The following is a 144,179-nucleotide window of genomic DNA, read 5'->3' as shown; positions in this document are numbered from 1 at the left end:
CAGGCAAAGGCTTAACTAGAAAATCAAGGTGTTTTTTTTTGTTTGTTTACTATTTTTTTAATGACAGCATTTTATTATAGCACTTTTTCTGATTTTGCTAAGACAATGAAGACTTTTCAATATAAAATGTGAATATTTATAAATTAAAATATTATAATAGGTCTTAAAACAGAAAACAAAAACCTTCCCTGTCCCCTCTAACCAACATTAAAGATGTGATTATCTGAACATTCTCTTGCATTATCTAGCACCTGCTGTAGCATAGTGTTCAAGTAACTGCTTAAAGTTTTCTTTTTTTCGGAACTAGATTATCATGCCTTATTGAGAATAGCATTTTATTGTGTTTGTTACCCCCTTAAGAGTGAGAAAAATGAGCTCCAAAAAATTCTTTGTATACACAAGAAATACCCATTTACGAGTTTATTCATTCAACACATTTTTTTAGTACCTATATTGTGTTAAACACTATTATGTTTGATACAAAACAATTAGTTGATTCATATCAGGATGGTTGGGTGATTTCAGAGATATTTTGACTTTCTGATAAACCACCTGCATTCTCTAGTTAAAATAAATGGTATAAAATAAATAAAAATATTATTGCATAAATTGTATGCTTGAATAGTATCTCTTGTAGCATATGTTTGTCAAGCCTCTGCAAGAGTACTCTCCAATAGAACTTTCTGTGATGATGGAAGTGATCTATACCTGTTTTGTCTAATATGATAGCCATTGACCACATATTACTACTGAGTAATTGAAATGTGACTGGTAAATACAGGAAATACAATTTTAATTTTTAAAAGTTTAATTTATTTAAATTTAAATAGCCACATGTGGCGAATGGCTACCACATTGAACAGTGCAGTTTTGGAATATAAATCCCTGGAACACTGAAGCTGTGTTTCTTGTGCAGTTTCTGGGATACCTTGGAAATTCAATCAATGTGAACAGCTGCACTCATAACTAATGATCGTGATTATGACACCCTCAATAAATAAGGACAGTTATGATTCATATTTGGCAAGAGGCCTGATTTGCATTCTGTTGAGGGTCTCTATTCAATTCTGTTAAATTGCATTGAGTTGAGGGCCTCTACCATTCTTTTAAAGATTTCAAGGCATTTTACAGGCATTTCAAAATTCCTTATTACATCCTCATTACACCCTTATAAAGAAGGAAAGGTAGATTATTTTATATCACTAGAATTTTATTATAAGATAAGTGCCTTTTTATGCATGATGAAGTACTCTCTAAAGTGCTTTTCTCCAGATCACACAGTGGGATGTTAGTAGAACTGGAAAAGAAAGTCCTAAATGGGTATTTTGCTTCAGGAGTTTTCTAGAAGAGGCTTTTTGTGCAGAGAAGTCAGTCCGTAAAATAACTGCACTTGAACCCTTGCATTCCATCTATTTGAATGCAAAAGCTCTATTTGGAAGTTTAGTGGTGTTTTGCACAATTAATGTAGGCAGAGTTTGGACAGCAAATTGTAATTAATGAATTTATTGAATGCAAATAGGGCCTCTAATTTCCATGAAGATCTGAATAAATCTCAGTTTAAATAAAATCATACTTATATATTTGAAACAAAGATGTAATAGCTTGGTAAACAGTTCCCAGTATAACAAATTATTGTAATTTTTGAGATTGTTTTGTTTTTAATCAATCTATCTGAAATATTGGTAATAAAATTAACCTATATTTCCACTGTGGGAAGAATCAGTATAGCTTCAAAAGCAGCATTAATTGCTTCAGAGCTTAAGGCCAAAGTAAATAGGAAGCCACCTGATCCAGAGCAGTAGAGTGGCTCTCAGAGATCTCAACCTCATTCTTGACTCTGGCTTTGCATCAGTTGTGCATGTGCATTTATGACGACACCTCTCTGGGTAGATCACAGGTTTTATATATAAAGAATTCACTGTTCTTTCTCTTCAATGGACCATAAGACTACCACACTGGTTAATCAAATGTTAAGTATTAAAATGTAATCTCCTTGGAAGAAAAATAACATATAATTATTGCTCTTAAATTGCAGATTTTAAATTATTCACTTTATCCTAAAACGTAAAGTTATCTTCATATAAATAAATATTGGCAATCCGACGCATGTGCATGGTGCATGGTGTACCTTCTGTGAAAAACAGATCTGCGGCAGCTCAGTTTTTGTTTAATCTAACGTGATGCAATTTTTATCCCATGATCAAAGATATTCCATCTAACTAATGCAGCTTTTATAGTGACACTAGATTCATAGTTATTGTCATATGACATATTTCAATGTTTGCTGCAATTTTAATTGATTGTTACATATGAACAAAAAACTAAGTTGATTTGAATCACCAGTATGCACAGTTTTTTGTACAATCAATCTGCATCCTTAATTGCTATATTATATAAGTAGTGACTGCTATGCAGGCAGACTTTTATCAATGACTACACTGCCACTTACCCATTTGAAGATACTCATGAATTTCTTTCTAGGTACTTTTAAATTTAAAAGTATTTCATTATAGAATTGATACGGTAGCATTTAGAAGTATTATAGTATATAGAGAAAGGGAGGCCTAAATTGATTTGTCGCAAAAAATAGGAATCTATTTGACTATATTTTTCAATTTGTAATGTGATTTACCAACCACAGTTAACATAAGCATCATCAGGCAATTTATACTTCATTTATAATCCAAAATCAAAGGTAAATAAAATGTATACATACATACAACATACATATACTCATTTACTATTTGGTAGCTATTTTATGTACATTGTCTCATTCTTCCATGTAATTATTACAGCAACTTTATGAGGTGTTTTTCCTTACATATGAGAAAACTGAGTTTCAAGGTAGTTGATACTCTGTAATTCATACAGACAGTACCTAGCAGCTCCAGACTATGAGAGAATTACAAGGACTTTCAGTATCCATTTTTTCAACTTAACTATGTCAATTCAAATGCACACTTTTGAACTTTTATCTCAGTTTAAAGAAAAAGTGAGAATAATGTATATCAATACTTAGTGATCAGCTTCAATTAAGACACTTTCTAAGTGATTCATCATTTCTATAATGTCAAATGTATTCTAAATCAACAATAGGAATACATTCCAAATTATTAATACATAATACTACTCTTTAAAATATTACCATAATAAAATATATCTTAAACTGGTCATGAAATATATTTATAAATAAACCGTCTTTACATTGATCTACTTTAAGAATATCAAAGATATTATTAACTACCAGAAGTTATTGTCACAGTAACCCAAATACATAAGGTTCTTAAAACAATACTTTTTGAATATTTATAGTATAATTTTTCCTAAAGTAAAAAAGTCTCTAATAATAGTTTGCCCCTATTTTTGAATTTTTGACTAATTATTATTTTACATTTAATAAAGCAGGAGTCAGAGCATGCATTATATACCTCCTTAGAAAAATCAATAATAAAATACTAAAATGATTCCTTTGAGGAGGATTCATACCAACAATTTCATGCATAAGTTTAGAGATATAACTCCATAGTCCTTTGTGACATGAATTTGTTATAAAAATAATTGAAAATTGGCATGACACATATTTTCTAAATTTTTTCAAATTAATACATACAATGAGATACCCATGATTTAATGAATTTTCTTAATAAGTGATAAATCACTTTAGTTCATGAAAATATTAATCACAAATAACCAACATCCACTTATAAATAGCTACAAATAAAATAATAAACATTTTATCAGTTTTAAACATCTGACCTTAATCTTATCAATCATCTTTATCAAATAGTCCAATTTCATTTTGAATGGAACATGCAAACCTCCATAAAACTCAAAGAAAATATTTGAGTGTTTGTGTATGTCAGCATTTCCTCAATGTCAGTAAAATTATAGTGGGATGATTTGCCATAATTATGAATCTCCAAATATTGAACATTTATAAATATTAGAATCATCATTGACTATCACGTCATCTACTTATAACCATGTTGAAATACATAAGTGTGTAAAAACAATAAAAGTATCTGTCCACTTTAGCAATCATGACATTTCTGACCACCTTCTCCTAATATGCACTCAGAGAGGCTGCAGCAGTGCTCGAGAATGCATCTTGGAGTTCTTCCAGAAACTCTGAGTCAAAGAGCAATGTCTGCATTCACAAAGAAGCATTCACAGCTGTCAGAAGTTAAATGTCCATGAGACTCATGGTACAGCTGCAGTCCTTCCAGTACACTGACAATATCTGTGGAAACCAGAATTTGATAACTAGTTTTCTCCATGGAAAAAATGTCACAGAAGAATGATGAATCTTTGCCTCACCAATAATAAATAATTATGCATTCACAGCATATGAAGCATCATTGTCCTACATTACTTAGCCTGCAGTGCTTTTGCAGCTAATTTTCACTAGAAAGTACTCTTACTGCATAAACTGTCAATGAACTTCTTGTAGGCAAACACCTGCAGACACCTGCCAGCAGTGGGTGCATAAGGTTCAGGATTGTAGAAATTGCAGCATAAACCAGAATCTGTGAAGCAGTATTGGGGAGAAATGAGTGTGTGAGAGCATGCATGAGTGAAGAAATGCACACATGAGCAGGTATTTTGTGTTTCTGTTTATACTTGATAAAATCAATAGAATGAATTTTTTTTCCCCAATGTGTAATATAGTTGAGTAGAGTAATAGAAAAGCAAGCTATATTTGCAAATAAGGTTTTCAGTCTTATTGGGGATAATCTACCCCAATTTATTATCAGGTGTTTTTAGGACAAATGATTACTATGCTGAAAATGTTTAGCCATATATTCTCTATGTCCATATAGATATAACAGTCACTGAGACTTTGAATTACTTAAAAAATATACTTTTTGAAAATATCTTAAAATTCTAGGTGAGATTATAAATATCTGTTTCTGTAATAGTTTAGGTGAGGTCGAAATGGAGGTAAGTGGATTAGCTTACTTTTGGGTAACTGTTCAATTATATGGTTGAATGGAAAAACCCATTTGAAAATCTATTGGTTTTTAATTGTTGAGTCACTTAGTCGATCAATAGTCCCTAAATACTATAAAGATCTGATCCCTAAAACCTAATGAATTATTGAAGATTTACTTCAAGGGAAATTTTCTATGTGATCTAAAAGTTAAAAACAATTATAAGCTTTTTAAAAATATCAGTTTTTGAGTATGTTTTTGGAGTTGTTGGTATGAGAAACAATGAAGAAAAGTGGAAAGCTAGTCACATTTACTTTTTAAATTGGCAGGACCCTTAGAGATTGTGGAGTACTACACCCTAATTTAAAGGACCCAGAAAATGTAAATGTTTTAACCAAAGTGGACCTCCATTTATTGGAAAATTAGGTAGTTCTCCCAATTTTCTGACCCCTTAGTCAGTGTACCTTAGACTGAACAAAAATGCATAGCTTAGTAAACTTGATAAATAATTTATTCTGAAAAATTCAAAAAAAACAAAAACACAAACAACCACAGATCCCATGCTACTTTGGCAGGGTTCCAAGGCATTTGCATAAAACCTTCATATAATGAATGGATTATCATAAAAAAAGTCAGCTTGGCAAACATCATTCTCAATGGTGAAAAACTGAAAGCATTTCCTCTAAGATCAGGAAAAAGACAAGGATGTCTACTCTCGCCACTATTATTCAACATAGTTTTGGAAGTCCTAGCCACGGCAATCAGAGAAGAAAAAGAAATAAAAGGAATACAAATTGGAAAAGAAGAAGTAAAACTGTCACTGTTTGCAGATGACATGATACTATACATAGAGAATCCTAAAGACGCTACCAGAAAACTACTAGAACTAATCAATGAGTTTGGTAAAGTTGCAGGATACAAAATTAATGCACAAAAATCTCCTGCATTCCTATACACTAACAACGAAAGATCAGAAAGAGAAATTAAGGAAAGAATCCCATTCACCAATGCAAAAAAATGAATAAAATACCTAGGAATAAACCTACCTAAGGAGGTAAAAGACCTGTACTCAGAAAACTCTAAGGCACTGATGAAAGAAATCAAAGATGACACAAACAGATGGAGAGATATACCATGTTCTTGGATTGGAGGAATCAGTATTGTGAAAATGACTATACTACCCAAAGCAATCTACAGATTCAGTGCAATCCCTGTCAAATTACCAATGGCATTTTGCACAGAACTAGAACAAAAAATCTTAATTTGTATGGAGACACAAAAGACCCCTAATAGCCAAAGCAGTCTTGAGGGAAAAAAACAGAGCTGGAGGAATCAGACTCCCTGAATTCAGACTATACACCAGCTACAGTAATCAAGATAATATGGTACTGGCACAAAAACAGAAACATAGATAAATGGAATAGATATGCCCAGATAGAATGCCCAGAGATAAACCCACACACCTATGGTCAATTAATCTATGACAAAGGAGGCAAGGATATACAATGGAGAAAAGACAGTCTCTTCAATAAGTGGTGCTGGGAAAACTGGACAGTTACATGTAAAAGAATGAAATTAGAACATTCCTTAACACCATACACAAAAATAAACTCAAAATGGATTAGAGACCTACATGTAAGACCGGACACTGTAAAACTCTTAGAGGAAAACATAGGGAGAACACTCTGACATAAATCACAGCAAGATCTTTTTTGATCCACCTCCTAGAGTAATGGAAATAAAAGAAACAAATGGGACCTAATGAAACTTAAAAGCTTTGGCAAAGCAAACTACAAACAAGACGAAAAGACAACCCTCGGAATAGGAGAAAATATTTGCAAACAAATCAACAGACAAAGGATTAATCTCCAAAATACATAAACAGCTCATGCAGCTCAATATTAAAAAAACAAACAACCCAATCCAAAAATGGGCAGAAGACCTAAATAAACATTTCTCCAAAGAAGATATACAGATGGCCAAGAAGCACATGAAAAGCTGCTCAACATCACTAATTATTAGAGAAATGCAAATCAAAACTACAATGAGGTATCACCTCACACCAGTTAGAATGGGCATCATCAGAAAATCTACAAACAACAAATGCTGGAGAGGGTGTGGAGAAAAGGGAACCCTCTTTCACTGCTGGTGGGAATGTAAATTGATACAGCCACTATGGAGGACAGTATGGAGGTTCCTTAAAAAACTAAAAATAGCATTACCATATGATCCAGCAATCCCACTACTGGGCATATACCCAGAGAAAACCATAATTCAAAAAGACACATGCACCCCAGTGTTTGTTGCAGCACTGTTTCCAATAGCCAGATCATGGAAGCAACCTAAATGCCCATCGACAGACGACTGAATAAAGAAGATGTGGTACATATATACAATGGAATATTACTTAACCATTAAAAAGGAATGAAACTGGGTCACTTGTAGAGACGTGGATGGACCTAGAGACTGTCATACAGAGTGAAGTAAGTCAGAAAGAGAAAAACAAATATCGTATATTAACTCATATATGTGGAACCTGGAAAAATGGTACAGATGAAGTGGTTTGCAAGGCATAAATAGAGACACAGATGTAGAGAACTAGCGTATGGACACCAAGGGGGGAATGTGCTGGTGGGGGTGGTGGTGGTGGGATGAATTGGGAGATTGGGATTGACATGTATACATTAATATGTATAAAATAGATAACTAATAAGAACCTGCTGTATAAAAAGTAAAATAAAATTCAAAAATTAAAAAAAAACAGTCAGCTTGGTTTATTGAAAAACTTCATTACGCAAATGAGCAATAGGTAACCTATTAAGATGCGGTCTTACCATGTGTTCACTGACAGAAAAAAAATCAAGCCAATAGTTTGGTTAACTTTCTGGGAATAAATAAAATTGGCCTGTGATTAAAGTGTCCTATAATTATGGTTACATGCATATTAAGTTATGCATGTTAGATCATGCTTAGAATACCTTCATTCCTGTTAGGGACCTCATATCTGTACATATCTGATATCAACTAATGCACTCTAAACACATTATATCTTGGATTCTTATTTGTGGGTATGTTGAATTTGATAACATTTTAACAGAATTAAAATACAGAATGTTTCTCCACTTGGAGTTCGGGATACATAATTTTTTTAAAAAATTAATTTATTAGTATTGGCTGTGTTAGGTCTTCGTTGCTGCATGTGGGCTTTCTCTAGTTGTGGCGAGCAGGAGCTACTCTTTGTTGCGGTGCACGGGCTTCTCATTGTGGTGGCTTCTCTTGTTGCGGAGCACGTGCTCTAGGCGCGTGGGCTTCAGTAGTTGTGGCACATAGGCTTAGTTGTTCTGCCGCATGTGGGATCTTCCCAGACCGGGGCACGAACCCGTGTCCCCTGCATCGGCAGGCAGACTCTCAGCCACTGCGCCAACCAGGGAAGCCCAGCCTTTAGTGGTTTTAAACACAAAGTATTTGTCCTTTTTGATTGTATTGTTGCTTTCTACTGAGTGTGATGGTCTTTTTCACAGATAGTGCAGGGATTAAAAACAGGTATTTGGATAAACATTCCCTAGGTTCCCATTCCCATCTCTGCCGTTTAGTGATTTCTTAAAATATTGGTTAATTTATTTAAATCAGTGCCTTTGTTTCCTCATCTATAGGATATGTATAATGACAATACCTACATTTGTTGTGAGGATTAAATGAGATTACTCATAAACTTGTTAGCATACTTCTCAGCACATCGTAAGCACTAAGTAAGTGTTAACTATTATTATTGTTTGTTGTTATATTATTTGTTATTACAGGCACCAACATAGTTTTAATCTACACTATAATGCCAAGAATTAGAGAAGGCTACATAGGATTGCAGCAGAGTTTTTTCCCCCAGAATAGACATTGTTCAAGACAACTTGCCTTCATTATCAGCTGATCCTGATTAGTTATGGATTTATAGCACCGAGGGTCTGCCATTGATGAAGTGGTTGCTGGCTTACAGATTTCACCAGTTATTTTGGCTACTGGAAAAAGAAAATGGGAGTGCTTGCCAGACAGCACTTTCTAGTAATGAATTTTATAAAACTCATGCACGTACATTGTTCCAAAAGATCTGGAGGACAGAATAGAGGAGAAACCATAGTTTTGTGTCTTGGGTTTACAACAGCATAAATAATGAAATATTGTAGTGAAACTGTATGGGAAATTAAGTCAGGTTTAAATGTGAAATATTTTGATACACTAAAGAAATTATAAAGCAGTTCTTAAAACTATCTTCATGATGAATATATAATTTGGATATATTTAAAATAAGTCTGTAGTTAACAGTTAATATTTAGATATTAAAGTGAAGTTTACTTTTATAGAAAAATACAGGACAGTCAATTTAAATGATGAGATATTAAACTCTAGTGTAAATTACTTAGTTTATCATGCATATAGAACATTATGTATGCATACCACTAATTCAAATTATTGTTCCGCTGTATTATCTATTAATTTTTGTCAGTATGTATGTACTTATAAATTAGAAATGTTATGGTTTTATTGCTACTTTAAAGAATATATATGTATATATTTGCCTGTATATTGTGAATTTATACTATTTTAAGCATCCTTTCATACTAAGTTTGAATTCTGTTATTTAAAATTTTTCTTGTAAATGCCCCTATTATTGTTGTTCTATTGTTGTTAAAGTGCAATTTTGAAGCCCAAGATTATGACCTTGAAAGTCACATGTAAGAAAAAACTTGTTCCTCTTGAAGAAAATATTTTGACCACGGATATTTGGTTCGAGTCCATAAAGATTAATTTTGGTGCATTTGACTTACAGATACTACTTTTCACATGACAGAAAGCTATATAAAAACTTTGGTCTCATATTTGTGGAGATGAACGGCCTAGTTTATACACACGAGCACATGTGCACATGCACACACACGCATACTAACACAGAGGGAGTGAAAATGATAAATGTACACACTATACATGGAATATCCAATTTTCAAATATCAGAGCATAATAAAGTGCGCTCACCATAAATGCCATCCTGAAAACTGAATTTTTAGTTTTGCTGCCAATTTCAAAAGACATTTTACCATATGTATGCAAATAAACTTTTTATTTGTTCTCACTAATCTATAATTTCCTTGATGACAGGTAGCAACTAGGTTATACTACGATTTATATCTCCCAGCAACTGGGCTACTTGTTGACTGATGTTCACATGAAGATTATGATCTGCTACATCTGCCCTTCATTTCAAATAACATTTATTATTATATCCAAATGTTAGTTAACAGACATTTTTTGCTGGGAGAAAATCCAGTGATGCGGATTTTACTGCATTTTGGGAGTTTAGATGTTTATAAAATATTTTATGTCACTTTGATTATATATATCAAGGTTCTATCTTGAGGCAATATTCAGATGGCATCTGTAGGCACAGTCCCTAAACCTGTTTTATATATTGCTTGCTATTTTCTAAAACCTTAGTGGATGGATTTGTGTATTTGTTTGCTGTTTATAGCTTTATTCTCTACACTCACAGCCATATTCTTGAAAATGCAGAATAACCCAAGGCTCAGACCTTGAAAGCACTGGGGCCACGGTAGCCGGACTCCTCCAATCATCCAGAGGGCTCCTGCCAGAAAAACCCTTCAGAAATATATAGCCATGTAAATCCTGATTGTTTGAGGAGGCAAGTTTTAGCTGACAATTAAAGCTGCTTTGTGCTAGCTTAAAAGACTGTGGAGAAATGTCTATTTAGGCCTTCTGCCCAGTTTTGGATTGGGCTGTTTGTTTATCTGATATTGAGCTGCATGAGCTGCCTGTATATTTTGGAGATTAATCCTTTGTCAGTTGCTTCTTTTGAAAATATTTTCTCCCATTCTGAGGGTTGTCTTTTCTGAGGGTTGTTTATGGTTTCCTTTGCTATGCAAAAGCTTTTACATTTCATTCTCCAAAGAAAATATACAGACTGCCAACAAACACATGAAAGGATGCTCAACATCACTAATCATTAGAGAAATGCAAATCAAAACTACAGTGAGGTATCACCTCACACTGGTCAGAATGGCCATCATCAGAAAGTCTACAAACAATAAATGCTGGAGGCGGTGTGGAGAAAAGGGAACCCTCTTGCCCTGGTGGTAGGAATGTAAATTGATACAACCACTATGGAGAACAGTATGGAGGTTCCTTAAAAAACTAAGAATAGAAGTACCATATGACACAGCAATCCCACTACTGGGCATATACCCTGAGAAAACCATAATTCAAAAAGAGTCATGTACCACAATGTTCATTGCAGCTCTATTTACAATAGCCAGAACATGGAAGGAACCTAAGTGTCCATCAACAGATGAATGGATAAAGAAGATGTGGCACATATATACAATGCAATATTACTCAGCCATAAAATGAAACGAAATTGAGTTATTTGTAGTGAGATGGATGGACCAAGAAACTGTCATACAGAGTGAAGTAAGTCAGAAAGGGAAAAATAAATATCGTATGCTAACACATATATACAGAATCTAAAAAAAAAAAAAGTGGTTCTGAAGAACCTAGGGGCAGGACAGGAATAAAGACGCAGACGTACAGAATGGGCTTGAGGACACAGGGAAGGAGAAGGGTAAGCTGGGATTAAGTGAGAGAGTGGCATGGACATATATACACTACCCAATGTAGAATAGATAACTAGTGAGAAGCAGCCACATAGCACAGGGAGATCAGCTCGGTGCTTTGTGTCCACCTAGAGGGGTAGGATAGGGAGGGTGGGAGGGAGGGAGAAGCAAGAGGGAGGAGATATGGGGATATATGTATATGTATAACTGATTCACTTTGTTATAAAGCAGAAACTAACACACCATTGTAAAGCAATTATACTCCAATAAAAATGTTAAAAAAAAAAAGACTGTGGAAACCTTCTGGCAGTTGTTAGAGCAATTACTTCTAGCCTTCCTTGTCTGCTAAGAGCAATAGGTGATTCTAAAATGTTCAGCCCTCTGGAGTTCCTGAATTTGCAGTGTGAAGTGTTAGGAAAGTCTGATAAATGTTTTCATGAAATAAAACACTCTGAAATGGGCTTTGGTTTGTTTGTTTTAAAACTCTTCTGATTGTGCGATACAAAATAAGAGCTGGGTGTCTGCCAACACATGCAAACTATATTAAGAAATTTACACTTTAAGAGGAAGCATAGTCAGTAGACAGATGTATAATTAATATTTTAAAACAGTCTATTGAGCTGGTATTAGCAACAGATAAGGCAATTTAACAGCAAAAATGGTTATACAAGAAGTAAATTTAGGTAAATTCAAGAAATGCTCAAAATTAGTTGCTTTAAGGACGATAAGTATTTAATGGTTCTAACCTGATTTTCCTAAAGTGCTGGATGCATGCTGTCTAATTTAGAACAGGTTGTAGTGTGGAAATTTTTACTTTTGTCTCATCTGATTTTAATATGAAGCTTTTCATTGAAACCTCACAGTTCACCCTTAATCTGACCTTTTTTCTTACATCTGCTTTTGAGCGTAAATTATACAAAAACTTTTCTTAGCATCTGATGACACTTTTAGAACTCCACCTCCCAGATATAAGTACTTCATTATTACATGTATAATTATTTCATTTCTTTAATATAAATATTAAATGATTAGAATACTTCTTATCTTTTAAATTATGTGTTATGTGAATAGTACAAGAAGGTTTTATTTATAATTTTTCATGAGAGCAAATCTACCTAATCAATGGTTCATCTGCTATTTTTTGTAATTTTTATCTTATACCACTTTTTCTGTAATTAGTTAAAATTTATGAAAGTTTAAAATTTTAATATCTGTACATTTGATTACTACTTGCATCTGAGTCAGATATCTTTAGATATCCATATTAGGTGATTTGATTAGATGGATACTGTTAACATGTATTTTATTTGTGAAATGAAAGAAAAAAATATCTTTATTCTCAGTTTAAATTATGTCTTTCAATTCCTAGTATGCTCTTTATCAGCAACATTGCTTGTGTGTGTTTATATTTTCAAAAATTAAATTCTTTAATATACTTAAACATTTAAACATCATTTACCAATCCCTTAACAAGTATAAGGTCCTTCGTCAATTTTCAGAAACAAATAACATCAAGAAGGATCAGACCTTTAGGGAGTTCACAGTCTACTGGAGAAACATATACAAAAACAAATATTTAAAATGTAGTGAATTATGTAATTATAGATCAACTAATATGAAAAGCAAATTTTGAGAATAATGTGGGTTAAAAGTAAATTTTGATTAGACTTCTCCTTACCATTATTGGAAAAAACTTTTCCAATAATTTATGAACAAATAGAAGAACCAGGATAATGTGTATTCAGCTTTATTCTGCTATGAATTTAATGTAGAATAAATTCTGGGGTTGCTATTTTTAGGAAAGCAGCACCCTTGCTTTGCACAGGATTGGAGCCATCTAGGATACGATGCAGAGTGAACATCGGGGGATGTGTCAATTGTTGATTATACATATACTTACAAATCATTCTGGAAGGCGCAGAAGTTTAGTTTGCATTTTAAATTAATTTGTGATTTATTTTGTAGAGAAGCATTATACTTTGTTGAGGGTACACTAAAGTCTTCTTCATAAGTAATTTAAGGTGAAAATAGAACCATCAGGAGGTGTTAAAAGTTATCTGTGGATGGTAGCTGAAAAGTAAACCAGTGTAAATAAAAAGGAACAAGAGGTGTGTGGAGAGGTGAAATGGGTGAAGGGGATTAAGAGGTAAAAATTACGAGTTATGAAATAAACAAGTCACAGGGATGTGATGTACACCTCAAGGAATATAGTCAATATTTTATAATAACTTTGCCTTGTGTGTAATCTATAAAAAAATCAAATCACAATGCTGTATACCTGAAACTAATATAATATTGTAAGTCAACTATACCTCAATTTTAAAAATATAAGAGATGTATAGAAGAAAATTTGCAGAAATTCATAGTGAGAGAGAGATATCTCTTCTTTCTCTCCCTCCCTCCCTCCCTCCCTTCATTCTCCTCCTTCTTCTATCTCCATCTCCATCTCCATCTCTATATTTTTCTCTGTATTTCACCAAATCCAAGATTTACTGATCTTGGCTCTTGCTTGATCTTAATAAGAGGCATCAATGAAAGTTTTTACACAACTTTCTAACAATTGTCATCTGGCTGGTAGTGATTATAAGACACCATTGACTGTAAAATGCACCATTTTTTCCATGATGTAAAAATGTGAAAAAAAAAAAGAAAAAGTGTCTTAGAATTGATAAAAAGCCTAAATGGTAGAGTAGGAATTACTATCCAAACTCTGAAGGGAAGGCTTTCATGTCTTTTCACACATTTTCTGCTTTGTCTGTACCTTCTCTCCATATCTTTATCTAGCTAACTCTTCTGCTCAAATGTCTTTCAAAACTTGAAAGAATCAAGTTTCTTAAGAAGACTTTCCCTGACCCTTCCATAAAATTTACATCTGCCTTTACTTTGCTTTAGAGAAAATGTGCATATCCCTGCGATTGCACTTATCACACCAGGACATGGTGATTTCTTTGTCTTAGTGCCTTATTCTAAAATAAATTCTTTGAACTTTAAAATATAATGAAACTTTTGTCTCCCAAATCAAGTATCATATATAAGCAGCTTATGATAAAGGATCAATAAATGTTTGTTGGATGAAAATTCAATAAAGCAGCTGGCAAACTATGAATGTTAAATATTTTTATTACCATTTCACAAAGGAGAAAACTGGAGATTCAGGGAGGCTGAATGATTTGCCCAGTAATGGTGCCAGGACTCAAACTTACTTCTTCTATATTCTAGCCCCAAAGCTCTCTCCATTGTTCAAACTCAGTGTTGTGTTTTCCTCTTGCTAATTAGGTGACATCAAGTGATCACACACCTAATATTGGCTTAGGAACAAATTATGGCAGAGAAGACTGCATTTTGAAAATTAATGTTCTGGCAAATTAAGTTGTGTGTGAATGTTGGACAATTATGTCCACAATAGCCATGACAGTGAAACTGGATGTTGTTCAGTACTAAATGAATGCATTTTCAGAGGTTACTCTTAGTGGATTCCATCATGTGAGGTTTATTTTAGGATACACTTTGGGCCAAAATATCAGGCATTGGAATACATTGATAGCTAGATTTTGGACTTCTTTTACATAATAAACATTAATAATTTTGGAACAATTCTAAATGCCTGATATTATTTGATATATCTCCTATACTTTAACTTGGGGCTTATTTAAAGTATCTTTAGATTAAAAATTTATGTAAAATTGTACAAATTTATTCAGTTTCTCTCTGTGTTTATAGTTAAAAGTCTTAGCTCATAGGGTATATCAATAACATGAAAATCTTATGATTAATATTGTATTTTTGAGCAAGGAGCAATACCTCTTTGAAAACTCTTGAGGTTTTCAACTGCATAAAGAAGCACATGTAAATTACTAGAGAAAAAAGTGAATAGTTTTGCTTTCATTATAATTTTCATATAAATTATAAACATCTTCCATCATAATCACAGGTGCAATCCATGGGAATGTTGCAACTTGAGGCTAGCTTGTCTTTTAGGAAATAATATACATGGGTCCATAATACATTTTCCAACATGAATACCAATATTAATGAGAAATATATTAATATAAAAATTATGGAATGGCATGAAAATATTTCAGAAAAATATAGATTATTTAAAATTTATCATTTTGGAGGTTTTGTATCTAATGTACTATTTTTAAAAAACTGAGATAGCAATCTTTCTTCAGAATTTGAAAATATATTGTTGTCACAGAAAATGTATAATCACTAGAACAAGTAATTGGTATCAGTGGCATATTTTTGTATCAATATTTTTATATGTTGACACTTTTTTTTCAATTTTTTATATCTAAGAAGTCATACCAAGATGAAATGTGTAAATAAAACTGTTAATAAATTCAATCAGAAAAAAATGTTTTAGATGGGTTTTTGTATAAGGTGAAGCTTTACTACTAATTCTTTGAGAGTAAAGTTTTTACTCTCCCTTGAAGAATGTTTCTGAAAACAGTGCCAGAATTTAAGTAATAAAAATGAAACCCAATTTGCATTTTTGTACTAGCAAATATGTAGGCCCCCTAGGGAATCCAAGTACTTTTATTTAATGAATGTGAGTAAAAAGATGTAGTCTTCTTGTTTTGGTGAAGTACACATCTGTGATTATAATTTATGTCTTGTAGTGATGGTAGCAAAAGTTCTCTGGCTATATTCTAAAGGCAGTAAAGGATCCCTTGCCCTTTTCAGAGGAGGAGTAAATTAAGAATAAACAGATTAATAAAAGGAGAAACAAATAGGACATGTAAAAAGGCATGTTCAATATATGATCAATGAAATCTGAAGCACTCAAAATGGTGACTAGTTTTATGAATGCTTTATTTGTGCCAAAGGACTTTGTCTTTCAAGCTCTCAAGTTCAGTATATATAAATCAGATTTCATTATTTATTAAACTAGATTGAAATTACGTTTAGGGTAAAACTTCCATGTATTACTTTTATCAACAATATTTACTTTTAATTATGTAAACACATTTAAACATTTATTATTGAAAATTTTAAACATGTACCCATAACTCATGGCTTTTCATAATTTTCATAATTCATTTTTATTCTATACCACTACTCATTCACTCTCCAGATTTATACTGAGGTAAAAATCACACAACATTTTATTTCACCCACAAATATTTCAACTGCATCTCTAAGATAAAGATGCATTTTTAATAGCATAACAACAAAATCATTTCACACTTAAAGATTAGCAATAATTCCTTAATGTCCAGTAACCAATGTTCAAATTTTCTGATTTTCTCACAAATTTTTATTGTTTTTCAAATTAAGATTTTATTAATGTTCACATATAACAATTTGTTGCTTTACTTTTTAAGCCTTTTTTAATCTATATGTTCCTATCCTAGCACTAGCTCAATCTCTTTTTCTCTCTCTCTATCTCTCTGTGTCTTTTCCTTGCAAAATATCTGATGAAGAATTAATATCATTCCCCCAATCTGGATTGTACTGATTGCCCTCTGCGGTGTCTTTTTAATCTGTTCCCTGTTTCCCTGAACTTTTTATAGATCGATAGTTTCATTGAAAGGCTGGTGCGAGAATCTTGAAAATCCACTCATATAATGAAGAAAAGGGAGGAAAAGTACTGCTGTAGATTTAAGTATTTTTAAGAGGAAAATGAGATGCACAATTCAATTAACATATATTATAGATGTTGAAACTGAGATCCAGCGATACATCAAAAGTCATAAAACTTGTAGATGGCACAGTCTCTTATAGAATCCTGGTGTCCTGAATGAGGAGAGGAGTAGAAATTTCAGGATACAGAAAGTGCCCTGTACCTAACAAAGAGAAATAGGATATATTAGTAAGTAGCAGTTTCAATCTGAAGATATGTGTCTTCCTTACTGTAAACTGACCATGTAACATGAGGCAAGTTGTTGATTTTCTGAACCCATGGCAGATATCAGAATGGTTATGACTTTTTTTTTCCATAGGAAAAGTACAGAAATACAAATATCTAGTCAAATAGCATTTAATTGGCTGTCAAAGGATACAGTGAATTCATCTGGCCTGCCAGGTGCCTGGGTGGGATTTAGCCACTGCCATTCAGATGTGCAGCTTCAGGGGTCTCCCCAAACCAGCAGGAGCCAGAGAAGCTCCTGCAGTGGGTTTTTCTGAGCAGCCAGAGCGTCCACAATTGTTAGGTTTTGAGGTGTATTATGGCGAAAGCTACAGTTCTAGGTGCAGGTTTTGTTTCTGTCGCTCTGCTCTTATTAAATGTATTTATAACAGGAAAACATCTGTGCTAAATGTTTAAAAACTGTCACTTAAGGCTGACAGAACTTCTCCTTTGAGATTTTCTATCAGATGAACTTTCCTAGCTGGATAGTCATTCAGAAAGTTGACCATCTCAATACATATTCACTGCATGAAACTGCCCCATGGGAATTCATTTTTCACTTTTATCAATGAAGAAGGGATGCAGACTGAAAACGCTCCATGGCCTCTGGTTACAACACCTCTGCTTTCTCACCAAATGAAGAATATCATGCCAGGGTCACTGACTGCAAAATAAATGAGTCAAGGACACTTGCTGTAAAAGTGAACACTGGAATTTGAAAGGTCAAAAAGTCCATTGCCTCCTGATAATTCCCCCACTATCTTTAGATGGTAAGACCAAAATATTCAATATTTTATGTTAAGGTATTGCTTCCAGAAAACCCCTGTTAAAATGTAAATATTTGCCTAGAGTTCCTTGCCACCACTTATATCACAGTAATAGCATAGGGCAATTCAGATTTATTAGATATTATAGATTTGATCTCTGAAAACACAGAAAGTCAAACATGACTGAAAAGTGAGATGCCCGTACACTGTGAGTCCATCCTGTTCACAGGAGTGCCAGTTAGGTAATTAGATGGTACAGGACACATGTGTTAGGTGGATTAGATAGGGTTGCCAATGGCTGGCAAGTTTTAAAGACAGGATAAAGGGTAATTTTCATCAAACTTGCTACTTTCTAGGGCCTTTTAATTTCAATCCAGCTTTACCTTTCTAGGATTCCTTGAGTTAATGAGAGCTGACTTCATTCACAATTTGCTCTGGTTAATTACGGCAGTGTTTTAGCTGAATGCCCCAAGGTACTGATGCAGTCAACCACCACTTCAAGCCTCAGAACACTAGAAATCCTGGCAGGACCTTGGAGACAAGTTTATCAATATCTCAGGTATTTACTATTTTTAAAAACTATGCAAAATCTATAGATACATGGGTAATGATACTACAGTGTTAAACAGTACCTGTACCTGATTACCTGTAGATTTTTCAAAACCTTGAAATAATTTTCCTGCTAATTCTCAGACCATGTACTGTGGACAATTATTAACATATGTTTTTCACAAGATAACGCTCGAGTATTTTACGTCCCAATCCTTAGAATTTCAACATAAAGCCTAATATTTTATTTTTAACAGTTCTTTGAGACACTTAATTGGGAAACATAATTCTTAGAGCATACAAGATACATCCTTGGCCTGGGCTCCAGGACACATAAACTCGTAGTGTCAAGTCAGCTACCCATGATCTGTGTGACTTTGGAGAGATAGCCTGATCGCTGTGAGAGATTTTTTAGCCCCTGCCTGAGGAAGCAGTTTGCTCCCCTGCCTGTTTATGCAGGTCTGCCTTCCCCCTCACCACCTGCCATTTGCCAGACGGCAGGCCATAGTACTTCAGCTCACATCAGGATTTGCAGTTATCCGATGTCTTGCTTTTAGGCCTTTATACCTGCTATCAAGGGAAGTTTTTTTTTAATTAATTTTCATTGGAGTATAGTTGATTTACAGTGTTGTGTTAGCTTCTGCTGTATAGCAAAGTGAACCAGTAATACATATACATATATCCACTCTTTTTAAGATTCTTTTCTGATATAGGTCATTACAGAGTATTGAGTGGCATTCCCTGTGCTATACAGTAGGTCCTGATTAGTTATCTATTTTATATATACAGGGAAGGTTTTGAAGCAAGATTCTAGAAAGAGTTCTGTCCATGTTATAGAACTTTCACCTACATAGTCCAATGATTTCATAATTCAGCTCTTGAAAGTTTTTTGTTTCTAAGCCCCAAGAAATCACATTTTTTGGAAATAAAAGTGTCAACGTGGAATAGAATTACAACTATGCCTGTGTAAATAAGAGTAACAATTCCTTCCATTTACATGGTGATTTAGACATAACCAAAATTCTGATGTATATTGTCCCAATTTCTCTACAATGACCCTGTGAGACAGAGATGTTATTATTTCTCTTTTTATTTTTTTTTTGCTGAAATTGATCTTAGTTTGTGACATTGCCAGAGGCTTCTCATTCTAAATTCAGTACTCCTTTTGTTAATCATTTGCATAAATAATTATTAATATACTAATTAATATTAATATAGTCCTGGATAAAAATAAAAGCTTCCATTTTTCACAATTAAAATGTAGTAATATAGTTACTATTAACTACAACCTTTCACCTCAATTCTTTTATACCGGGGCATTTGTAACATGAGAACTGATAACTATTACCTTAGCTACAGTGCCAAAAAAAGATATAAGAAAGTCCCTCTGAGACTACAGTTGCAGAAATAATAGAAAACGTTTTTTTCTGTTTTGACCATCCTCTCCATTTTTGTAGATGCAGATAATTATTATATGTCCTAGACAAAGAGTAGCACCTCCAATGCTATTGGGTTGGGGGGTGGGGGAATGGAGTAAATCATGTTTTTCCCTTCTCTTGCAAAGCTTATTTTAATCTGCTTTCTCATGAGGAAAATTTTAAAAGTTTATTTTTTATATATGCTGAATAAAACAATAGATAGTCTAAGTCTTACTTTATTGGTAATTTTTTTTTACGTAGAAGTAGGGACAGATGTCTGTATTCTGAGAAACTGTGTCTCTGATTTGGTTGAGTTAGAGGTGAATATCAAAAATTGAGGGGATTCATCCTAATTTTAAAGTTCAGGTAATTAAACTTAAATACATGTAATGCTAGTCATTCTTAATTGAGAGTTGATTTTTATCAAGCAGAGTTTTCATAACTTTCAACAGATAAAAATAAAGCCTAATTTATTATGAACTAATAAATTGTGATTCTTTAGACCATAGAAACACAGAACTGTATTAAAAGTTGAATGTGTTCTAGAAAAAATAATTAATGTTATCACAGTTAAAATTGATTTATGAAATAACCAAAACCTCATGGAAAGATAATTTGTAAACTAATGTTGGATATGCATTCAACTTTCTCGTTCTCATGAGTCATGTCTTAGCTAAGTGTTCAGTCCTCAGAGGTTTTCTCTGAACCACCCTATCTAAGAAATTCACTATATTCTCCCCAAATCAAGCTCCAACAGTTTCCTTTATAGACCTCATTACTACCTTAAATTATCCTATTTTTACATTCATCAAATATAGTATTCTATCTTTTCCCTTACTACAATATAAGCCAATCTACAATATGGACACAACTTATCTTTCCAGGATTTTATCCCAATATCCTTTATAGAAATCATACTTTACAGCCAGATTGGAATATTGCTTGCTTCTTAAATAGATACGTATTCTCTTACACATCCCCCATGCTGTCCTCTCCACCTGTGTATTCCCTTTCGTCTCTCACTATGAGAACTATTTAATTTCCAATGCTCATATCAGCTTCGTGTCCTCCTTTATTCATTTTTGATTATTCAGCTGCATGTAACTTCTTTGTCTTTTGAATAATTGTTGCATTTTGAATTTCTTTTGGAATGTATCTCCCTACACATTATATTACGACTTTTGTATACTTGCCTAATAATTACGAATTTATAAGGTACTTGACGTCAAATACTATGCTTAATTCCCTTTGTATTTTCTACTATTTACACTGGTCATACTGCTCAAAAATATTTCTCAAGTTAAATGGCAACTTCACTTGGTTACTAACAAGTTCAAAGTGTTACTTTCTCTTTCTTTTTTTTTCTTCTCTTTCTATAGATATAGATTTAGATAGATATAGGTAGATAGATAGACAGATAGATAGATAGATAAAATTTCCCTTGCTGAAAGAAATGACAGTCAAAACTTTGGAGTTCACTGTAACAACTTCGAGAAAAAAAAAGACACAATTAGAGAGTTTATGTATCTTCTTTTTCCTTCCTAACCAGAAAAAAATATTGAATGCACACATATAGTCTTATAATAACACATGTATAATTTATTTTTTGGTCCGCTTGGCATGTGGGATCTTAGATCCCTGACCAGGAATGGAACCCGCACCCCCTGCGTTGGAAGTGCCGACTCTTAACCACTGTACTGCCCAGGAAGTCCCATAACACAAGTCTAATTATCCTTAAGTTAATATGCAGTAATATATTTCCAGGATCTAATCTTAATAAATTATAAAGAAATGACATTTTTGGCAAGTTTACAGTTCTCTGTATTGTAAATTATACCACAAAATGTTCATTTTTACTTGGTTTAATTCTCTATATTAAGATACCTCAGGAAAATTAACAGGAAAAAGGTCTATTGGATCATATTCTTGAGCCTTAAAATTATGAAGTGATCAAAATTGAAATTATTCAGCTGGAGAGAGTCCATTATTAGAGAATTCATGAAAGACTTACAACTTTGGTTTCTATTGATATATTTCCTAGTGATTTTTTTTTTTTTGGACCGAAGTATTCATTGTAGTGTTGACTTGGAAGAATAATGAGTTTTTTTCCAGAAAATAATCCTTTAAGGTACTCTTTTATAGTTTCCTAAAAATCCAAAATTATTGAAAACAGCTAACTGAAAACTCCTATCATGGGTTGGCATTAAACTCGACATAAAGGGAACTGTGAATAAAGAAAGACTTGGTTTCCCTGTTCATGGGCAAGATCAACAAGAACTCAATGCTAACAATTTACCATTATTATCATCAGTTTACCATCATCACCAGCTTTTAACAATTTGTGAAGCTTAGTTAACAATTTTAATATTCAGAAGATTAACCCAATTTCCTTAAGAACAACTTTAAAGATATTATTCTTGTTAATATCTTCATTTTATAAGTAAACATTTCCATCATAAAATTTCTTTCAATGATGAGTATAAACATCGTAAAACACAAATTTAAATGTATAGTTTCTGAAAAACTTCTTAGACCAAAATGTGTTGAACACAGAACTTGCAAGAAATGGGCCTGAATAGTTACCTCTAAAAATAGTTTTTACATACAATGGGTAATGTCATTTTACCAATATGTGAATAATAGTTTCCCAAAGCACTCAGAATATATAATATATAATTTTGTATCAATATAAAGTATTTTAAGAAATATATTGTTCTTTAAATATATATATATGTATCTATATACACACATATATATCCTAATTCTTTAGAGTGCTTTGAAGCAAAGAATGATTTACATTTTATGCAAGTCCACTATGGTATTTTGCAGGCCTTTTATATGGTATTTTGTGAAAGGAAGTGGAATTGACAGCAACCATAAAGAAAAGAAATCTCCATATAATAGGCATTCACAATATTTAACACTGAATCCAAGGAATTTGAAAAAATGCATTGTCCTTTCTTAGCTCAATTATTTCTCTCTCCACCTTCTACAGAGGCAGAAGTCTAAATGACAATTAATTTGCTGCTTTTCCATTTGACAATATAGTCTTCATTGAATAAATTAAAAATGCTATCCAACTTTGAACTGACAGAAGAATCCAGTATGACATTTCATTTAGGGAAAGTAATTGAACATTAGTAATAAAGTTTCAGGAATTATATTTTATTCATCAATTAAATAAATCAATTATTTATCAATTAATTAATATCAATTATTTATCAATTAATTAATTATAACATGAAAACATTTCATTAGTATACTTAGATTATATTTAGACTTATATTTACAAATATTTGAAATGATTGCTTGTACAGCAATGACAGAGACATGAATATCCACAGATTTACATACGTTTTATATATCAGTATATTTCAGATAGATATACTGTTTTAATATCTCTACATTTGCATGAAATAAAAATTATATTATATTGGAATTAGTGCTTATGCTGAATAATATAAGTATATATATTTTCATCTAACATATTACATGCAGATATGTCACCATTTTAGGGCAAACTAGCTGGATTTGACAGAAAGTGTGCCATTTTCTTTTTTATTTATGTACCTACAGGAAATAGATTAACTCAGGTCAAATTAAAAGGCATATTTATTCATTGTCTTTACATTTCAGATACATATTTAACTTAAATTTAGATTTCATGAAAAATCACATGGTAAAGAATATGTGGAACACATTATAATTTTTTGCTTCTAAAATTTCTCACATTTTCCCTTAGCTGTTCTACCAATAGTTCCATGTAACTTTCTCTAAGCGTCCACACTTGATTGTGTTTTTCCTAAACTTGCTTATATATGGATGTATTAAGTGTGGGTTTTAAAAAATTTTCTCTGTGGGACTCTATAATTACAACAGTATCTCTGGGTTATCAATTATGATAGCTGCACACAAGGCAGCTGCCATTTCCTCTCTCTTCCTACCATCCTTATATATGTCTCTGTATGCATCCTTACTAACAAAAGTGCCCCTCTTTCTTCTTTTAGACAGTTGTACTTTTCCTTAGTCCTTGATTTATCACTACTACCCGCTCAAAAACCTTCCCCAGACTATTTGTCTCTTCATTTAGTATTTGCTATGCACCTGAAAAATGTGACATATACAGAGTAAAGAATAGAGCCTTCAAAACTTGGAAAGTTTATATCTAATTCTGATATTCATGATCTCTTTAGCCCTGAACCATTACCTTTAGTGTGAAAAACCATTTTTCCTTATCTATAAAATTTATTATGTAGAAGTTGCCATTAACATAATGAAATACCTGGATAGAGTTTTATTTTATTAAGGAAGGAAGGAAGGAAGGAAGGACGGAAGGAAGGAAGGAAGGAAGGAAGGAGGGAAGGAAGGAAGGAAAGGAGGTAGATAGGAAGGAAGAAACAAAGAAATAAACCAGGAAAATAAAAAAATGTGTAAACAAAACAAAATAAAGTAGGAAATCATTGTCTCTCTTTAGATCTCTATGTTAATAAAAAACGAGTAGGCAATTTAAATGTTTATTTTACAGTTGAGATAACAAATATTCTCTACCAATTTTTCGAAATAAGTGAATCTAGCTGGGCTTTTCCTCAATTAATAAAAAATTAATTTCACTTTTAAGTACATTTTTAATGCCCTTACTGACTGATTTTCATGCCTATTAGATTTCTATTACTTTTCTGATTTTTTAAAATAAGCTAAGCACTCTTCCTCAATTCATTCTCATAATAGTGATTATCAGATCACATTAGCTCTTCATTAGAATCAGATGCTGGGCTAGGTTAAATATCGAGTTTGCATTCAAGGAGCTCACATTCTAATAGAGAGACAAAGTGATTAAAAATAATTTAATAATTCAATGTGAAGTGGAGAATCATTGTAAAATTTTATCTAGCCCTGATGGCATGATCAGATTTGATTATTAGGGATACTACTTGTTGTAGCAATGTCTGAAATAGATCAGATACCAGGGGAAATAAAGAGAACTATTTCGGACTATGTTATAGCAGTTCCTACCAGTAATGGCACTGGCCTGAACTAAGACAGATATGGGAATTCTTTGGATTGAATTGATTAGGGAACTCTTAAGATAAAATCAATAGAATTTGGTAGAATATTTGAATATGAGGGTCGTAAAAGAGGAACTTCCAGATTTCTGGCTATCATAATGGCCATTCAACCCCATATGAAATATAAGAAAAGGAAGGGATTTATTCATTTTGAAGGATAGACAATGAAATCAATTTTGAACGTTAAAATTTTTTTTGACTGTACAGCATGCAAGTGGAGATATCCTGAAGAAAATTAAATGGAGCCATGTCAACTTAAGAAAGTAGTTTAGATCTATTAAAAAAATCTAGGAATTCTGATCCAGTCACATTTAAATTTGTGCCTTGTTTGATATATAGCTCTTAACCTCACGGTGCTTCAGTTGGTTCATTTATATCCTAGCAACCTAATGGAGAAAGAATATTAATTTTATTAATACAATTAAAGTGCTTAAATAATTCTTGCAATGTATGTGCCCAATGAATGTCAGCTAAAACAAAGAACAAAAAAGTGATGTCTTTACTTACATATCATCTGGAGTGAAACTTTGTCTTAACTAAGTTGTTCTGGAACCAGATGGTTTTAAAGGAACATGCAGCAGCTTGTAAGGAGGAGATTTAAAAATTATCATAAATTTAGGTGTCCTGTGAGAAGGCCAAATCCCAGATTCAACTGATGGGCAAGCGTTACACAGTAATGACTGTCTACGATTTGCTCAAAATTATTCAGCAAGTGAACTAAAGACCAAATAATCCATTTGATTCAAAGTCTATCCTACCATACTTTTTAGAAAATTTTGGTTATTTATTATTGTAACCATCTAAAACTCATGAACCAGCAGGTTTATCAAACCTAAATATTCTTGGACTCTATTCTGTTCCATTGACCTCTATGTCTATCTTATGCCAATCCCACACTGCCTTGAATACTTGTAGCTTTAAAGGTACCTAGTTTTAATTTTCTTAAAAATACAAAAAAAGGACATTATATGTACTCCACCCAATTTAAGTTATATCTGAAAATAATACAAATGGCAGAACCCAACTCACCATTCCCTTAAATAACACAAATTTGTTGGCCTTTGTAATGTATGGAATCATGTGGCCACAATGGAAAATTCTGGAATATTCCTGTCTTATTAAGTCTGAATAAGATATTAATGTCACCAGGTGACAGGAAAAGTTGACAAGTGAGAAACAAAATATAAGTTATGTTTGCCATTCAACCAGTATTCATTTCAAATATATTTTTAACACTTAATACGTGTCACACATAACTTTGGAGAACCTGCAGAGAACAGGAAGACAATGTCTCTGATTCATGGAGATTAAAATCTAGTAGTAGAGGGCTTCCCTGGTGGCGCAGTGGTTGAGAGTCCGCCTGCCGATAAAGGGGACACGGGTTCGTGCCCCGTCCGGGAAGATCCCACATGCCGCAGAGCGGCTGGGCCCGTGAGCCATGGCTACTGAGCCTGTGCGTCCGGAGCCTGTGCTCCACAATGGGAGAGGCCACAACAGTGAGAGGCCCACGTATCACAAAAAAAAAAAAAAAAAAAAAAAAAAAATCTAGTAGTAGAAACAGATAATAAACCCATAAATTAATGTAGTTAATTTCAATAATAATAAGTGCTTATAAAGAAATAAAATTGGACACTGTAAAAGGGAGGAAGTGCAAAGGGAACAGATTTAACTATAATGAAGTGTTTTTTGAAGAGGTGGCATTTAAGCTGAACGATGAGAAGAAACCACACAAATCAGGGAAAGTATATTCCAGAGAAAAAGTCGACAAGAACAGAGGCCCTGAGCTGGAAGAATATGGACTGATTTGAAGAAGATAAAGAAACCTCTTGCACCTGAAAAATAGAGATGGTAAATGTGGAAAGAAATGAGCTTGGAGCTGTGGTCAGAGACCAAGTCAGGAAGGGCTTATCAGGTTCTGCTAAGTAATCTGGGTTTGTGGGGTGTTTTTCCCCAATTCATTGTGCAATTTTTGAGGGTTGAAAATGAGGAAATTATATATTATTAGGTGTTCTGTTCTTTTTTTTTTTTTTTTTTGCTGTACGCGGGCCTCTCACTGTTGTGGCCTCTCCCGTTGCGGAGCACAGGCTCCAGACGCGCAGGCTCAGCGGCCATGGCTCACGGGCCCAACTGCTCCGCGGCATGTGGGATCTTCCCGGACCAGGGCACGAACATGTGTCCCCTGCATCGGCAAGCAGACTCTCAACCACTGCGCCACCAGGGAAGCCCAGGTGTTCTGTTCTTTAACAGACCACCTCAAGCCTGTTGGCATAAAACAACATTGTTTTCTTTGGATCACCAATCCATAAGCTAGTGAAAGGAAGGCTGGTCTTGGCTCTACATGACATCATAGTCATCCACCTAGGAGCTGGAGGATCCACTTTAAAAATGGGTCTGATAAAAAAAAAAAAAATGGGTCTCATATATGGCGGCAGGTTAATGTTGGCAGTTGACCAGAAACTCAGCTGCTGCTGACGGCCAGGGGACTCTATTCCTCTCCATGTGAATTTCTCCAGACAAGGAGAAATTGGGTGCTTGGGCTTCTTTACGACATGGTAGCTGCGTATAAGGTGAGGGCCTCAGGAGTCAGGAAGTGGAAACTACCAGTTTCTTTTAGCCTCCTTCCAGAAATTGGCACAATATCATTTCCACCATACATTCTTGGTTATGTGTGCAGAGCCCAGATTTCGGGGAGAGAGATATAGACTCTATTTCTCAATGTTAGGAGTAACATAGAATTTGGGGGCCACATTCTCTCTTTTGGCAACTGATTATTTACATTCTTCCCATGTGCAGTATATACTCACCTTGCCCAAGAATCCCCAGAAGTTTCATCCCTTTACAGCATCAGGAACAAGATCGAGGAGTTAAGTTTCATCATTTAAATCATGTATAGCTGTGGATGAGTCTCTCAGGTGCTGTTCCTTGGTTACATTCCTCAAACACAGCTCTCCCTGACATGAATCCATAGGAAATAAAGAGGTACCTTCTCTGCTCCCACATACTTAACATGCAAGGCTGGATAGGCATGGGATAACTGCAGAAGTCATTGAAGGGGGTGAGGTAAATAGGAGGCACAGAGGATTATAACAATAATCTTTAAATCCAGCTGGGAAAATATTGTTAATTCATTGATTGGATGGCAGTGCTATTTGTGGCTTGAGGCTTCTCTCTTTGGGGTCTTGGTCCTGCTCTCTGAAACATCCTTCTCTTTCCATCAAATGTACTTCACGTTTGCAGCTGTGTAGTTCTCTCAAGCCTGCTTCCTGACCATAAAAGTTCGGAAGTCCAGAGTCTTGCTTTTCTTTTGTACTGTTTCTCTTCCTTTCAGTTCAATATGGTGGTGCTTCCACCAGAACAACTCTGTAGGCTTTCTATGAATTTTATTGGTGTTTACTCCATTATGTAGAAGCCACAACCACAAATCTCACTGAGATAAGTTTTACTTGAGTTCCTCGTGAGGCTACTATAAAGGGGGTTCTCATGCACTTGCATTCAGCTGTGACTGGAGCTGAAACAGCAGGTGGGCTGCTGGGGACTGGCCATGTCTCTCTCCTTGTATACTCAGTGTCTCCTCAATGTTACCTTTCCACATGGGCTGATTTGAGTTTTGCTACATTATGGTGGCTGGGTTACAAGAATAAATATCCCAAGAGAACCGTGTAGAATTTTTTGACCTAGCCTTGGAAGTCACATACCATTGTTTCTGTCATAGATATAAGGCTTGTAGCATTCAAGAGAAAAGAGTATAGACCCTACCTCTTGATAAGAGGATTGTCAAAGTCACATTGTAAGAAGAGCATGGGGAATAAAGCATAGTACTGCAGTCATTTTTGAGAGAATACAACCTGTCACGCTTAGAATTCACACTCAGCTGCTGTAACAAAGAGATCAAACATGCAATGGTTTTTAAAATGTTAGAATTTTTCATCTCTTTGTAACAGTCCAGAGATAAGAGGGCCTGGTCTGGCACTAATACTATGGAATTCTCAAAAGTTGGCTTCCATTTCCAGCTTCTCTAGAAGACACTGCTTCCCTGCCAGTGGGGAAGGCCAGGGGAGTGTAGGTCCTTTTCCTTCTGAATGCAGAACCCTGAAGTAGCACTCATTCCTGCAGCTCCCCTCTAGCTGGACAACACTTAGTCATATGTCATACTAAGCTGTGAGAAAACATGGAATGCCTAGTTCTTATCTGGGCAGCCATGTGTCTAACTTGAACCTAGTAATTTGATTATTAACAAAGGTAAAAATGGGGCTTCCCTGGTGGCGCAGTGGTTGAGAGTCCGCCTGCCGATGCAGGCGACGCGGGTTTATGCCCCGGTCCGGGACTATCCCACATGCCGCGGAGCGGCTGGGCCCGTGAGCCATGGCCGCTGAGCCTGTGCGTCCAGACCCTGTGCTCAGCAACGGGAGAGGCCACAACAGTGAGAGGCCCGTGTACCACAAAAAAAAACAAGGGTAAGAATGGATGTCACTAAATAATTTGTCATTTTTTCCACAAACAATGTAATCCAATACTTGTTTCAAATTGTAAGTCTAGTACTGTTGGGAGAATCGACTAGACAGTGGTGAGCACATGTAGAAACAGGTGCCCAATGTCAGGAGACAATTGCAAAAGCCCAGGAAACATTTGGTCGTGGTTTGGGCAAGATGGTAACTACAGAGCCTGGGCTTAGATTTTCAGATTGAGTAACTAGATATATATTTGTACAATTACTGAAAAAGAGAACAGATTTTCTTATAGGATGGAATTAAAATTTAGATTTTATTTTTTTACATATTAATATTTTGTTGATTCTTTGGCATCTGAGTGAAAATGGTGAGTTGAGAGTTGGCTAAATTGATCAAAACTCGTAGGAAAAATCAGGGACAGGGTTTTCAATTTGGGGTCATTAGTATGTTAATGCTTTTAGAAAGAAAATGATGCAGGGAAGTGAGGAGTGGCAAAGTGGCTGATGGTTTAAAGAATATCGGAGGCCATCTGGGAGGCAGAAGCCCCAAAAGGATGAAGAGGAAAAGAAGACAGACACGAGGGAAAGCCCTTTTCCTTTTCTCTTACTAGAGAATTAGGTGTGTTCATTCAGGTGACTAAAGCAAGGGTATTATTTGGTTAAAGTACTAGAAAGTTCTTGATTCGATTTATTCTCTGTTTTGTGCTTCCACCTCCCTGTTTTCCTCCCCCCTCTAGTTCTCTGTATAAATATCTTTCTGTCAAATATCATTATTAATTTTTAAATACATTTTCTGTTAATTATCTCAGAGAGATAATTCCAAATACTCAGTGTAAATTATTTTCCCACAGAATCTACTTATTTATTTTATAAAATTTACCACAATTTTTAATTTGTTCTAATTTACATATTTATTGTGCAAAATGTCTGTCTTACTTAGAATGTAATTTTTGTGCTTTGCACAAAATTGAAACTCTTCAAAAATTTGACTCATGACCATTAGATGTGTTTTTTAGTGTTCTTTCTATGTGAACTTCTCTCTAAGAGCACATTGCTGGCTGCATAATACACCCAGGAAGGGACCCTGCCCAGGAAGACTGAGAATGTGTGACTCAGTCTGAGGCTCTAGGCCTTAGGGACACATTGATTTTTTCCCTTTGGTCTTCCATGAATTTTTTCCTTAGGAACGGCTTCCTTTGCTCTCTCTTCCCCATTAGAGTCATAACATTTGAAGAACCATGATTAGAGAAAATGACTGTGGAAAAAGGGCCAAAAACCCATTAATGTGGCTTTTAGGGTTATTCTTAAGTTTACCAGTCGTCTAGTGGTAATAAAATTGACCAAAAGAAAGCCAATTTCAACTCTTTTCAAAAGGAGTTTTGAAAGCTTTATAAAGACTAACTCAACTTATGAAGCTACTAGGTCTTGGACCAAAGCCACAGCTAGGAATATAATTTGTGCATTACCTGTCTGTGTCTTCTGGCTATCTCCTTTTTTATTCTGTTCCTCTAGAAAATGGGTGGTCGAGGATTCAGACATTCTATGTAGAAGCTGAATATAGTTTCAGTTGTGAAATCACATGCAAATGTAAACATTTCAGGAAACCTTAAGAATCAGGATGGTTAACCACAATATCTAGATACCTTAACAGAGTCTAATATAAATTTGGTTACATATATGAGGTCACAAGACTATTAAGTAGAAGAATGGGAATTAGGATTCCTGATCTGTTGGGATACAATCAAACATATGATCTCCAAATTATATTAATTTCCCTGTGTGGCAAATAATGGTAGCATCCATAAAAGAGAGCCTACTTTTTTGCTCCAAGTTTTTCACAATTTTACTGGATTTAAGAGATAGGAGCATGTCCTAAGGAATAAGAGCTGTGGGAGATACTTATTTGTGACAGACGGGATTTAGATAGGAGTAGGAGAGCAAGATAGATTTCCAAGGTGCTGCAGGTATAAAAGGGTGAGCTCAGGTTTATATGTAGTACAAGTAAGTGCACCTTGTTCCCTACCTGCCACTACAGTGGTAATAGTACTCAGCCACTCAGTAGGTTGAGACTGTCATAAGTACAATAGCCACATGCACTGAACTCTTCTAAGACTCATTTCTTTTCCTCTCATGTTTTAGTAATGTAAAAAAGTATGAATTTTAATAATAAACAGCATGAACCCAACTTGTTTCATGGGCTGCTTGACATAGACTGACGTGACTGTTGTAGTCCTGTTTTTTTCTCCCACCCACCCCCGAGGAAATTAATTGCTTACAATAAATGTCTTGAGATTTTATTTTAGGATACTCCTAAATCTATTTCTCACAAATTAAAAAGATACACACACACACACTATAATGAAATAAGACTGGATATTGATAGACAATTTTTTTAGGCATTTCTTTCATTTTCAGATTTCATCAAGATTTATGTACTTTTCTTTCCTGAAGTGAACTCTGTATCTCTCTTCACACATCAAGTGTGTGAAGAATGGGATTCACTGAAACTTGCCTAAAGAGTAATAAAATTGACCAAAAAAAAAAAACCAAGCATTCACTTTTGCAAAATATGAATAATGTTACAGAGGAGAATAACATTCATCCTGGCTCTCCTTCTTACAAATGCCCCTAAAAGAATTTATTACTCAAGTGAATGACTGGTCTAGTGGGATGTGGTTTTCTAGGCTAAGATATAAAATATCCTAAGAACATTTATTACTGATTGACTATACCTGAACCTTTTGCAAAGGATAGGTCTGCAAATCAGTGGTATTGTGTTGGAAAAAATAGTTTCTATTAAATCTGGAGGATAATATTTTAAAAAGATTAATCTATTTGAATTATCATTTATATTTTATCTGATCTGCTTCATATCCTCTGAGAATTTATGAGTAGAATCAAGCTAAATATACACCAACAATGGCATTAAACTGAGAATGATATTCATTTGGTTATGCTGTTTTAGTTCTCTCTTAGAAATGCTGTTTAATGATGACTCTTCCAGAAAGCGTTTTGACAATACTACAAATCTTCTCAGATACAGTTCCATAATAAATATGGCTTAGATTACTATTTATTCCCTGTTGGTAGCTCTCAAAGAAAAGAGCAAATCTACATGATTCAAACCTTTAAAATATTTACCCTAAAAGTAGGAGCTGTTCCTAACTTGGCTCGATCATTGTTTCCACTTTTCATTTCACTTTGTCCGTATATTTATAGGCTTCATATTGCATATGTGAAAATATATGTATAAGGTTAGCATTTGATATATTGTGAATGTCAATGAGGGAGGCATTTATTGAATATAGATGTGTTTAAATAAGTTACATAGATATTTCATGTTGCATCTGTACAAGTAATTGTAAAAATTATAGCTGCACTCAATTAAACATGATTGAAATATTAAAAAAGAAGTATCTATTTTGTACATTACAATTAACTGTTTGGTTGAGTGCACTTTCATTTTAAAAGATTAGATAGATTAGATAGATTAAAAGATTAGATAGCAGTAGACTAAATTAATCCCCTTAATTAAAATACACAAAAACTGATGCTAAGTTTGATCTGCACACTGTGTATAGCATTTTTAAAAAAACTCATTTAAAGAAAAATAGGTTGTTTTGTAATCAGGTTTTTCAGAATAGTTGCATTGACCAAATATGTTAACAATTTGTTCATCTGTACCTTTCCATTTTTGCTACAGAAAGATAAAACCATGAAACAAGTGGAAAAGGATTAGGGGATTAATGCAACTTGAATGTGTTTTGTGAAGTTGATTTAAAATAAGTATTAAAAACTCTACACAAATATTTGCAGTGGCCATTATAAAATCGTTATTTGGACTAAAAAATCCAGGAAATTTAACTTGAATTTGAATTGCATCCACAGAATGAGTCTGTTTCTACATTTCTTTTTCACATGAATTACCCGAGGTTATTTTTTTTTATGTTCTTCTATTTAAATGTAGATTTAGGTGAACAACTCCTATTTCTTTAAAAGATGTATGATTTTTTTTCCCAATTCACAGTAGAGACCAATAAATATTTTTAACCCATAAGTCAAACAGAAGGCTCATAATATTAATCTACACATAACAATTCTTAATTCATAAGAATCTGATGGAGTCCAATAGAGGATGTGTTTAAGACAAGAAAGGACAGTATTAAAAGAAATTGTAATTGTCCAATAAAAGGGTCAATAAAAGTGTCTTAAAAACAATGAGATATAAGTTTCTTCCTATCATATTAGTCTTTAAAAAATATAACAGCCATTATTTGAAAGGTGCATATAAACTTTCCAAGCAATGTTGGTAGGAATCTCTGTATGTTGGTAGAAAGAATTAACATAGATGAATTTGTAAAATTTATTTTCTCTACACATTTAGGCAAGTTATTTAAGCCTCAGGTTTTCAGTCTGTTAAGTTAGGGTAATAATATCTACCTAAGGGAGCTATTGCATGGAGTAAGAAAATCAGGCCTGTAATATTCTCTGTGTAATGCCTACATAGAGGAAATTACATAAATGATAACCATTATGATTATGATAGTTTACAATCATGTCTATATTTTCTAGAAATGAGTTTGGTAATCTTAATTAAGAGCCTTCAAAATGTTCAGATCTTTGGCTCAGTAATTCTATTTTTAGGAAGTTATCCTAATGAAATAATCAAAATTTCGCACGCATACTTATAACATCAAATTTTATGATAAAGATATAGTAAATATAATAAAAATAAATAATATTACAGATATCATGGTTTTTTGTTAAAGCTAATTTTTGTATATTGTTAATATATATCTATAGGCTAAAATATTTTGGTATAAGTTTCAGGGAAAAGTTGGATGCTAACCCATAAGAATGTGTTGATTTTGGTCCCTGGCTACCCACCTTATCTTTGATTGAGGAGGCATCTGAAGAGCTTCCCTTCTCATATTTTAGCCTAGAGATTGCATTTCTGTCTAAAGTTGATTAAGTTGACTAAACTGAACAAGATTAGGAATTCAAGATATTTTCCTCATAATATATTGAGCTACGATGGTCTCTGTCAGTTAAAAGTTTTCAAGTTACATGGCAAGCCCTAGAAACTTCACAAATATAAATTATAGAGATTATCCTTTCCGTTTACTTAAACCTCAGACATCTTTCTAGGCAGTGTTATATAATGAATGATTCTTAAATATGCAGATAAACATAAAATAACAGCCCCCATTTACTGAGCATTCACCATGTGCCTGGCAATGTATTAAAGATATATCATATATCATTTCCTTCACTCTCAGAAGCAAGCCATGTAAGTTCTGTCAGCCCCATTGAATTTTTCCTTATTGCTCATAAGCAAGCTGAGCTTAAATGATGCTAGTTTAAAGTGGTAAATGTCATACAATTAGTGGTTGATAGGGATTCAAACTCAGGCTTGGAAAGTCCAACCTTTCCACCACCTGAAATTCCTTAGGAAACAAACAAAAAACAAAAAAAACCCAATTGGGCCAAGAGTTCCTACGTTTTAATGGCCATAGCCTTTTGGTCTGGTCTCACAGACTCACATTCTCCATTTTCAAACTGGGAATAATATTGTTTGACTCACAAGATCAATGTGGATAGCCTCCCCAAAAACCACTTTTGTGTCCTTTAATTCTTCAAAAGCATTTTTTGCATTCATTACTTATAATTTGTGTTGAAATTAAACCTTTCCCTTAGCAGTTTTCCAAATATGGTCTGAGACACCTTAGAAGACCCTGAGACCCTTTCAGAGAGTCTAGGAGGTCCTCTTGTTTTTCAAATATTCATCTGTAAAGACTGGATCTTCATATACTTCAATTGAAACAATGTATCCAAAGAGACAGTGCAGAAGCAGTGGAAAAATCCAACTGTCTTCTGTTAAGCCAGACATTAAAGAGACTCACAAATATGTAAAACAACACTATTCTTCTCACTAAACTTACTTTTTCTTTGCAGAGTATTTTCATCCAAAGATGCTATTTTGTTTACATTTATGTGTGTTATTATTTTTAAAATTATTAGTAAATATTTTTTTAATTTCTCAGTTTTAATTTCTAACACAGCAATATCAATAAATATAACCCACATAAATGAAAAGTCTTTGGGGTCCTCAATAAAGTTAAGAGTGTAGGAGTTTTCGAGAGAGAAGTTGGAGGTCCACTGCTATACATATTTATGACACTTTTTAATTTCTTACATTACTATTTGATATTTACATAGCTACTATTTATTTAAGGTGTAAACTTCTTGAAAATGGAAATAGTGCTGTTTCTTTTACTTTTCAATGTATATAATGTCATAATTTGCACATAATTGCACTAAAAATTATTTGGAGATTGTTGACTGGTAGAGGTTAATTAATCTTTATCTTTATACATATAGTTAAACCCAGAACAGAAATTCAAAACCAGCTCTATAGTGTTATTTGGAGTCACAGCAAGAAAATAAATCTGTCTCCAAAATTGGAGGGTTTCATATTTTAACATTAGAAAATTACTTCCCCTTGTTAGAATATTCCAACTTCCTTCTGGTTAGTGTCCTAATTTTTTCTGCAGCCCAAAACCAGGACATAAAATTATGTCTTACTAAAGAGGAAAGATTTTCCTCATTTTAAAGTTGGAATTTGTTTTCAAAACGTGAGTTTTTAAATATACACACTTAAGTCCTAGCTGAAAGAAACCAATTAACTTAAATTTATTGTAAGTATAGAGGTAAATGAAATAGAATTTAATTTTAGAAAGCATATTTAGGCTTTTCAGTGGCTGCAAAGCCACCTTCGTCTTTCTCTTAAGGTCTTGGATTCTTATCTTTCTCCGTGTATATGTATTCCTGTCCCGTTTCTGTATAGGGCTGCCTAATTTCAGCACGTAGCACATCAGAGCACCCCCCAGATGGGAATCTCAGAGACAGGATGTATACAGCTTTACGGACAATCATGCATAGCTAAGTGACTCAGCATTGTTTTGCCTCCATTCCAGACTCCCTGGAGAAAGAATCCATTTGTGTTATCCACTCTTAGTCCTATTACCTGAGCTTGTGATGGTGGGTACTTGGGTTAGCAGTGGGAGTGTTCTTTCACAGAGAATGTAAACCTAACTTTATGTCCTTTATGAAGGAAGGGAAAGACATTAATATATGGGAAAAGTCTCTAGCTTTAGGACTCCAAATAATTAAATCCTTCAAAAGATATTAGACCTTTAGATAAAGTGATGGAAAAATCCCTACTGATTTATTAAAAATCCATTCCAAAATTATATCAACTTTTGCTTCAATGGTTTTAATATTAGTTGTCATGAGACTTCTGGGAGTTTTGATCAAAAGTAAAAATGCTATTAGAGCTACAGTAGCAAGTCATATATAATGCCTAAATGGCAGTTTTAGTTGGTTGCCCTCAAAAATAACATTACTATTCCACATAGATAAGTATATTGGTTTCAGAATGAGATAAATAGGCCTATGTCTGCAACATTTTGTAACTGTATTCTTACATACTGAAACTTTTCAAGATATATTTTCTTATGATTTTGGCCTATTTAAATGGTAAAAATATTAAAACGCTGATTTTTGTATAATGTGGGGATAAAATTATGTAATTTTAAAATAAGCTCATAGTACCATTATAATACACTTTTATAGAAAAGACAGTATCCAGAAAACACAAGGACTTGCAGTCAGCCCTAGGTCAACAGGCACAAAGCCTGATTTGTTTTCCCATAAGTCTTGTGTCCAGAAATTACATAATAGCCAAAAAGGAGCTTAGAGGAAGACTCTAAAACAAATGATTCTAGTGCTATGGTTGTCACTGCAATCTTCCCTAAGCATTCTTAAGTCTATCACTGTGTAATAAAAACATCGCTAACAAATTTTGTTCAATCAACACATCTTACTATATGAGAAATCAGCATAACTTATTATATATTTTAATACTATTCTAAAGATATTTATGAAGTAAAGTATCTAAGTCCCTACTATATTCCAATTATTAAATGTGCAATTGACTATAAAATGCATTGAACATAGATCCTGTTTACTACTTAAAAATCCAGTTTAACATGGAAAAAGAATATAGGAACCACACAGTATATAGTGCATAATTATAATAATTCTTGCATCTTTCTCATTAGAAGTGGCAATGGTTCCTGTATGATATATTTTTATATTATGAGGTAGAAATGGGAAGACTTGGGCATGCTCACTTTCCCTTTGTTGGAGATGTTAGGAGGATGGCTAAGTAAATGATCAAAAGTGCTGTAAAACAGACACTAGCTAAGTCTGATAAGGCAGGATAATCCATTATGTTCATCACCAGTACCCTTCCAAATCAGATTGGTACAAGGTTGGACTTAGCACTGGGTTAGAGAATGATAAGGAACTTAAACATTTGATTTATTTTGTAAAAATTCAACTTTTATTAAAGAAAACAGTTTTAGTGTCTCTGGAAAAAGCAAAAAGATACATTTTTTTAAAACCAATTACTAGATATCAGAGGAAAAATAAAACTGTGTGTGTGGGAGACTGAGAAAGTGGGATAGGAAAAGGAGGAAGATTAGCTAATGGCACTGATTAAACTTTACTTGGATGAAGAGAGGGTAGGAAAGATTTTTTCCAAGTATGGGATGCTTGATCTAAGATCTGAAAATATGGTAAGTTTAACTTACCAAAGTAGGATGAGTAGGGTGAAGGTTGCTTTGTAAAACCATTTGTTCTGAGCCTGGATGAATAAAAGACTTCTCTCCTTTTCTTTGAATCTTCCATGCATGGTCCTGGGTTCCCTGTATTTTCCAATTTTGAATATCACCTCCTATATTAGTTAAAGTGAAGCTTCACCTCTGTAAAGATAAAGATCTAAGAATTGTAAAGACTTAAATAAGTGAGATCTATTTCTGTCTAATATAATAGTCCTACTGGTCCAGGCTATTGTGTAGCCTTGCTCCGCAAAGAGTCTTAACCATCATGTCTAGTGAGAGTCTAGTGTTTGTAGGTAAGAGTTTTTAGTATCACAGGGCTTCTAAATTCAAGAGCACTACTTCATTTGGTGACCAATTGGTTGTACAACTATCACCCAGGGGAGCAACCCAAGGTCCCTAACCCACGCCTAAACTGTCTCTATAAAACGAGTTCACCTGTCTGAGGCAAGGAGGCAAGGAAGCACCTCACCCCCATTTCTAATAAAAACCTCCCTCTGGGCAAACTTGCAGAAAACCGAAACTGTATCTTCTAGCTGTGTTTACATGCAGGAACAAGCAGGCTTAACCACAAGAAACCAGTATAAACTAACACAGCTGTCAATTTTATAAAGGTCTTTTGGAGCATGCATTAAGATACATACCCACCCACACTCACTCAAAACTGAAGTTTCTAAGTCTTAGAGTACACGTATACTTAACTTCAGTAGAAAAGGCCACAATGTTTTTTCTCAGTGTCATTGCTATGCTGTCATCAGTTCATGAGAATTTCTGTCTCTCCATATTCTTGCAAACAGTTGCATTATCAGTCTTTTAGATATTAACAATCCTGGTAAAATACAGTTATGTATTTTATCATGATTTTAATTTATATTTTCATAATTCCTAATTAATTATTCACTTTTTCTTATATTTATTAAGATTTTGGGTAACACTATTATGAAATACTTATTCAGACATCTTGCCTCAATTTCTATAATATATTTTTTTCCATTTCTCATTGCATTGTAGGAGTTCTTTATATTTCCATGATTGGAGCCCTTTGACAAATATGTGGAATGCAATCCTTCCTCTATTTATTTAGGTTTTCTTTACTACCTCCAAATGCTTTTTATAATTTTCTCTATAGAGGTCTTCTGCATATTGTGTTATATTTTTAATAATTATTTATTTTTTATTAAAGAATGTATTTGAAAATGTCCTTTTAAAATCTTTTATATATTGAATTTTTGATAAAAACCCAACAAGGTTTTAAGAAGGAAAATGATATAATTCGGATTTTGGTTTTTAGGAAAATCATAGCTACATTGTGAAGGATGGATGGATAGTGATGGAGAAGGAGAATCACTATAGAAGGCCTTTACAGCAACCTAAGGGGCAGGTAGTCTGGGCTCAAGGTAGGGAGATGGGAACTAATATGTGATGAATATGAAAGAAATATAAGAGTCTGAGTGCATAGGAATTGGCGTCATTTGGATGTGAAGAGTCATGAGGTAGGATGACAGGAGGAAAGTCACTTCCTTAGCAAAAAAAAAAAAAAAAAAAAAAAAAAAAAAAAAATCTCACCCATTCCTTTTTCTGGAAGAATGGGATGAAGTGTTAGTGTTGAGTAGGAGTTAAGGAAGTACAGGAATCCAAACGTTCTGGTAGCCTCTTTCCACATTCTCTTCTTACATGTTCACTACATAGGAGATCAAAACCAAAATTTTTTCAAGAAATTTTCCCCTTTTCTTTGTGCCCAGTCTCCATCCTTCATGATAAATACTCACCTATTGCTACGCAAGATGTAAAAGCACTCAATGAAGGCTTCAGTGATGGAAAAGGAGCTTAGGAGTTTATGGAGTCTTCTGCCTAAGAAGCCATCAGAAAAGTCCCTGTTATGTCTGATCAGTGCTGGAGATCCCAGATCACACCCTTGTTATAAGAGCTTCCTTGGAGTGCAGACTCTTACCAATAGTCCTGGAGCATGGAGATGCCAGTCTCGGGTAAGGCAAGGTGATGGGTGATACACTGCTCTCCAAAATGGGCATTAGCTTCTAGACCTGGGTTGGAAGTGAACTAGGAAGGACTTTCAAGGAAGAGGAGAAACTGACCAGCAGTGCTTTTAATGAAACATGTGTACTGGTGGGCCAGATACTGAAAAGAGTCTTGAATGTAAATAAAAGTAAATCATTTGCACCGATAATTATTCTTTCCTCTACTACCTAATTTTTTTTTCCTAGACTGGATTTCTATTTTAATCCCTTATCTTTCCAGGCTAATGTATTTCAGTCAACTGAGGATTTCTTTTATTCCTCAGTGCACTTGTTATGTTCAAGGAACTTACATCTTTCCAAAGGCATGGGGATAAGGGATGGGGTGAAATAGCACAACCCATTGTTACCTGCTGCACAAGCATCACTTTTATATCAGTCTTGACCTCTGGGCACTGATAGTTTGGCTTTTGAAAATTCAAAGGCATAGTCTTGTAGACACGTTTAATGATTTCCCTGTCATACCCAGACCTGAGACTGAAAGGAATTGTTTAGTATTTCAAAAGCATGATTCTATGACCTGCGTTTTAATAACTAGTGAGAGCAAGTAATCATCCCTCATGGCACCTATTCTTCAAAATAGTTTTGATTATTTCCACCTGCTTCTTCTGGAGGATCTTTAGAATAATGTTGTAAAAATCCATTGTGACTGCTCTCTTAGAAAGAAGGGTCTTATGAACTGCAGTAAACTTCTTTGTTTGTTTGTTTGCTAAGACACACAATCAGATGATATGAATTTGGTTAGAGGCAGACTTTACGGTACAGCAAAATGTTTTGCAAATTTTTACCGTTTCTTAGTCTTGTTAGATTTGGGGAGGTTTTTGGCTTCTCCCTGAAGAGTTGGGTTGGCTTTCTGTGTGTGCTGACAAGCTGTCTGTAAAGGCTCACTCTCACCGTCCAGGGAAGCAAGTGCAAGGAGCTGATGGGCGAGGGGCCGCCTGTGGCCAGGCGGGGGAGTTACGCAGGCAACCTGTCCTGAGCTGCTCCCGGGCTGGCTTCCTGCTAGAGTCCACTCAGTGTTTAGTAAGATCCGTGGCCTATTTTTTTTTGTTTGTTTGTTTTTTGCGGTACGCGGGCCTCTCACTGTTGTGGCCTCTCCCGTTGCTGAGCACAGGCTCCGGACGCGCAGGCTCAACGGCCATGGCTCACGGGCCCAGCCCCTCCGCAGCACGTGGGATCCTCCCGGACCAGGGCACGAACCCGTGTCGCCTGCATCGGCAGGTGGATTCTCAACCACTGCGCCACCAGGGGAGCCGGATCCGTGGCCTTTGGTGAAGTGTGAGTCCTGACTGTGCCCCCAACCTCCTCCAACCCCTCAGCCATGCTCATCACATTATTATTTTGGACGGGCCTCATGGGCAGTGCCCTCATGGGCAGCCACAGCTGAAGAAGTCGGGCATTCCCTCTGCTCTCGCTTTCCCCACCAAGAGAAATGGTGTCCTGAGTGGGTCTCTCTTGGCATGGAGGTCTTCTGCCGTGGGGAAGCGTGAAAGAGTAAAGTGAAACTGTTCTTACACAGTTTAATACATCTAATTCAGATTTTATGCTCTGATGGTGTGCTGGATCTTCTCCACCAGACTCCCAGATTCCTGCAAAGGTATTCTTGTCAGTGGATGACTGTCAAAATCAACGTTCTGTTGGGGGGTGGGTGGGGAGGTAGGGGAGATGATGATAATAAACTATTCTGCCATCCTGCTGATGTCTCTCCGTGAATCAGTTTCTGCTGTTTTAAAATTCCTCAACTGCACATAAAATTATTAGGTTCACGTTAGGTTTTGACATTCACAATTGTTCTTTTACTATGGATTTTAATATTTATCATCCCCAGTATTCTGTCCAATATGTTTCTTTTTTCCTCCATTTTATATCTTAGTGAAGGTGTCCGTCCTGAACTCAGCTATCAACTAAAATAGATAAGCTAGGAGTCATTCTAGACTCTTTCTTTTGCTTCAGTCGTCCCTGCCAATTTCATCTCCTAAATAGTTCTTCAATTCAGTCTCTGTTTTTCTCTCCTACACTTGCTGTCTGGTGTAAATTCTCATCATGTCTTTCCCAGATTGCAGAGTCAACGTCTTGATTGATTCTTCCTCTTCCTTCATGTCTCCACAACATCAGACTTGCTTGATTGTTGGCATCCAGGCTGTTTCAACGGAACATCCTGCTTAATTGCTAAGATCTGCTTTTTAAAACCTGTCGACGACTCTGTCTTCCTCCATTCACCGTGCTTCACAAAGGGGCTACAGGTGTGCTTCGATAATCGTGTCCTCCCCTCTCAGGGCCGCAGCAAGGAGACCATGACTCCTGCAGTCCCCCAAGCCAGGAGCAGCTGCATGCTTACCTTAGTTCACCCTGTGGGCATGCGCGTTTCCTATGGATCGCTGGATGAAAAAATGTGGAAAACACTAAACCAGAAAACTGAAAGTCCTTTCAATGACATACAAGTCCGTCCGTGCACAGCTATACTATATAAGCTCTTGTGCAAATTTTAAAATTCATATCCCTTAGCCCCCAACAGATGACTTTAAAAAGTTACCTCAAGTAGATAGTAGTCCAACCTGATAGTATCTTTGTGCTTACCAAAAAAAATAAAAAAATAAAAAAATCGTTCCTTTGGGACAGATGCAGACCTGAGTCAGATTGCAGGAATTGGGCCAGTTTCACAAACTGCATAACCATGCCTTCCTTTGAGGTGTTTGTCATGTTTCACAAATGATGCCTTTACTCTTCCTGTCATTACTGATTTGGAAAATGGTCCCTACCCTCTTTCCTTTAATACTGTTTGCGCACCCACATGCTTTCAACTTAAGTGTTACCTTGAACCTGTAGCTTTTCTTCTCTCGAATTTAATATGCAGCGCTATCATAGCCATTATCACACCATTTTCTGTGTATAGTGTTTGCCTTTTCCAATGGACTAAAACTCCCAAAAGTTTGATACTTCTCAGTCCAGAAATTGACTCCTAGGTATCTACCAAGAGACATAAAAACATATATCCACGTAAAGACTTGCACACAATGTTCTAATTTTTTTCTTTTTCTTTTTTTTTTAATGAGGTATAGTTGATGTACAATATTATACAGATTTCAGGTGTATGACATAGTGATTCACAATTTTAAAATATTATACTCCATTTATAAAATACTGGCTATATTCCCTGTGCTGTACAATATATCTTTGTAGCTTATTTATTTTATACATAGTAGTTTGTACCTCTTAATCCCCTACTCCTATCTTGCCTCTCTTTCCTTCCCTCTCGCCACTGGTAACCACTAGTTTGTTCCCTAGATCTGTGAGTCCATTTCTTTTTTGTTATACTCACTAGTTCATTGTAGTTTTTAGATTCCACATATATAAGTGATATCATACAGTATTTGTCTTTCTCTGTCTGACTTATTTCACTTAGCATAATGCCCTCCAAGTCCATCCACGTTGCTGTAAATAGCAAAATTCATTCTTTTTTATGGCTGAGTAGTATTCCATTGTATATATATACTGCATCTTCTTTATCCATTCATCTGTTGATGGACATTTAAGTTGCTTCCAGATCTTGGCTATTGTAAATAGTGGTTTTATGAACATTGGGATGCTTGTATCTTTTTGAACTAGCGCTTTCATTTTTTCTGATATATACCCAAGAGTGGAACTGCTGGGTCATGCAGTAGTTCTATTTTTAGTTTTTTGAGAAACCTCCATGCTATTTTCCACAGTGGCTTCACCAGTTTACACTCCCACCAACAGGGTACAAGGGTTTCCTTTTCTCCACATCCTTCTTATTGACATTATTCATAGTAGTCAGAGAGTGAAAATAAGCTACTTGTCCATCAACTTGTTGAATGGATAAATGAAATGTGTTATAACCATACAATGGAATACTATTCAACTCTAAGAGAGCAAACCACGGATACATGCTATGATATGGATGAACATTACACACAGTGAAAGAAGCCAGATATAAGAAATTACACATTGTATCAGTCTATTTATTTTAAAAGTCCAGAAAGGGCAAATCTTTAGAGATAGAAAGTAGATTGGTGATTAACTGTGATGGAGGAGAGGGAAATCAACAGTAAATATGCATAAAGGATTACTGGGGTGATGAAAATCTTCTAAATCTAATTTATGGGGATGGTTGCATAAGGTGGTAAATTTACTAAAATATCATTGAATTATACACTTGAAATGGATGAATTATACAATTTGTAAAATATTTCTCAATAGAGTTTTTAAAAACTTAGATTACTTTATTCATTTTTTTGTAGTTTTAATCCAATATCTGACCCACACAAATTTTTCATGCCTTTAGTTCTATCAAGTATTCAGCTTTCCCCCCAAGTTTTCTAGTTATTACTTCTTCATTTATAATTAGAATATGGAAGCCTTCTCTCCAGTTGGTAAATTTTTGGATGCTATCATAAAGTCATCCATGATTCTAGTATAGTTCCATAAAATATTGTTAACTGTTCATTATGCATTTTGCATTTTCTCATAGCATTTTCTTCTGAAAACAAGTTATCTGAGATAATTCCTGAAACAAAAAGTTCTATAATAAAATAAAAGTTTGCAAAATGGCATGATATTGGCCTCTCTTAGAGTCATAATAAAGACTAGTAATTGTATAGTTTTAGGAATCTTGAGGTAAGAATCTTAAGTTTGTGTTGGTTGACTATTGCTATGATAATGCTATATTTTTTAAAAAGACACATTTGTAGTGGTTTGCAATAATAAACATATTTTTCACTCACAGAACTGAGGGTCAGCTGGACATAGGTCTAGTTGCTTCAGGCATCACTCTGGGGAATCACTCTGGGGAAGGGGAAGAATCTATTCCAGGCAGGCTCTTTTCATGGTGAATGACAGGAGACAAGAGGCCATGCTAAACCACACAGGCACTTATGAAACCTCTGCTTGGATGTGGGTCTTTTGTGTCCATGAATTAGAGCTCAGAATTAATGGTGTGAGGAAATATACTTTATCCATAGTAAGGTCATAACAAGGGAGGGAATGGAAGAAAGACCTGTGACCTTGGTAAGCACAGTTTTCTTAACTTATAAATGGAATTCACTCTCCCTTTTTTCACAACAAATTTAGAATTTCAGTTTCATGAATCATATTTTTGGAAACAGTGGTGATATGAAATTGTAATTCTCAGCTCTGATTACATATTAAAATCATATGGGATGATTTTAGAAAATGCAGATATCTAAGCTCAGCCTAGACCTATTGAAACAGATTTTTGTGGGGCTGGGGTCCAGGTATTGGTACTTAAAAATTTCCTTCACCTGATCCATGCATGTGTAAGAAAAGGTTGAGATCTCTTGTTGTAGAGAAATAGACTATGGCTGAATATTTTTCATTTTCTTTATTTGAGCATTTCTAGCTACACTTCAATATTTATTTTTAAGTTCCTAACCTTAAGTCTACTTTGCTTCGAGCATATCTGAATTTTAGACTCTTAGTTATAGAAAGAGTAGTTATTCTGGAAGTTTAGAGATGGGCTTTATTCCAGTCTTGTGGCCTTATCAGGATTCTAAATTCTATTTTCCTTGGGGTGAACCTTTCTGTGATTTTTAGTGCCCTATCTTTCTCTGGTACATTCTTACACGGAAGGAAGAATATATTTTGAGTCACAGATACATTATGATTAACTATTATGTCTCCCAGAAGGAATAGAAAGCACAATATGGTCTCAATGTTCTTTATTTGCATAGTTTTTAAAATGCATAGCCAAGAAATTACAGCATTGTTTCAGATATGACACAGGATAGTAAATCTTTTTGGCCTCAAACATTTCAGTCACCCTATAGGAGACTCTTTTCTTCACCACAAAATAAGCATCTGTTATTTGGTTTGAGTTAAATTTATTGCTTTTTAAATTAGTTTTCAAATACTTTGAATATAAAACACTATTTAATAACCTATATTTAATGAGTTAGAGACATTCCATTTATATTATCATTTCATTCACATTTATGATTTGAAATTCTTGAGTACTAGTATGTAACATGGCAATTCAGGGTGTGGAATACGAAGTAAATAAGAAAGTCTAAATCATATCAAAGCATATTAGCAATAAAAAGGCAAGAATCAACACAAAAGGAAAACATAGTACATAAAGCAGGATAAAGTAATCAACAGGAGTGGATTATAATATACATCATCCTGTATAGAGATGATTACAGGAAAATCCACTGGAGTTATACAGTGATACTAAAGAGGTGTAACAAATATCCATTGCAAATTTGCTTCAGATAAAAGCTAGAGGTGATTCCAGAAGTTTAAAAGAAGACTGTGGACAAAGGAAAAGAATATTGCAATCATAAAACTTTCTGAAGCATTTCAGAAAATAATTTTTGGAAAATTTCAGGCCACCAAAAAAGAAAATAAAAGTGTCTGGGTCCTAAACCACATATTTATGTGGCTAAATTATATATTACTAATTAGGTAGTAATTATTTTATGAGGACTTAACATGGATTGTTCCAGTTATTTATTTCTGTGTTTAAAAAATATCACCACAAAATTAGTGGATTAAAGCGACAGTAATTACTTCCCTCTTCTCTCATGGTTGGATGGTTCTTATTAGTCTTGCTTGTGGTGCCAGTCAGATGGTGGCTGAGTCTGGAATGATCTCAAAGGCTTCCTTTCTCACATGTGTCCACATGACGTGGGCTTCCTCACATCAGGGTGGCTTAGTTTCCAGAATAAGTTTCGCAAAGAAGATCAGGATGTATCCCCTATAATGACCTAGCTTTGGAAATCATATGATGTCACTTTCCACTATAGTACGGAAATTCAGAGGAGGACATGTAGAGCCCGTATCTCAAATGGGAAGAGTGTCAATGTCCCACTGTAAAAGCAATAGGTGAAAGATTTGGTTGCCGCCATCTTGGAAGTACCATCTGCTGCATGGCTCTTAAATTTCCTTTTAATTTTACCTTGTTTCAGGTAATGAAATATCTACCCAGGCTTACATAAAGAAAATAGAAGAGTTTACCTCAAGGAATTTTAATATGGAGGCTGAAGTTTGGGATGCTCATAGGATATGTATTGGGGAGGATCTCCCAAGAGTTGGCCTAGCTGTTTAAGTATGAGAAAGGCAGTTGTCTGTCTCAGACCCGAACACATATTACTCTCCCTCTCACTCATTACAATTCATCCTTGGTCTTTTAGTTCCTCTGAAAATCCAAGCTGGTCACCACCTCACGGTTTCTCTTTACATAGGTTCATTTATCCCTGTAACCTTTGCTTAGGTAGCTCCTTATTATATTTTGTTCCCAGCTAATATATCAGTCCTCCCTAGGCAATCCTAGGTTCCACCTCCTCCCCAGGTAATTTTCACTTGTTATCATATTATCCTCTTTTCTTTATTTTATCTATACCGCACCCACACCTTTGCATTGGATTGAAATCTCAATGAAGGTAGCTTATCGTGTTCGTGCTAGAACAGTGCCTGCCACAGAGAAAGCTTCAGAAAAAGGTTCGTGGAGGAGTAAATAATCAACAAAGGGCTAAATTGACTCATATGTGAATGCTTTTGACAGCTTTATTTTTGGGGTCATCTTTGTTTTTCTTAAATGGTCATAAATCAGAAAACCTTCTTCTTTCAGGCATACGTGTTCCCATTCTGTTATTCTGAGGCCACACAGAAAGCAATGAATTCTTCCACATGTTAGAATTCTTCTACTGTACTTCAAAAATTTGAAAGCAGTGTCCTGTCTCACTTAAATCTTCACTTTAAAGGTTGTGTATGGTTTTAAATACTTTTAATGTGACAGGTTTCTAATTCTCTTGGCATCTTTGACACATCTCTCTGGAAGTTTTCAGTTTCAAATGACAAATTTAAAGTGTGTGCTCCCAGTAGAACATAATACTTTTAGGTAATGTCTCACCAGTTGAGGATATAATAGGACAGCACTTCCCTTGTTACGGGCTCTATATTTTTACTGATGCAGAATCCAATATTTTTCCTTTTCTGAGGAAACATGTTTCACAAAAAATCAAATGTATATTTCCATTTTTAATTGTGTATTTTTTTGCCAAAGCAAAAATCAGAGACCCTTATTTTGTCAAGTGTCAAGTATCAAGAAGTTTAGAGCCTTTTAAAACTGACATTTAGGAAGAAAGAAAACAAAAAACTTATTCTAAATAGGTTACAGCTCTAAAATAAATCCCGAGGATCGACACAAAATGGATCATGCTGTTTTCACATCTGAGATCAAAAGACGCTTCCAAATAATTCATAAGGCTTCTGATTTAATGCCATATGGCTGGCATCTCTGAAATAACCAGCTTGAACTTCCTATTTAAAAATGATAAAGACCTTCAAAAACAGAGATGAAAGCAACAAAACCGAAAATTGATTAACAACCAGTTGTTAGAATTAGTTAAATCTGTAATAATTATTTGGCTAAACTGGGTGGATTAAGTTTCTCTTTCCTCATAGCTGTACCCATTTTTTTGTTGTTGTTGTTGCGGTACGCGGGCCTCTCACTGTTGTGGCCTCTCCCGCTGCGGAGCACAGGCTCCGGACGCGCAGGCTCAGCGGCCATGGCTCACGGGCCCAGCCGCTCCGCGGCATGTGGGATCTTCCCGGACCGGGGCACGAACCTGTGTCCCCCTCATCGGCAGGCGGACTCTCAACCACTGCGCCACCAGGAAAGCCCCTGTACCCATATTTTGACTCTAAATTCTGTAATTTCTAGAACTTTTGTTCAGAGTATCAGCACAGTAGTCAGACTTTCTGGATTAAAATAATAGATTCACCACGTATTACGTTATTGATTTTGAGGCAAGTTATGTACCATCTTCATGCCTTGGTTTCCTCATTTGTAAAAGAAGGGTATTAATAGAATCAAATCAGAAGCTCATATAAAGTGCTTAAAATACAGTACATAGGACTCAGCATAAAGCAAGTGCTCAATAAAAGTGGGCTAATAGAGTCATGTTATTATAGAACAGAACTTTTAATCTGCTTAAAGATATTAAGGCATGTATCTTTTCTTCAATGTCTTCCTTCTTGGCTAAGAAAGCCACATTTTCAGCACCAGAATATTAGAGTTCTGTTGCTCCAGTGATAGGAATTCAGTGGAGGCATCTGGATCATCATCTCCACCATCATCACCACCACTACTATCATGCCTCAAACTCCTGATCTCTCTAGCAGACCCCTACTTCTTAAGCTTGTGTCAACATGAGTGTCACCGGAAGCTAGTTAGAAATTCAGAACTTTAGCTCACCTAGATCTATTAATTCAGAATCTGCCTTTAATAAGACCTCAAGTTTATTCATATACTTATTGATATATCAGAAACTGTTATGCATTTATTCAGAGACTGTAACTCCCAGGAAAAGACTGGTTGAAAGAGTAGATCTGTGAGTATGAAACAAGACCTTTTGAGTCCACTAGGAAAGCCAGGTGTGTAGGTTTGGGGCCAAAAGTAAGTGGTGCAGTCTGGGATTTAAAGTTTCTCATTTATTTTATTTGTACACATTTGGATAGTACGTAAAAGAATGCAGGAGGGATTAATGGTCCAGTGTTTGGGGCTGGAAACTAATCAACTGACTTCCAGCTCTAGATACAGGAAGAGGACTTGAACTGCAACCAATTAGATAGTAAATAGAGGAAAAGGATATTTAAAAGTACTGTCTGTATTTTTTTTTAAATGCCTGGATACATTTTTCACAACAGATGAAACACTTTAAAAATTAATAACTGGAAGAGAGCCTGGAACACAGGAGACACCAAATAAATATATGTTGAAATCAACTAAAAAGTAAAAATAGAGAGAAAAATGCAAAGAACAGGACAATCTTTTGGCCTTTAGGGAGGTCTATTTGGTGGCAAAAATAGACAATTATAACAGGATGCCATAAGTACAGGAAAGAGTTAGCACGGGGCATATGAGAACTCTTATGGACACTTCATCCAACTTGGGTTCATATGGGTGTAAGAGGGATGTTTGTAAATGAGAATGTTTCACCTGAGTTTAAAAGGTACAATTATTGCTTATAGAGATGGAAGGGAAAGTAATGATATTCCAGGAAAATCAGTGTAGCCTTTCCTATGAGTCATGTATGATAAGGGAGCAGTGGGAGACATCTTTGGGGAAATATCAGAGTCCATAGTATGGAAGTTCCTGCATGACACCCCAAAGAGCTTATGTATAATAGGGTGGTAGTACAAGTAATTTTAGATGAGGCTTTGCAGTGTTTTAAGTAGAAAAATGTTATGATTTAGCTTTTTGGTCGTGTATAATAATGTAATAATAACACCTAACTGTATTATGTACTGGCAGCGTATCAGGTATGGGATATACCTGAAATCCTTTTCCATCAGAGTTTTTAGATAACACTCCATTGCTTTCTTGTTTCCAGAGTCACTGTTAAGGAATCTCAAGTCATTCTGATCTGATTCTTCTTTGTGACCTTAAATTTTTCCTCTAGAAGCTTCTTAAATGTTCTCATTGTGCTTAGTGCTCTGATATTCCCTAATCATGTGCTATTCACAACAGAACTTGGTGTTGGTTTATTTTCATCAATTGTGGTAATCACTCAATGATGGCTTTCAATCTGACAATATGCATTCTTTGGTTCTGGAAAACTGTTTATAATTTTCTCCCTTATATGTTTTTCTCTAATCTCCTTTTGGAAGTGCTAAGTTCTGTATGCAGGATTTTCTGAGCTGATCCTCTAATATAATTCATTTAAATCTCATATTCTCCATCTCTTTTTGCTTGATTTTCTTTAATATTTCAACTTTATTATTAATGCTTCTATTGAGTTTTCATTTCTATTATCATGTGATAAATCCCAAGAGTTCTTTTTATTTCTTGAAATATTTCTTACATTATGACATCAGGGTTGCACTATCTTCTTTTATATTTCTGAAGACATTAACAACAGCTTTTTAATCCTTGCACAAGTTCTGTTTCCATACTGCTTCTGTTCTGTTTATTTTTATTTTTTTAGGTTAGAGGCTTTCCTTATATGTCTGATAATTCTTGATTGTCAGCTTATATTTAACACTAAAAATATTTTTAAAAACCCAACATCAAATTCTGAACACACAGTGAAGCTTGATAACTTTGGCGTTCACTGTAGGCTGATATAAGTGGGGGTGTTTAGTGGGTGATTTTTCATCTCAGCTTATTTGGATCGTTCTTCTTGACTCATCAATTTTTGCATAGAAGAGATGCAAACTCTTCTTTGCTTCAAACTTTGGTTCAGAGAGTTAAGTATAGCTTTCGGCATTCTGAAAAAAACAGAGAAGTGAAAGGAGTGTGAGGTTTCAGCTTTCCATACCCATGTTTTTTGTTTTTTTTTTTTTAACATCTTTATTGGAGTATAATTGCTTCACAATGGTGTTTTAGTTTCTGCTGTATAGCAAAGTGAATCAGCTATACATATACATATATCCCATATCTCCTCCCTCTTGTGTCTCCCTCCCACCCTCCCTATCCCACACCTCTAGGTGGTCACAAAGCACCAAGCTGATCTCCCCATGCGATGCAGCTGCTTCCCACTAGCTATCTATTTTACATTTCGTAGTGTATATATGTCAATGCTACTCTCTCATTTCTTCCCAGCTTACCCTTGCCCCTCGCTGGGTCCTCAAGTCCATCCTCTACATCTGTGTCTTTATTCCTGTCCTCTCCCTAGGTTCACCAGAACCATTTTTTTTTAGATTCCATATATATGTATTAACATATGGTATTTGTTTTTCTCTTTCTGACTTATTTCACTCTGTATGACAAACTCTAGGTCCATCCACCTCACTACAAATAACTCAGTTTCATTTCTTTTTATTCCATTAATATTCCATTGTATATATGTGCCACATCTTCTTTATCCATTCGTCTATTGATGGACACTTAGGTTGCTTCCATGTCCTGGCTATTGTAAATAGAGCTGCAATGAACATTGTAGTACATGACTCCTTTTCAATAATGGTTTCCTCAGGGTATATGCCCAGTAGTGGGATTGCTGGGTCATATGGTAGTCTTATTTTTAGTTTTTTAAGGAGCACCATACTGTTCTCCATAGTGGCTGTATCAATTTACATTCCCACCAACATTTCAAGAGGGTTCCCCTTTCTCCACACACTCTCTAGCATTTATTGTTTGTAGATTTTTTGATGTTGGCCATTCTGACCAGTGTGAGGTGATACCACATTGTATTTTTGATTTACATTTCTCTAATGATTAGTGATGTTGAGCATCCTTTCATGTGTTTGTTGGCAATCTGTATATCTTCTTTGGAGAAATGTCTATTTAGATCTTCTGCCCACTTTTGGATTGGGTTGTTTATTTCTTTGATATTGAGCTGCTTGTATATTTTGGAGATTAATCTTTTGTTGGTTGCTTCCTTTGCTTCTCCCATTCTGAGGGTTGTCTTTTTGTCTTGTTTATGGCTTCCTTTGTTGTGCAAAAGCTTTTAAGTTTCATTAGGTCCCATTAGCTTATTTTTGTTTTTATTTCCTTTTCTCTAGGAGGTGGGTCAAAAAGGATTTTGCTGTGATTTATGTCATAGAGTATTCTGCCTATGTTTTCCTCTAAGAGTTTGATAGTGTCTGGCCTTACATTTAGGTCTTTAATCCATTTTAATCCATTTTGAGTTTATTTTTGTGTATGGTGTTAGGGAGTGTTCTAATTTCATTCTTTTACTTGTAGCTGTCCAGTTTTCCCAGTACCACTTATTGAAGAGGCTCTCTTTTCTCTATTGTATATTCTTGCCTCTTTTATCAAATATAAGGTGACCATAGGTACGTGGGTTTATCTCTGGGCTTTCTATCCTGTTTCATTGACCTATATTTCTGTTTTTGTGCCAGTATTGTACTGTCTTGATTACTGTAGCTTTGTAGTATAGTCTGAAGTCTAGGAGCCAGATTCCTCCAGCTCTGATTTTCTTTCTCAAGATTGCTTTGTAATTTGGGGTCTTTTGTGTTTCCATACAAATTGTGAAATTTTGGTTTCTCATCCTGTGAAAAATGTCATTGGTATTTTGATAGGGATTGCATTGAATCTGTAGATTGCTTTGGGTAGTATAATCATTTTTCAGAGTGTTGATTCTTCCAATCCAGAAACATGGTATATCTCTCCATCTGTTTGTATCATCTTTAATTTCTTTCATAAGTGTCTTATAGCTTTCTGCATACAGGATTTTTGTCTCCTTAGGTAGGTTTATTCCTATGTATTTTATTCTTTTTGTTGCAGTGGTAAATGGGAGTGTTTCCTTAATTTCTCTTTTTGATTTTTCATCATTATTGTATAAGAATGCAGAGATTTCTGTGCATTAATTTTGTATCCTGCTACCTTACCAAATTCACTGATTAGCTCTAGTAGTTTTCTGGTAGCATCTTTAGGATTGTCTATGTATAGTATCATGTCATTTGCAGACATTGACAGCTTTACTTCTTTTCCGATTTGGATTCCTCTTATTTCGTTTTCTTCTCTGACTGCTGTGGCTAGTTTTGTGGCTAAAACTTATAAAACTATGTTGAATGATAGTGGTGAGAGTGGGCAGCCTTGTCTTGTTCCTGATTTAGAGGAAAGTTTTTCGGTTTTTCACCACTGAGAATGATGTTGGCTGTGGGTTTGTCATATATGGCCTTTATCATGTTGAGGTAAATTCCCTCTATGCCTACATTCTGTAGGGTTTTTATCATAAATGGGTGTTCAATTTTGTCAAAAGCCTTTTCTGCATCTATTGAGATTATCATATGGTTTTTCTTCTTCAATTTGTTAATATGGTGTATCACATTGATTGATTTGCATATATTGAAGAATCCTTGCATTCCTGGAATAGACCCCAATTGATCATGGTGTATGATCCTTTTAATGTGCTGTTGGATTCTGTTTGCTAGTATTTTCTTGAGGATTTTTGCATCTATGATCATCAGTGATATTGTTCTCTAGTTTTTCTTTTCTGTGACATCTTTGTCTGGTTTTGGTATCAGGGTGATGGTGGCCTCATAGGATGAGTTTGGGTATGTTCATCCCTCTCCTATATTTTGGAGGAGTTTAAGAAGGATAGGTGTTAGCTCTTGTCTAAATATTTGATAGAATTCACCTGTGAAGCCATCTGGTCCTGGGCTTTTGTTTGTTGGAAGATTTTAAATCACAGTCTCTATTTCAGTGCTTGTGATTGGTCTGTTTATATTTTCTATTTTTTCCTGCTTCAGTCTCGGAAGGTTGTGCTTTTCTAAGAATTTATCTATTTCTTCCAGGTTGTCCGTTTTATTGGCATATAGTTACTTGTAGTAACCTCTCATGGTCTTTTGTATTTCTGCAGTGTCTGTTGTTACTTCTCCTTTTTCATTTCTAATTCTATTGATTTGAGTCTTCTCCCTTTTTTTTCTTGATGAATCTGGCTAGTGGTTTATCAACTTTGTTTATCTTCTCAAAGAACCAGCTTTTAGTTTTATTGATCTTTACTATTACTTCTTTCATTTCTTTTTCATTTATTTCTGATCTGATCTTTATGATTTCTTGCCCTCTTCTAACTTTAGGTTTTCTTTGTTCTTCTTTTTCTAATTGCTTTAGGTGTAAGGTTAGGTTGTTTATTTGAGATGCTTCTTGTTTCTTGAAATAGAATTGTATTCCTGTACACTTCCCTCTTAGAACTGCTTTTGCTGCATCCCATAGGATTTTTGTCATCATGTTTTCATTGTCATTTGTTTGTAGGTATTTTTTGATTTCCTCTTTGATTTCTTCAGTGATCTCTTGGTTATTTAGTAGCATATTGTGTAGCCTCCATGTGTTTGTATTTTTACAGTTTTTTTTTCCTGTAATTGATACCTAGTCTCATAGCATTGTGGTTGGAAAAGATACTTGATACAATTAAATTTTCTTAAATTTACCAAGGCTTGTTTGTCACCCAATATATGATCTATCCTGGAGAATGCTCCATGAGCACTTCAGAAGAAAGTGTATCCTGTTGTTTTTGGATGGAATGTCTTCTAAGTATCAATTAAGTTCATTGTGTTTAATGTGTCACTTAAAGCTTGTGTTTCCTTATTTATTTTCATTTTGGATGATCTGTCCATTGGCTAAAGTGGTGTGTTAAAGTCCCCTACTATATTGTGTTACTATCAATTTCTCCTTTTATGGCTGTTAGCATTTGCCTTATGTACTGAGGTGCTCCTATGTTGGGTGCATAAATATTTACAATTGTTATATCTTCTTCTTGGATTGATCCCTTGATCATTATGTAGTGCTCTTCTTTGTCTATTGTAATAGTCTTTGTTTTAAAATCTATTTTATCTGATATGAGTATTGCTACTCCAGCTTTCTTTTGATTTCCATTTTCATGGAATATCTTTTTCCATCCCCTCACTTTCAGTCTGTATGTATCCCTAGATCTGAAGTGGGTCTCTTGTAGACAGCATATATACTGGCCTTGTTTTTGTATCCATTCAGCCAGTCTCTGTCTTTTGCTTGGAACATTTAATCCATTTTCATTTAACATAATTATCAATAGGTATGTTCCTATTACCATTTTCTTAATTGTTTTTGGTTTGCTATATAGGTCTTTTCCTTCTCTTGTGTTTCCTGCCTAGAAAAGTTCCTTTAGCATTTGTTCTAAAGCTGGTTTGGTGGGCTGAATTCACTTAATTTTGCTTGTCTGTAAAAGTTTTAATTTCTCTGTCAAATCTGAATGAGATCCTTGCTGGGGAGAGTCATCTTGGTTGTAGGTTTTTCCCTTTCATCACTTTAAATATGTCCTGCCACTCCCTTCTGGCTTGCAGAGTTTCTGCTGAAAGATCAGCTGTTAACCTTATGGGAATTCCCTTGTATGTTATTTTTTCTTTGTATTTAATTTTTGATAGTTTGATTAATATGTGTCTTGGCATGTTTCTCATTGGATTTATCCTGTATGGGACTCTCTGCACTTCCTGGACTTGATTGACTATTTCCTTTCCCATATTAGGGAAGTTTTCAACTACAATCTCCAAATACTTTCTGAGACCCTTTCTCTTTCTCTTCTTCTTCTGGGACCCCTGTAATTCGAATGTTGGTGTATTTAATGTTGTCCCAGAGATCTCTGAGACTGTCCTCAATGCTTTTCATTATTTTTTCTTTATTCTGCTCTGCAGTAGTTATTTCCACTATTTTATCTTCCAGCACACTTATCCGTTCTTCTACCTCAGTTATTCTGCTATGGATTCCTTTTGGAGAATTTTAAATTTCATTCATTGTGTTGTTCATCATTGTTTGTTTGCTTTTTAGTTCTTCTAGGTCCTTTTTAAATGTTTCTTGTATTTTCTCCACTCTATATCCAATATTTTGGATATCTTTACTCTGAATTATTTTTCAGGTAGACTGCCTATTTCCTCTTCATTTGTTTGGTCTGGTGGGTTTTTACCTTGCTCCTTCTTCTGCTGTGTGTTTTTCTGTCTTCTCATTTTGCTTAACTTACTGTGTTTGGGGTCTCCTTTTCGCAGGCTGAAGGTTCGTAGTTCCCGTTGTTTTTGGTGTGTGCTCCCAGTAGATAAGGTTGGTTCAGTGACTTGCATAGGCTTCCTGGTGGAAGGGATTGGTGCCTGTGTTCTGGTGGGTGGGTCTGGATCTTCTCTTTCTTGTGGGCAGGGCCATGTCTGGTGGTCTGTTTTGAGGTGTCTGTGAACTTAGTATGATTTTAGGCAGCCGGTCTGCTAATAGTGAGGTTGTGTTCCTGTCTTGCTAGTTTTTTGGCATGGGGTGTCTAGCACTGGAGCTTGCTGGTCATTGAGTGGAGCTGGGTCTTAGTGTTGAGACAGACATCTCTTGGAAGGCTCTCGCTGATTGATATTATGTGGCACCAGGAGGTCTCTAGTGGTCCAATGTCCTGAACTTGGCTTTCCCACCTCAGAGGCTCAGGCTTGACACCAGGCCAGAGCACCAAGACCCTGTCAGCCACATGGCTCAGAAAAAAAGGTAGAAAGAAAAGAAAGAAAAAAAAATAATAAAATAATTAAAATTAAAAAAATATTAAAATAAAGTAATAAAAAAGTGTTAAAAAAAGAGTGACCAAACCAATAAACAAATCCACTAATAATAACAAATGCTAAAAACTATATTAAGATAAACATAAAAATCAGAAACAAGTCAATCTCAGACAGCAAACCCCAAGTCCACAGTTGCTCCCAAAGTCCACTGCCTCAATTTTGAGAACATTCATTGTCTATTCAGGTATTCCACAGATGCAGGGTACATCAAGTTGATTGTGGGGGTTTAATCTGCTGCTCCTGAGGCTACTGGGAGAGATTTCCCTTTCTCTTCTTTGTTCGCACAGCTCCTGGCGTTCAGCTTTGGATTTGGCCCCACCTCTGCGGGTAGATCGCCCTCAGCCTTCTGTTCCACCCAGACAGGATGGGGTTAAAGCAACGGCTGATTAGGGGACTCTGGCTCACTCATGCCGGGCGGGGGGCGGGGTGTACGGTAGTTATAATTGGAATGAGGGGCGAACCTGCCTGCCTCTGCAAGCATGACGTTGCAACAGCCTGCGGCGTGCTATGTGTTCTCCCTGGGAAGTTGTCCCTGGATCACGGGACCCTGACAGTGGTGGGCTGCACTCGCTCCTGGGAGGGGAGGTGTGGATAGTGACCTGTGCTTGTACACAGGATTCTTGGTGGATGCAGCAGCAGCCTTAGTGTTTCATGCCTGTCTCTGGTGTCCAAGCTGATAGTCCATCTCTGGAGCTCGTTTAGGCGGTGCTCTGCCTTCTGTGGGCAGACAGGGAAGGAATCCCCTCTCCTCACTCACCCTGAAACAATGGTCTCTTGCCTCTTAGGCAGGTCCAGACTTTTTCCTGGACTCCCTCCCGGCTAGCTGTGGTGCACTAGCCCCCTTCAGGCTGTGTCCATGCCGCCAACCCCAGTCCTCTCCCTGGGATCTGACCTCCGAAGCCTGAGCCTCAGCTCCCAGCCCCCACCCGCCCGGGCGGGTGAGCAGACAAGCCTCTCGTACTGGTGAGTGCTGGTCGGCACCGATGCTCTGTGCGGGAATCTCTCCGCTTTGCCCTCCGCACCCCTGTTGCTGTACTCTCCTCCATGGCTCCGAAGCTTCTCCCCCACCCACCCCCCAGCTCCACCAGTGAAGGGGCTTCCTAGTGTGTGGAAACTTTGTCTCCTTCACAGCTCCCTCCCCAAGGTGCAGGTCCCGTCCCTATTCTTTTGTCTCTGTTTTTTCTTTTTTCTTTTGCCCTACCCAGGTACGTGGGGAGTTTCTTGCCTGTTGGGAAGTCTAAGGTCTTCTGCCAGCATTCAGTAGGTGTTCTGTAGGAGTTGTTCCACATGTAGATGTATTTTTGATGTATTTGTGGGAGGAAGGTGATCTCCACGTCTTTCTCCTCTGCCATCTTGAAGGTCCCCCCCTTTTTTTTTGATGATACTACATATTTAATTATTCCAGAAATCTTTCAGATTCAAAACATTCTATTGATATTCATCCCTTCAAGTAACATTGAGTGGAGGTAGGCTTCGAAATGCTTCTTAGACTTTTTTCAGACCTGTTTCTCCTTATTTTAGTCACATCCCTTCCCCATCAGGTGAGGCTAGGATGTGTTATATCCCTTACTACAACTAGACCTCCCCACACCAAGTCTATTACCATTAATAATAACAATAGATAATAGGTTATCTTAGGGTTGACTTTTAATGGAAAAATTATGCTTGGTTATCAGAAATCTATTTATAAGTATGCATGTGTATTTAAGTTTGTAAAACTTTCACAATTAGTAACTGCCTAATTTTCTGTTTTTTACTTTAGAGCAATATATAATCTCAACATGTGCTGTAGAAAATGAATGTACAAAAGGCAATGTGTTTGTAAAGCTATGGCAGCAAGTAATAGCAATTTATAGACACGCTGAGTACCTTGTGAATTAATGCAGTAGGACTATCAAAGACTAAGACAAAAACAAGAATAATATTGATTAAGGTGTGAAAAATAAAACTTTGGTAATAATAATGTCTTCTCTGTTAAGGTGGAGAATTATGAGAGTAAATTGTGCACATTTTTATTAAAGTGCAAGTAGACTAAGGCATCAATATTTTTGTGTAAATTAAATTGTGCAAATTATATAAAACATTTGCATTTTATGGAGTTTTTAATTTAGAAAGAAAACTATAAATAAAATTGTGTAGGGGGAATTTTAAGGAAACACAGAAAAAACTGTTTTTCACTGAGTTTTAAGTGACAGGATGCTGATAAAACAGAAGACATTGAAAGTAATCAGAGGTGGCAGAAAATATTCTCATATAAGCAATAGTTGTAACATTGTGCAAAAGGGCGGATGAAATTAAATGCAACTGCACATCTCTCTCTCTGTTTCAGAGAGATAGGCATTTTAAACTGGATCATGAAATGGATTGGGAGCCAAAAGGAAATCTGAGATAAATGAGACGGCAAGCATGAGGTTTAGTGTAATATGAATTCATACAAAAAGCTCCTCCACAATTTAGAAAATGAGAAGTGGAGATTTGTTCATGTTACTTCAGAGCAAACAAAATGTGAATTTAAAAGGAAAGCCAAGAAAAAAAAAAGCAGACCTTTTAGAGTACAGGAAAAATGTGGCCACAGACATGATTATAGATGCAAAATGAGTGGAGATGAGCTGAGTTTTCTAAACGAAAATGATCAGAAAAAGTTGATGGATGATCAAAGAGAGGTAAATGAGCATAGAAACCTGAGCTTGAAAGTGTTCCAGATCAAGAAGGAGTTTTGATTTTGAAGTATCTAAACAGTATATAAAATCATATTAATGTGCTCTTTGGGTCATCCCAAAATTCACAGGGAATATGGAATCAATTAGAGGTGATTTATCACAATTAATTTATATATTCCAGAAAAATAAACTTTCTAGACACATTATGACTATCCAAGCTGCTATGAAATAAGCAACAACAACAAAGCCATAATACTTCCCTCCTCTCCACAGAGTTAGAGATTTTTTTGGATATAATTGCCAGAAGCACAAATTAAGCTGTTGTGAGTGACAAAAAAATGTGAATTTATTCATTCACTTAAGTGGTTTGAAAAGAGGTCGAATTAGACTATGGCAAAGTTCCACCCAGACATTAAAGAAATGTTATTAAGGATCTGTACCTACCTCTCTCAGCCTCTGAGCTCACTCCTGTTTGTGTTGCCTTCATTTTCTAAGCAGTTCTCTCCATATGGTGGGATTATACACCTACCTTCAGAATCAAGCATTTTCTCCATGGTTCATGAACAAAAAGATGCTGACAATAAAAACAACAAAAATGACAAATACCACCATGTAAATTGTTAACTAAGGGAGAGTAACTTCCTGTTCTATTTTCTTCACCTAGTATAGTTCTGTCTGTTACATGCATACCTCAGAGAGATTTCAGGTTCTGTTCCAGACCACCACAATAAAACGAATGGTGTTAGAGAATTTTCTAACTTCATTCTTTTACATGTAGCTGTCCATTTTCCCCAGCACCACTTATTGAAGAGACTGTCTTTTCTCACTGTATATTCTTGCTTCCTTTGTTGTAGATTAATTGACCTTAGGTGTGTGGGTTTACTTCTGGGCTATCTATCCTGTTCCATTGATCTGTAAGTCTACAAACTTATGGTTACCAAAGAGAAAACTTGAGCCGGAGGAATAAATTAGGAGTTTGGGATTAACATATGCACACTACTATATATAAAATAGATAATCAACAAGGACCTACTATATAGCACAGGGAACTCTTTTTCAGATTATTTTCCCCTGCAGGTTATTACAGAATACTCAGTATTCTGAAAAAGAATGGATATATGTACATGTATAACTGAATCATTTTGCTGTACACCTGAAACTAACACAACATTTAAAATCAACTATACTCCGATATAAAATAAAAATTAAAGAACGTGAAAAGAATGGGACAACAAAGTTCATCACAGATTTTTTGGGGGGGTTTCCCAATGAATATAAAATATATCATATCACCCTATACTGTAGTCTATTAAGTGTTCAGTAGCATTATGTCTAAAAAAACAATAAATAAAAAATAATTTATTGCTAAAACATGCTGACCATCATCTGACAACACAGGGTTGCCACAAACCTTCAATCTGTAAACAAACATGGTATCTGTGAAGCACAATAAAGCGAAGCACAATAAAATGAAGTATGCCTGTAGTTTTACCACTGGAGAGTGGGGGAACAGTGGGATAAATGACTATCCACAAATAGAATAAACTGCTGTCCACTAGCAGTTCAAAGACTACATGCAGCCAATATTTAGTGAATACCAACAATGGGCCAGACAGATACTCTGCTATCGGTGCATCAGTGAAAAAAGACACAAAGATTTCTGTTCTCATAGAGCTAAGGAAATGAGTTAAGGAAATCAGAATATAAATAGTAATCATAAAAAGACATACATTATATAATATTTTAGAAGGTGATAGATGCTTTGCAGAAAATGATAAAGAGTTATGTTGAAGGAAAGGGCTTGAGAGTACAAGGATTGGGATATGGGGGGTTGGTACTTTAAATATGGTGCCTGGGGTAGGATTCACTGAGAAGTTCCTGCCAGGGCGAGACTTGCATGGAAGTGGGAGGTGGCCATGGAGATTTCATTCCTTCCAGGCCTAAGACAGGAACCTCTCTGATGTGGTAGAGGAATGGTGTGAAGGCTAGTGTGGTTAGAACGGGAGAGTGAGGACATGATGTCAGAAACTGCAACTCATTTTTGACTTTGACTTTTATTCTGAGTGAAGTGTGGAACCTTTAGAAGGTGTTGAGCAGAGGAAGGACATAATCCAAATTATGTTTTTAAAAAGATCACTCTGGCTACTCTGTTGAGACTTCTCTGGCACATGGGCAGAGAAGCAGTGAGATCAGTTAGTAGGAAATTGAGTAATCCAGGAGAGAACTGATGGTGTCTTGGACGAAGATACCTCCAGAGCCTTCTGGTTCTGGAAGAGACATTGAATAAGCAGAGAACACATGTCTGCTATAACAATTTGGACTGCAATTTCTGTTTAATTTGGCTGATGCTTCATGGGGAGAAAAATGTAGCATTTTATCCTAAACAATTATAAGACTTTATTATAATATACCTAGTTATTAATAACATAGCTAACCATGGCTTTACTAATAACATTCTATACCGTTATGCAGGGCTCTCTTCTACCATTTATTTATACAATTATATTCTTCCCTTATTCTGTGAAATAAGGCACCCAAATATTATCAATGCCTTTTTTATAAATAGAGAAATGGACATTCACTATAATTAAGTGTCTTGCTCAACTCGAGATTTTCAAGAATTCCAAGGGTCAATCAACACTGAAAATGCGCCCATTTTGTCCTGCTATCTTCTCTCTTTTCTGTTTAACGTGCCATTCTTAGTGAAGCCATGCAGCTGTTATCCATTCTCTTCCCATTCACTCCTTTTAATGCCTATGGAGTCTACTCTTAATATTTTGATTGCTCTTTGAAGAACAACCCTCTTGCTCAGCGATTCTCCACCCCTTCTCTCTTCCTTTCCCTGTAATGGAATTTAGAACATTTGATGGGGAACTTCTTTTTTCTTTTTGTCCTCAAACTCTCTCCCCCTTTGGTTCTAACCGTCTAATCTTAGGTGCTACGGGAAGTTGATGTGTAGATTTTCCACTGAAAACCAGTGTGTTACATTCATATAATTTTAGCTTCAACATCAGGAACAGCCAAGTTCAGCTCACTTCCATGCTTACAATTATCTTTAGGAGATGTGAACTTGAATGCTTCACTACTATCTTAGGAATATTAACACTAATTTGGTAGGGATTCTTAAAACTTGCTATTCTTCTCTTTCTGGTGTCTGATCTTGACATTAGTGGTCTCCCAGTTGTTCCTGATTTCAAAATGTTGAATTATATTTGATACTAGCAGGTCCTTAACTCACTTTTGTTGATTTTTACTTCCAAGCTACTCTCAGGGTCAAACATTCTCCTTTATTTTCGTTTCCATCAAACTGGACCTGGTACTCATTAGCTCATACCAGGTTTATTTTGACAATATCACTTGATGATTTCCTAGCTTCAAGGCAATTTATAATACTTACCTACATACTGCATTCAGAAACCCTATGGTGACATTTTTTCCCCTACAGCTTCAGGCCTAAATAGCTCTGGTTCTCAATTTCACAGCTAATTAGATATCAATTTACTTCTAAAAATTTGCTTTACCAATCCCTAGAATTTTCTGATTTGGCCAGAGGAAGAGAGCAGGGAACTAATGTTTGTGAAATGCCAACTGTATTCTGGTCATATGAGACAGAAAAGAAGATCATAGAAAGGGACTTTAAAAAGAATGTATAGGGCTTCCCTGGTGGCGCAGTGGTTGAGTGTCCGCCTGCCGGTGCAGGGGACACGAGTTCGTACCCGGTCTGGGAAGATCCCACGTGCCGCGGAGCGGCTGGGCCCATGAGCTGTGGCCGCTGAGCCTGCGCGTCCAGAGCCTGTGCTCCGCAGTGAGAGAGGCCACAGCAGTGAGACGCCCGCGTACCAAAAAAAAAAAAAGAAAGAAAAAAGAATGTATAGTACATGGTATGGTCTCTTCACAGAGAAGTTGAAGTTGATATGGTGATGTGACATGTTTTAGAGAAAATAGGAACAGCTCTTCTGAAAAGTGAAATCAGATGGCAAATACTAGCACAGTCAGTTCCTCTTGTTCTTCTCTGGCAACGTGGAAGGATGAATTGGACACATACATAAATAATACAGGAACATTTTCTCCTATTACGCCTTTGGATCTTCAAAGTTGGAAACTGAAACAGTATTCACAAGTTTATAACCTGAGTCTGAGCTAGCACTGAAGATGAGGCAGACCCATAAGGGAACTCTTGGTCAATTCCACGATCAGTGCTTTAGTTAGGTTTAGAGAAATTATTGGAAGTTCAACATGGCAGCAGGTACATTTCAAGGAGCTAATGAGTTTAATGAGGATGATAATCAGGTTTTTCATACTCACTCAAGAAAAAGAAAGAAAAAAATTCCAGTAAGATTTGTAACAAAAATATCTGTGCCATCCAGGATCTTTTTGCAAATTATCACTCTATATTTGGCATATGCTATTTAGTATTTCTTTTAAAATTAATTTCCTAATAAAATTTTGTAACAAATGCATGTTGTGTGTGTGTGTTATGTGTACGCATGTGTGTGTGAAAGAGAGAAAAACAGAGACACAGAGGGAGGCACAAAAACTTTTAGAAAATCTGCTTTCTACAGAAATGTTTTGTAGGGAGATTGAAGATAAGGGTATATATGATAAATATGTGACAACATAACTTCTGTCAAAGATGGTGAAACATTAATAAATAGAGAACTGAAGCCAAGAGCCTGGAGCCAGGTGGGGCGAATAAAAAGACAGGTCACTTCTCCTGGATACTTAATGAAACTGGAGAGGCATGGGATTTCCACCAGAAGTGGGTTGGAATTTGAGTCAGTTTCATCTGAATGGGAGGGGACAGGCTACTCATCCGGGTCCAGTGGGTGCAGACACGGCATGCTGCTAGGCCTCGTCACCTCACACCAGCTGTGGGAGCAGCCACGAGCTGGTGCACAGTGCAACCGGGGGTCTATTCTGCACTGTGAGGGAAGAGTGCCTATTTTCTCACCTTATTACCATGAGGTAAGAGAAGCACTAGTCCTGAAAGCCAGCACGCCAGGAGAATTCCAGAGTTCTGTTGTCAGTTAAAGCAATTAGGGAGATTCCCAAACAAGGAAAGCAGTAAGGGCTTCCCTGGTGGCGTAGTGGTTGAGAGTCTGCCTGCCGATGCAGGGGACACGGGTTCGTGCCCCGGTCCGGGAGGATCCCACATGCCGCGGAGCGGCTGGGCCCGTGAGCCATGGCCGCTGAGCCTGCGCGTCCGGAGCCTGTGCTCCGCAACGGGAGAGGCCACAACAGTGAGAGGCCCGCGTACCGCAAAAAAAAAAAAGAAAAAGAAAAAAGAAAAGCAGTAGCAGTAAGTAAACAAAAATCAGACCAGTTAAATTTGCATCTCTTAGGAAGGAGAACAAGCTGATATTTTTCTGCAAAGCTCCCTAGGTGATATTAATGTACGTTAAAGTTGAGAACCATTGTTCTGGATGGAATTACAGACTTTAGTATATTCTAACCATTTGTGCTTACTATTTTTATAGCAGTTAATTCCATGAAGGAAATCCACATTTTCTTGGAATAGATTGGAGACACCTTAAGAGCAGGGACTAATTGTTTGTTTTTGTTTATTTTTTATGTCTATTATATCCTTAGTATCCATCACATTGCCTGGCATTACTAGGTTCTTAGAAATATTTATTTTATGAACATTCATGATTGAATACATGATTGCATAATTCCATATCTTGTTTTTTGGTCCCACTGGTATTACCTCAGACATCTACTGGCAGGCTGTTTTCTCTTTGTCCATGACTGGTTCCCCTGTCTATCACACACAGGCTGGGTAAGTTCCTATAGTAACGACAATAAAACAACTCTCCAGAGTGTCTCTTGTGAGGTTACCCTTCAAAGCCATCAGTACCAGGTGTATTAGTTTCCTAGGGCTGCCATAACAAAGAATAGCAAACTGGATGGTTTAAAACAACAACAATGTGTGCTCTTACAGGTCTGGAAGCTAGATGTCTGAAATCAAGGTGTCAGTCATACTCCCTCTGAAGGCTCTGGCAAAGAAGACTTCCTTGCCTCCTTTAGGTTCTGTTGACTGTGGGCATTCCTGGGCTGTGGCAGGCTAACTCCAGGTTTCTGCCCCCATTTTCTCTCTATAAACTTCTCTGTCCTCTTCTACTTGTAAGGATACAAATTATTGGATTTACGCTCACCACCCTAATTTCAGAATGGTTTAGTCTTGAGATTATTAACGAACTTCATGTGCAAACACCTTATTTCTAAAAAAGATCACAATCTGAGGTTCTGCGTGGACATGACTTTTGGGGGAATGCTATTCGACTCACTACACTAGGATAGTCAAAGGACTAATTAGAAATTGTCTCTGTTGAGGGGTTAATGCTGTGTTAGTACCATGACAAACATCCAATAGGACAGCTTTGCCAAACCAGGGAATTTCTAGTTTGAGTCAAAAACTAAATGTACTGCATTTCAAGAGCCAATAAAAACATGTAAAACATACCAAATAGTTTTTGTCTTATTATTTCTGCAATTCTTTATTTTGCTCCGGGGAGAAAAATACAATTGTTTGTTAAAAATTATCATTGAGTATCATATATGCAGATGTAAGTGTTGTTTCTATATGTAGGAACTTCATTAGGTAGATTCTAGATTCATCCTAATGACTCATGATACAACTTTAGCTGTAAAAAATCATTTTTACTGTGGCAAGGAAAGCACATTCTTATATGAGGGTAGTGTTTTTAAAACAGACTCTGGAACTCAAAATTCATGAATTTTCAGGTTTGTAGATTATGTTTGTTATACTAGAAAAAAACGTATGCTTCACCATTAAGGATTCTAGAACACAGTGAGATTTCTTCCTGGAAGTGTTGGGCTGCTTCAAGACGGAAGAAAGAGCCTGGAGTCAGCAACAGAGACACCAATGGTTTAATGGAAGGGGAATCTTACATGTCTGAAACAAGCTCCTGGAACGACACCCCACCATGTGTGGAAATAGAGGGCAGGACATGGTGTCAGTCTTCGCTCCTGGGGAGAAGGGGAGGTTACCAGTTAGAGAGGGAATTAAGTCAGGTTGGCTCATTGGTTACCAGGGAAACCAGCAGGGGGTCATGCCCCTCATTGCCCCTTTGATAAGCTATCATAGTGGAGATGTTCTATCCTAATAATTAGCTGGGGTCTGGGGCAAGTATGTAGGAAGGTCAGTCATGTGAGTAGGGTATAGGTGAAGCAGGCACTGGTCGAGGAGGGGGTGTACAGAGAGCAAGAGAACAGCCATCTTGGGTGGCCTGACCATACAAGTGGAAAGTAAAATTATAAATAGTATACAAGGACTCACTTTCTTTTATCTTGTAAAACATATCTGTGAATTAGTTATAACTAGACATTTGAGAAACAGATTCTATTTAATTGATTGCATACTGTTTGTGTCACAATACAAAATTGGAGACTTCTTAGGTCAAGAAATTTCCTTCTATTTATTTAATTTATTCTATGGTATCTGTAAACGAAAAAAATAAGGATATGGACTCCGAAATGGTATATACATTTCAGAATTGATCTTACGAAAATATTAGTAAAATGAATTTGTTACTCTTACCATGTGTAAATATGGGTGTTTCGGCTGTAAAATGTTATGAGAGTGGCTTTTACAATACAGGCATGCATACCTTGTTTTTTGTGCTTGGCAAATATTTTGGTTTTTTTACAGATTGAAGGTTGGTGGCAACCCTGCCTTGAGCAAGTCTATCAGTGCCATTTTCGAACAGCATTTGCTCACTCTGTGTCTCTGTGTCATATTTTGGTAATTCTTGCCGTATTTCAAACCCTCCATCGGCAAAAGAATTATGATTTGCTGAAGGCTCAGATGATGGTTAGCATTTTTTAGCAATAAAATATTCTTAAATCAAATTATGTACATAGTTTTTATAGACATAATGCTATTGCACACTTAAAAATCTACAGTATAGCATAAACGTAACTTTTCTATGCACTGGGAAACCAAAAAATTTGTCTGATGCTTTATTGCAGTATTCGCTTTATTGCATGGTCTGAAATCAAACCCACAATATATCTGAGGTATGTCTGTATCATCAGCACCAAATCATGCATCATCATCATCATAATAATAATAACAGTAAAATATTAATATTAAAATGCATTTATGGAAAATAATAGTATACTAAAATCAGGCATACTTAAATAGTGTTTTGTTTTTTTTTTGCAGTATGCGGGCCTCTCGCTATTGTGGCCTCTCCCTTTGCGGAGCACAGGCTCCGGACGCGCAGGCTCAGCGGCCATGGCTCACGGGCCCAGCCGCTCTGCGGCATGTGGGATCTTCCCGGACCGGGGCACGAACCCGTGTCCCTTGCATCGGCAGGTGGACTCTCAACCACTGCGCCACCAGGGAAGCCCAATAGTTATATTTTTGATGTGTAGCTTCAGAATATAACATTTATGTTCAAACGTCAATTAAGTATGTTACATTTGTATAGATATATATTATAATATATATTTTTCAAATATATGACTTTAGGTTAAGTTTCCTTCTTAATGTTTAACAAGTAGAAGGAAATAACTGATGGATTAGAAAGCAAAGGCAATATGCTTTAACGTTTGCCTAGCAGCATTCTGATTAGGGAGAACAAGGAATTTTGTTTCTAACTCTTACAGCCTAAAGTTTGTTATAAACATGTAGGCAGTATTCATTTGAAGAAACTATCACTATCAAATGGTGACTCTGTGGGAAATCAAACACATTGTGAGAATTGTATAGATTACAACTTGTAAAATAAAGTAGGACATACTTAACTTGCCCTGTAGCTCAAAATAATTCACAGTGTTGAATAATACCTTTATTAATGATCAGACAGAAGAGATAAGTAGCACATGAGACCTAGGAATGTTACAATTTTTGAAAAGAAAAAAAGGAAACCTAGGGAAGGCAGAGAACTGTATCAGAAAAAATAAAGGTGCATGAAAATATAAGTAAAGGATAAGATTGAACTTTAAAAATGTAGAATGAAAAACACAAGATGTTTGTTTATTGCCATTTTCAAGTTAACATGAAAATCAATCCTTAGAACCTCATAAAGTTTATTTAACATCATAGAAGAAACAATTAATTAAGGACAGTTTTTTCTTCCCTTAAAAAAAAATTCAATCTATTTTCTCATTCTATGGGCTTATTTACTCCCCCCTCCCCGCACTTCACCTATATTCCTATTTCTGTCTGCCTTTAAGATTTAACTTTGATTCTATTTTCCTACTTCTGTTTTTCTTCCCAAACAAGGATAAACCAAATAATTTTTTTCCTCTTTTTTCCCCCAATTTTATATCTTTTCCCAGAAGCAAAAATTGCCTGATGAGGTTATAAAAGAATCTAACAGAAAGAATGTCCATTGGCCTATTGCAAAAGTCAAGCAGAATCTATGGGTGCATGCCACATAATCTGCATTCATTTAATACAGGTTACAGGCTATTTCAAACTTGCACATGGAAAGACTCTAATTGGAGCATCTGTACTACATGTGTGTCCATTTTTCTCTCTATTCTTAAGGTTTCAAAGCTCAACTATTAGGTTTAAATGTAATTTTAATTAGTCCAGGACATTTAAAATTCATATTTATCTATATACACATGAATACACACATGTATAAATACAATATATATATTTTTACAAATGCATTGTGATCCAGAACTTCTGCTTCTCCATGGGATGGAGTAGTTTGCGTCAAGCCAGCATTCCAACCAAAGAAAACTAGAAAACCCAGATAAAATAGAGAAGTCATCTCTTTGAAGCTATCAGAGCTCTGCAGTGGCAATGGTATCTAGAGGGGCTAAAACTCCGGAGATGAAAGACCTTCTGAGAGGTGAGCAGACATCTGCAGCCACTTTTATTCTGGAGAACTTAGCTATTTCTAATTCTGCACCACTGTCCAAGAACTGGACCTTTGTGTTGGCAGAAGACTATTGGCAGTGGACAGAGAGCTTTTGGTGGGAATTTGTGCTCAAGAATGCAGGGCTTGTTCCAATCTGGGATTTTATAGGACTGGAACCAAAAAATCTAAGCCATGTTCTAAAATCAGGCAATATTCTCTCAATTTGGGGACAAAATATTAGAGTCAGGTATTGATCAGGGGAGGGGTCCTAGACATTAGATCGATAGTTTAAAACTTCTGGGTGATCAAGTGCACATCAGATGTAGACATCTTCCCTTGGGTCTTTCTCTGTGTGGACTGAGCACAGTCCTATTTAGGTTAAGGTGATCAGCCTCCACTCTCTACCTGGTGGAGGGAAACCTTAATCATCACTCAGGGAAGTTAACATCATCTGGAGACTTTTAAAAACACAGTATCTATCAATAAAACAAAATTACTAAGCACACCCAAACCATATGACCAAAATGAAGAGAAAAACAGTAAACTCAGATCTGCAGTGATTCACATATTGGAATTAGCTGACAAGGACTTTAAAATAGCTTTGCTAAATATGCTACAGAAAATAAGGGGAAAAAATAGGGAATTTCACCTGAACACTGGCATCTATGAAAAAAGAATTGATTAGAAAGAAGCAGACAGGGTAACAGAAAAATAGACAAAAACCTTGGACACTTCATAAAAGAGGGTCTTGAAATGACCGATAAGCATATGAAAACCTGTCAACTTTATTTTCGTCCGAGAAATATAAATTAAAATCACAAGATGCTAACACTACACACCCACCATCATGAATATGAAAAAGTCAGAAAATAGCAAGTATTGTTAAGCATGTGGAACAATTGGCATAAACAGTTGCAACCATTTAAGAAAAAACTATTTGATAGTATTTTATAGAGCAGAATATACAGATGCAGTTTGATCTAGAAATTCGACACCTTGGTATCTGTTTAACATGTAGTAAATGAAAGATGTATAGAAAATATTCAACAGAGCTCTATTCATAATATTCAAAAGTTGAAACAACACGAAATGCCTTTTTACTGTAGAATTGGTATAGTGTATAATAATAGTATACTATCAAGCAATGAGAATACGTGAATAAAGACTGCACAAATCAACATAGAAGAATACCTCAAAAATAATAGGGAGCAAAGTAAGCCAGACACTAAAGAGTACATAATTTAGATTCCATTTACATTAAGTTAAAATAAAGATAAATTTGATCTAAAGTGTTCAAGCTCAGGATAGGGGTTTTATGATTGGTGAACATAAAGAGCAATTTGAGAATATTAATGATATTCTGTTTCTAGATTTGGATGTTATATAGCTGTATTAACTTTATGAAAATTTACTGAACTGTACACTTATAATTTATATTCATTTCTTTTGTTATATTGTAATAGTATCATTAAAAATAAAAATAATGACATTTAAAGTCCTGACAAATTTTAATAAACACAAGAGAATTTATTCTACCGAAGTCTTGTTGACCTCCACAGTAGTCATATTCAGACTTTACACTGCATTTATTTCTACTGATGAGACTAACACTACATAATCTATGGCCTATAGTGTTGAAATTGTTTTTTAACTTCTTTGTACAAATTATTTTTGAAAATCAGAATTATTACTGTATTTTAAGCTCTTTCACCAATATTCAACGTATTAAAAATAAAAACAAAATAGTCAATGGCAAGGAACTTTAGACTGCAGCCAGTGATAAGATAAAACAGACTATTGTAGAAAAGTAGAAACTTAGAAAAATTGTTTAAAACTCTGTGGTGACTTGTTCACTTTCTGGATAGCACTGAGATACTTATAAATCTAAAACAAAAGCAACTCAGATTATTAGGATGACGTTCCCAAGGAAAAGTGAAAACGAAATAAGTGATTTTGCTCATGTGGTTTGTCCAAGAGCCTTGATACGACAATCTTGTTGATAAAAATGTCACCTAGTGAGCAGGACACTTTATTTACAAGAGCTGGTTTACTCAGATATGAGCACACAGGTGCCATAAATATGACGTTTTAAGAAGTTTTTCTTTATAAATTAAGACAACATGCCAGGTTTTAGCCAAACATAAGCACAAAATATACAGGAATAGCCTCACTTTTTAATGTCCTATCTATTGAAGATTATGTTTAAAGGAGAGCACACAGAAATAGAGAGATTGTGGAAGCATATGTTTTCTGTAGCAGGCTGAAGAGTAGATTTCCGATATCATCAAAGTTATAACTGCTGCATTCAAAATTAAAGAACACATATAAACCTCTAATATATCTGACCTGCTGGTCTATCATTGTTCTTGAAATTTTCATCACATGTATCACTTATTGTTTTAATTTTCTATTTATTCAACATGGACAACATGAATTTTGCCCATAAGGCAATTTCAGCTTCCATTTTATCACTAGCCATCACATTGCTTTAGAATTGTCCTAAATATTAAGGTAGGTTGCAACTTGATGTGAATTTCTTCGATCAGGAGACTAATGTTTCCCAGTAGGAAAACTCCATTTACATGCAACGTTTTTCTTTTCCCCCTTTGGCTTTTGGTGAAGCTGCTGTCCTGAGGTAATTGCTCTATTTGTAGCCCCTTCTTCTAAGAATCACTTTATATATGAGTCAGGCTTACATTTTGGTGCTGCTGACCAAGGAATGAGAGAGAAGACAGCTGTGCACCTGGGGTTGTGCTTTTCCTTCCAGACCAGCCAATCAAAGATTCTTAATCCAGAGCAACAAAAGGGGTTTTGTGTTGTGTGTTCACACTTGGGCCCGTATTTCCAACACTCACGGCTGTGATTTTCTCAACAAGAGAACTGCCTGGTGGCCCTTGTGTGCTTGCCTGCTTCAGTCTGCTGGGGTCAGTGTTTTGTGATGTAATTTGTTATGCTGGCGCCTTCTGCTTTCCCAACTAAAGAAAAGTTCCATTTGTTATTTTCTGTGGATTTAAGATAAAGGTAAATTGTTCAAGTGCCTTGAGAGAAGTAAATTTAAAAAGCTAAATATTCAGTACTATAATACAATATTAAATTACAATGAAACACTGACTTTGAAACAGATGATCTCATTTCAAGTTCTGGCTCTGTCACTTCCTGATTATAAAATTGGACAAGGTGTATCAAGCCCTGTAAAATACAACAATAATAGTTTTCATTTCTTAGGTTTGTCGTGGAGACTAAAAGAGTTAATTAATGTACAGCAAATAGAATAATACCTGGAAGGTATTACATACAACATTAAGATTAGTCATTATTAATGTTATTATTATTACAAATATTCTTAACCAATTCTTCTAACATATGACTTGCTGCTTCAGAATTTCAAGTTGTATTAACACCTGGTTTTATTGATAATCTCTATGATTCAATACTGAGTAACATAACTTGTTTATAAAATATAATGAAGGCAAAGGAGATTAATACATTTGATTTTAGTAGCTAATCGTTCATTTCAACAATCATTCAACTGTTAAGTAACTACTTCATACCAGAGGAGTTAAAAAAGTGTAAGATATAATCCTGGTCTTCAAGGTCCTTGAAGTCTAATAGTGTTTACATTCTAGCAAAGAGAGGGAGAGAGAGAGAGAGAGAAAGGGAGAGAATAAATATGAATGACAGTTCCTGAAAGTGTTATATGTAGTTAAAAAACTTTGGCTCTGGTATATAACTCCATTAAATTAAATTCATTTATGTATTTATTTACTTATTTAGTGCCTTGACCCTTCATTCATTATTTTATAGATTAAAATGGTATTAAGTTTCCCACATATATTTACTATAAATAGATATTATTATCCAGAAAAGTAAAATATAAATACACTATGTACCTCTAAAGATAGGACAATTTTTCTTTGCTTTAAGCCAAAAAAAAAAAACCATCTTAAAAAAAATTCTAGGTGTCCTGGTATATGGAAGGAAAGCATATTGTACCAAAGAGTGGGTTTCCAAAAATATATATATGTAGAGAATATGTTATTTATATTGTCAAAGAAAATTTGCACCAGATAGAGTTAAACAGACAAGGAAGACTTTATTCAAGACTGCTGCAATAGGGGTCAAGATTACTGCAATATGGGAGAGGGACTGAACCCAACTCCACTTAACAACAGGAAGGAGAGCTTTAAGCACTGGGTAAGCTAGTGGAAAAGTACTAGGCCTAATGTGATTAGGCCATTTATGTTCCCTAATAAGTACTTATGGAAGTTAGGCTCCTCTCCTCCCACAAAGATGAGGAAATATGGGTGCTATCTTTCTTGATGATTACATTCAAAAAGATAGTTCTCAGATCCATGAGAAAGACATTCTTGGCTCATAAAACTGGCAAGAGGTTGGGAGAAGATTTATCTCTGAAAGGGGAAGAGAAAAAAATTTATAATTGGAAGTTTTCTAAATTAAGTGCTCTGGGAAAAGGGATGTCAGGGGCCTAGAGTCTGAAAGAATCTGGCTAAGGGGAAGAGTAAGGATGCCTTTGTCAGTTTTCTCCTTCAAAATACATATTTGAAACTATATTTTAGATTAGAAAACAAAACTGGAAATGAAACAACAGAAGCCAGTAACAGCAACAAAAATGAAGATTTCCACAGTAAATACATAGCCAAACATGTGAGAAGAAAGTTCCAATATATGACCATGTTGGTAATTCAGTTTTGCTGTTTAATGTTTAACAAGACTCGTAAATAGTGATAATGAGACGTCACAAAAGACCCAAGATAGATAAGCACTTAACATAGACCAATGTCTAATGGTTATAGAAAAGTGCAGACACACCACTGTTTTTGGATTTTGGACTTAAACTCATTGCTATTTTAATGCACAACATAATGATTCAAAGGCTGCCCCTATTTGCCAAATTATATTTCATTCAATATGAACAGATGGTCTCTCATTTAGACAAATTGTACCTCAAAACAAAAGATTCAATTCCCTGCTTTACAGAAGATACATATTCTGCCAACAATTTTTCTAAGTAAGTGTATTAGATAAATAAGAAAAGCAGTTGAAATTATGGTTAAATTACCTATCCGCATTGGAGGTTTCCTGTGGACCACATTTTCATTTCTAGTTTTGTAAGTTAGAATATATTTTGAATTCTGTTCCATTGACGAAACATATTTTTAATGCCAGTGACACTGACATTTCAAATTTTAAATGATTACTGCTGAATTACCAAGACTTGCAATTAAATTATAAAATGAGACCAGAGAACTATATAAAAGCTGTACTTAATTTTCTAAATAGCTCTAAAACATTTAAAAATACAATTCTCTATAATTTTTGAACAATTGCTGGTAATTATTTAGTGAAGGTGAAGGAAGGAAGGACAAGAGTCTCTCACAAGGAAGAAAATGAGAGCTTGATGTAGATTCTATGTTGTTTTTTGATTTAAACAAGAAAAACTGCCATCTCAATCTGTGAACAATTATATAATCATAGTCATTGCGTTACCTTCGCCGTCACCATCATTATAATCATCATCAGTATCATATCACCATCATCATATATGAACCTCAGAGGGAAAAAAAAACCAAAACAAAACAAAAACTAAATACATTTCCCTTAGCTCCATATACTGCTCCAAGTATTGTTTCTGTTTCTCTTGATCAATTTAAGAGCTTCCTACCTCTGTTTTCCCTCTGTCCATCAGCCTTTGCTGAAAATCTCCACAGAAACCGCTCTCTTAAAAGCATCAAACACATAATTGTGCACTGCTGAAACCAGTGTCAGCAATTTAACCTCATCATCTTTAAGATCATGGCCTTTAACATCATCACTTGTCCCAATGTCTGTAAATGATACCAAATCCACCTAGTTGCCCAAGCCCCTAAACTGAGATTATGTTTGACTCTTGGTTCTCCATTCCTCTATGTACAATCTCTAGAGAGGTTACACACATTTGCTGTTGTATCTCCAACTGCCACTAATCTTGTGTAAGTCACTCAATATTGTCTTTGTTCCTGCATTTTCTCCTAACTTGTCACACTTTTTCTCATGGACCCCTCCCATCCTTTCTCTACAGGATATACAAAATTACCTTAAATAAAGAGGATCATATTACTCCACTTAAAATTTTGCACTGATTTTCCAGTGTATTTTGATTTAAAATTAAAACTCACTTAAATGACCCCTGTTAGAGCTTATCTACAAAACCTACAATTTCTTCATTTATCTTCTTGCCCATTTAGTTCTAACTGGTCTGGCCTCTTTCCATTTCTTAATCATAGCCACTGCCTTCCTGTCTTAAGGCCTTCACACATGAGGTTGTTCCTTCCTGGTAAGTTCTTTTCCCAGATTTTTCCATGGCTGTTTTCTATCCTTGTGTGTGCATATGTCCAAACTCATCAAATTGTATACATTAAATATGTGCAGTTTATTGCATATCGTTTATGTTAATAAAGCTGTTAAAAGACTTTGTTTTAAAGTTGCCACTCCAGAAATACTTTACCTCATCTCTGTCTTAATTTTTCTTCAATTTTTCTCCAACTCTTTACCCTATTTATTTTGCACATATCCTGTTCACTTACTTTGTAACTGAATATTTGCTTGCTTACTTTTTTATGGTAATCATGGAGAAATTACCTATCAGCTCGGACGATTTCCTATGGGATACATTTTTATTTAGATTTGTGAGTCAGAAAATATTTTTAAAATTCTATTCCATAAATGAGACTAAATTATGATAATGCTGACCTCAGTAAATGCTCTAAATGCTAAAGATCATGTATGTACTGTTTACTGCTTTATATTCAGTGTCTAGCACAGTATTTGGCACATGAGGCCAAATATTAATATGATTTAGTTATAAATGATATATAAGTGTATTTCCAATCAATTAATGGAGTAAGATAAAAGCTTACTCTTCTCCACAGAAAACTTACAAGTTCCCATCACTTTATTAACCATAGTATAGGAGATTTTTAAAATACTTTTCTTCGCAAAGATAGGAACATATTTTAAACTGAAGACTGCATTTCATTATGCCACATTTAATAGAAACCCAAATGTAAAATCTGTATCAACTCCTCTTATATAAAACACTATTTTTTGATGGTGACATTCTTTTGACAAACACGTTCCTTTGTAGAATAGGTTGTTAGCCTAATCTACCAAGGAGAAAATTTAAATTACAAAAATAAAATGAGAAGCTCCCAAGCATTATATCTTAGGCTTCTGCCTTGATTTCATAAGTACTAAATTGTCCTACTGGTTTGGAAGGAACATTGTATAGCTGCTGCTTATTGATGGAAATTTCTGAATTTAATCGGTTAGATGTTATCAAGAGAAAAATAATTTTATATCAACTGCACATTTCTTCCTTTCCTTTGAGAAACAGAACAATAAATACATATATAAAAGGACTTTGAAAAGAGGTTTGCACTTAAGTCCGAAACTGAAAGAAGAGGAACATCTTCCACACTCTACTTGAACACAGCTGGAAGGCTTAATGAATAAGAACATTGAGTTCTCCTTTACAGCAAGGTTAATTTAGAGCTTTTCTGCCTGCAGAATTATCCATAAATTAATTTCTACAACCTATAACATTTTTATTAGCTCTTTCAGGAGAAAATTTGAAAGTAATGTGTATAAAAATCCTATAATCTCACATTTTCTGCTTAAGAAATGAGATGAAATACCAAACAGAAATGTTTCTGTGCTGTATCTTATGCTTATCAATTAGCAGTGTTATCAAAATACATGAGTTTTAGACAAGAATAAAAGACTAAATTGTGTGATTAGAAACATTTCCTGCTTTGATAAGTTTTTCAATATGACTTCTAGTGCTTATTTTAAATATAAAGCTGTCCTCTTGCTTATCAAGTTTGCTATAATCCATTGTGAATTACTTGTCAAGAGACCTATTTCTTTCCACTCCTGTTTTCTAGTGCCTGATTATATGAACTTTATCACTTATTTAACCACTTTTCCTAAATTAACCAGGTTTCCTAAGCAACAAAATGAGTTTTGGCCTAAAAATAATTACTGACAGACCATCTATCATTAATAAATTAGGATTGACCTACTTTATTATTAAATAACATATGACTAGCCTTTCCAACCTAATCAAATTATACAGTGGTATTTTGCCAAAAAGGCATTCCTTTTACGGAACTGGTTTAGAATATATTTCAACTATTTTAATTTACATGTCCCTATGTTAAAATTGTGCAGTTTTGCTATATTCACAGGACATTTGTGCTTTCTCTTCTGTAAAATGTTTGGAAGGGTTTGCTTATGTTCACACTTCCCTGTTCCTCTTTTTCTTATGTTTTTAAAGGAGTTTCTTCATATAGTTCAGATTATAATCCTTTGGTAAATAATTGTGCTGAAATAATAGTTCCCAATTTTTGCCTTCTTGTACCGTCTCACACTTTTTAATCTGTATTTTTAGGAGCAAACTTCTTAAATTTAATATAGTTCTATCTATCATTTCTTTCTTTTATGGTAAATTATTTTAAGTTTTGTTAAAAAATTTTTTCCTTACAGAGAAACAGGAACATTTATAGGGTAATTTTTATTATTCACTAATTAATATTTTAAAGGATACTTCAAATTCTGGATATTACATATTATTCATCAAATCATATTCATTAGTTCATATTAATTAATCTATACTATTTCCCTTCAAAGTCTAATTGATTTTAGTATGATGTGTGATAAGAACCCTATTTCCTATTTTCATAGGAAAAGTCAGTATTCCCAGAATCATTTAATAAACAGTCTGTCCTTTCACCCCCTGACCTACAGTGTCCATTCTGCCTGTATTATGTTTCCGTGTGTGTGAACTTATTTCGGGCTCTCTATTCTGTCCCATCACAAGGAAGCGCTCCTCCTCACGTTTAAACTCTGACAGTCCATGGCAGGCCTTTCTCACTCGGCTGGGCCTCTGGCAGAAGACATCGCATCATTTGCCTCTATTGTGTGGACATCTCCTTGTTCTGCCTTGGATCTTACAGAGCAGACGTCTCTGCCCGACCCCCTCACAGTGCTTAGGCTGCTTCATCTCACACTAGGCTTGCTCGCAGCCTTTTTGGGATCTGTCACCTTCACTGGGCCTCTCCCCAACTGTATCCTTCCTCACTCTGTCAGGTCCTGGCACCCAATTCAGATTGGCCCCCTGTGTGACTGACGTCCTCACCTTGCCTAGGCTCTGACCCCCAAGGTGGGACATTTCCCTCCCTGACTGTGTCCCTTATAGTCTCTTCAGAATCAAAACAACAGAATTAAACTCTCCCTCAGCTCAAATGATGGAGTTCAAAGAAAAAAGTAAAATCAGCAGGGACCAAAGGGTTCTGCTGTTCCTCAGCAAATAATTACTTCATTAAGGAATATCTGCCCAACTAATGAGCAGAGGAAAAAACAAACAAACTATATATATATATATATATGTCAGAATCTAGCAGATAAAATAGTGCTAAATAATTTTTAGTGAATAAGTGAATGAATATTTTTAACAAATAATTAAGTGAATAAATGATTAGATAAAATATTAAAAGTATTAGAAAAACATCATAATTGTAGCTACTATAAAGCTGGGTAGAACTTCATGGATTTCCATAAGGGTAATTTAACTTGTAATTTAATGATTTCACTTGGAATTTCTAATAGATGGACAAGGTTTTTTTTTTTTTTAACATCTTTATTGGAGTATAACTGCATTACAATGGTGTATTAGTTTCTGCTTTATAACAAAGTGAAGCACCTGTACATATACATCTATCCCCATATCTCCTCCCTCTTGTATCTCCCTCCCACCCTCCCTATTCAACCCCTCTAGGTGGACACAAAGCACCGAGCTGATCTCCCTGTGCTATGTGGCCTTCCCACTAGCTATCGGTTTTTACATTTAGTAGTGTATATATGCCCATGCCACTCTCTCACTTCGTCCCAGCTTACCCTTCCCCCTTCCCGTGTCAAGTCCATTCTTTAGTAGGTCTGCGTCTTTATTCTCATCTTGCCCCTAGGTTCTTCATGACCTTATTTTTTTTTTTTTAGATTCCATATATATGTGTTAGCATATGGTATTTGTTTTTCTCTTTCTGACTTACTTCACTCTGTATGACAGACTCTAGGTCCATCCACCTCACTACAAATAACTCAATTTCATTTCTTTTTATGGCTAAGTAATATTCCATTGTATATATGTTCCATATCTTCTTTATCCATTCATCTGTTGATGGACACTTAGGTTGCTTCCATGTCCTGGCTATTATAAATAGAGCTGCAGTGAACATTTTGGTATATGACTCTTTTTGAATAATGGTTTTCTCAGGGTATATGCCCAGTAGTGGGATTGCTGGGGCATGTGGTAGTTCTATTTGTAGTTTTTATTTTTTTGTTTTTGCGGTATGCGGGCCTCTCACTGCTGTGGCCTCTCCCGTTGCGGAGCACAGGCTCCGGACGCGCAGGCTCAGCGACCATGGCTCACGGGCCCAGCTGCTCCGCGGCATGTGGGATCTTCCCGGACCGGGGCACGAACCCGTGTCCCCTGCATTGGCAGGGGGACTCTCAACCACTGCTCCACCAGGGAAGCCCCCAGCTTTCTTTTGATTTCCATTTGCATGGAATATCTTTTTCCATCCCCTCACTTTCAGTCTGTAAGTGTCCCCAGGTCTGAAGTGGGTGTCTTGTAGACAGCATATATACGGGTCTTATTTTTGTATCCATTCAGCCAGTCTATGTCTTTTGGTTGGAGCATTTAATCCATTACCTTTAAGGTAGTTATCAATATGTATGTTCCTATTACCATTTTATTAATCGTTTTGGGTTTGTTATTGTAGTTCTTTTCCTCCTCTGGTGTTTCCTGCCTAGAGAAGTTCCTTTAGCATTTGTTGTAGAGCTGGTTTGGTGGTGCTGAATTCTCTTAGCCTTTGCTTGTCTGTAAAGATTTTAACTTCTCCAATGAATCTGAATGAGATCCTTGCTGGGTAGAGTCATCTTGGTTGTAGGTTTTTCCCTTTCATCACAGCTGTTAACCTTATGGGGATCCCTTGTATGTTATTTGTTGCTTTTCCCTTGCTGCTTTTAATATTTTTTCTTTGTATTTAATTTTTGATAGTTTGATTAATATGTGTCTTGGCGTGTTTCTCATTGGATTTATCCTGTATGGGACTCTCTGCGCTTCCTGGACTTGATTGACTATTTCCTTTCCCATATTAGGGAAGTTTTCAACTATAAGCTCTTCAAATATTTTCTCAGTCCCTTTCTTTTTCTCTTCTTTTCTGGGACCCCTGTAATTCGAACTTTGGTGTGTTTAATGTTGTCCCAGAGACCTCTGAGACTGTCCTCAGTTCTTTTCATTCTTTTTTCTTTATTCTGCTCTGCAGTAGTTGTTTCCAGTATTTTATCTTCCAGGTCACTTATCTGTTCTTCTGCCTCCGTTATTCTGCTATTGATTCCTTCTAGAGAATTTTTAATTCCATTTATTGTGTTGTTCATAGGTGTTATTTTGCTCTTAAGTTCTTCTAGGTCATTGTTAAACATTTCTTGTATTTTCTCCATTCTATTTCCCAGATTTTGGATCTTTACTAACATTACTTTTTATTCTTTTTCAGGTGGAGTGCCTATTTCCTCTTCATTTATTTGGTCTGGTGAGTTTTTACCTTGCTCCTTCATATGCTGTGTGTTTCTCTGTCTTCTTATTTTGCTTAACTTACTGTGTTTGGGGTCTCCTTTTTGCAGGCTGCATGTTCGTAGTTCCTGTTGTTTTTGGTGTCTGCCTCCAGTGGCTAAGGTTGGTTCAGAGGGTTGTGTAGGCTTCCTGGTGGAGGGGACTGGTGCCTGTGTTCTGGGGGATGAGATTGGATCTTGTCTTTCTGGTGGGCAGGACTGCGTCTGGTTTTGGGGTGTCTGTGACCTTATGATTTTAGACAGCCTTCTGCTAATGGATGGGGTTGTGTTCCTGTCTTGCTAGTTGTTTGACATAGGGTGTCCAGCACAGTAGCTTCCTTGTCATTGAGTGGAACTGGCTCTTAGCATTGAAATGGAGATCTCTGGGAGAGCTTTTGCTGTTTGATATTATGTGGAGGTGGGAGGTGTCTGGGGGACCAATGTCCTGAACTCAGCTCTCCCACCTCAGAGGCACAGGCCTGATACCCGGCCAGAGCACCAAAACCCTGTCAGCCATAAGTAAAGGGAGAAAAAAAGAAAGAAAGAAAGAAAAATAAATAAAATAAAGTTATTAAAATAAAAAAAAATTATTAAAAAGACAAATAAGAAGCAAAAGAAGTAAGAAATAAAGAAGAGAGCAGCCAAAACAAAATCCACCAATGGTAACAAGCGCTAAAAAGTATACAAAAAAAAAAAAACACAAAAAAACGGACAGACAGAACCCTAGGACAGATGGTAAAAGCAAAGCTATAGACACAATCATACAAAGAAGCATGCACATACACACTCACAAAAAGAGAAAAAGGAAAAAAAATATATATATATAAAAGGAAGGGAGCAACCAAATCAATAAACAAATCTACCAATGATAATCAATTCTAAATACTAAACTAAGATAAACATAAAACCAGAAACAAATTAGATGCAGAAAGCAAACCCCAAGTCTACAGTCGCTCCCAAAGTCCACCACCTCAATTTTGGGATGATTCGTTGTCTTTTCATGTATTCCAGAGATACAGGTACATCAAGTTTATTGTGGAGATTTAATCTGCTGCCCCTGAGGCTGCTGGGAGAGATTTCCTTTTCTCTTGTTTGTTCGCACAGCTCCTGGGGTTCAGCTTTGGATTGGGCCCCGCCTCTGCGTGTAGGTCATCTGAGGGCGTCTGTTCTTCGTTCAGACAGGATGGGGTTAAAGGAGCCGCTGATTCGGGGGCTCTGGCTCAATCAGTCTGGGGGGAGGGAGGGGTACGGAGTGCAGGGCGAGCCTGCGGCGGCAGAGGCCAGCGTGACGTTGCAGCAGCCTGCGGCGAGCCGTGCTCTCTCCCGGGGAAGTTGTCCCTGGATCCCGGGACCCTGGCAGTGGCGGGCTGCACAGGCTCCCCGGAAGGGGGGTGTGGATAGTGACCTGTGCTTGCACACAGCCTTCTTGGCGGCAGCAGCAGCCTTAGCATTTCACGCCTGTCTCTGGGGTCCAAGTTTTTAGCCACGGTTCACGCCCGTCTCTGGAGCTCGTTTAGGCGGTGCTCTGAATCCCCTCTCCTCTCGCACCCCAAAACTATGGTCTCTTGCCTCCTCGGCAGCTCCAGACTTTTTCCTGGACTCCCTCCCGGCTAGCCGTGGTGCACTAGCCCCCTTAAGGCTGTGTTCATGCAGCCAACCCCAGTCCTCTCCCTGGGATCTGACCTCTGAAAGCCCGAGCCTCAGCTCCCAGCCCCTGCCCGCCCCGGCGGGTGAGCAGACAAGCCTCTTGTACTGGTGAGTGCTGGTCGGCACCGATCCTCTGTGCGAGAATCTCTCCGCTTTGTCCTCCACACCCCTGTTGCTGCGCTCTCCTCCAGGCTCCGAAGCTTCCCCCCTCCGCCACCCGCAGTCTCCGCCCGCGAAGGGGCTCCTAGTGTGTGGAAACCATTCCTCCTTCACAGCTCCCTCCCACTGGTGCAGGTCCCGTCCCTATTCTTCTGTCTCTGTTTTTTCTTTTTCCCTACCCAGGTACGTGGGGAGTTTCTTGCCTTTTGGGAGGTCTGAGGTCTTCTGCCAGCATTCAGTAGGTGTTCTGTAGGAGTTGTTCAACATGTAGATGGATTTCTGATGTATTTGTGGGGCGGACGGTGATGTCCACATCTTACTCCTCCGCCATTGTGAAGGTCTCTCTCAATGGATAAGTTTTTGATGTACATATTTACTTTTCAGCTACTCTACTCTTCTGTTAGGGAACAGATAATATTGTTTAAAAGAAGTCAAAGTGTTAACAGAATATATGAGCCTATGAAGGGTAGGAAAGTTATTCAGATAAGTACAAAAGAACATTTAAATAGAGCTTATAATGTAGGGGATAAAAGGAAAAAATTGTTAAAGGTGGGCCTCAGTAAGAAAAATAACTTATTTGAAGATAATTTTGGTTAAGAAAAAATAAAAATATAGAATTAGAATAGGTACAGGATTTGGAAGGTATAAAAAGCCTAAGGAATAATGCATGCTTAACTTGTTATGAAGTAGGGAACATTAATTTGAACAAGGAGATGGTACAGTAAAAAGAAGAATGCAGGGTAGACTAAACCAGAAAAAATGTCACATAAACAAACTACAAGAAAAATTTAGATGCCTATGCACAAGATGTTGATGGTATATTGTAGTGGCAAAAAAATAGTAAAAGGATTGACAAATAACCATATATGAGTTTATGATTCTAATTGATTTATAAAGTTCACAATTACTCAAGAATATTATCAAATTGGGATGTGGTAAAATTAGTTTTTATTTTCTGTTTTGGATCTTCTCACTCTTCCAAATTCTACCCAGTGGGGGAAAAGTAAACTATCCTGAGATATCTGTTTAATGTGATTTTGAAGTTCGAAATTAGATTTTAGAAGCACAAAAATAAAATTAGCAAATGAAATAAGTGCATTTCTAATGGAACTCTGGAGACCTAACAGTCTATAATAGAATATAATGATAATTGGTTTTCTTGAATATTTTTATGGTTTTAAGTCTATTTTGAGTGTCTTATTTTATTTTCATGTTGTCAGGCCATTTCTGCTCAATAGTATAGCAATATGAATAAATTCCATTATTTTATTAGTTTGCAAAAAGTAGAATTAGACCATTTTCTAGAATATGCTGAATTTTTTCATTACTTTATGTATCTTCTATCACTTATTTTTCAAAATAATATAAATTCCTAAGTTATTGCTTTAAACTTAAACAACTTAGAGGAAAATACTTATTTCTATATTATTTCATCTAATTTTCAGTGTTGTAAAGATACAAATAACACTGATAATGATAATAAAAATGAATATAGCTTATATATTATCTCAGTAACTATCTATAAAGTTCTCTTATCCCACTGTCAATTTATGATGACAACAGCATTCAAAATGATTTTGCACCTGACAACATGAACATTTAATCTTCAACTTTGGAATAAAAATGGACAACTCTGTATATGCATGAGTGTAAATGATTTGAGAACATAAATGTAATAACACATAGAAGCCTGGAGAAAAATGACCTCTCTTGGTCACAGAATAGACATTTGTGATTTAATTATTTGCATTTCTTATAAAATAGTGGAACTTCTAGATATAGTGTCGATTTAATAAGTTACATAGTATAAATACCTAGGTAGAATTATTAAAATTTTCAGTTGTAAATTTAAAAATATTAGTTAATATTTTTGATATTAATTTAGATATTAATAGAGTGTATTTTACAAACAAAATGTGCAAAACATTAACAAACAATGGATTAGATGTGTGTACATGTATAAAAATAATTGTCAATTTTTTTAATACTAATCAGAATCTTTCCAAGTACCCTGCTACTATATCAGTTAATGACCAATCAGGGAACAGATAACACTCTCCAAGATAATTCCAGAATTATTTGAAGGAGCAGAGACCTTAGTAGAGGGCAATTCCTCAAGAAGGAAACCAGGGGCATACAAATCTCAAATTTACATTTATCCTTTCCTTCCATTTCCTGCTGGGCTCCTCTTTGGAAACCAAAGGGCAAAAATGTCCACTGATGTAGGGCATAGCTGTCAGGCTCTCAGGGTAGAGAGCAGGTGGATTATAAAATGGACCTTGAGTGGCACATGAAAGATACTTTGGAAAGAAAGAGTTCACTTAAGTTAGGAACTATTGTTACTTTCAAATACTGATGGAAATGGCAGAGTTAAGAAAGAAGATTTGATAATGAGAGGAAGGTAGAATTTTTAGAATCAAGTCCCTAAATAGGCAAGACAGCAGCAAAAATGCAGGGACTCTTCTCTGACACGGGTAGGGATTATTTATACATTCTAACAGTGACCAAATCAGTTTTCATCCTACTGATACATAATGGTTGATGTGTCTGACTCACTGGTCCTTCTTCAGTGGAAAGGAGTTGAAGAAAAACTTAATATTATCAACACCTAGAATAAAAAGAGAGAGAAGAGAGAGACAGAGAGACAGGGAGACAGAGAGAGAGAAGAGAAGAGAAGAGAAGAGAAGAGATAAATTGTCCAGATGCAAAATACAGGAGATAAATATCAGGAAACAAAAAGGAAGAAAGGGAAGGAAAAAGACTATATATTTGTACATAAAAAAAAAGACTGTTGAGAGTCATAATTAACTGAAGCGTACATTGTGAAAGACGAGTAAAGAGGGAAATTTTTTTTATGATTTTTTTTTTAAACGGAAGAATATAATTTGAAGGCAAGAGTTGTTGGATTTTATAGTTTTCTGTTCTGGAAAACAAGAACTCTTGATAGGCTAGGTATCTACAAAGAATAGGCTATTTCTGGAATTCAATCAACAGGAAGAGGGTATGGTCACAAAAAGAGTTACTGAAATGTAATTAAAATGTATACTCAAATAATTGAATTATAATTCATCTTGAAAATGAACATATTAACAAAAGATTTGGAATCTGTACATATGAAACCAAATATTTTATGATGTTACTGCACAGTAGTATTTCATATTTACTACTATAGCAGTAGCAGACTTACTATAATGGACCTATTTGAACTGAAAGAGATGGATATTTGTGCACTAAAGAAGAATATGCTACTCTCTTATGAAAGGGAGCAAAGCATGGACACTCAGAAGCTACAAAGTCTGAGTTCTAAACCTTACTTACTTGGTCTATGATCTCGAGCAAGTTATATAATTGTATATCACTTTCCTTATTCACAAAGTTGAGTAATAATTGGAACTTACTCACAGGGTTGATATTAAGATTAGCTTAATTGTCACGCAATATTTCTAGAGCATTACTTTACATGTAATAACTGCCATGTCATCATCATAGGTGTGTTCATCAACTTTCCCAAAGCCTTAACATTATCAACTTGATTTTTAAGGAAACTTTTTGTTGAAGTATAACTTAAAAACACGAACGTGCCCAACTTACAAGTGGACATATCCATAGATGTTCTCAAAGTGAACACACCTATAGAACCACACAGATCAAGAAACAGAAAATGTTCATTATACAACAGGCCCCCTTAATATAGTGTCATAGTCACTATGCTCCCAAAGGTCACCAAATTAATTTTTTTTGGGGGGGGATTGTGGTGGTGTTCATGGCTTTATAACTGAAAGTGTGTGATCTCATTAACAAGTGTTGTTTTTCTGATTAGAGGAAAGTAAAAGACACTGAATTTTAGATTCACAAACAAGTCACTAGTAATTTTATTAAAATGTATTCATTTTAAAGAAGCCTTATCACCTCTAGGTACCCAAAACAATTGTAGTCTTTGATAATGTGAAGTAGAGAGATAATGTGAAGTAGATATTTGGTTATAATCATATCACTGAGAAATCTGTCTATCTATCTGTCTATCTATCTATCTATCCTTGAATGTATCTTTTCATTTTAAATTCAGCTCTACTAACTACACAGTTTTTTAACTTAGTTTTTCCCCAAGCTTTTTAACAATGACCAGCTGATGATTAGGATAACATGTAACAGTGAACAAATTATTTTCATCTGCCCATCAGACCAAATAGGAAAAGAATAGTGCTTAGGTAAATTCAAACAAAGCTAAATGCAAACACAAGTAACAACAACAAAAATTGTGTATAAAACAAAAGCCAAGGCAGTTGGTTATTATTTAGTGCATGTCTTCATCGAGGAGAGAGATAAGTCTTTGCATAGCTATAAATGGGGAAAGAAATTATTACACCAGTTAACTCTTCCTTTCAACCACATATAGATTTTGATCCTTGAAATGGGCTTAGTTCAAGAATTCAAAAGTTAAACAAATTGAACATATTATTAATATATCAGGTTCTATCAAAAACTTATGGTTTTTAAGAAAATATTTTTTTAATGCAACCATTTAACTTGGAGAAGATGTAGAGTAAGAATGTGGAATCAGAATTGCAAAAGTTGCTTTACTCTGTATGAATCTAAAACGTTATTTAAGACACTCAGTATATAAATACATTGTCTTATTATAAATTGTAATAAATTACAATATGATTTAACTCACATGTATAGAATATTCAGGTGAATCAAATGCTTTAGGATGCATGAAAACATCAATGAATGTTTTTAAAGGCTGCGTAATTTTTGACAGTATAATTTACTTGTATTATAGATATTTGAGAAATACAAATAAAATAATTGTTCATTAACATTCTTTTACATCTCAAACTCTTATCTTGTCCATGTGAATAAAGACACCTGAAAATCTCAGTTTCATCCAAAATTCTTCCTTCTCTCCTTTACTCCTGATAAGTTCTGTTGAACCAATCAAATAACATTACTTACATTACCCCTCTTTTGCACTGTTAACTCCATTAAGTTTTCTTCGGTTCCTCTTGTATAGTGATTGATTCTGACCTGGTCCTTTTGCATTCAGTTTTTAACTGCAAAAGTATCATTCACTTTATCACAGGATGTATTTCCCCGACGTACCCTTCTGATGATTTTTTTTCCCTCTGCAAAAGACTTAAATGCTTTTCCCCTCTGCAAAAGACTTAAATACTTTTCCCATGCCAATAACACAATACTATTTAGCATAGATCTTTAGGCTGTCCAAAATCTAGCTGCAAAATATATTATTTAATTCTTCCTATGTCTAATTTAACCTCAACTCTACTGCAGTGTAATGTCAGCCATTGCTTCTATTTCCTCTGCCTATGACTCTCTAAACTTTATGCTAATTAGAGGTAATAGAATTTTTCTATCAGAGGGACTTGGAGTCAAAGATCTAGATGTAAAGGGAAGAGCACAGATTAAAGTTGAGTTTTCAGCATAGGTACGCAATTTTTTCTTGGAGCGTATGCTTCAGATCAGCAAAAATAGCAATGTTTTAGGAGACACTTGTGTTCACACTGTATATAAGAATGAGAAAGCATCAGTGCTGTATATCAAAAAAAAAAAAAAACAACTGTGCGGGGGATGGGATCGTGCCAAAGCCCTCCAAGCTGCCATTGGTGCTAACGCTATTACATTCAATGCAGAGATAATCCACCATCCTGAAAGGATTACTTCTTCTCAAATTCCTCTATCAAGCAGGATGTCCCAGTCCAGTGCTGCCACCTGATGAGCTTTAGTTCAATTCATACTTTAAGTAGAAAGCTGATTTATTTGAGATATCATTTTAATATATTTTAGATATGTGATCTAAATACAACCAATGCCAGATTTAGATAAAATGTAAATGACAATACTGTGTTGATGGACTATTTTGTATGAAGTATATTAGGACTTATTTCTATAAGAATTAAAATAATTTCTATCTAGATAAATATTTTTGCAGATGGAAGTCATAACAGTATTTAACATTTCCAAAAATCAACTCTATAAGCCAATTCTAAAAATAATTGTCTCACAGTCTGCATCTGTTACAATGTGCTGTTAAATTGCAAGACACATGCTTTTGTATCATAAATAAGGTACGGTAAGTTCATATTCTAATATAACTTTACTGTGTTCCAAAAACTTAAACCATCAATTTTCATATAATCATAATGATGTTATAACTTCTTTAGATGAAATCAACAAAGCATAATTTTGAATGACAAGTAAATTAATCCATTAAGATGATAAATATAATACATTTTTCTGTCACAGTATATTCTTTAAGGGAAATGTTATGTCCACAAAAATGAGTCTATTTATCCCTTACTAAAGATAGTAAGACATAACAAAATGAACACTTAATAAAGCATTTAATCCAAAAGTTCTCAGGCATTACTCTAGTTTACCATTAAATATAGTATACTTCACGGAGAAAAATAATCCTACTTAGGTTAAATCAGCTATTGACCCAATAATGTCATGTGACAAACCACCCCGAGCCCCAGTGGTTTATATTGAAAACATTTATGTTTCTTCTTCCCTGTGTACAGTTCCCTGGGAAACTTTGCTTTAGGTTGTGATTTAGCTGGTCTTGGCTGGTCTTGTGGGAACTCTGCTCCAGTTACCTGACTTTGGGATATGGATTCAAGTCTTTTTCAAGTGGGTTCAGATTTAAGGGGTCAAGCTACTTGGAAGGTCCTATTTTTCTGGCAGACCACTGGAGCACAAGACAGCAAGCCAAGGAAATTCCATTTAAGATCTCTGCTCAGGCACTTTTACACAGTCATTGGAGAAATCAAATTACCCGGTTAAGTGGAAAATCATACTTCAGGAAAACAGAGTCTTCTGAAAAGCGAGGGGAGTGATTATTTGCTGAAGAGTAATTCACTCTATTATAGTCTAATCTTGTTCACAAATATCCACTTTCCTTCTGTATGCAAAATACACATGCATCTTCCTCATGACATGTTCAAAGTCTCATCTATTTATAGCAGTAAGCTAGAGTTCCAGGATCTGGTGATCAACTTAAGTATGAATTAAGCTCTTCTTAGTCCGGAGACCTATGAACTAAAAGACACATTAAACATACAATGGAGACAAAAGGAGGTGGGGGATAAATGGTGGAATTGTGAAAATGGAAAGAATTTGAGCCTCATAGAACTCAGTGGTCTGTAGCAACCCTGAAATATGGCTGGGCAAAGGTTTCCAGTCTGTTGATCCTGTGTTTCAATTATACACTAATTTAGGCTTCACTTTTCATGTTTAGATGCAGGTCCCCAGTTCAATATTATCCAGCATTTGGACCCACTCTCTGGGAAGCACTTCCTGCTTCCAGAGCCTCCTTGGCCACAGCTGAGGAGGGGTTGGAGAATACTCTCTTTCTGGCAACCAAGAACTCTCTAAGTCTCATTACTATGATATGATATTAGTGGCACATGCATTTGCTTTTTCATCTCAGTCAGTTTCTTTTAACCCAGGGTGTGTGTGCTTTCATTAGCACACCTCTCCCAAATATATTGTGAGTTTTCTATGTATGATTTCAGTCAATTCCATGTTTCAAAGCCACACTCCTTGAGATGGAAATCTATGTATCTATTTATGTATCTATGTATCTATGTATGTATGTATCTATCTACCATTTAACTATCTACCTCTAGACTTGCCTACAGGTAATTTTGGTTAAAAAAAAATTCTGTGGGACAATTTGCCTGTTGAAGCCACCTTAATCCTTGTACATGTCTTTGATTTAATGGTGTGTCTTATTATCAGCATGTTGGATTGGTCTTTTCCTAGAGGCTGCATCTGTGGTTTGGTTTGGTTAGAAACAATTTTACTCCCTAACACTTCCGTTTATTATCTTTCTCTATTCTTTCTCATTTCTGCTTACAAAGCTGGTTAGTTTTTTTCTGAGCCCATTACTTTTTCGTTGTACCTTGTCAAATGTAGCTCACACTATTAACATTCTGCCTATAAACTTCTTTGGTGAAATCAAAATCAGAAGTTTATTAGTTACATGACATAAATCTTCCCAGTTAGTAAAAAACAATTTTACCCAAAGTTTCATCTCTATGTAACATGAACTGCTATTTTTCCAGCCTCCTACAAGAGATTTTTCATCACACACTAATATCAGCACCCGATATGTGATATCAGTTTCTATATCTGTCAGTTCTTGTTAAAACAAAGTTGTTTAAATTTATTTTTTCACCCAGTGGTCCAGACCTGTGTCAGTCTTTCTATCAGCTGGCCTTTTATTGGGATTGGCTGAGCTTGTCTCCAGGCTGCATGTCCCAGCTTAGTTTCAGGAGGCACCATGTATGTTCGTTTCAGTGCTCAAGCTGAAAGGGAGTGAATATTTGTCTACCAGTAATACAATTGATCGCAGTTTTCTGCTTCTCAGTGCTATCATCTATGAACTGAGGATGATGCTTATAATCCCTAAGATGACTCTGAAACTGAAGAATAGTGATGCCAATGGAAAATATTTTTCATAATGGATATATTCCGTCTCTGTGGGTCAATTTCCACTCATTTTTTTTTTTTAAATTGTCACAGTAACCTCATGCTGTTTGATGTACTTCAGTTTTAGGTTAGGCACAAACAGTATCCATTTTTTTCTGGATAACTAATGAAGTGGGAATAATGAATAGACATGATTGTTAGAGTCGTGGCTTTCTTTTCATCTATAGCAGCTCAGATTAAATGAGCAATAATACTCCTATTCTTTGTCTTCCCTCTCATTCCAAGGAAAGTATGCTTTCTTGATCTGTTTTCTCTTATATTTCATTGTGATTTAAAGGCATGTTAATTAGATACTGGCTGAAATAATGCTTGTTATTTAATTTAAATGGTTGGTTGATACAACCAACAAAAATATTTGAATATATTTTTTGCAAAGTTTACTGAGTTTTCATAAGGGAATATTAAATATATCTGAAATGTTGCATTGTCTCCTAATTGCAAAATAATTTTTGTAAGTAATGTTCTTTAGCAGCAATGCAACTTTGTAAGATAATTTGTAAATTTCACTATATATAATCATAAAATATATGCATATATACGTATACATGTGATGTTGCATAGTAAATTACTTCTTCTAAGGAAATTATGTTTTAATGTTTTATCAAATTGAAGAAGCCATTATCTTTACTAAAGTCTCCTTTCTTATAGAACTCAAGAAAAATGTTGATCATTTGCCAAGTATACAGTTGCATTCATTATCAAGGCCTCCTTAAACATCTGTTAAATGTCCACAGTAAAAGCTTAAAATAATTTCACTAAAGTTTGTCCATATGATTAATGAATTATGTGATTAAGATGTATGCAAGTGGAAATAGCTTATGATTAGAAATATTACAAAAATGGAATAAAGCTTTTTCTTTATTATTTGAATTTTTATTTATTGCTATTAATTATAGTATAAATTTTAAAATTTAGTTTATATTCTACAATCTCATAATGATCTCAATGTATTGTCTTTTGGAATACAGGCAACTTAAATCAATTAGCCAGTCATAAGTCATAATGGGCTGTTAACAAAATGTAGGAGTTAAAATAATCAACGCTGTTAACTCAAACAAATGTCTAGCCATGAATTATTGCAAATTGATTTAAATTTGTGCAGAAGCATAATTTATCAATCTTTATAATATAATCTAGCAACCATACAAAGATTTATGCATTGGCATGTATCAAACTGTAACTCCACACACACACATAAAATGATAATAATTTGTTAAACAGTCCAAAGTATTGCCATTTTCTACATAATAGTCATGGATGTTTTGGTATGAAATTGCCTAAAAAATTTGTGTATAAAGGAAATAAATATGAAAAAATGAGTTTTATCCAAACAATTTGTTACAAGGTAACAAGGTTAGTTAATGAAATAGCTGAAATCTTTAACATCATTTACTTTTGTACATGATAATAGCACTTGATAAGTAATAGCTAAGACATATAATTCTATTGTACTGATCCATTCATTTTAAATAAAATAATTTAAAATAACTTTTTATATTTCAAGATGGATATCTATCTGTAAATCAATCTATTCATGAAAGCATACAAGTTAGAATTGCATTTTGCTTCATGAAAAAGAAAAACCTGACAAAAGTGGCTTAAATGAGTCTATGAGTCAGGGTTTTATTTGTTTTATGTACCAAGATGTTTGGGGTCTGCAGCTCAGGTTTGTGGAAACAACAGAGAGGTCATCTAAGACCTAGACTCCTTCTTTCTCTAGTCGTTTATAGCTTATATCCTCATTGTGCAAAAAAGAGTAATGGTAGATGTAACAAGCTCTAATATCAGTGGCTTTAATTTGGTAAGATTTCATTTCTTACTCACCCAAACTCTCATGCATTATCTTAATATTCCTTAATATTTAAAAAAACATGGTTAGGTTCTTAGTATTAACTATGAGTTCCTTAACAGAAAGGACTGTGCCTTATATATCTCTATAGATCCTTATTTACTATGGTGTTTAGAAAATTTAATCTTCTCAAGAAAGGGTGTTGGACTAAGTTAACATGCTTCCAGTAATTGTGACGTGCATCTTCTGAATACTAATATCACTGATTGCCTACAGACAGCATAAAGCATGAGGACCATACTACTATATGGAACAATTTTGTGACCTATTATTACTTCTGGAATCTTTGAAACCGATTCCCAGTAAACTTTAATAGAAATAGATTTAACAAAATGACCGAGATCAGAGAAAGAGAGAGAGAGAGAAATTGATTTCTTAATTTTCTAGTCTTGACAATCTCAGATTAACTCCTGTTAGATGTCTATTTAGGTGTCACAGATTCAAACATAAATATTGGGCGAGAAATGTTAAAGTGCAATTATAAAATAAGCAATTATTATAATAAAGATTTAAATACTAATTAAATATTCGACAGATTAATTTATTGCCACATATTTCATGTGTGTGTGTGCACATGTATGTGAGTAATTATACAGTTCCCCTTGCAATTTGTATTGAATAATAGCTGGGGTTACTAGTGGAGATACCTGGTTTTATTTCTCTACATTTAAAGTAGAAACTACAGGGAACCATAGAAATTACTTGTCTGCTCTGTTAAATTATTGGGTATTAATATGGTAGGTGTAACTTAAAGTGCATAAATATTGTAGTCTTTCTGTTCTAGGACATAAAAACTATATGATTGATTTTTTTTAAAAAAAAATCAGGCCTGTTTATATAGCTACTGATAAATGACAAACTTTTATCCTTTTCCAGTGTTCTCAACTAGCTCCATCTCTACTTCATGAGTCTATTAAACAATGTTAACAAATATTCTTGTTTTCTGTGGAAATAAAAATTCCAAAGCATTTCCACTATGCTATTAACATGAATAGCAGTAATAGAGTTCTGTGTACATCATTTGTGTATCATTAGAAATCATATAAAGTTGTGTATCTCAAATTTTTATTTATATGAAGAAATGATTGTCATATGATTTCACTTTGGCCACAAATGTGTAGTATACATATTTGAATATGAAAAAGAATACATTGAATATATTTTTCAAATCTGCTTTTCCACTACTAAAGCTACTTTTTGCATCCTTTATTTAATGTTGGAAAAAATTGCTTTGTTTAATATTTTACTAACTTAAATAGAAATCTAAAGCATACCTTCTTGAAAATGTTTATTTTCAGAGGAATCCTTTGGTGTGACTAACTACCGTTAGCACATTTAAAAATAATCACGAACTTGGATGTTACTTCAGGGTTTGCATACTTTTCAATAATCTCACATTCTATTTATATAGATTATTCCATACAGTTCTCCAGAACAGATAACATGACTCAATATCCTTTTTCTTCATTTGCAACACCTAAAAATAAACAGAAAAATAAGAGTTCAAGGCTTTCAGAAAGAAACATATTTAATCATTTGGATTGGAAACAAAATTATACACATATTAAGGCAAACAAAGCTATATCATGAACTTTATTGCAAAATAAATCATCCTTAGAGTAAATAAATACATTTAAAAATATGAAAAATTCCAATTCAAAACTTTAGTTAATCTAAATTGAAAACTAATGAAATTCAAATATTTTCACCATTATATTATTTGTTATATTTTGAAATAAATGAGTTATTCATACAAACGTCAATCCAGTATATATAATTTAAGGGAAGTAAACAAATAATTATAAAACAAGTATAAATAATACATATGTGACTATATTAATATATATTTTATATATACTTATATGTATAATTTAGATATTAATATATCCATAGTCATATAGATATATGAATGAATAAATGGGAAGGGTCAGCTGGAATTGAATTTAAAAAATTGAACCATATTTGTCTTCTAAACAGTCTTTATGAAACTGCAGGAAATCTGTACACCAGTTTGAAAATCAGATTAATAATTCTCTTTACAATCAGAACATCTATTTTCATTTTATGTTCACAGTTTTGTTAAGTATATCCGTTCTTTTTTTTTTTTTTTTTTTTTTTGCGGTACACGGGCCTCTCACTGCTGTGGCCTCTCCCGTTGCGGAGCACAGGCTCCAGATGCGCGGGCTCAGTGGTCACGGCCCACAGGCCCAGCCGCTCCGTGGCATGCGGGACCCTCCCGGACCGGGGCACGAACCCATGTCCCCTGCATCGGCAGGTGGACTCTCAACCACTGTGCCACCAGGGAAGCCCCAAGTATATCCATTCTTGATTAGCCCATTTTCTCAAATCAACAGTCAGTTAATTCACAATATTTTTCAAGTCTACTTTAGAAGCATATATTGCATTGCATTGAATTGGTACACGGATCTCAGTTTTCAGAAGTTGAACTTTGATAATGGGCCCATGAGTTAGTATAAAGATTTTGTTACTCATAACATGTATTTATTTGTATAGGGATGATCTATGGATTTATTGAACATACAAATATTGAGGATATTCATTTCTGCTAGTCATTCTAATCTTTTAGGAAGTAGGGAGGAAATTTTTTTTAGCTATTCTTTATTGACATCCATGGATTGTAAAGTTCCAAATGAACTGTTATGAAACTTATAATATGGAAATCAACTATTCAAGGTCAGGTTTGCCTAAATGGATAATAATAATGAAGACCTTGGCCTTTAGGGTCTACAGCCCAAACATATAACTGATACATTATATTTTTTTGTAAGACTCTTATGAAGATTAAATTAGAATATACATGTAAAATGCAGAGCAAAATTCCTGGTACATAGAAAGATCTCAAAAGAGTTCTCTATTATTTTTGTTATTAATATGATATTAATTTTCTTTCATAGACTATGTCTGAGTAATTTTAGCATTAATCCCCTCAGTTTAGTTGATTGAGTCGAACAAAGAAATGTCAGTTAAAACAAGGAAGCATAAATTCCCTGTTAAATATTATATTTTAAATTAAAACACTATCATAAATTTATTTAAAATATCTTTATGTAGAGCCATACAGTTTTCATTCATCTGTTTTGGTTGTATTAATTTTATTTTAGTATTGTGTGATTTTTTATGTTATTAGAGTCATCAAATCATAACACTGCTGTACTTAAAACACTCCAATGGCTTTCTGCCAATTTACAATGCATCAAAAGCGCTTACCTGGATCCACATGAGCTGCTCCTTCCAGCCAGCCTTTCAGTATCTCCCAAACCTTCCAACAACCAATCTACTCCAGAGGCAATGGCCTCCTTGCTCATCCTCAAATACACCCAGGTAACAATGGTTCACTCGCTCTGTGCTCTGCCAGAAATAATTTCTCTTCAGCAAATAAATCAGGTCAGAAATGTGAAGTCTGGGCGCTAGTATCAGTACAGCAAAGATGCCATTCCTGGACAAACTACTTAAAATGCTTCCCCTCCACTTTCTTCTCTTAGCTAGCTTTACTTTTGCTTACATTATATAAAAGTATGTTAACATTTGTGATATTTTACTTGTTTAGTCTATGAATCTCTATCTCTACACTGTACTTTCCATAACATTATTTTATATTTTCATCTCATTATACCCAGCATCTAAAAGACAGTCCAGCACATAGCATACACTAATAATACATTATTAATGAATGTGTGAAGCCATATATGAGCTAATTTAGCAGTCTGAGAACTGGGGTCCCTTGTGCTTCTTGAATAAAATACACCCCTAATGCAATCTATGATAATTCCAAGTTCATTCCTTTAAACTTGTATTAGAACCTGAGGATGTATGTGAAATAATTTGAGTACATTATCTCCTAGATTGATGTTTACAGTTTTTTTTCCAACTTTCATGTTTTCTCACACAAATTAATTTGATGATATATTTTAATAATCATATGAGTGTCCAACTTTCCAAGCCCCAAATCTCTTTCTTTTCACATTCATATTCTATGTAACTGAATTAAATAATATGAACAAGTATGAATGATAAACAAGTCGCAGAAGTTAAGATAGAGACTGCTCTTTCCTTGTACCACCATAGTTCTCAGAGAAAAGGGAATTTTCTAATATGAGACAATTTTGATGATTTGCTATTTAGTCTCAAAAATGTGTATGAAAAGGCAATGGGCATTTTTTAAATGTTTTGGACCTCTTGATAATCTCTTGAAGCCTATGTTGTCCTACTTAGAATGAAAAATTAAATGAACAAAATATATTGTATTAAAATACAGTAGATTACAACATGAGTTATGTTGAAATTTAGTCATCAAAATATTAATTAGAAAAAATTTTGTAATTAAATGCTATATGTGCTTCTTTATTAAAGGATTAAATTAAAAGATCTAGTGAGAGGGCTGTTAAATATCACAATCTCAAGACAATAGTTAGTGAAAATCACGTTTAAAAGCAACTGCTATCACTGCAATATGAAATGATAATATCTGTGGATACTATTGTTACAATGTCAGGTAGTGCTCATCTCCCATGGTGTGTTGCCTATATTCATAAGGGAAGCAAAGGATAATTTCCATTAAAGGTTAATGAAAATAAAGATATACTATTTGTCTCATCAAAATTCAGTTTCTCCCCAAATCTATTTACAGAACACTACATTCCATGAAATACAGAATAAGGACCTCTGCTGCCAAATATCTTATGGCACACATATTTTCTTTTTAAAAATATTTAATGTTTTATTTATATTTTATTTTTAGATTTTATATTTCATTTACCTTCAAAATATAATCAATTTAAATTTAAATGTTGTACATTGTTAGAATTGGATTCCACTTTTTGATATGATAGAGTTTTCACTTGGAATTAATTTGGTAATAACAAGACCCTTTAATATCAGAGTCAAACAATTGGGAGAAACTCCCTACCATAAATCCCTACTATAAAAATATGCATAATTATTCACTAAAATAATATAGACATAAATCCATGCTTTATATATTTGTAAAGACAATTTATTTGTTATTCCTTTTCTTCTGTTCCAAAAATTTTTAATTTTAAAGTATAAATGTAAATGTAGAATATATACCTTTTAAAACAAAAGAGCTTGAGAATATCCAAAAATTGGTCATGTGAATCAGGGCATATTATTTTATTTTTTAAACCCTGAAACATTGTATCTGTATCTGTAAACAATGGAGTATTGAGAATGAAAAAGTAAGCAAACAACAATAACAACAAAAAACACCTTTGCCCAGATGCCTTTGCAACTTAGTTTAACATCCATTGCTTTGCATGAAAATACTCTGACTTCCGCCCTCAGATCCAGGATAGGTGCCTCTGTGTGTCCCACTGCTATCAGCCCAAGGGGGCCAAATGGCCTGCAGCTCTGCCATCACCACACATGGAGCTGTGTCCTCAGATTTGATTTTGTTTTTCTTAACCTGGTGTCTGTTTATTTGTTTTTTTATTTTTTTTTCAATTTTACGGAGATATAATTGACACAGAGCTTTGTGTACAACATAATGACCTCTCATACATACATTGCAAAATGATTACCGCAATACGTTTTATTAAACTTAGATAAGGCCCAAACAGAGCTGCCAAAAATTATCTTTAGTGCATAATCTGAACTGTGTCCCAACAGCTTACACCTTTTGGAGAGCTACCATCTTCATGCAGACGTGTTTACCAGGTATATAGTTCATGCCGTGGCTGGTCTCATATCAAGCATGGTGAGAATGTAGATTCAACACTTATTTCCATTTGAAAAATGCTAATATCTTCACATTCATATTTATCAGGAATTTGAGCTGAAGAAGTGAGAAGAGGTCATGCAACTTCACTCATTCTAAGAGTGACCTGGGTCCCTGGAGATCGGTGTTCTCCACCCTCTAGCCTAATGCCAACAAGAGGAAAAGGGAGTCCTGAGCTCTGGTGCTCTTGGCAAAACCACTGCCCCATCCCTGAAACCAACAGGACTTGCCTCATACAATTAATTCTTTCTTATATGGTCACCACCTCTTTTGCCCCAAGTGCTTGAGATTCACAGATCATCTTTCACAGGTGGCTCAAATGAAGTATCCTCTGACCAAAGTATTTCAAAATGGCCCCACTTGCCACACACTTCCTATCTTTTCCCCACTTTGTTTTTCTCTATATATTATTCAAAAACATCTGGCATAAACTATATTTTACATATTTTTTCTATCACTTGTCTTCCTGATCTGGATTGTAAGCTCCAATAGAGAAAGGAATTTTGTTTATTTTGTGTACTTCTTTGTTCCCAATACCTTGACCGATGCCCTGTAGGTAGTACTTGTTTGATGATAGAGTTGTTGAATGGATGAATAAATGATTAAATGGGATGTCCCCAAATAGGATTGCTATTCATATCAGTTTTCTTTAGCATCTCAAATCCAGTACTGATGACCAAGTAGATGCTGTCTCATTCCATCAGACACTCTCATTATTTATACACACTCTGTTATCTCCTTCAGTTTTCCAAATAAGGAAGAGGGAGATGATGCAGCAAGAAAGTGGGAGATCATCCCTGTCTCCAGCTCTTCTTCCATGTCATATATGACTAGTAAATTTCTAAAAATTTCTGAAAATGATGCTTCTCCTAAAAAAGATTTGCAATCCTTGATAGTCATAGATCTAACGTTCATTATTGACATGTTATTGTTTGGACAAAGTTATTAAAAAGTCTAGTTTTTCTCTTCTTCCTCCTCCCCGGCTATTATTTTACTCCTCTGGCTATTATTCTCTAGGTTGAGGCAATATGTATGTTTAATTTCAAATAAAAATATAGACTATTGTATTTACATTAGGAACTATGCAGATAAATTCAGATTAATAGTCTAAAAACCTTCAATTTACCTCATTCCTACTACTGTTTTAGAAATGATTCCCCTAGAAATAATGAAGACTGATATTTTCTTAATATTTGAGCAATGTGTCTTTAATATTTCCACTGATCCATAAATGAATTTCCCTATATATACTTGGAATTCTTTCAAATGCTATGCTAATTTGACTATACAACTAAATAAATAATAATTTCAAAGTGATACCAAGTAGTGACCTTTCCCTTTTTTCTATATGCAGAGGAGAGAAGCAGCACCACAGATTGCATATTAATTAATAGGACAAGCTCATTATGCCAAATGCTTGCACACAAGCGGAAGTTATCTGCCATCCTATCTCCTTCTTGTGTTCATCTGTCTTTCCTTATCTGTGTTCTTTTTTTTTTTTCTCTCACCACTTGTGGTGGCATGTTCACTTCTCAGTCACTTTACCTTGGCGTCACTAACCAACCTTACTCTTTTTTTTTTTTGCTCCCACATCCAGGCTGTTCATCCAACACATTTCAAAATTCTGTTATTTCTTCCTGTTCCTGTCCTTAAAAGCTGTCACTTCCTCTCTGTTCCTGAAGCCAAAAAACCTCATCCTAACATCTTTATCTACAGCAACATGTTCTCCCATTCAACCCCAAATTTATTCTGTGGTTAAACCACATAAATTGGCAAATAAAGTTGCTGTTTTCCATTCCAGCTGATTACACATTTTACAGCAAATTTCTTGCAAATTACTTCTGACACAACTGAAGTTGAATTCCTGCGGACTCACCCTGGGGCTTCCCTTTCAGATGGTCCAATAGACTCTCCTTCTGCCCACTTTGCTTCTCCACATTGTTCTCAATGCCAGACACAATTTGTTTATAACTGTTGCCATACTTCTGGGATAAAAAACTTTCAAGCTTTATATGCCCACATCAATCAAGATAGATTAGGATATGCTGTGATAACAAACAACCCCTGAATCTCAGTGGCTCATAACAACAGAGGACAAATTTTCCTAAATGCCAGTCTCAGATTGACTACTGCCTGCGTAGTCGATGCATGGTGTCTTCACTTTAGGTCTGAGGCTGACAGGGTAGCCTATGGATAGAGCACTGTAAGTCTGTGGCAGAGGGATATTGGAACCGTGTGCTGGCTCATAAAATGTCTGCTCAGACTGACAAGGGCCACTTCCGCTCACATATGATAAGTCACATGACAATGCTTGAGTTCAGTGGTATAAGGATATACTGTAGTCCTCCCTTATTCATGGGGATAATTTCCAAACCCCCAGTGGATGCCTGAAACCCTAGATTGTACTGAACCTTATATATACATACATATTTATAATAAAGTTTAGTTTATAAATTAGGCACAGTAAGAGAATATCTGAATTTCCAGCGAGCTTGGGACCATTATTAAGTAAAATAAGGGTTACTTGAACACAAGCACTGCAATACCATGACAGTCAATCTTATAACTGAGTGTGGCTACTAAGTGACTAGTGGATGAGATACCTGGACAAAGGGATGATTCACATCCTGGGCAGGACTGAGCAGACAGCACAAATTTTATCACATGACTCAGAACAACGTGCAATTTAAAACTTACAAATTGTTTATTTCTGGAATTTTCCATTTAATATTTTCAGACTGCAATTGACTGTGGATAGCTGAAACCTAGAAAAGCAAAACCACGGATAAGGGGGCACTGCTCTGTGTTTCCTACATGTTCACGGAGGGAAGGACACCAAGCTACTTGGCCAACAGCAATGTAATCTACCACCTTCCCACAATTACTACCACCACTACCAAAACTTCTGTATGCATTTCGATGAAGAAAATTCAGTTGATCTGGAAATATGCAAGGCATAATCTATCATCATTCCTCTGAAATTAGGTTGCCGATTTGAAAGAAATCTCTGTCAGATGGTAAGTGTGAATGGCAGAGGCAGTGCAAAATATATCTTGGAAATATGAGCTCCAGAAGGACAGAGAAAAATGATGACAAGAGACTACTGCAGCTCCTTCGGTACAGTTGCCTACACAAGAGTTGTTGTCAGGTATTCTTAACCAAATGTAGGAGGCCATGATAGAGTATGTGAATGTCCCCAGATTAAAAGAAGAAAAAGGTGAAAAGAACCAATTAGCAAATGCATCAGGCAGGACATCATTGCAGGAGAAAATGTTGACTGAGTTCAGGACCCTTGCCTGAAACGCAAGAGAGAGAATTGACTGGAGACTCAGAGATTTGCAATTCACTACTGGATTTGAACACTATCAAGGTGAGACTTCTTATTTTAACTAAACATATAATTACAGTTGGATTTACTCATCGATTTTCACTACTGTGAGGTCTTTTCAACTCTAGACTATTATGTTAAATAAATTACAAAAATTTTAAATTTAGAATACAGTCTACAAAATATTCAGTTCATTGAATACGTCAATTAGTTCTTGTTTGGCATTAGACAATGGCATCAAATAATCATAAAATCTTAATGCTATAAATGATTTTAGATGATTTCATTTACATTAGCAACCAATCCTGGAAAATTTCTTCAGCCTGAGCTGTGACTATTCTTTCTCTGTTTCAGTCTCTATTAAGGAGCTTGCTGTGCATCACTTGGTGAACATATTATAAACGTTCTATTGATACTTTTTAGAAAAGGCTCCTTTCTTGTTTACCTGAAGTGTATTTTTCTGAAATTTCTAGTCCATTATCACAGTTCTGCCCACCTGGAAGAGATTAAAACAGGTCCATTTAATCTTTTATGTGAAATAACTTCAAACCTTTGCAAACTGCTATGGATTCTTTCTCACCTTTTCCTTACTCTTTCCTAAATAAACGACTCATTGTCTCTGAGGTTTTCTGATATGGCAAAATGTATAGATCCTTTGACAATCTGATTAAATTCCCTAGGACTCTTTTATTCTCTGAAGAAATATTTATTGTCTGTATGCTCTGGGTTATCAAGAATTGTGCTGATAAAATGATGAAGGTTCAAATGTAGTTTTTTCTCTTATGAAGCTTACAGTCTGGTTGGTAGATAGACAACTATCATCAAATAAATTTATACATAGTTACTTGATATTACATAATGATACATGATATTAAGGGGGATTGCAGTATGCTTTCTTAAGACATCACATGGAACATAATATTACATGAGCATGGGCAATCAACTTGGCTTGCACTTTCGATTTCCTCTATCACATCCTAAGTTGCGTTAGCTTTATTTGCAGTACCATTAAAAGAGTGACAAATTACTGGTCAATAATATATGATTTCAGTTCTTTAATATGCTTTCATATATAGAACTTTCAATGGACTTTTTTTTTTTTTTTTTTTTTTTTGTGGTACGCGGGCCTCTCACTGTTGTGGCCTCTCCCTTTGCGGAGCACAGGCTCTGGACGCGCAGGCTCAGCGGCCATGGCTCACGGGCCCAGCCGCTCTGTGGCATGTGGGATCTTCCTGGACCGGGGCACGAACCCATGTCCCCTGCATCGGCAGGCGGACTCTCAACCACTGCGCCACCAGGGAAGCCCATCAATGGACTTTTAAATTCTACCTTCTAATTTATATTTTGCAATATTGTCGCTTACAAAAAAAAATCCCTAAAGAAACAAACAATCCTCCCCTCCGTCTAAAAAGAACAAACAAAAACAACAAAACTCTGGCAGATTTGTGACAACATGGATGAATCATGAGGGTATTATGCTAAGTGAAATAAGTCAGACAGAGAAAGACAAATACTGTATGATTTCACTCACATGTGGAATATAAAAAGCAAAATCAATGAACAAGCTAAGGAAAAACAAGCACAAAGATACAGAGAACAGAGTAGTGGGTACCAGAGGGGAAGAGGCAGTGGTAAGGAGGGCGAAATAGGTAAAGGGAATCAACTGTATTGTGAGGGATGGAAACTAAGTATTTGGTGGTTTTGAGCATGGTATAGGGAATACAGAAGTAGAAATATAATGTTGTACACATATAACGTTGTACACATGAAACATATAATGTTATAGACTATGTTACCTCAATAAAAATGTAAATAAAAAATACAATTCTGGCAGGTTTTTTGTTTTGTTTTGTTTTTTGTTATTTCAAGTATTTGGTTGGAGTCATTTTGATTGAATTGAAGTAAAATTTCAGGCTTAGGTACAATGGAGTATGGAAAGGGGATGAGGTGCTGTTTTAATTGACCCTGGAAATCTTTGGCAAGTGTCAGGTTAGATCACTAGAGACAAGTGCTCTTTGGACTTCTTTGCTAAAGGTTGACAAAGAGTCAAACTGTGATGACTTACTGTTTTCATCCAGCCAAGAAGTAAAAGTCTCTTTATTTTTTTACAATTTGGTAATCATAGAATGCTCAGGAAAAGCCTAAAAATGAACTAGATAGATAATGAACTAGATAATGAACTAGAACTAGATAGAACTTAGCAATTTAGGAAAAACTGCTGCTATTGTCCTGTAAAAATGAAAGAGGTGATTGAAACTTAAGACATTAAGATGTAAAATAAATTGAATTCTCAAGATTAACTTTTTTAAGGACACAAGGAGTTAGCTCTGTTTCTTTTCCTTTTCTGAAGATAAGTTGTAGTTGTAACTTGCTAGAAGAAAATGAAATCTTCAAATTCCATTACATAAGGAGAATAGACAAGGTCAAATAGCAATAGTTTCCTAAAATTCGTCACTGATGAGAACTGCAAAGGAAATACTAATGTTTCTAGATTAATACTATTTCAGATTAAGTATATTATGAATCTAATCCAAAGGACATAGTTTATGAAAGAAATACTGTGATATTAATTAATATTTACTAATAGACTAGAGTTTGCTTTGACCAATCTTCTAAAATCTGAAATACTTTATTTAGATAAAATATTAAAATAAAATGTACAAATCCTAAAATGAAAAGTTGACGCATTTTCTTATCTAGAATAAATACAGGGACAATGACAATGTGATTTTCCTGACAAGGAAGATGGTCAGGAAAAACAGTGACTATCTGTATAAAGTCACCTTTTCACTCACATCAGAGCTTCATACTGAAGTTCACAGACCTGAAGAAACATGCTTTCCCCGGAGTGTGTCTATTTCTCAAGTAAACAGAGCATCATCAACTTCAGCTTGTGTACTGTTAAGTGGCCCACAGTTGGCTTACAAGTCAATTTTTAAAATACCTTCAACTTTGCCTTCTTCAACAGCCCTTTTGCTCAGAATGTTCTGTGCTCTCTGGGTCCATCTTGTAACTGATCCTGGATTTGAAACTCACAGCTGTGAACTAGCAGGAAAATGATGTGGTGAGAGTTGCCATGCTTTGAGAAAATTCAAAGAAAGTCTGTTTGAGCAGGTTGTAATTCACCACTCATTCATGGACAAGAACACAAATTTTAATCTTCTGAGTCCCTTTAGGCCACATGGATTTTGAAGTGCAATTTATATATTTCATTTATATGTATATATTTAACTATTATATAAATATAATATAAAAATAGAATGTACTTATATTTATTTACATTATTTATAATTTTATTTATTTTGTTATTTATTAAATTATTTATATTTAGTAAAAAATTTATATATATAGTACCAAAAAAAGATATTGCAGTACCCATACCAAATATTATTTAACGTTCCAAATAGGTTCTGAGGTAGTACCCTATAATCAAACACATTACTATTTCTGTGTCCAAAGGTAAACCAATAGCACTTTAAATAAATAACAATTATAAAGCATGTTATGGTCATTCATGTTCTATCTGCAAATTAACCAAATATTTTTAAATATTGGATTTTTAGAGCTTTTTATATTTTGTTATTGTGGATAAGTAATTATATTAGTCTGTATTCACAAAGTATTTACTGTAAGTCTAATATGTTCAAGGTAACCTGTTAGGTGTGGTAAAAGAACATCAAGGAGTGAAAAAGATAAATCCAGATTTTCAGTTTCACACGAGATTTAAGAAATCTGAGGTTCTGATTTATTTACACAGGAAGGATTGTCTTTGGGTCTCTCCATGTGAGGAGGCTGTGACCCCATCAGAAACAGGCATCTTCTCCTCCACTGCCTACCACAGCATCTTAGAAGCTCTGATTGGCAATTACTTTACATCATAAATATTTTTACTCATGCCCTTTCTCTTACTAGATTGATAAAGACTTGACATCAGGAGTCATATCTTATTCATATTTATATGACCAGTACCCAACACATTGCCTGAACTATGAAAAGCATTAAATATGTATTCAATAAATAAGTACAATAAAAATGTTTTTGCCCAAATTTGGGGGAAAATATTCACAACACTTAATGATTCTCAATTTATGTACCAGATTATATTAAAATTACTCTTCAGTCCATCAGAGAATGTTTATTAACATATGCAGGTGTGGAAAGCAAATACAAGTCCTGTTTTTGGTTTTCAGTACTTGTTAGGTCTATCATGGGAACATAATATGAATGCAAGTGAAAAATTAGAGTAAAAGACACAATATACTTGTCATGTAGAGATTCATCAACAAAATATGTAAATTTTAATTTGAATTGGATGAATATTTGCTGAAGAAATGGCATTTATTAATCCTGGTGGTTATTTTCCTCATCTGTGTAATAAAAACAAAATACCAGTCTCTATACCATTACTTTGTAAAATGATTTGAAGAGCAAAATTTTGTCATGCCAACATTATTTAATACAGGAGCTCAGGAAAGGGAATAAACAGTATGGGTTGAAGAAAAAAAAAGAACAAATGTATGGACACCAAGGGGGGAAGTGGGAAGGGGGTGGTGGTGGGATGAATTGGGAAATTGGGATCGACATATATACACTAATATGTATAAAATAGATAACTAATAAAAGAAAGAAAAAAAGCAATTAAGCAAAGAAAACCAAATAGTTTCGTTAGACTTAGCTATAAGCTGTGTTTAAAACAACCAAGAATTTGAAAACTAACTGCTTCTTTGCATAATTAACTTAGTTATCAAAACAATTACTTATGTGACACAAAAACAATTAATTATTTTATGTTATAGGTAAATGTATTTATGTTTTACATTATAAATTACAGTAAAGTAGTGAGGCCAAGATGCAACCCAGCCTCTTTATAGCCATGTCTCACTTAACTTGCAATAGAACTGGGGAGAAAACCAGATGATTTAATTCATGATTTAATTCACCATGACCCCCCCACTCTTGTGCTGTCCACAGTCCTGGGAGAAAGGTAACTCACCTTGGGAGTTATGACAGAATATAAGCATATTTGGTTAGTCAGAGAACCCACCTTTGTTTGGAAGTATACGAAGTAATATGACCTCACATGGCCAAGGGTCCTTTGGATTAGTAGTTCATCAAACACCATATTTTCAATTGAGCTTTTTGTTTTTGTTTTCATTCTTAGAACCTACACTTACTTTTCAGAGCATTTTTCAGAACGTTCTCTTATTTTCTAATTGCAGCTGAAATAACATTTTCAAGCACAGCATCAACAGTTGTTTTGTTCCTTACACATTACACTGTATTCTTCCAGGGATTCGATTTTATTCTTGAACATAAAGGAAAGAGAAAGCAATTTTATCTTTTTTTTCCTCCCACATGTATCTTTTACCCAAGAAATGCATTTCAATATATTTCTGTGGAAGCACAGGTTTTAATTATTTTCTCGGGGACTGACCATTCCAATTTCCCAGATGATGTCAAATGTGTAATGCTCGATTATATATCACATTTCATTATATGCAACTGGATAATATCCATGTGAAAGTTATTCCCTAGAAACAGACCACTAAAGTACCATTTAGTACACTGCTGATTTAGGACACAAAGTGATACTTCAGTCTCCAGAAATAGTTGACAAAACATCAAAAATTATGTAATTTACTGTCTTGAAATATTTTAATAATGCCAAATGCTTTATAGTTTGCAAAGCAATTGCAAAAGTGTTACCATTTTGTACCCATAATAAACCCACAGATAACTATTCCTGTCTCCATTTTACAAATAACGATATTACAGCTCGAAAAGATTTTCTGTTACTAAAATATCCTTGGTTGTTAAGTGACAGGGCTGGAAATTTTACATCCAGACCTTCTGACAGTTGTCTTAGGATGGTTCCTATAATGCAGCTTCCTCTAGTTTCATGTCTGTGAGGGCATTTAAGTCCTCTTCTGAGAGAAGGAAATATTCTCAGTATAATATATTAAACCAGCAAATTTTAGTGTATCATTTGGGAAATGCCAAGAAGAAATACCTTGAAGTGTTCGAAATTCACATTTGAAAATATGATAGTGATTGAATGAAAATAAAATACATGTGGTCAAATAGGGTATAAATTGTATTTTTCTTTGTCTAGGGCTTCTGAAAAAATATGATTGTTGGTTAGCAGAGCAAGTATTTCTCTAGCAGTACAGCAGACGTTTTCTTTCTAGTGACATGTGAGAGTGGGTGGTGAGCATTTCAGATCAGAACATTGAGTACTTGTGAACAAAGAATGTATAATGGCTGGCTTTACTTTTTTTCCCCCTTTTTTTCTTAGATTGGCCATCATACAGCATTTCAGAATTAAACTCTAGCTCCTTTTCAAAAAAGAAAACAAAAACAGTACTATATGAACTTTGGCTATAGGCAACCTCTATAAAAATTCATTTCTTTATAATTTATTTTCTTTGGAGAATAATCCTCAAATGCTCAATCAGACAAGCATTACATTATGTTTTCTCCTTTCTGAGGATAAGATAAAATTAAATTGTAGTCTTGATTATCATTAAATACATTTGTCAAAGTCTAAAAAAATATTCCTTCTCTTGGATTCTGCTTAGAGGAAAGCACATGTAAAATTATGAAAAGGATATCCATAAAGTCAGGAATAGTTCTTCATCCTCACAGAAGACTAGATTCAATATACAAGCAAAAAAACTAGGGTTAATTTTTATTTTTGTATGAGTAACGTGCATAGTAAAACAAGAATTCACTTTGAGACCACATGAATTTTAAGCAAATAAAAATGTACTTTTTTTTAAACATAGGCCTTCATATTCTAGAGAAGTCACAGTAATGTTTCCGTTCAAGTTTGTAGAATTCTGAATTATCATCTTCTTGTCAGAAAAACCGAGGAGTCTGGTTTTATCCTTGCTTACTACATATTAGGTATGTAAACATGCATAAGTTACTCACATTTCCTGTATGTCATTTTCCCCTTCTGAAAAATAGGAAAAATAAACTAAATTGTAGAGTTATTTTGAGGACTAAATGATAATACTAAAGAGGTTTTTTGGCTACTTCTGATGACTGTATTGGGTCTCCAAACTGAGAAGAGAGGTGCTAAGGGACAAACATTGTTTAAAAAAAAAAAGAAAACTTAAAAAAAAAAGGTGTTGGAAAAAAAAATTCAGTATTTACTAAAAGATATCCAAAAACTAGACTTGCCATCATTTGCTCACCACCTACTTCTACATTTATATGGAGAAGAGTAAAGACCTAGTGGATAAGGACTTCCCTGGTTGTGCAGTGGTTGGGAATCCACCTGCCAATGCAGGGGACACGGGTTTGAGCCCTGGCCTGGGAAGATCCCACATACTGCGGAGCAACTAAGCCCGTGTGCTACAACTACTGAGCCTGAGCTCTAGACCCCGCGAGCCACAACTACTGAGCCTGCATGCCTAGACCCCGTGCTCTACAACAAAAGAAGCCACCACAATGTGAAGCCCACGCACCGCAACAAAGAGTAGCCCCTGCTCGCCACAACTAGAGAAAGTCCGCGCCCAGCAACGAAGACCCAACACAGCCCAAATTAAACAAATACATTTATATATTAAAAAAAAAGACAGTGGATAGAGAGGTGGATGTCTGTGACTTAAGAAAGTCTTGTCAGAGTCTTCTCTTTTTTACCTCCCTTTGCTTTCTATGAGGCTGAGGATTTTCCCTTCTTTCAAGGCTAGCTCAGGGAGTCTCAAGAGATCTGATGAGACAGGAAGGGGTGGTTACAAGGAGACAAGACTGTCATCTCCCTCCAGCTGGATGCTTTCTTAGCTGGCAAATCCTGGCTCTTCTAAGTTGCTAGAGAAGAGAGATGTGCTGAGATGGGTTTTGTGAGCATACGATCTGTCCCTCTGAAGAGTTTAATCAAGACAAACACAGACTTGTGTCTTCTTTTGTCTAGAAAAGTCTCCAGGTGCTAGACTGGCTTGGCTGGACTCATCTGCAATTGCAGAGCAGCGGGACCGTGTTGTGAAGGGGAGGCTGTGCTGGGTTTCTGTGCTCTAGAGAAGAAACAAAAGCTGTGTCTCTGGCTAACTTGAAAGGACAACACATTTGCAAGGAAATGGCAGTTTGGGGGTGCTCCATGACAGAGGAAGTTTGCCTCCAAAAAGCTACAAGGTACCCCATGAAAGAATAAAAATAACATATGAGTGTATTTGGCATGCAGAAGACATCAAAGCTAGATTACAAAACACCAGTCACGCCATACCTTCCCGGCCCTGCTGTCTCACCTCCCTGCCATTTCCTAGATGGAGGAGCCAGAGGGCAGCACAGTCAACTAGGGAGAAGCCCTGGAGGACAGGAAGCCACAGGGCACCATTTCTCCCTGCCCTGCAGATTCCTCAGGCCAGACCAGAGCCAGAGCCAGAGCCAGAGAAGGGGACATGCTTAAATTGGATAACAAGTCACAATTTTGATACTAATCTTAGGTAGGCTTAACAAATATATACTTGAAAATAAGTTTTCTAATATGTGGAAGTAACCAAGAGTGATTTTGCATCTAAATATACTAACCTAGGGGCAAGAAGGTAAGATCTGACAGAGATTATTTAAAGTGAGGGGTGAAAAAGGAATAAGTTTTTCATACACTGCACACCACTGAGTTCAGCTTTGTAAAAATATGAGTACTGTCTTACCAATTGTATCTTCAAGATAGTACTCAAATCTGTCTTTTCACCTTCAAATCTTGATATCACCTTAGTCCAAACCAACCATTGGTCTCAAATAGTTACACCAGCTTCCTCTTTGGTGTACCACTCCTATGCTTTCTCTGCCCTTATTTGGTCTCCAGAAAACAGGAAACCTGATTTCTCAGAGCATGATTAAGGTCATGTTTAACTCCCTTGCTTAAACATTTCAATGGCTTTGTATTGCGGTATTACAAAATCTAAATTCCTTTGCCTTGGCCTACCTGATCTGTCGTCTGCCCATTTCTCCATCTTCTTGCTGAGCCACTTCCCTTCTTCTTACTCTGCTGAGACTCTCCAGTCTCTGAGATCATCTTCTGGCTCATGACACGCTCTTTCGTACATGCAGTTCCCAGTGCCAGGGAAATTTCCCCCTTCCTTCCATCCCTTCAGATAGCCCAGTCATCCTTTCCATCTTCCTCTTCATAGACTTCCTTGACCTCCCTACCTAAATAAAGTTTTCTATGCATCCCTCCATCTCAACTAATTATTTTCTCCTTCATGGTATTAATTTACAACTCATGACAACATTTACTAAAATTTGACATGTATGTTTAATTTTTTAGTGCTAATTTCTTCTTGCAAAAATAATGTGCTCCCACACCTCAAACAATGTCTTCACATGGTAGGTGTTCAAATATTCATTAAAATGGATTATTGTGTTATTATTATTGTTGTTATTATATTTATCATAGGTTGTAGACAGCATGAAGATGACGACTCTAATGGGTGGACACAGGCAAGAAATAATTTTTTTTTTTTTTTTTTGTGGTGTGCGGGCCTCTCACTGTTGTGGCCTCTCCCGTTGCAGAGCACAGGCTCCGGACGCGCAGGCTCAGTGGCCATGGCTCACGGGCCTAGCCGCTCCACGGCATGTGGGATCTTCCCAGACCAGGGCACGAACCTGTGTCCCCTGCATCGGCAGGCGGACTCTCAACTACTGCGCCACCAGGGAAGCCCCAAGAAATAATTTTTTGAAAGACCCTAACCCTCAAGTTGGATTTGAAAAATAAGTATCCAAAGTCCAAGTTGAAAACTAGCACTAGAAGAGAAGATCAATAGCCTTACTATTAAGAAATGAATTCATTTCTGACAAAAGCAAATTAGAGAATAATATTAAGGTGACTTTAACATGAATATGCCTATGAAATTCTGAGATATTCAAAGTCCAGCAGATACAAGAATTACTGAGAGATCTTGTTAAAATGTAGAATCTGAGCCAGTAAATCTAGATTGGGGTCTGGGATTATGGATTTCTTACAAGCTTCCAGGTGATACTGACACTGGTCATTGGAGAACCACACTTTCTGTAGCAAGTCTTTAGAATATGACAAGTCTCTAGATGAATGTAGTAAGGAACAAATTAGAATTTCTGGAAATCAAAATAAAAGACAGCGATATAGAACAATTCAAAACACAGGAATCTCTAGATTGGACAAAGCAAAAGACAAAATTTGTATTGAGGCATTCAGAGGAGATTCAGCTCACAACAAGTATTAGAAGAAAAAAATTATAAGAGAAGAATTAACAAACATGAAGAACATATTAAGGACATTTTAACCTAGATTATCATTGAGAAATGGCAGAATGAGAAAGGCCAGGAGAAAATCCCTTATGATTCCCGGAGGAAAAAGGGAGCACATCTAATGGCAGCATGATTCCACCCAATGGACTTATTCTCAGCAAGAGGTGTCAGAATGGGGAGGGGAATGTCTCCAAAGCACTGAGGCAAAGTAAACATATTCTGCGAATTCTGTACACAGTTAAATTTCATTCACATATGAAAAGCAAAGACTTTTTAAGATATAAAATCTAAGGAGGGTAGTAATACCTATGGATCCACAATGGAACAATCACCAAAGCACTTACTCCAGGGACAAGGAGAAGAGCACAGAGTGATGGAGTTAGATGGAAAAAGGAAAATAGGAGTCAAAGTGGTGAAATACATCAGTAAGCGAATCTATCTATCCATCTCTCCATCTATTGTGGTTAATTCTATGTGTCCACTTGAATGGACCATAGGATACTCAGATATTTGGTTAAACATTATTCCAGGTATGTCTGTGAGGGTGTTTCTGGATGAGATTAATACATGAATCTGTAGACTGAGTAAAGCCGATTGCCTTCTGCAATGTGGGTGGGCCTCATCTAATCTATTGAAGGCCTGAATAGAACAAAAGAAGGAGTAAGGAAGAATTCATTCTCTCCGCCTGACTATCTTTAGGTTAGGACACCAGCTTTCCTGGCTCAGGCCTTGGAGTCAGCCTGGAACAACAATATCAACTCTCCGTGTTCTTGTGCCTCTGAACTCAGACAGTAACAGTACCGTGCGCTCTCCTGAGTCTCCAGCTTGCTGACTGCAGATTTTAGGACTTCTTGGCCTCCATAATAGTATGAGCCAATTCCTTATAATGAATCTATTTATATTTATTCTATTGATTCTGTTTCTCTAGAGAGCCCTGACTAATTATCTATCCATTGTATATCATCTGTCTATTGACTTACTGATATGTCAATTTATTTCTAAGAATAAAAACTGAACAAAATAAATGTCTTAATTTAAGGGAATCATAACAAGTGAGATGGAAGGAAGTGTTCTGTATCTAGTGAAATCTGTTCAGGTGTGGGTTTGATTTATGAGGCAGTTAAATATATACCAATTAATGTAAAAAACTTACACTTTAAATATGTTTGATTGTTAGACTCAAAACTAGCAAGGGAAAATTTAAAGACATATTCATCATTTCAATAAGAAAAAGGAAAGGAGAAAATTAAAACGATATAACAAACAGAAACCCATAGAGAGCAGAAATAATCCAAATATGATCATTATTATTAAAATGGAATGTGATTATCTTACTAGCAAAGAATATCAGATTTGATTTTAAAATACCATCTACTATTCAGAGAGATACATAAAATGTAGGAGCATAAAAGCTCAATATACAGATATATCAGAGAAAGAAACAAGAGAGTGAAAGAGAGAAAACATTAACCTAACAATATTAATTACAGTCAAAATGTAATGATGCTCATCCTAAGGATGTTATATAAATAACATAACTACAACCTCAACAATTCACCAAAGATAGGTAAAGTCATTAATGTATAAGGATATAACAACATAGTTTTAAAATATTTAAAGTAAAATCCCACAAAAACTAAAAATAGAAAGTTGATAAAATATTAGGAAGGATATTGAGGATTTGACAATGCAGCTAACCTATCCAATCTAATAGATGGATATTGATCCTTGAACACATAATAAAGAAATAAATTCTTTCCAAGGGCACATAGAATATATTCAAAATTGGTCATAATGTACTGACAAAGGAAGTTTTAAAAATCGAAAAACTTATATCATGGAAAACACAATGCAATTCAATATAAAATTTAAAAAAAACCCAGAAAACAGCAAACATCCAGTTGAAGAGTATAAAGCACATTTCTAAATGATAAGTGGTAAACAGGAAATCACATGGAAAATTACATGCTATTTAGAACTGAATAAAAATGAAAGCTAGATATTACAAGTTGTGAGATGTGGTCAAAGTGGTGAGAGAGGCAAATTATAGTGGAGGGTGTATGAATTAAAGAATAAGGATGAAATTATATTAATTAAAAAATTTTAACTCAAGAAAATAGGAAAAATATGCAAAGTAAACAGAAAAATAGGACAAAGAAATTTATAACAATCAGACATAAATAAAACACATATTAAATCATGGGGAAAAAAACTATACAGATAATAAAACAAAAATTGATTCTTTCAGAGTAAAAATACAAGACAATCCATTAGGACAAACTAGGGAAAAATTAAAAAAAAGCACAAAGAAGGTAAATGAGCATTAAAATAGAAGAGTTAAATTAGTAGAAGCTGTTTAAAAACTTCAGACTTGTGAAAACATTAATGATGATATATTTGAAAAAGAGTAATAGAGATATTTTAGAAAATATATTTTCAATTAATATTAATGAAATATATAATGATTAATATAAAAATATGAATCAGTGGCCAAAAAAATTTTTTCTATAAAAAGGTTTAGAAAAAAAAATATGGTTTAAGTAGGTTTGGAGATGTCTTAACAAGCCTTTCAGGAAACAAACAATCCTTATCTTATGAAAGTTCTTAAGAGAATAGGAAAGAAAAAAGGACTCCCCAACAGATTTTATTAGTTCTGTGTGACCTCAATTATAAAACTGCACAGGAAAAATACAAGAAAAGAAAATTGTAGAAGAAACTCACTTATGTACATAAGTGCAGAAAGCATGAATACACTGTTATCAAATTGAAGCCTACAAGATATGTATATAAACTATATCACATTTAAATTTGTTCTGTTCCAGCAATAAAAAAAGGGCTTTAGTATCAGAAAGTATAAGAGTGTGTTTAGATATTTTAGCAAATAACAAGTTAATCTCAGTTGTTGCTTTGAAATATTTGATAAAAATTCAGCACTCATTCATGAATGAAAATAAAAACAGAAACAAACACTTAGCAAATCATAAAGGTTCATTCACCTGATAAAAAGGTATTTGTTAAAAACCTGAACAGATATTATTATCTTTATTCACAAAACTTTAAAAATATTACAAAGGCCTGTAGTAGTCCTCAACTCTAACTCAAAGTGACCTATGCCAGCACTTTGTGATGTCCCTGCTAATGGAGTAGCAGTAGTCAGAGAGCACACCAAGATCACTCATAGGGCACACTGTCAGGCCTCTTAGCATTTCCTGAATGAAAACCTCCCTTACTATATAAAGGACTATCCTCTCCATAAATGTGCTCATAGTGAATATTGTAAGGGAAGGAACATTGCAGGCTGCTTGAAAATTTATTGGAATGGGAATGTGTAGGGAAATAGCTAAACATATTTTGTTGCATTCAACTAAGTCCAAGAAAAATAAAAGTCTAATTCATGAAGGCTGTGGCCTCCCTAACAAACATACCTTTTCTTTTTCAGCTATATGTCTGATTGTAGTTGTTCAGGTTCAATAAGTTATACTCAGTGGTAGTTTCTAATTTTAGTACAGCTGAGGGATTTATTTCACTCCTTAATAGGAAGTGCCACCAATTGCTATCTCAGTATTCTTTCTAACTATTGTTTTGAAAACTCTACACTCATGCCAATAACTTCTTAGGTATTTGTCGATTTCTATTTGCATTTATCTCAAATTTCATGGAATTTCCACGAAAGTTTAAGCTTTCTGATTTATAAATATTCAGTTAGCTGCTAGATATTCTTGAAATAAGCAGACATCATAAGAGAGGAACGTTGTAAGATAACTGCTTAAGTTCACAATCAGGATATAACTGTTTTGTGAACAAATCAAAACTCTCTTTAACATGAAAGAATATATTATAATTACTATATTTACTTAACTATGATCTTGTGAAGATAGAACTCTCTTGTGCATTTGACATCAAGGCGTAGGATTTGGTTTCTCCCAATGTCTTCATAGTCACTCCAGTGTTAAAGATATTTGTTAAATGGGTTATATTTTACACATTCAGTCACTTGGCAGAGTGTTCAGTAGTTTTCAAAATGATTAAATATATATAATTCAAATTGTGAGATCTCTGTAATTCATGGTAGTGAGACAGCCTTTTAAAACTTCACATTTTTATATTAGAAAAAATAACTGATACTTCTTTTCAATTATTTAAGCCTGCTGTTTTAAAAACAGGAATCATGATATGCGTATTATTAATAATTGTATATTGCATTTCTATAATATTTTGAGGTTTTCTAAGTTCTTTTTAAAATTTAAATATAGTTGACACAAAACGCTAAGTACTTTTTACATATAATCTTATTCTTAGCTTCTTTTAGTAAATTAAAATATCAATCAATTTAATTATTTCTCAGCCATTTCTTGCTAGGATCTAATAAACACATTCCTTTAGCTTATGAAGAAATTATACTGGAATGTTTTCTTTTATTCAATGCTGGCAAAGTTTTTTAAATTTCATATTATATAACAATTTTACATCATGTTAAAATCTTGCTGTAGCATCAATCTTTAGATTACAGCATCCTTTTCTTATATTTGTTTGCTTTTATCTGCTGTGGAGAAATTCTTTTATTTCGTATTTCCTTAAAGTTTGTTTTACATCTCTTTGTCAAAAATGTCAGCTATTTATTTACCCCATGGAAATTTGAAAGAAACAATTCTTGCTTTTAATGGTTTGGATCAAAGTAATAATTTCAAGTTTTCCTAATTTTACCTTTAGATTTATTTGAAAGATAGTCCTTTGAAAATTAACATCACTATATTACATTTAATATAAAAATGCTTTTTTAGAGTAATCTTTACAAAGATAATTAAAATTATTCTTTCTGAAAACTATATGAAGACCTTTGGATAAAAATGTATTTTAAAATTAAAGGTATAAACTCATGACAGTCTTGACCTATATTCTTATGTTACACTCAAGTTTTACACTAAATCACTTAGCAACATATTGACATTTAATATTAAAAATATTAAAAGAGGGAGAGAAAAATTCTTACTTATATAAGAATGCTGATTAAAAGGAAATGATAGAAATAGAAAAATCAGTAGTTAACAATTAGGCTGATTTTAGTAGTAAATGACTAATGACTAAAGTAGTAGTAAATGACTAGGCAAAAACCATAAGTTAATGAGAAATCTCTAGACTATAAATGTTAGGATATACAAAGAGTCTAAAATTATCACCTCACAGATTACGAATTAATGACAAAAAAACAAAAACTTAATTTTACAATGGAAATATCTGGCAAACACTACCTTAACCAAGTGACCAAACTTAATATCACCAATTATGGGACCATTAAAGAATTACTAACATTAACTATTTATTCTTCTTAAATATCATTATTTCTATTGCAATAAAGAGTTATGGTTTTTTCTCTCTAAATGATTAATTTTCATTGATTTTTACCAAGACAAGTACAAGACAAAAAGTAATATCAAATGAGTGTTTGTTTTGAACCCAGTGGAGTATATTTTTCAATAATAAAGCACAGCTTGTTAAAAGCAAACATCCAGGAAATTAGCTTTTTTCCTTTTTATATAATTGTTTCATATGCTGATAAAGAAAGATTGCAAGTTAGTCACATATACTAATAATAAGATTTTAGACTTTATAAAATTGAGGGAAAAGTAATACATTCTTAGATCAACTATGTAACTTATAGATATTTATCAAATAGATAAATAGACATTGAGAATGTGTCTGGTTTTACCTGTGAAAGTCTCTGAACTTTTCATGTTAAAACACACCCTTTGTGGGGCTTGAATTCTCAGTCTTGTGAAATTGACATGGCTCTAAGCTAACACTACTACAATTAAAATTTAATTAACAGATTTAAAAATTAGCACCTAACATCTAGAAGACACAATGTCTAGGAAACTTTCTTTATATTTTAAAGCTTATAATCTAGTAGCTTGGTTGAGACAAATATACCATTTTTACATATAAGATCAAGGTTAATAAAAAAGCTGATTTCCCTCCTCCACCTCTACTGACTTATAGTATCTGTTTTCGTTGTAGTATCCAAAATCTTTGTATGGAAAGATGGTACTTGATCTTAGATTTTGGTTTGACCCAGAATGACATGAAGTGGTTAATTTGAAAATCCCAACTTTTTGTTACCAATTGGTAGGTTAAAAAAAAAAAAAAGATGAGTTCAGGACACCTATGCCCAATGACATAGCCTGAAAACATCAATAAACAAAGAGGAGAACTTTGACCTTTCTCATTTCTTAATAATAAAGTTGCATCATAGTCCCATAGCAAGAGCTATGGATAGATAAAATATCTCTCTTATTGTCATTTTATATGGCAGTGCATCTGAAGTCAAGTATTTGTACTCTAATGTTTGTGTGTGTGGTTATTTGATCTAATTGTTGTCTAATCTCCAAAAATGTCGTAAAGCACCTGAGCTGTCTTACTGAAAGAGAAGTCTTTAAAGAGACAGGACTTGGAATACCCTCACCCATCCTAAAATGTTCTGTGGTTCCTGAAGTGCCAAGTCCTGGCTAGAGCTACTATACCTCATAATGTGTTATTCTTGAGTGTATATTTCAGATTTGCTGAGAGTAGGGGTCTAGGGCCTGGGGTAAGATAAAGCCATGTGGATAAGGGATAGATTTCTCCTTAAAGGAGAACCATGATAAGTAGCCATATGTTTGAAAAAGGATGCACTCTGATGGGATTGAGAGGACTCTTGCCAACATGGTGGACTGAACTAATGGGGGTAGGTCCCTACATTGAAAAATATATAAATTCTAGTTAATATGTTAAGAGTATATAATTAAGCTCAAAAGAAAGAAAATCAATTCTAAGTTACAAGTTAAAAGAGGATAAAGTAAAACTGCAAGTAAGAGTTAAGACTAAACATTTCAGTGGGCATCAAAAGGTGATACACACATAAGTCCCAGTAAGAAAGATTGCCACACCATAGACCATCACATTCAGCTACAGGGAGATGAAACTGAGCATCTTGCATTAAATCAACATTGAGGGAATACTGCCTTATCTTTGAAATGAGACTATAGGTTTTTACCCCAATGTCTTAGATACGAAGCAAGCAAGCAAGATGCCTATAAATCACCAATGAGTTTTAGAAACGCCAGGTCAAAAATTAATTTTAAAAGTGTTATGAATTTAGGCAACCCATATGAATTATAAGGCATAAATAATATATTTTATAAGAAGTCTTTTCATTCCAGGTCTCTTAAATACCTGAAAACAGCTTTCAAAATATATATTAAATAATTGACAAAGAACTAAAGATAATAGAGAACTATGAAAGAGAGCATGTTTACAGTGTTCAAAGTAAAAAATGGACTAGAAACTGTGAGAAAAAAAGAGCATTATATAAAAATAGTAGACATACAAAAAACTGGAAATTTTGTAAATGAAAACGTAGTTCTTGAATTAAACAACAACAAAAAAGCTTACAAATAGACAAATGAATCCAATGATGAGACATCACCTAGGAGAGAATAAATAAATTGTGTATAAGGTGGAGATCCTGAGGAAAGAAAAACAAGTCTTGAAATTGGGGCTTGACAACACACTCATTGTTAATGTTTTAGTCTATTTGTATTTTTCATGGACTACAAAGGCAATTTAGAACAGTTTAAAAATGTTTTTCTCCTATGATTGAATTTTCCTGAATTATGCTAACCACTTCAAAACTTGTACATATCACAAACTTATACACTGTTATTGTGGACAGTAAAATTGTAGGGACATAAAAAATAATTGAGCCCGACCACTTCGAAATCTCCACTGGTATCTTTTTAGAGATATCAGTCTCATGTTGAGAGGGCTCTGAATGTATCTGCTGTGAATGGACTCACCTACCATGGAGACAGAAACAGGGAAGAAGTGCATGGAACTCAAAATAGCAGGTGCCCAAAGTGACATCAGATAAATCCTAGTATTCCACAGTACAATTTGTGGGAGGATGATCTTGGAAGCAAGGAATAGGGACAAGAACTTTAGTTAAAGAATGAGTCCCATAAAAAGATACAGAGTTGTATGGAAGCTTAATGGATGAAATCTTTATATAAGACAGAATTCCTTTGGGTATTTTATTTTCAGCATTTGACATAAACATTGAAGAATGTGTTGAACGGTGACAAAAATAAAGAAAGCAAAACAAAGAAGATTTTATGCAAAATAAAGAAGGACATACCATGAGCAACGGCAAGTCTGAGCTAGAAAAGAGTGAACAGTGTTCTTTAACTGATAAACTAGATAAATGGATATTTAACATGGAGATATAATCATAGTTAGAAATTGAGAGTAGAGTTTTGCAGAGAAATCTAGGAAGTAGAGTTAAAATTAAAGATTGACTGTAAAGCATACAATAAGAAAAGTAGGCAACCAAGGAGATGTAGAGCTTGCAAAAATGAGAGCAAGATATTATGAAAAAGAGAGGAAACATTAAAAGAATTGAACCTCTGATGAACTAAGAGAGAATGGGTGTTCAATCTATGAGGATTGTTGTATGATGCTGAGGTGTTGTAAGAAAGAGGAATGAAAGAATGAAAAGGGGATTTGGGGGAAGGTATTTAAGCAAAGGGATACCATTTAATTTAATCATTAGGTGACCATTATTGACCTTTATTGAGTGCTTTTTAGAGTGATAGTGGCATTTCAGTTTTTAAAGTTAAAATGCTGTGTCAGTTGTTATCCCAAAATACATTCCCCCAGTCTTCCTGGCTGCATCTAGCTGCTGGTGAGCCTACAAAATATAGTTCTTACATTCGGGAACTTCTTGCTACTGCAGCCTAAACTTTAATCAAGATAAAACAGAAATTACAACATAAACCTAAAATATGAGGCCTTGGATTAGTGGTCAGGCAGTAGGGACCCATAAAGTTGGAAAGTTGGTGACCCTTGTTATGTCATCACAGTTGGTGAACTATCATCTTTGAAAACTTGTAAAGCAGAACATGTGGCTCTTGAGTCTGTATCTCTGGGGAAATGGTTGTAAATAGCCATGATGTGAATGAATAATGCCTTATTCCTACTGATTTGTGCAATTTATTACAATAAAGTAAAAACCTCAGGCAATATTTTACTTTCAAAACAAGATTTTATTTACTTTCTGGGCACATGGCTGCATAGGTATGAATAACTTTTCTCATCCTCACACTTACAGCCAGGTATGGCTCTGCAGGTAAGTTCTCACCAATGAAATATGAACAGAAATGAAGGGTGCTTGTTTAAGAGGAGATTTCTTGCCCTGGTCTTCCTCTCTTCCCTTTTACAGGCTGAAATGTCCAATGTGGTGGAAGTACAATGTCAACCATGCTGATGAAGCCAACATCTGTGTAAATGATGGAGCATGAAATGAGAAGAAAACAAATCCCTAAAAAAAAAAAATCACAGAGCAAATCTGCCTCACGTACCTAGGCTCTTTGGGCTTTTAAGTTGTTCCATGTGCATGAGATAACTTTCAATCTATTTTAAGCCCTTGCATTTTTTTCAGCAGTTTAGTCTTTATCTTAATAAAACTGCTTAGAGGAATATGGGCTGATTGCTACTTTTAAAAAGCGAATGGGTAAATTGAGTTGTTAACGATAAAAAAAAGATCGACTCATCTTTAGAGTGGATAAGAGACAGATGGATTGTGTGAAAATAACTAACTTATTGTCCTTTCGTCACATAGTTTCACACATGCTTAGGAAGTAAGATATTAATGAGAATTATAAGGGGAAGACTTAGTCATGAAACCTTATCACAGATATCTCCTCCAACTGTCAGAAAAATATGTATATGCACAATAGAATATAGAGTATATAGTATAGTTAAGAGTATATATGAAGTATAAATAGTATAGATTATAAATTGATAATATAATAAATAGTATAGAGCAGGGGTCCCCAATCCCCTATATAATATAGGAACCAGGCTGCACAGCAGGAGGTGAGCGGTGGGCAAGTGAGCGAAGCTTCATCTGTATTTACAGCTGCTCCCTATCACTGGCATTAGCGCCTGAGCTCCGCCTCTTATCAGCATTATGGTGAGTTGTATAATTATTTCATTATATATTACAGTGTAATAATAATAGAAATAAAGTGCACAATAAATGTAATGCGCTTGAATCATCCCGAAACCATCCCCCCACCCCAGTCCGTGGAAAAAATTGTCTTCTGTGAAACCAGCCCCTGGTGCCCAAAAGGTTGGGGACCGCTGGTAAAGAGTACATTGTATATGCAGTGGAACTGTAGATAGAGAAGTATTACATATTACTCTCTATGTATTCATAAGTATATCATATATATCTATATATTAATTTCTACACATTCACAGAGAGTATATGTTTTCTGACATTAGCAGAAGATTGAATTTTCACAATTCACAAAGGAACAGAACCTTCTAGGTGTTCTAAAATTAGGTAGAAAATAGTTACTTGTAAGAAAAAATCTAGAAATGCATCATTAACTCTCTGAATGTGTGAATGAATCTGACATTTCCTAGGAGCTAATGAGATACATGCTTGCTGTCTAACTTGTCAAGCATTCTTTTTTGGAAATCTTGAAAAGAGAAGGCTTCTAAATCTGAATCACTAAGGTGAGACCAAGTCAAAATATACCAAAAATGAGAATTAGATTCCTGTTCTCTAATGGTGTTTCATATGAAAAAGCAAGATCTCTACTGTTGGATAGATTTGATTTAGAATCCTCCTCCTCTGAATGACTGGTTGTCATCTTAAACAATTTGTTCCATTTCTTGGAGGTCTGTGCATGGTAAAAACTTAGCAGTCCAAACCAACAACAATTTTGGTCCCTACTATTGCCAATGTTGTAATTGTATTTTTTCCTTTTCCTTTTTTTTTTTTGCATTCTCACCTGTTTATTTTGTAACTGTTCTCCTTGTAGAATTCAAAATCCAGTGTCCTAATTATAAGCTCAGATTTAGACCACTTGATCTCTTAATGCTTGATAAAGTGGTTTAGTCCGTAACCCACTCAGCCAGTTATTGGCAGTGGATGGCTGCTGGATTCAAATTCATCTTGGATCTATTCCTTTAAGTAAATATGCTTGAATTTTGATGTGTGTGTGTAAAAAATTATGCTGTTTGCACTTGTAAAAATTAGCCTAAAAAGTTTCATTCATTTTTTCACTTTTGTGAAATAATAATGTGTTTTTCCCATTTATCAATCATATCTTTTCCTGATTTTTATTTGTTTTTAAAATAATACTTTTTCTCTGAAAATAATCCTTCATTAATTATTTACATTGCAAATATTTTCTCCCAGATTATGACTTACCCTTTAAGTTTTTCAGGGTGTATTTGATAAATAGATAGTCTTTATTTTAATGCTGTTGTATTTATAAACCTTTTCTTCTAAGATTAGCATTGCATCTTAAGAAATTCTATTCTTTCCCCAAGGTGATAAAATGTTTTTCTAAACATTCTTCTGAAATTATTAAAACTTTACCTGCCACATTTAAATCCTTAATCCTTTGAGATCTGAATTTTGCCTTTGATGCATGGCAGGATTTAATCGTACCTAATGGTTTTTCTCTATTAGGTAATAATATTTTAAAAGCTCTTAATTTGTTTAATTGGTGACTGTCATTTTACATCTCATAATTTTAAATTAAGCTTACATGAATAAATACAATTTGGTATTAAAATTATTTTGGAGCATGTAGCTTTTTATTTGCTAATGTTCCATTTAGGATGTTTTCATCTATATTTATATGAGAGACTGGCCTCAAATGTTTCCATTCCTTTTTAAACTCTTATAAGATAAAATATATTTGAAAGTTCACAAATTATGAATATACAGCTCAGTGAATTTGTGCAAAGTGAACATACTCATGTATTTTGGATCAAGAAATAGAATACTATAAGCATCACAGAAGCTTTCCTTGTGACTCTTTGAAAGCATCATCTTCAAAGGTATTCAGAGTTCTGAATACCTTTAATCACTAATTTATTTAATCACTAATTTAAACAAGTTTTAATTTTAATTAAAATTAATTTTAATTAAAATTAAAACATTGAGTTACTTCACTCTGTATGACAGACTCTAGGTCCATCCATCTCACTACAAATAACTGAATTTCGTTTCTTTTTATGGCTAAGTAATATTCCTTTGTATATATGTGCCACATCTTCTTTATCCATTTATCTGTTGATGGACACTTAGGTTGCTTCCATGTCCTGGCTATTGTAAATAGTGTTGCAATGAACATTTGGTATATGACTGTTTTTGAATTATGGTTTTCTCAGGGTATATGCTCAGTAGTGGGATTGCTGGGTCATATGGTAGTTCTATTTTTAGTTTTTTAAGGAACCTCCATACTGTTCTCCATAGTGGCTGTATCCATTTACATTCCCACCAACAGTGCAGGAGGGTTCCCTATTCACCACACCCTTTCCAGGATTTATTGTTTCTAGATTTTTTGATAATGGCCACTCTGACCAGTCAGAAAGAGAAAAACAAATACCATATGCTAACCCATATATATGGAGTCTAAAAAAAAAAAATGGTACTGATGAACCTAGTGGCAGGGCATAAATAAAGACATAGACATAGAGAATGGACTTGAGGACATGGTTGGGGGACTGGGAAGCTGGGGCAAAGTGGGAGTAGCATCAACACATATACACTACCAAATATAAAATAGCTAGTGGGTAGCAGCAGCATAGCATAGGGAGATCAGTTTGGTGCTTTGCAATGACCTAGAGGAGTAGAATAGGAAGGGGGAGGGAGGCTCAAGAGGGAGAGGATATGGGGATATATGTATGCATATGGCTGATTCACTTTGTTGTACAATAGAAACTAACACAACATTGTGAAGCAATTATACTCCAATAAAGACGTATATATAAAAAAATTAAAGCATTGATATACATAACAACTTGGATAAACCTGAGAAATTATATTTTATATAAAAAGCCAAGCTCAGAGGATACAAACTACATGATCCCATTTACTTAATATTCATGAAATAACATACTTACAGAGATAGAGAGCAGATTACCAGATTAGTGTTTGCCAGATTAGAGATAGGGAATTCCTTGGCGGTCCAGTGGATAGGACTTTGCACTTCCACTGCCGGGGAGCCCAGGTTCAATCCCTGGTCAGGGAACTAAGATCCTGCAAGCCACTCAGCATGGCCAAAAAAGCAAAAAAATAAAAAAGATTTGAGGGAGAGGGGTCAAGGTTAGCATGAAACTATACATACGATAAAATTGCATAAATCACACACACACACGTGCACATGCACACACACACACACACGCACAGATGTGAGTGCATTTATAACTGGTGCAATATGAGTAATTTATGTTGGTTGAAGCAATATCAGTTTCCTGGTTGTAATACTAAACTGTAGTTATGGAGGATGTTAACAGAGGGGGAAGCTGGGTGAAGAGTGCAAAGTAAATGTGTACATTTCTTTGCAATATTGTGTGGATACATAATTATTTCAAAATAAAACAAAAAATATTTTAAAAAGCACAATTTTGAGTCCTTTAGTTTATTTGTTTAAACAGCAATGTATAAAAAAACATTGTCTAAAATTGCCTAAATGCATTTACTGTTAAAAATGATCAGTCCTATCTGGCTTATGTGTATTAGGAAAAATAAGAAATGAGAGTACATCAAACGGTTGGTAAGGATGTGGAGAAAAGGGAACATTTGTATATTGTTGGTGGGAATGTAAACAGGTACAGCCATTACAGAAAACATTATGGAGGGTCCTCAAAAAATTAACAATATAACTATCATATGATCCATCTATTTCTTTTATGGTTATGTATCCAAAGGAAATGAAATTGTTATCTTAAGGAGACATTTGCACTCCCACATTCATTGCAGCATAATTCACAATAGACAAGATATGGAATCAATCTAATTCTTCATAGATGGATGAATGGATAAAGAAAATGTGGTATATATGTACGATGGTATTATTCAGCCTTAAAAAAGAAGGAAATTTTGTCACTTGGGACAAAATGGATGAACGTGGAGAACACTATGCTAAGTGAAATAAGCCAAACACAAAAAAAAGAAATACTGCATGATCTCACTTGTATGTGGAATGTAAAAATTTGAACTCATGAAAGCAGAGAGTAGAATGGTGGATGCCCTGGGCTGGTGGGTGAGGGAAACATGATGCGGAGATGTTGGTCAAAGGTACAAAGATTCATTTATATAGGATGAATAAGTTCTGGAGTTGTAATGTACAATATGGTGACAATATCTAAATTTGAAAGTGTGTTATTCTTGTCCTAACTGAAGAGGCACGTCCAACGCAAAACCCGTACAAGAAAATAATCCCCGTGTAGTGTAAATGATGAGAAGAAAAGGCTGACAAATAAATATGCACAGTCTTTTTATCCCCTTGAATTTTGATGATCTGAAAGTAATTAAAAAATCATATGAAATATGAAGGCACATGGATGAGAATGCCACAGAAAAATTATGAAATCTTGGTATCTATTTAATATAACTTGGCTAATTATCTTTGATTACAACCATATATTTTTCCCTTTAGCTTTTTATGATTTTTCTTTAACATAAATGCTCCCATTAATTACATTTTTCTTTTATTTCTTACCTTCTAACTTGATACTCATCATTACTAGAAGGCAAACAATGTATTTCAATGAAGAGATCAGTGAAAATCTATATATTATTAACTAAGGAGATCAATTTAAGCACTAACAATTAAATTCAGAGCAAAGGAAAATAATCTTTAAAACAAACAGAAAACAGAAGTTTTCATAAATTTGGTATCATATTGTTGTTTTAAAAAATACTGCTACATTGTGAGGTTGTGAGGAAATGCTCTTCTGATGAACAAAGGTATTTTTTAATATTTGAAATGCAATTTTCTATACATGGGTTCGGAGATATTATACCATATCTGTACATTTATTGGAAGGCATAGTTAAATAATGTACTTATAATATTTCTAATAACAGTAAAAGCATTTGTACCAGATACTGTGCTTCATGCATACCTTTATAATACTAATCCTCAGAATAACCCAAGAAGATATAATTAGTACAGTTCAAAACTAATCATGTGATGTTTTTAATATTCAAAAATTGTGAATAATAATGCAATTAAATATTTAGGCACTAAAACCCATTTTAGAAATAAAACTAATACGTGCATTTGAAGCTCCCATTTTCTTGGGCTGATAACATCCCTCTTTCTCTCTGTCCAAATTTGCTTTAGAACATTCCTGTGACTTTAAAAAAATTTACTCTTCATATTATATTCTTAGCCTAACCATGTTTTACAGTTTGTACTTTATATAAATCCTATTTTATGTATTTGTAAACCTGCTTTTTAAATTTTGCATTGATTAAATTTAACACCGTTTAACACTTTGAGATATGCAACTTCAGTTCACCCAGTTTCGTTGTGGATTACTATTCCATTATGTTGCTATGCAAAAACTATTTGGATGTTAGGCTGTTTTCTTAATTTTTGTACATAGTATTTCCTTCTTACTTTGTGTAAGATTTTTCTTTTAGATGTATACACAAAAGTGGAATTGTTTGTTTTTCTTTTTATTTATGGATGATCCCTATGTTTGTTTGATGAATAATAATCTAGTTTATGCCTTGAAAATATCTTCTTCCAGATTAGAACATCTTTTGAAGTGAAGAAAATTAAAATGTTGATGTAGTCAAATTTATCAATCATTCCTTTATTGCTTTTATGTCATACTTAATTTCATAATCTCCAAAACATAAAAATAATGACTAGCTAGTCTTACAAAAATTTAAGGATCTTCTTTTCAAATACAGGTCTTTAATACAAAGAAAATTTTTGCATGTATTGCTTGGGATTGTAATACATTTTTGCATGTATTGCTTGGGATTGTAATACATTTTGACTCAACATTATTGACTTTTTTTTTCAGTACTATTTGTGGAACTGTCCAAACTTTAACTTGTCATTTACAAAGATTGAGTTTGGCTTCCCATTCTTTTTCATTGGTTGACTTGCTGATATATGCTAATCCCAGATTTTTTTAATGGTTAAAGTTTTTTGAGTCATGATCTATGTTTCTATGTTTTCATTCCTAACATTATATATTTATGGTTTCTCTCTGTTTCCTTGATCCATCTCACCAGAAGAAAAGTGGGGAAAGTTACTACTTTGATTCAGAAGGTGGGTAGAAAAGAAAGATATATCAAGTGATGGACTACATCACCCTGACATATATCGACATATATAGCACGAGTAATGGAAGAATATAAAATGTTATTGTTACATTTGTGTCCAAAAGAATACTAGCAGAATAATATTTGACAGTGACATTATAAAATTGCTGGTCACACACACTGGTTGCTCTTTTTCTCTCAAGAAAAAATCTCTGGCTTTCTTGACCATCTCTATTTTGTATTTGTTTTCTATTTCAGTTAGATTTCAATAATTCTCTTAAAAATTTCTTACTTCTTTCTTTAGGTTTAATCTATCTTTTGTTCTCTTTAAATTGGATTCCTGTTTCATTAATATGTTAGCCTATTTGCTTTTCAAATTATTGCCCTTAAGTGCAATGATTTTTTTCCTATAGAAGCTTTTAAAGGTATAAATGTTCCTCTAAGCCCATCTGGGCTTCATCCCGCAGTCTACATCAGCAGTATTTGCACTATCATTCAGTTTTAAGTGATTTTCATTAATATGGAAATATTAAACATTAAGATTTATTTCTTTCATATTATTTTGTATTTCCATATTATTTTATTGTTTTCTTTTCTGTGTTATAAAGAATACGTATTTGTTACATGCTTATGTTAGCATTTTGGAACTTATACACTGTTCTTCTCCCTTTAAAATAACTATTATTGAAATTATAATGTCCATTTCATTAAAATTTTGAAGTGAATAAATTTCTTCATTCTCTTTTCAAACAATTCAATGACCTTACAATACTATACCTAAAAATTTCTCTCTCCTGTTTCTGACAAACATGTATCATTGTCTGCTCTTCTGATTTTATCTTATATTATCACTAATAGGGACATTTCAGTTTTATAGTTTCAACATTTGTTTAGATTTACCCACACAATTACAGATTTTTCTTGGCTACAAACCATACATTTTCAATCTTTTTGGGGGGATCATTTTCTTTCTTTCTTTTTTTTTTTTTTTTTGCGGTAGGCGGGCCTCTCACCGCTGTGGCCTCTCCCGCCGCAGAGCACAGGCTCCGGACGCGCAGGCTCAGCGGCCATGGCTCACGGGCCCAGCCGCTCCGAGGCATGTGGGATCCTCCCGGACCAGGGCACGAACCCGTGTCCCCTGCATCGGCAGGCGGACCCCCAACCACTGCACCACCAGGGAAGCCCTTCTTTCTTTCTTTCTTAATAACATATAAAACTATATTTGAAAGAATTAATGGATGGCACAGTCACTATGTTTTTGTGGGTATCTTTCTTTTGAAAATTCTCTTAGTTTAGTATCATTCTGGAATGACAGTAAAGGTCATTAACTCATCTTGCATTCAATCCAGATTGAATTCTGTTCCTGCAATGCTTTAAATTTACATAAAGCTAACTAAGCGTCATAAACTTATATACCTCTTACATCTAATTTTAATATACTTTGAAACCTAAAACTATTTTTAACCATAGTTAAGAAAAAAAGAACTGTGTATTTTACAGTGACTTATTTAATGGCTCCTAGTGTTGTAGAGAATTGTTTGATAAACAAAGTGCAGAAAACTGTGAATATGTGGTCTGCAATAACCGTTATAGAATTTCTATTTAAACGCTTGTCAGTGGCACTGGAGGGTATTTAGTATTAAGAATGCAAATGAAAAGTATAGAATTGAAGGAGGTATGAAGGAACCAGTGTGGTTCCTGACATTATAGACTTAACAGTATCAGCTTCTCTCAATATTTTTCCACTTTAAGTTTTAGAAGTTGAGCAAGTAATTGTCCTGCTACAGAAATTGTTATAAATGACCAACTACATTGGTTTTAAAGTGTTCATCAGTTAGGAATAAAAGTATGTGTTTTCAAAAATGTTTGTAAGGAAATATAAAGAGAGTTCCATCTCAGTCTTGGCATTATGAAGTCCCAGGTTACTCACACAGCAATTGATATTACCTAAAACAGGCAAAGTGTTTACTGCTTTTTTTATAAATGAGATGGCACTCTGAATTTAGTTCATTTGATAAAAATAATATTCAGATAATGGTCTTAGTTCAATATTTTTGTCAATCAAATCTTTACAATTCATTTTATCATGTTGAAATTCTGTCTCAGTAATCATAATAAATTATCTTAAAGTAACTTTAGTTATTTGATATATATTTTTTTAAAGAGTGATTTTATTCTCTAACTGTACCTCCAACCACTATTGGGCACACCAGGAAGTAATTTAAAGACTTGAACTTCAATTTGACTTTAACTCTCTGAGAATCAATTCATTCATTACTAATAGTAAAACGTCCACTTCAGTGAACCTATATGAAGGGTTGGGCGCATAACAGCTCAATATGTTACATTTGTCCACATTCCCCTGGCTTTGTATTCACTAATTTATAAAGGCCTGATTTTATTATTTTACCGGTGAGCCTAAATTCCTGGAATCCCAACATGTATCTAAAGTGTCTTGTGGCAAGTGGTTTTCTGCCTAGGATAATATTTGAGAGAAGAATTAGCGAATTGCTGAAAGCTCAAAAGAGTTTTGATTATTTAATCAAACCATAAATGGTGACCCTCTCTGAAATAAGAGACTCACTGATCTCAAGTAGCACACAACACAGTGAAGACACAGATGAGAGCTCCACGTACTATGTAACCCAGACTAATGAAACATGGTAAAAGCCCAGGCAGGCCCAGTTACTGGGCTCTGAGAAAAGTGTGGGTGCCTCCAGGAGAGGCTTTCCAGAGAGAGTGCATTATAGGAAACCACGATATTAAATGTTATAATTGCTTCTGTGGTTGATGATGGCTAGACATTGACAAGGGAGATTCAGCAGTATGCTTATATAGCTTCTTCTACTCTTCATTTGTTCCAAGAAATAAGCATATAATTTGGTGTGATAGCAAGCATATTTGCTACATGATCTTTTATTGCATGATAGCTTCTTATGCAAAAAAATAGATAAAATACCCACTCTTGCTATTCTTTGGTCAAGAAATGCATACGTGTGAATGGGGACAGACTTTTGAGTCTTCCACTTTCTCTCCTATTTCCCTAGACTTGGAAAAGTAATGAGAACAATTTTACCCTAAGGTCCCATCTTAGAGTAAGGCTTAACATTATTGAGAAAAACACAGTCTTGTTAGACCATAGGAAGAAAATCATACTTTGAATGGAAAATGTGAATCAATAATGACAGCCAAGGTATGTGGAGAGAGGGGATGAGAAGATAATGTGAGATATTTACTAGAGGAAAGGGCACTAAACGAAGAGTCTGGAGCCCTGGGTGGCAGTTTTATGCAATGTGAAATTGTGTTGGTCCTTAATTCAGTATCTGGGGAAAGATAACAAAACCTCCTAGAATGTGTTTTAAGGCTCATATACTCCAGGAATAGCATAGGAAGAGAGGCTGGGTGATAAAACTTTATGACTCTAGCTTTACAGTATATAAGCTAAAGCTGGAGATTGTATGCTTTTCGCTTTTCTGTCATCTTCATCTTTCTTCCTCTTCCTCTGTTTTCTTCTACTCTTCCTTCTCCTTTTTCTTCTTCTTTTAAAATATAATCACAAAAACAAGCTCTGAAAGGACCCTGTGCCAAACACACAGTGCTAAAAGTACTTAGTGACTTTGTGAATACACTTGCAATGTCAAATTTAAAACAAGTGATTCCTGGGAAAAGAAAAATTACAGTAATCATCTTTCCTGGATACACAGTAGTTAACTATCAGATCAAACAGAGAGAACACATCCTATACTTGGCAGGCTCATAAAGTGTTAAACACATCAAGAGGAGGATTTTGATCTGGTTTGAAAGATGCATCCAAATTTTTTATTTTTACATTTTGAAAATGCTATGCTTCTTCAGGTAATTCAGTAAAATCGAAATGAAAATTCTTCTAACAAAAGTAAATACAACTTTTTGTATTAGGTGCCAATTTTTTGTTTATTGATAAGCAAAATGAAAGGCATCTGTTTTAAAGTTTTAAAATTGTTGGCACAAGAAAAAAAATCCTTTCTTTTGAATTAAACTCATTCAGCTACAACTAGGGGTCAATTTTTAGTAAATTATAATAAAATAGATTTTCAAGAATAAATTAGGTAATTGATTTGTTCAAACACCTTCTATATAACAGACACTATTCTAGACCTGGAGATACCAGAGGGAATAAGACAGAAGCTATTCCTTTCTTCATTGGAGCTTCTAATTTGGCTGGAATGAAGATAGATAATAATGAAGTAAATAAGATAATTTCAACTTAATGTACATTAAGAGAAAATTAAAATTAACTGAGATAGAGGAATTGAGGACAAACGTATGCGTTTGGAGGGGGAAAGGTGTGGGATTTCCTCTCTGAGTCCTTCAGTTACTTCAATAATGGATGGGTATATGATCATTTGGTAATCACTTAAGAGTAACTGGGAAAAACATATGTGAGTCTAAAAGAGAATAAAGCAATTAGAAAACACTTGGTTTAGGGAATTTGCCATTGCTAGGGAATGAATTGAGAGACGGGTTTTTTTTTTTAATGATAAATTCAAAGCAAACTGGTCATGTAACTTTTTTAAATTTTTAAAATAAATTTATTTATTTTGTTTATTTTTATTTTTTTGACTGTGTTGGCTCTTCATTGCTATGCATGGGCTTTTTCCAGTTGTGGTGAGCCGGGGCTACTCTTTGTTGTGATGCATGGAATTTTCATTGCAGTGGCTTCTCTTGTTGCAGAGCATGGACTCTAGGCACACGGGCTTCAGCAGTTGTGGCTCGCGAGCTCAGTAGTTGTGCCTCGCCGGCTCTAGAGTGCAGGCTCAGTAGCTGTGGCACGCAGGCCTAGCTGCTCCGCGGCATGTGGGATCCTCCTGGACCAGGGCTCGAACCCCTGTCCCCTGCCTTGGTAGGCGGATTCCTAACCACTGCACCACCAGGGAAGCCCTGGTCATGTAACTTTAAATGTTGAGATGCAAGCAGAAAAAATGCAAATGGATTGTTATTTGTTTTGTTTTATTAGTAATACAAGGATATTCTGTGGAGCTTGTAATTTTTTTCATTAAAATGATGGACTTATTCTAAACAGGGTATGGGGGAATGGAAGAAATATGATGAATGGTGGTAGTAAAAACAAAAAATTGGCTGAATACAGGATTTTATGTCTTGGGTGTGATCAAATAAATTCTTGATATACAATCCCTTATCCGAAACCCGTGGGACCAGATATTTTTATAATTCAGCATGTTTCAGATTTTAGAAAATTACCATGTTAAGTAACATGTAAGTTAACATTGTGTAACATCTCCAACAGCGATTGGGGAAGGACTCAATAATCAAAGATAATTATTTTTCTTCATCTAAATATATGCAGAATTCCATGAAGTGAGAGAACAAATGACTATAAAGTGAGATGAATAAAGTCAATTGGGTCAGGTTTTTACCACAAAGTGAGTTTTAGCACAAAAATTATAAAAAAAACCATTTGCTTTTACAATTTTAGCATTTTGAAATTGCAGCTAAGAGATTTTGAAATTGCATTACTTAAATGAGCAAGAAATATAGGAGGGAGTTTCAAATTGTGGAATACTTCAACTGGATATTTCACAAATGGTGCTATCATGATAAGTGGTCTGAAAGTATAGTCATAAGATTAGGGATGAGCAGAGGTAGAAAATAAATAATGATTTAGTTGGTGAGCTAAAAAATTTAGAGAGCAGGGCTTCCCTGGTGGCGCAGTGGTTGAGAGTCCGCCTGCCGATGCAGGGGACACGGGTTCGTGCCCCGGTACGGGAAGATCCCACATGCCGTAGAGCGGCTGGGCCCGTGAGCCATGGCCGCTGAGCCTGCGCGTCCGGAGCCTGTGCTCCGTAACGGGAGAGGCCACAACAGTGAGAGGCCCGCGTACCACACACACACAAAAAATTTAGAGAGCAGAATGTTGAACAATTTGTATATATGGATATTAATGCCATGAGGAGTAAGGTTACAGAGGAATTGTGTAAACTAAAATTCAAAAACCTCATAAATAGGAAAAGTGGCTTATCTATTGGTTGATTATAGCAATTAGGAAAGATATACTTGATTTTTGGTTAAATATTTTATTTTTTTATTTTGGCGGTACGCGGGCCTCTCACTGTGTGGCCTCTCCCGTTGCAGAGCACAGGCTCCGGACGCGCAGGCTCAGTGGCCATGGCTCACGGGCCCAGCCGCTCCGCGGCATGTAGGATCTTCCCAGACTGGGGCACGAACCCGTGTCCCCTGCATCGGCAGGTGTACTCTCAACCACTGTGCCACCAGGGAAGCCCAAATATTCTTTTGATATAACTCTTTTCCTCTAACTCTTTTGTAAAGTTTATTCTTATATTGCCTTTTAATCTTTGGGAAAATGACCCACTCTCACATCACATAATCAAAACATGGAAATGAAAATAGACTCAGTAAATTATATGTTTGTTTAGTGATTCCAACAAGAATTCTCTTACACTCCATTCTCCCCATTCTGAAGAAACAAAAATGTTATGAACTTCAGATAGGAGAGGTCAATATTTGAACTTAGAGCCTGGAGTGGTAACTTCCATGCTTTCCTTTAGCAGTGGTAGTTTCTCTTTTTTTCCTTCTTAAAGAAGGAAACTAAACAAAAAACAAAAGTGCTCCATTTAAAGCTTTGCCATTCAGGTAAAGTGTATATTGCCTTTCAAGAAATTATACATTGAGTTAACATGAAATTTCAGATCATCAAATCACATACAAGAATCTGAGATCTTACATAATGTCAAAATTTAATCATAATTTCAAAGACATAAGTAGCAATGAGGCACCAGGTGAAGCATTAATATGCCTAGATTATAAACCTAGTTTCCCATTTTCATAACTCATTAGGAAATACTGATGTTCAGATATAATATTTGAGTTTTCTAAATGCTATGTGCCATCATTGATTACTTAAAAGTAAGCTATTATCATAATGAAATGTACCTGTTCAATAGCTTGTGTGACGTATTCCAGGGAACTACGCATCCCCCCATCTTTGGGTTGTACATTTGTTTATCATAAGCAATTCTAGCCAAATAAGGCACTCTCTGTTAGTAAATACGAACAGTGTTTTTAATAAATATCTTCCGTTAGCATATTTTCAAAGAGATTTGACCAGAATGGATTGTAGATCTCTGGGTAATTCTCTTCTTCTCAATGTACTCTCTGACTTCTGTCAATATATTCTTGACACATATGTCAGTTATCTTTATATAATTTGTCTTAAAACAGTTTCTGCAGTATTTCATTTAAAAAAAAAGCCTCTTAACACCCCAGTGACCATCTGGGTTTGAAACATATAAATGAGCATCCTGAATTATTGCTATTAAGTGTGTTGATAACAGCTTCATTCCTTCTGAGGCCTTTTAACAGTATATTTCAAGATCAAATATTTTGAGTTTGTTTTGTTATCCATAGTCATTTGAACATGTGTAAGATTGCAGTAGAGTGTGTAATCTTTCTAAAGCCACTTAAAATTTTTTTTCTGGCCAATAATTCTCTATAGGTATTACATTAATTAGATGCTTCGAATAAGCTTCCAGAAATACACTCTTCTTATGAGTCATTGTGTACATAGGTTTGATTTTCATTTAATTCTAGCAATGAACTTACAACGCTTTTCTTATAATACATACATTTAACAGAAAAATAAAAGTATTAATTCACACACAGTACATCAATTAAAATTATATCATTCTTATTTTTTCTCAACATAAATGACCTTTGGCCACTAACTACATATTTCCAGTGACTGGATAGAGACCAGATGCCATTAACTGATAATTATAGAGTGTACTAGTTTATGAACATAACTGTATTCCAGATATCTAGCACAGGCTTTTATAAACACCGACTTCTAGGTGGTGTATTTATCACTATCCATCAACTTCCATAATATCAACATGGTTTTGTTCTTTTCTCTGCCCAGTTCCAACCAATTGCTCCATAAAGAGGTCAGATTCTCTTTTTAATCTGTGCTGCCCATGCCATCTGAGAATAAAGAATACATTGTTTAGAGATGTTCTGCCTTGAGCCTTAATGCAGTGTTCCCACGAACAAGCACTCCTGTCCCCACTTAGCAATTCTGACTTTTAAAGTCATTTTGTTCCCACGCTATTTAGAATGTCAATCGTCCTTCCTGGGTGAGAATTTTAAGCACACTCCTGGCATTGTTGATGGGTCTGATGTTATATTACAGTAATCTAATTTGTCCATTTTCTCAACTGAAATAGTTGTGCATGACACTTGCCGCAAGTTTTGGAAGGCTAATTGACCTAAATCTTCGCATCTAGCCTAAGAGCTTTCATTAGAAATTGGAAGAACACATTTTGACCTCTCAGTAAATCTATCTCAGATACCACTGTTTTAATTGGAGGGAAAAATTCAGCCTCTGTTCAAGTATTTCTGTCCCAAATCATAATCGTCTCAATTTGATTTGGGTCTCTCTAAATTAGGATAGATAGAAAAAAAAATTTCTTGGCATTTTAACATGTGCAGGTGGTGTCTGATGGTGAACTTTCAACTCATCAATAGAAATCCTGTCAATTAACCTTTTTTTTTGGCTATCTCGTTCTTTAAATAATGAGTCTTGTTTCTATCAATCAGCCCCATGGTAGTAACTGAGCTGTCATGTCAGTTACTATTTCCTAATTTTTTTTTTATTCCTATAACAAAATACATAAACCTCTAAGACTGGGAAGTCCTTATCACAGCATTTGTCATAATCCACATCTATTACATTAAATTAGATGTGTCCATGTGGCCATGATAAAGACAACCTGAGATCTTCCGTATTTTGGAAGGTATATTTCATTTCTGGGCTGGTAAGGGTGTATGGCTATTACCCCTCTGAAAATAAGTCTGACAAATCCCTTCACTCAATCAACATAGCCCATCAGTTGTCATTCCACCAGAAAGTAGCTGTTCACAAAAATAAGCAGCTACTTGGAGATCAATTCTCAAAAATCTAATTCATTAGCAGTCTAGAATTAGCAATGTTTTCCCATGATCATTAATTCTAAGAATCAATGTCCATAATTGTTCACCGGCTTCTGCAAGCATTCCTCTAGAAAGTGTTTTAATTCTAACAGAAAACCATCAATATTCAGTAGACTCATGTCCTTGGCCTTCAATTATCTGTATACTTTTAAGAAAAAAACCAGTGGTCATATTTTTTTGTTGTTGTTTTTGGCTGTGCTACCGGGCTTATGGGATCCTAGTTCCCCAACCAGGGATCGAACCTGTGTCCTCTGTAGTGGAAGCTTGGAGTCCTAACCATTGGACCACCAGGGAATTCCCCCAATGGTCATAACTGAGTTACTTGTGAGTAAATATAACGTATACTCAGGTGGAAAGCAAGAATTACGTTTTTCAATGAGAAGAAAACCAATTTTATTGCTTTTTTGCCACTATTCATATCTCTTCCTTGAGGGTTCTAGCTTTTACCAGTTCTACTCACAACAGCCAGAGAATTATTTTTTCACTGATCTCTTCTTTGCAATGTGCTGCTTATCTATCCCCTTATCAGTTCTCCTGGATCTATTTCCTCCAAGTTTCATTGATAAGATTTTACCCCCATAATTTTCCCCAAAGCTTTTATCACTTTCTATTAAAGATTATAAGGAAGCCATCTTGGCATCAACTTCTCATTTTGCTTTTCCTTTCTTTCCTTTTTCTTGCCCCCCAAAAGTGCTTTAGCTATATTTCATGGTTCAGAAAGGCAATCTGGGACATAGTGCTAACCTGAGATAACACAAAGGTCAAAGTGTCAAATTTGATTCATAGGAATGTGTCAACCTGCTATGCTTCAACCTCACAGATATCGACATATGATAGCAAAGTGAGAAGAGGTTCAGGACCACCACCACCAACAGATTGGAAAAGTTTTCATACATAAATACGGAATTGTACGGCAAAATTCAATCTTTGCTACAAAAACTGGGAATGGGCTGGGGTGGAAATTCTCTTCAAATTTTAGATTAGATAACAGGAAAAAAAAAGAGTTCTTCATTATTAGAAGAATTTTTGTGTTCAAAGATCCCTCATAAGTACTATTCAAAAAAAATTTTTTTGTGTGTTTTCTTTAGTAAGAATCTAAAAACTATGTAGAATTTTTGCATTCTTATAGATGGATTATTTTATATTCGAGTAAAGGCAAGTTGATGTTATATCTACATATGAGATACACTCTGATCATGGAAAAGACTCCAATATATTAACACAAAGTTACTAAGCAGAAGGCTAGAATATTAATCAAATTTTTCTGGCCCATGATATTTTTTATGGCATGATGCTAAGAATTTAAAGATAAGAAATGAATCAAATAGATAAGAAAGATTAATACATAAAAACTATTAAAAAACTTAAATTTTATATATTGAAAACCAGACATTCTTTAAATTTCAAGCTGATTATAATCTGAGTGTTCAAATGCTATCATAAATAAATAATCCATATTTTTTCATAATTATACAGAAAACAGGATTTCATAGTATATGTGATTTGAAGTGTTTAAATAATAAGAATAGCAATTAACATAACATTCTCCCTGAAATTGAGGTGACACTGGAAGAATCACCCTAATAAAATGTAATGTTCAATTAGGGAGGTATGTTTGGGTGTACTACATGCTCTCAGTTCTGTGACATGTTCAGCTCATTTTGAAGCCTTCCACCCAAACTCATATGGATGTGAAGAATGTCCAATCTACATTTTTTTCCTCTAGCCATGTGAAACTCTTTAAAACTAAAGAGTGGTAACCACTATGATGCCACACAGCACTCAGAAACCTTATATTTTCTAAAGAAGATGTCAAATTAATCTGCAGGATCCATTTTCAGCTTATTGATGATTACAGGTTTTTCTGTTTTGAAAATTCTTGGGGCTGGTATAGCATAAACATTAGTGAAACAGGAATCTATATCTCTTATGTATGGAAAGGGTCATTTATGGATCTTCTGTTGATATATAGATTCAGCAGCCACCAGGGAGAGTCACAAATCCGCATAATGCCTGTCTGTGTACAATTTTGCATTTGATGTTCAGGTTTAACTGACAGATGTGTAAAATCACAGATAATTGAATGACTCCCCACTGACTTCACAGCTGTATTGTAGAAGCTGGAGAGTGTGAATTACTGCAGGGATGGTCAGCAAGAAGCCACACAACATCGTTCATATCTATGAGTAAGGCACTCATTTGTAAATATGAGCTTGGATTTACGCATAAAAAACAACTTTTTTCATGAAATGTAATTTTTAAGATATAATCTTTAGGAAACTGTTCATAAAATTTTTAGTGCTCATGCTATGACTATTATGGAAGTGAACTAACAGTATCAAATTAACATAAATGTGCTTTTTCATTGCTTTCAGATTTTATTTTCTTAATTGCTTATGTTTCTTTTTTATAATACTCCACATATTCATTTTGAAATTAAATGGTGCATGACTTTTGTTTGAATTATACCAAGAATTCATTTTGTGTATATTTTTAAATTCCTGTTTATTCAGAACTGCAAATCACCAATGATAAGAGAAATTAATCCAGAATTAAATTTGGTTGACAACTTTCAAAATTTTGCCCTGTAACTTAAGTGAACTTTGGAAATTTTGTATACCCATTACTCTTCCTATCCTCTGGGTTGTATCTGTAGATTGCAAATGGATCTGTTTCCCATGTGATTATCCTTCAGGGAGAAAAAGCAGAGAAAATGACATTATTCTTGCTACTTCATGAGACAAACTGTAGAGTCAGTCTATTTCTTGATTTAACAAAAGTATTTTGTAGACATTAATAAGATATGATCCAAAGAATATCACATTTATCAATTAAGTTAGCTATTCCATTAAAAGGGATGGAAAGGAGTTACAAAGAAAGACAGAGCAGACTCTTCTCCCTCAGCACCACAGCCAACCCCCCCCCCCACCCGCCCCACAAGAAATGTCTCAAGAAGGCAGAAGGTTTTACCTTTATAGCTCAAGGAACAAGGAACATATGGCCAGATGGCCAAAATGTGGTTTCTACCAATTTCCCTCAATCTGTTCTGTAAAACCATGTGGTCTATAAACTGTGGTAAGGTCTTATCTTTAAGATAAACTTTACCTTCCTTAATAAAAACCTCCCACTTTTAAAGAGGGCAAATGACTACCTGTTGTAAAGACAGGATTTCCCAGCCTTCCTCTCTGTGAAGGTGTGGCCACGTGACCAAGCCCTAGTCAATGAGATGGATGGAAGTGTCATGTGCTCATTAAAAACATTTGGTTATCACACATGGCCCACTGCTCTGTTTCCTTTTTCTACCTGATTTCCTGGTACACAGATGAAATAACAGAATCCCCAGCAGCCATTCTACACCGTGATGATGAAGTTCACACTCAGGGATGTCAGGGTGATGAACTGGAAGGAAAGTGTTCCTGAGCATTAGGGAGATGCAATCTCAGCCTGCTTCTTCCAGCTTCTGCCCTTCCCCATATACCTGAGAGGGGATAAGCTTCTCTTTCGTTAAAACTTATTTTGGACTTCATTACTTCTTGTATCCAAGTTTAGTTCTAAATAAGTTATCATCTAAGCCTACAGCCATCTCTTGGGAAAGAAACATGTAAGGGGAGCCCTGCTCTCACCTTCATAAAGTTGCTTCCTGTGACCAAAAATGCCTGGAGACTAGTGTGTAGACTTCATTTTGCTCTCAAAATGGTCTGCAAATTGTCATAATAGGATCTACTTAAAACAAAGAACACACAGCTATATCAGAGGGGGTTGTAAAATGACCGATATGAACCACATTAAGTATCCTGAAATAATGCAAGTAACATAAAAATATGCCAAATTTGAATACAGACAGATTACTGCTTTAAATTCCACAAAAAATTATATCTACCATGTTCATGGGTAGGAAGACTCGATATCATTAAGACATATATTCTCCTGAAATAAACCTGTATATGCAACTTATTCCAAAATATATATGCATTGCAACAAACCAAAAATAAAAAGACATAACTGAAGAAGAATTATGTTGTATGACATACCCTATTAAATATGAACATATATCACAATTACAAGTTGTAAAATGTATTAATTCAGGCACTGTGGAATAGTTCCAGAATGCAAATTAGCAATGTAAAAGAATAGAAACATACACATAAATATTACATTAGATATGCTTTTGAATGGCAATGCTCGGTCAATTATTTTATCTTTATAGGAAAATAAAGATACTTACCATATCTCATACAAACATATCAATTCTACATGGATTAATAATCTATGGATTAAAGGGAATTTAAATCTGTTATTTAGGGATGGTTAGGGAACCAGAACCAGTGTGAGTGATATGGTAAAACAGGGGTTTATTTTAAAGATAAGACCTTACCTATTTTGTCAAAAGCTAAGGAAGTAAAGGCTGAAAAGGAAGCTATTAGAAGATAAGAGAAATGCCTTTAACCCGGGACCACATATAGGTGCTGGTGCAGGGGTCTATGACCGGTTGTTGCCTTCATTTCCAGTGATGGCCTTGGAGTCACACTATGATGCCTGATAGTCAAGGAGAAAAAATGATTGTGGTCCTCACGCTAGCAGGGTCAGCGTCCCAGGAGCGTTTGCTGTGAAACAGTTTACTGGGCCCCAACCCCAGCCTTTCTGACTCAGTAAGTTGGTGGTAGGAAAATCTGCATCCCCACTAACCCCACCTGAATCTGCATTCAAGTGTTGCTGATCTGGGAGCTGGCCTGGGAGCCACTCTCTGAGAACAACTGCATTGAACCAAGTCCAGCGGTGCCAGCAGCATCGGGAGCTTATAAGAAAGGCAGAATCTCAGGCTCCAATCCACATGTACTGAGTCAGAAGCCACTTTTTTTGAGTGTTACTTATGTTTTTAAAAATATCTTTTTGTTTTAGAATAGTTTTAGGCTTCCAGAAAAATTATGAAGATAGTGCAAAGGGTTCCCACATATCCCACACCCAGTTTCCCCTATTATTAACATCCTACGTTAGTACTGTATGTTTGTAAAAATTAACCAATATTGATACATTATTAACTGAAGTCCTTACCTTATTCAGATTTCCTCAGATTGTACCTAGTGTTCTTTTCCTGTCTTGGAGTCCCATCTAGGATATCATATTATATTGATGCATCCATATCTCCTTGGGCTCCTCTTGGCTGTGACAGTTACTCAGTCTCTCACTTTTGACGACCTGCCAGTTTTGAGGAATACTGGTTGGTACTTTGTAGTATGTCCCTTGATGATGTTTATCTCATGAGTAAACTGGGGATGTGGGTTTTCTGGAGGAAAGCCGCAGAGATGAACTGACATTCTCTTCACATATCAAGGATACACACTATCCACATGACTTATCACTGTTGATGCTGACCTTGATCACTGAGTTGAAATAATACTTATTAGGTTTGTTGACTTTAAAATTACTGTTTCTTCCCCTACTTTTCATACCTTCCTCTTTGGGATGAAGTTACTCTGTGTAGCCCACACTTTATAAGTGAGGACTTATACTTAGCCTTCTTGGAGGCAGAATGTCTACATGGATTTTTTTGTAATTCTTTTGCTTTCAGAGTTTGGAATTGTAGCATTTACTTCTGTGTAAGACTAAGGAAAGGTAGATGGATGATTTTATTTCTGCCTAGTGGTTCCCATAAATCTAATTACCTCTGAGATTCATGCACAACTGGTATGTGTTAGTGCATGCTTTAAAACATATGGAATCTAGCTGTACTTGAAAAAAATATCTTTAGATTGAACAGGAAGTGAATCTTAGTTGGAAGTTAATGATGCCTCCCAATAATTTACTACTTTAGCTGAACCTACAATATCGTTGCAGCCCTGATAATAAGAGCTACAATTCATCAGTCCAGAATGATCTGCCAAGGCCCACCTGGACTGCACCTGCAAAACCAGCTGTGGTTATTTTGCTCTCACAATTTGTGTCAAGATTTCCCTGCCAATGCATCATTAGGTTTGAGTTTTATGGAGCTACTGTCTCACTCCTCCACCCCTCTAGTTTTGGACAAATAGGGAATAATCAAGTGAGGTT

Source organism: Leucopleurus acutus, assembly GCF_964270905.1.
Source record: "Leucopleurus acutus genome assembly, chromosome: 18".
Lineage (NCBI taxonomy): Eukaryota > Metazoa > Chordata > Mammalia > Artiodactyla > Delphinidae > Leucopleurus > Leucopleurus acutus.
The sequence above is the reverse complement of the archived record's forward strand: the minus strand, read 5'-3'. Positions refer to the sequence as shown.